The 144,179-nt window shown below is 45.9% G+C and overlaps 1 protein-coding gene across 4 annotated transcripts; it reads left to right on the top strand.

Moving 5' to 3' along the window:
* Positions 1–27,231: 27,231 nt before the first annotated feature.
* PTP4A3 (protein tyrosine phosphatase 4A3) lies at positions 27,232–141,314 on the top strand. Of its 4 annotated transcripts, XM_063131186.1 has the most exons (7): positions 27,232–27,248; positions 56,043–56,165; positions 118,304–119,096; positions 124,695–124,787; positions 135,638–135,768; positions 136,795–136,869; positions 140,860–141,314. In XM_063131186.1, exons 3-7 carry the CDS (start codon positions 118,992–118,994, stop codon positions 140,975–140,977), a joined length of 522 nt encoding a protein of 173 aa, XP_062987256.1. In that variant the 5' UTR covers positions 27,232–27,248; positions 56,043–56,165; positions 118,304–118,991; the 3' UTR covers positions 140,978–141,314. The 4 variants fall into 4 exon arrangements, with proteins under 4 accessions (XP_062987256.1, XP_062987258.1, XP_062987255.1 ...); XM_063131188.1 differs by lacking the exons at positions 27,232–27,248; positions 56,043–56,165 and adding an exon at positions 81,541–81,596; XM_063131185.1 differs by lacking the exons at positions 27,232–27,248; positions 56,043–56,165 and adding an exon at positions 109,720–109,843.
* The last annotated feature ends 2,865 nt before the right edge of the window (positions 141,315–144,179 follow it).

Genomic DNA, 144,179 nt, shown 5'->3' with positions numbered 1-144,179 from the left:
AAAGAGAAAATTCTGAGCTAAAAGAAATGGGTCAAAGAGTTGTATGAGTAATTAACAGGTGTAAGCCAGACTGCTCACTTGAGGGAATGGTATTAAAGGCAAAACTGAAGTATTTTGGCCACATAATGAGAAGACAGGATACCCTGGAGAAGAGGCTGATGCTAGGGAAAGTGGAAGGCAAAAGGAAGAGGGGCCGACCAAGGGCAAGATGGATGGATGATATTCTGGAGGTGACAGACTTGACCTTGGGGGAGCTAGGGGTGGCAACGGCCGACAGAAAGCTCTGGCGTGGGCTGGTCCATGAAGTCACGAAGAGTCAGAAACGACTGAACGAATAAACAATAAAATGACTGTGTTATTCCAGGTCAAAACTCTACCTGGAGTTTTTACTTATCAATTAATGAGCAGAAAATATTGTGTGAGGTATATACATAAAAAAGCTTTGCTATACAGATGTCTGGGGAGGGGGGAACTATAGACTTCATTTTAATTAGCAATTTTTAATTAAGGCGTTATCTTATTAAGGTCATGATGCAAAATTGATCTTATCTAGCCTAAAAGATATAAGTGTGAGCTTGTTTGTATGGTTATTTTGTTTGTTTTGTTTTTAATGTTTAATAACAATGAAATAATAAAGACTCTGAGCCCTAATTTATGGGACAGTAGATAATATTAGCAATGAGGTAATCCCGATAGAAAAAAGATACAAGTGTATGCTGATTTTGGAACAAGAGAATCTCTTATTAGAAGCTCACCTAGGCCTGTATATCTGTCAGCCGAATCACCTGTTTAGAAATGCTACTTAGAATGAGATCAACCTCTTTAAGCTATTAGGAGTAAACAGCTAAAAACAAGAAATATTTTGGGAATATGTTTTTTTTTCCCCCCTGCTAAGCTATTAAGATCTAAGAACTTTAGCAAGATCCTTTTAGCAACAAGAGATGTTTTTTGGTCATTTTATGGAAGTTATGTTTTGAGGTGAAGCTTTGCGTGTGTGACAATGCAGACGGCGGAGTGGGGGGAATCAGATCAGACATGGCTTGGGACGAAATGCCTCGGCTGAGCTTTCCAGCAGGGGTGAAGAACTTCTTTCAGCCTTACGGGCCAAACTCCGTTTCAGAGAAGCTGAAATGACAACCCAGAGTATAGGTTGAATCCTTGGTTGCAGTTGCATGAGAACTCAGAACTATGGGTTAGCTATGGGTTGTTATCTACTAACAACCCAGGAAGAGAACCCGTGAACTCTGGGTTGTTTTAACTATGGGTTGGCTTGAGAACCCAAGACCATGTTTTTTCCGGTCAAGCTGGCTGGAGAATGCTGGGAGTTGTAGGACATTTTTCTGTCTAGACAGGCATAGGATTGCATCTTTAATGCTCCTCATGGGGCCCCTTTGGATTCTGATTGCATCGATACAACAGAGTTGGGTGTAAGCATTATGAGGTCTGCATTAGGCCCCGGGGCAAAGCTCTCTCTCTCTCTCTTTTCCTGCATTGCCCTTGGAAAGGCATCTCAGGCCCACTGAGAGGCGGCTTGTCTATTTCAAGCCTCCACTTTCAAAGGTTTGCCGCATACCGGAGGCAGGACTGCAGTAAATAGATGCTCCCTGGGGAAAGTCGGGCCATCCAAGCTGGTGGCAGTCCGAGTTCACGCACGGGAGTGACGTCAGTCCGGAGTCCCAGAGGCTCAGCGGAGGAAGGCCCAGCTGCTCATTAATCTATCTTCTCATCCGGTGATTTCTTGGGATAACCCATCCTGAGAATTCTGGGCAGGGCTTTAAATAAAAACCCCGGTAACACACACTGTGAGAATTAAACAAAAAAAACCTCAAAAACCTAAAAAAATAAAACCTCCTCTGTGCCAGCATACAGAAACTTAATGCCGTTCAAAGGCTCAAGAGATTCCTCTGAGTCAGAAGTTGATCCGGATTTTAATCCAGCTACTGAATGCACGGCAAGAGCTGCATATCTAAACAGGCAGCAAGGCCTGTTGCACCCAGCAGGTATATATCATAGAATCATAGAATAGCAGAGTTGGAAGGGGCCTACAAGGCCATCGAGTCCAACCCCCTGCTCAATGCAGGAATCCACCCTGGTTGGATTATCCCATTATATGGGATAATCCAACCAGGGTGAACCATTTTGCTAAAGCCCCACCAACTTCATAGAATCATACAGCTGGAAGGGCCCAATGCTTGCTCCATGCAGGCTCTGCAATGCAGGGTGCAGCTACAGCTGTAGCTCAGTGGTAGAGCATCTGTTTTGCATGCAGGAGGTCATTGGTTCAATCCCCGGCGTCTCCAGGTAGACCTGGAAAAACTCATACATGAAACCCTGGAGAGTAGCTGCCAGTCAGTGTCGACAATACTGGGCTAGAGGGACCAAGGGTCTGACTGTAAGGCAGTGTCTGAGTGTAAGGCAGCTGGCTCCTACGTTCCTATGTCAGACAGACATCCAAACCTTGCTTAAATAAGAGAGCCAGTGTGGTGTAGTGGCTAAAGTGTTGGACCTAGAGCCGGGAGATCCGGGTTCTAGTCCCCACTCGGCCATGGAAACCCACTGGGTGACTTTGAGCCAGTCACAGACTCTCAGCCCAAACTACCTCACAGGGTTGTTGTTGTTGTGAGGATAAAATGGGGAGGAGGAAGATTATGTACACCACCTTGGGTTCCTTGGAGGAAAAAATGAGGGATATAAATGTAATAATAATAATAATAATAATCATCATCATCATCATCATCATCATCCAGCGAAGGAGAACCCACCACCTCCCAAGGCCACCTGTCCCACTGGTGAACAGCCCTCACTGTTAGGAAGTTTCCCCTAATGTTTAGCCAAAATCTGCTTCCCTGCAACTTCCAACCATTGGTTCTAGTCCTACCCGCTGGAGCAACGGAGAATCAGTCTGCACCCTCTTCCACCTGGCAGCCTTTCAATATTTGAGGGGCACTATCGTGTTTCCCCTTAACCTTCACTTCGCTGGCCGAAACATATCCAGATCATTGAACCATGCTCCATAGGACTTGGTTTCCAGACCCTTCGCCCATCCTGGTCGCCTTCCTCTGGATGTATTACAGTGTGTCAACATCCTTCTTAAAGTATGGGGCCCAGGACTGTACACAGCACTCCAGATGTGGTCTGACCAGCACAGAAGAGAGTGGAACTATTACCTCTAGCTACCTGGATTCCATGGCATGCACATACCCATCAATCCTGTTGAACCAATAATATTTAAACACGTTTAGCAGGAGCTAGTTCGTAGTTTTCTGGATAGAGCTGGAACCGTATGACTAGGGAGCAAGTGGCATAAACATGCATATGAATCTATTTTATGCAGAGTCAGACCACTGGAGGATCTATCCCAGTGTTTTCTAGAATCATAGAATCATAGAAAAGCAGAGTTGGAAGGGGCCTACAAGGCCATCGAGTCCAACCTCCTGCTCAATGCAGGAATCCACCCTAAAGCATCCCTGACAGGTGGTTGTCCAGCTGCCTCTTGAAGGACTCTAGTGTGGGAGAGCCCACCACCTCCCTAGGTCATTGGTTCCATTCTCATACCGCTCTAACAGTCAGGAAGTTTTTCCTGATGTCCAGCTGGAATCTGGCTTCCTTTAACTTGAGCCCGTTATTCTGTGTCCTGCACTCTGGGAGGATCAAGAAGAGATCCTGGCCCTCCTTGTGGGACAACTTTTTAAGTATTTGAAGAGTGCTCTCATGTCTCACCTCAATCTTCTCTACTCCAGGCTAAACATGCCCAGTTCTTTCAGTCTCTCTTCATAGGGCTTTGTTTCCAGACCCCTGATCATCCTGGTTGCCCTCCTCTGAACAACCCAGAACTGGACGCAATACTCTAGATGAGGCCTAACCAGGGCTGAACAGAGAGGAACCAGTACCTCACGTGATTTGGAAGCTATAGTTCTATTAATGCAGCCCAAAATAGCATTTGCCTTTCTTGCAGCCACATCACACTGTTGGCTCATATTCAGCTTGCGATCTACAACAATTCCAAGATCCTTCTCGTTTGTAGTATTGCTGAGCCAAGTATCTCCCATCTTCTACTCAGACAGGGAGGGGTCATTCAGGGGGTGGGCAGAGGGGGTCCTTCCCAGCCTTGTTACAGAAGGACTTTTTAACAAGAAATGTTACCAATTGAACCTGGGACCATGTGCAGGCAGGCATGTAAGGCAGGTGCTCTGCTCGTTCCAATGTAGGATTGGGTTGCAACAAGTAAATTTTATTATTTATTTATTTTAGTTATTTATTCAAATGGAAGGTGGGAATTGATTGCTCTTGAGAAAGAGGTTCTTAAGCTCTTACTTGGATCAGGAGAAATACATTGAGGCCACGCGTACAAGAATGGCCTATACCTTGCCCCTAAATAGTCATTAAGGCAAATACTCAGAAGCAGGACCAGTAAGGTAAGGTGGCAACCAGGATTACCAAGTCACCAGCAAAAGTGACCCTGGTCTGTTCCTCTGCGTTTAAAAAAAACAAGCCTGAAATGCCAAAAAAAAATCGTCAGGTGAAGCCTTTCGAAAGCATGGCTAATATATGTGCACCAAGCTTTTATTAAAAGCTACAACAACCAATTTAAAGGTTGGCAACTGGGCTAGGCCGAGTCCATGTCTGCTTTCCAGTCTCACCCTGCTGGCCTGAGAGCTCTGAAGGCTTTTGCTTCTCTTTCAAGCCACTTTTTTTTTATTATGCCATAACTTTCTTTTATTATATGCTTTAAGTATCCCCAGAAAATCCAGCACTGATTGTGCTATTTCCTGGGGCCTCATAAAAGCCTCCTCTTTGCCCTCTGACTTTATCGCACACTAAACTGGAAAGCCAAATTGCATTATTCATTAACACAGATACTACTTCAGGGGTCCTTTTGTATATTCATGATACAGAAGCGATTAAATGCATGCATCGCTGCTCTATCATTTATATGTGTGAGCGGAAGCTCTTCCAGCCATGCTAAGGAATGCTTCACCTGCTAAATTCCTGTGTGTCAGGTGCTTAAGAGCACAGATGCAGGTCCTCCAAACTGCTGTCACTCAGCAGGAAAGCAGTTGGCAAGGAGACGTAAGTGTAGGCTCAACTAGGGAGCTGGTGTTCACATCGCCAAAGAAGAGCGCACACATCGAAAAGGACAAAAGAAGACACACATTTGCATAGCTCCCATATGCTTATCTATAATAAAAAAAAGAGTATGTGTCTGTCTGTCCATCAGTGCCATAACACCAAGGCCATTAAATGTAGAGACAGGACACTTGGCATGCATAGTAACAGGACCCTAAGAATACGTACCTTGGAATATGTTGCTTCTAAAACATGGGTGACCATATGACCGGATTTGCCCGGATTTGCACGGGTTTCAATGACAAATCCGGGAGGGGAGGGGAAATCCGGATATATATTTTTCAGAGAGCAGCCCTAATGGGAATTAACAAAAATGCTTATAACTCCATCATTTTTTAAGATAAAGATATGAAACTTGGCACAATGGTAGCTCTTAGGAAGGGCTTTAGTCATACCAAATTTGAAACAGATCCGTTCATCCATTGATTTTTTAGGATTTTTTTAAAAATTGAGGTTTTAAAATTAGTATTTTTAAAATTGTCATTTTTAAAGATAAAGAGATGAAACTTAGCCCCATGATAGGATTTAGGTAGAGCTTTAGCCACACCAAATTTCAAATAGATCTGTTCATCCACTGATTTTTTTTTAGGATTTTTTTAAAAATTGAGGTTTTAAAATTATTATTTTTAGACTGTCATTTTTAAAGATAAAGAGCTGAAAGTTGGCACTATGATAGCTTTTAGTTAGAGCTTTAGCCATACCAAATTTGAAACAGATATGTTTATCCGTTGATTTTTAGGAATTTTTTTAAAATTTGAGGATTTAAATTTTTAAAAATATATATGTTACTTTACTCCAGCAAAGGAGATCGTTACCTTGTCATGGTGCTGGAGCTTGAGCACCTCAAGGATGCCATGAGCTAAACCGTGAAGGGACACCCAAGACGGGAAGGTCATGGTAGAGAGGTCAGACTAAATACGATCCCTGGGGAAGGTAATGGCAACCCACCCCAGTATTCTTGCCGTGAAAACTAAATGGATCAGTACAACCAGAGATATGTTGATATACCATCGGAAAATGGGACCCCCAGGTCGGAAGATGGTCAAAATGCTACTGGGGAGGAACAGAGGATAAGCTCCAGATGTGACGACGCAGATGTCAACTAGCCCCAGATGTGATGACGCAGCTAGCTCAAAGCCGAAAGGACGGCTAGCGGCCGACGGTGCTGGTGGTGAACGACAAATCCGATGTTCTAAAGATCAACACACCATAGGAACCTGGAATGTAAGATCTATGAGCCAGGGCAAATTGGACATGGTTATTGGTGAGATGTCAAGATTAAATATAGATATATTGGGTGTCAGTGAACTGAAATGGACTGGAATGGGCCACTTCACATCAGATCACCACCAGATCTACTACTGTGGACAAGAGGATCACAGAAGAAATGGAGTAGCCTTCATAATTAATAATAAAGTGGCTAAAGCAGGGCTTGGATACAATCCAAAAAATGATAGAATGATCTCATTTCGAATTCAGGATAAGCCATTTAACATCACAGTGATCCAAATATGTGCCCCAACCACAGATGCTGAAGAAGCAGAAGTAGATCAGTTCTATGAGGATCTGCAGCACCTACTGGATAATACACCAAAAAGAGATGTTATTTTCATTACAGGAGACTGGAACGCTAAGGTGGGTAGTCAAATGACATCTGGAATTACAGGTAAGCATGGTCTAGGAGAACAAAATGAAGCGGGTCATAGGCTGATAGAATTTTGCCAGGACAACTCACTGTGCATAACACTCTCTTCCAACAACCTAAAAGACGGCTTTATACATGGACTTCACCAGATGGCCGACACCGAAATCAGATTGACTACATCCTTTGCAGCCAAAGGTGGCAGACATCTATACAGACAGTAAAAACAAGACCGGAGCTGACTGTAGTTCAGATCACAAACTTCTTATTGAACAATTTAGAATCAAACTAAAGAGAATAGGGAAGACCCACAGATCAGTTAGATATGAGCTCACTAATATTCCTAATGAATATGCAGTGGAAGTGAAGAATAGATTTAAGGGACTAGATTTAGTAGATAGGGTCCCGGAAGAACTATGGACAGAAGTTCGCAACATTGTCCAAGAGGTGGCAACAAAAAACGTCCCAAAGAAAAAGAAAACCAAGAAGGCAAGATGGCTGTCTGCTGAGACACTGGAAGTAGCCCAAGAAAGAAGGAAAGCAAAAGGCAACAGTGATAGGGGGAGATATGCCCAATTAAATGCAAAATTCCAGAGGTTAGCCAGAAGAGATAAAGAATTATTTTTAAACAAGCAATGTGCGGAAGTGGAAGAAGACAATAGAATAGGAAGGACAAGAGACCTCTTCCAGAAAATTAGAAACATTGGAGGTAAATTCCAGGCAAAAATGGGTATGATCAAAAACAAAGATGGCAAGGACCTAACAGAAACAGAAGAGATCAAGAAAAGGTGGCAAGAATATACGGAAGATCTGTATAGGAAGGATAATAATATCGGGGATAGCTCAGACGGTGTGGTCAGTGAGTTAGAGCCAGACATCCTGAAGAGTGAGGTTGAATGGCCTTAAGAAGCATTGCTAATAACAAGGCAGCAGGAGACGATGGTATCCCAGCTGAACTGTTTAAAACATTGCAAGATGATGCTGTCAAGGTGATGCATGCCATATGCCAGCAAATTTGGAAAACACAAGAATGGCCATCAGACTGGAAAAAGTCAATTTATATCCCCATACCAAAAAAGGGAAACACTAAAGAATGTTCAAACTATCGGACAGCGGCACTTATTTCACATGCCAGCAAGGTAATGCTCAAGATCCTGCAAGGTAGACTCCAGCAATTCATGGAGCGAGAATTGCCAGATGTACAAGCTGGGTTTAGAAAAGGCAGAGGAACTAGAGACCAAATTGCCAATATCCGCTGGATAATGGAGAAAGCCAGGGAGTTCCAGAAAAACATCTATTTCTGTTTTATTGACTATTCTAAAGCCTTTGACTGTGTGGATCATAACAAACTGTGGCAAGTTCTTGGTGGTATGGGGATACCATGTCATCTTGTCTGCCTCCTGAGGAATCTGTATAATGAACAAGTAGCAACGGTAAGAACAGACCACGGAACAACGGACTGGTTTAAGATTGGGAAAGGAGTATGGCAGGGTTGTATACTCTCACCTTACCTATTCAACTTGTATGCAGAACACATCATGCGACGTGCTGGGCTTGACGAATCCAAGGCTGGAGTTAAAATCTCAGGAAGAAACATTAACAATCTCAGATATGCAGATGACACCACTTTGATGGCTGAAAGCGAGGAGGAGCTGAGGAGCCTTATGACGAAGGTGAAAGAAGAAAGTGCAAAAGCCGGGTTGCAGTTAAACCTCAAAAAAACCAAGATTATGGCAACCAGCTTGATTGATAACTGGCAAATAGAGGGAGAAAACGTGGAGGCAGTGACAGACTTTGTATTTCTGGGCGCAAAGATTACTGCAGACGCTGACTGCAGCCAGGAAATCAGAAGACGTTTACTTCTTGGGAGGAGAGCAATGACAAATCTTGATAAAATAGTTAAGAGCAGAGACACCACACTGACAACAAAGGTCCGCATAGTTTTTTTTTTTCTTTTTTTTTCTTGTTTTTTTTTTAAATTTTTTATTAAACAACATATAACAACAACAAAAACATCAAATAAAAACACTTGTTACATAAACATAAAATTACCTTAATATCAAATATTCAAATTTTGCCTATTAAACATATTTATACTAAACATAACAGTGCTCCCCCCCCCCCTCGGGATCTCATTCCTGTTTCCAAAAACTCATAGTTTCTTCTGTTGGTGGTTTCCCACTGCCTTTAGAAAATACAAACTCCAGGAACTTTTTTCATATACCCTCAAAATCATTTGTTTTTGCTATACCTTTTTTCATTTTAATATTACATGTCAATTTATCATTTATAGCAATGTCCCACACTTCTTTATACCATTCTTCAATACAATAGTCTCCTTGCATCTTCCAGTTCCTGGCTACAATCAGTCTCACAGCCGTCAACAGATTCGTTATTAGCTCTTTCGTTTCTTTATTACATTTAAGTTCTTCTTGCGGTGAAAGTAGTGCAATCCTTGGTGTGACTTCTACTTTAAATCCCACTATCTGCTCAATCTCATAAAAAACCATCTTCCACAACTTTTGCACATGTTTACAGTCCCACCACATATGTAAATACGTTCCTTTTTCACCACATCCCCTCCAACAATCTGCTGAAAGCTGATTATTAATCTTATTTAATCTGACCGGAGTTAAATACCACCTCCATACCAGTTTGTAGTAATTCTCCTTTATTCTTACTGACATATTTCTCAACACTCTCTGTCTCCATAATCCCTCCCATCTCTGCTGTCCTATCTGTATCTTCAAATCAGTCTCCCAAACCACTTTCCCACTACTATCCCACACTCCTTTCTCAGTTAATATATTATATAGTTGACTCATTAACCCTTTTATCCCTATATTTTGTCCCTTATCAATTCCTTTTTTTTCAATTAATTCCTCAAAGGTCCGCATAGTTAAAGCAGTGGTATTCCCCGTAGTAACCTATGGCTGCGAGAGCTGGACCATAAGGAAAACTGAGCAAAGGAAGATAGATGCTTTTGAACTGTGGTGTTGGAGGAAAATTCTGAGAGTGCCTTGGACTGCAAGAAGATCCAACCAGTCCATACTCCAGGAAATAAAGCCAGACTGCTCACTTGAGGGAATGGTATTAAAGGCAAAACTGAAGTACTTTGGCGAGAAGACAGCTGATGCTAGGGAAAGTGGAAGGCAAAAGGAAGAGGGGCCGACCAAGGGCAAGATGGAGGGATGATATTCTGGAGGTGACAGACTTGACCTTGGGGAGCTAGGGGTGGCAACGGCCGACAGAAAGCTCTGGCGTGGGCTGGTCCATGAAGTCACGAAGAGTCGGAAACGACTGAACGAATAAACAACAATGTTATTTTAAAGATAAAGAGATGAAACTTGGCACCATGATTGCTCTTAGCAAGGACTTTAGCTATGCCAAGTTTGAAACAGATCTGTCCATCCATTGAGTTTTAGGATTTTTTAAAAAGTTTGAGGTTTTAAAATTATTTTTTAAAAATGACATTTTTAAAGATAAAGGGCTGAAAGTTGGCACCATGATAGCTCTTAAGGAGAGATTTATCCATGCCAAGTTTGAATCAGATCTGTTCATCCATTTTTAAGGGTTTTTTTAAAAGTTCAAAGTTTTAAAATTATTGTGTTTTAAAACTACTGGAGCCATATCCTTCAAACTCAGGTTGTCAAACCTCTTCTTTTGGTGGAGACAGAGGCAGCTGTCGGTGGAGTTTTTTTAAAAAAAACAAGAGTCACCAGATGCAACCAAGTCATAAGCTGTTGTCCTACCCCCAGCCACAGGGTACAAGTGCACAGCCTGGCTGGACTGTTGAGAGACTTTGGCAGAGAGAGAGAGGGGTGGGTGGGGGATTATTTGAGGCTGGAAATGTTGGCAGGTTGGCATAAGGCAGAGAGGGGCTGAAGGCAACCCAGATGCACCTGTAGCTTGGCCCTGAGGCTGGCTTGCCACACAGATTGTTTTAAGAGTGCATCAAAGTTGGGCAGGAGGAGAGGAGGTGGAGGCGGCTGGTGGCAGAGGTTTTTAAAGTATTGGGCAAAAGGCGGGAAGAGTCACCAGACATGACCAAGCAATAACCTGCAATAAGCAATATCCCAAGCCACAAGTGTGCAGCCCAGCTGGACCATTGGGAGACTTTGGGGGGGTGGGAGGGAGAGAGAGAGAGAGAGATTGTTTGAGGCTGGAGGCTTTGGTTTGTCTGCAATGACTTAGAGTGAGAGACAACAGAGGCTGCACAGACAACCCAAAGACGACATCTATTGTAACTTAACGCCATGGTGCTGGCATGAAACACAGGGCATTAGGAAGAGGGTCTCAGAGTCGCATGTTTGTGCAGCAAGTAGACAGGAGTGCAAAGTCTGGATGTGCCAAGTGGTGCCAACACACAAGCCTTGAGAAGCTAATGTATATAAGTGAGAAGTTTGAATGGGCAAAGTAGTGTTCACTGCCACAACACCCACCCTAATGAGTGCCCTGCCCTCTTTTAAATCTGGTCACTCTAGCATAGCTCCTGCAGCTTTAACTGCTGTGATGAAGAGGGAATTTCACCAAGTTCTCCAAATATACAAATGATACCTGCTGAAATTCCCTTTTCTATACAACTGTTAAAGATACAGGAGCCCTGTCCTCTTTTTCATATGGTCACCCTAGGATTGTATCAACCCAGAAATTAACAGATATAAGGCAGCATATAGATTTTAAAATAAATAAGTGAATTCGAGGTAGAACAAGGAGGCAGGTATGGGCAGGAGCGAAAGACCAAACCAAAGCATCAAAACCAGTGCTGGAGTCAGGGCCAGCGCTACCATAGAGGCCACTCAGGCGGCCCCCTAGAGCGCCAAGGTAAGGGGGGTGCCGAACGCCCACCCGGAAGTTGCTCTCCCACAGCGGCTCTGAGAGGGCAGCTTCCGGGCATGCCATTCTGAAGCCGCCCGCCCACCCCAGCGTCCTGGCTTTGCTTTGGCTGGGCGCCCACCCAGCCAAAGCAAAGCCATGCCCACCCACCCCTCCAGCATCCTCGCTTCACTTCAGTTGGGTGGGCACCCAGCCGCAGCAAAGCCAGGACGTTAGGGTGGGCAGGCAGCTTTGGAACGGCACACCCGGAAGTCGCTCTCCCAGAGCAGGGCTAGAGCTGTCTACTGTCTTGATAGCAACCTGTATTTGCAGCCCCTGCACTGAGCAGTGTTGGGGTGGGTGGGGTCTAAATGAGCACCAGGTCACCTTCCAACTTCTGAAGCCGCCTGCCAGCCAGCCCAGCCCACCCCACCCCACCCCACCCCACCCCAGCACCCTGGCTTCGCTTCAGCTGGGTGCCCACCCAGCCGAAGTGAAGCTACACCTGCCCCACCCCCACCCCAGAGTCCTGGCTTAGTTTCAGCTGGGTGGGCGCCCAGCCGAAGTGAAGCCAGAACGCTGGGGTGGGGTGGAGGGGCGGGAGGCTTTGGAACGGTGCACCTGGAAGTCGCTCTCCCAGAGTGGCTTCCGGCCAGGTGCGCCATTCCAAAGCCACCCTACCCCACCCCAGCGTCCTGGTTTTGCTTCAGCTGGGCGGGCAAGATGGCGCCCCGTGCCCAGGTACACTGGGGTGGGGGTGGGTGGGTGAAAGCAGCTCACCTGCCTAGGGCGCAAAATAGTCTGGCATGAGCCCTGGCTGGAGTGGGATACAATAACCCACTTCTGCACTATTTCCAAAGGCGTGAGAGGCAAAGGGGACCATTGCACTAATAGTGACGACCATCTCGGATCCATGGCCACGGCTAGGCTCCCTGAACCCTGCTGTGAAGTTGATCCCAGACCATCTCCAGAGGTAAGTCTCCAATTCCCCCCAGCCACCGGAGAAACGACGGAGAAAAATTCACTATCAGAACTCGAAATAAACCATCATAAACAAGGACACGACATCCGACGAGCCAGAGACATTCATCCACCAGAATGGTTCTCTTGGGAGAGATTTAGGAAAAATCCAGTGTGTTTTCTTTGGTATTGGGGGCCATTAATCTCCCAGTGTGGACGAGTCTAATGTTTCTCATTACCTTGTAGGGCGGAGTAATGGAGTCAGCCCCTAGGAGGAAAAGCTGCTAAGGAATCGCACGTTTCACATTCACAGGGAACTGAGAAGATTAGGTTTAATCTCTGAGGCTGTCACAGGTCAAAGCTTAAGATAATTTGATCTCTGTGAGAAGATGTATAGCACACCAGACATTGCTTCCTAGGAGCATTTATGGGGCGTCGCTCTGGCTTCAAGCATGTCTTATTCTTATCTGGGGGGATGACGACGACAGGAATACCCATCACAGAAAGAAACCTCTCCTTCAATCTCGCCATGTATTAGTGAAAAGGGAATGTTACATCTTAAAGATACCAGCTATGAGAATTTACAAGTGGAGAAAGAGAAAAGAGGTTTGTTTCCAAACTAGGAACTGGTATGACACTTCCACCCAAGGTCATATAAAAGCGCTCTCTTCAATTCGCATTTTGTGTGGTTTCTCATGCTCCTACCATAGAATCATAGGGCATGTCTTCACCAGCGCTATATCCTGGGATCGTTCCTGTGCATCTAAATGTCACACAGGGGATCCTGGGAGCAGGCAGAGATTATCCCTCCATTTTCCTGGGATTACCCTTAGGTGTCAAAAGGGCCATAGAGTTGGAAGGTGACCTGGTGGTCATTTAGACCCCACCCACCCCAACACTGCTCAGTGCAGGGGCTGCAAATACAGGTTGCTATCAAGACAGTAGACAGCTCTAGCCCTGCAAGGTAATTCACTGGCAATCCATCATCCACCTCTTGCTCTCTTCCTTCTCTGATATCAACCATGTAGTTATGGATGCCAATTTGGATGGCTTTAAAAGAGAGTTGGATATTTATTTATTTATTTATTTATTTATTTATTTATTTATTTATTTATTTATTTATTTATTACATATCTATACCACCCAATAGCCGGAGCTCTCTGGAGGAGAGATTCCTGGAGGAGAAGGCTATCAATGGCTAATAGCCCTGATGGTTATGTGCTACCTCCAGTATCCAAGGCAGTAAGCCTGTGTGCACCAGTTGCTGGGGAACATGGACTGGAGGGTGCTGTTGCACCATGTCCTGCTTTGTTGGTCCTTGGTCAACAGCTGCTTGGGCACTGTAAATGATGTTGCATCCTTCTGAAGCTCTGCACACAAAGAATCCTGAAAAGAAAATGTTTCTCTAGCATAGGGTTTGGGTTTACCTGCACCCAAAAGCCATGTGCCAGAAAGGGCTGCATTGTTAAACATGCCTGCCATGCAATTGTTACGCTTCCTGTCAGGGAAGAAGGCAGTTCTGTCACACCAGTGCCCTCTTTCCTGGGATTCATCTAGGCTGCGTCAAAAGAGGATAGAGAGGCTAGGTTTATACAACACACTAACCCAACATGGGTTACTGTGATGTCTGAACACAGTGTGTTTTCCTCATGGTGGGTTACTGTGATGTCTGAACGCAGTGCATTTTCACAGGGTGACTTGTTAAGCATGCAGCATGGCTTATTTTCCTTGATCAAACCACCTTGAGAACCCATGGCTTGTTGTTAGGTTGTCCAGGGTGATTAACAAGCCATACTGCATGGTTAACAAGCCACCCTGTGGAAATCGCACTGTGTTCAGACAACATGATAACCCAAAGTTCAACAACAACCCAGACTAGGTGGGTTAGCATATTGTATGAACCCAGACACACACACACAGAGGGAGACTCCCCCCCCCAAATTAGTGAAGCATTACAGTAATATTTGCAGGCCCTTCCCAACTCAAGGGCAGTAACATTGCCTTCCCCCCTCCCTTCCTGCTTATAAAGTCCATCTCAGAAGAGTTTGTTGTTCAACAGCTGCTCACTCTGGTCCTAATGGGAAATGTATAATCTGTTGCTCAGCTCATCTTTATTTCATCAGCCTGACATTTGCTGTGAGTACATTTCCTCCTTTCTTATTTTTCTTTGATCTCATCGCCCCCCAACACCCCTCAACCATACACAACAGGAATGAATATTTAAAAATGACATCTCGGAGATGTGTTTGTAAAAGGTAGAAGAGGACATTAATGTTTTAAAGTCCCTATTTGTACCACATCATCTTTCCTACGTGGAACTTCACTATAGATATACAGGACATCCATTTATTCATGGGATTCTTGAAACGATCTCCAATCCCACCTGGTGTTGCATTTTATTTTTCATGTCTGAATCCTTGTGTTTTTTAAATAAACCATTGGTGGTTGCCAAGGCAACGACCCCCTCTTTCTCTCCTCCCCCTACCTTTTTTTTTTAAAAAAAGAAAGAGGCCATTTTATTTTATAGTCATACACCTTCTCTCCGTGTTTGTCCGGAAGCAAAATAGACCACTGAGAGGTCTAGGAGAACCGCCCAGAGAGCTCCGGCTATTGGGCGGTATAGAAATGTAATAAATAAAATAAATAAATAAATAAATAATAAATATGCACCATCAAGCTTTGGGTCCATAAAATGACAGATTTGCCTGCTCGGTTTAAACTTGCGATGTTTCAGTCCCAAATAAAGCTCAAGCACTCCAGCTAATAGGATGGGTGATGGTCATCTCTGGTCTAAATCCGTTGTTTTCAAACTGTTGTTCCAGGGAACTCTCGGTTTCCCGGGGAAGGTTATCAGTGGTCCTCCACTGAAAAGATCAGTCATGGTGGAAAACCACTTGCCTGCCACTACTGATTTTCCTTGCAAAGTGCAGCTGCATTGCCTGCATGAGAGTATTGGATATGTTCCAGGTCAGTCTTCCCTAAGGTGACCATATTTTGGAAACCAAAGAGGAGGACAACATGGTCGCCCCCAAGGGGGCGTGTCCAGTACCAAGGGGACGTGCCCACCCAAACATAGCCTTGGTCAAATGTCTGATTTTACAGCACCCATTTAAGACAAATCTGTTCTACATAACATCTTAATGTTAAAATCACGGAAATAAAGAACAAGTGAGAGATTCAATGTATCTGAAATTAACTTCACTCACTCCTACTTTTGTAGGTTTTGCTGTACTTTGAAGCTTTTGCTATACTCTGTGTGTTACATTCTCTCCTTCCCTCAAATATCTTTTCTGACTGTATCTTCACTCATTGCAAGCTGCTGTTGTTGTTAACAGGGTTTGCTACTGGCCCCAGATCTGTTTCAAATTTGGCATGGCTAAAGCTCTACCTAAAAGCTATCATGGTGCCAACTTTCAGCTCTTTATCTTTAAAAATGACAGTTTAAAAATAATAATTTTAAAACCTCATTTTTAAAAAAAATCCTAAAAAATTAATCGATTAACGGGTCTATTTCAAATTTGGTGTGGCTAAAGCTCTACCTAAATCCTATCATGGTACAAAGTTTCATCTCTTTAACTTTAAAAATGACGATTTTAAAAATAATAAGTTTAAAACCTCAATTTTTAAAAAAATTCCTAAAATATCAATGGATGAACGGATCTGTTTCAAATTTGGTGTGGCTAAAGCTCTACCTAAATCCTATCATGGGGCGAAGTTTCATCTCTTTATCTTTAAAAATGACAATTTTAAAAATACTAATTTTAAAACCTCAATTTTAAAAAAATCCGGGCAAATCCAGTCATATGGTCACCCTAGCTGGGGTATTGGACTGCAACTTCATTGATTGATTGATTACATTTCTCTACCAGCCAATATCCAAAGCTCTCTAAGTGGTTCAGAACAATTAAAAACTCAAATAACAGCTTGACAAAACATAATTTATGTTTTAAATTATGCGTGTTCAGAGGAGGGCAACCAGGATGATCAGGGGTCTGGAAACAAAGCCCTATGAAGAGAGATTGAAAGAACTGGGCATGTTTAGCCTGGAGAAGAGAAGACTGAGGGGAGACATGAGAGCACTCTTCAAATACTTCAAAGCTTGTCATACAGAGGAGGGCCAGGATCTCTTCTCGATCCTCCCAGAGTACAGGACACGGAACAACGGGTTGAAGTTACAGGAAGCCGGATTCCGGCTGGACATCAGGAAAAACTTTCTGACTGTTAGAGCAGTACGATAATGGAACCAGTTACCTAGGGAGGTTGTGTAGGGTGACCATATGAAAAGGAGGACAGGGCTCCTGTATCTTTAACTGTTGCATAGAAAAGAAAATTTCAGCAGATGTCATTTGTATATATGGAGAACCTTTTGAAATTTTGTGTTCATCATAACAGTTAAAGCTGCAGGAGTCCTGCCCTCTTGACCAGATACAAAAGAGAGGAAGGCACCTGCAGCTTTAACTATTGTGATGAAGAGGGAATGATAATAAAGTAGGGTGACCATACGAAAAGAAGGACAGGGCTCCTGTATCTTTAACAGTTGCATTGAAAAGAACATCTCAGCAGGTGTCATTTGTATATATGGGGAACCTGGTGAAATCCCCTCTTCATCACAACAGTGAAAGCTGCAGGTGCCCTGCCCTCTTTTAAATCTGGTCACTCTAGTATAGCTCCTGCACCTTTAACTGTTGTGATGAAGAGGGGATTTCACCAAGTTCTCCATATATACAAATGACAGCTGCTGAAATTTCCTTGTCTATGCAATTGTTAAAGATACAGGAGTCCTGTCCTCCTTTTCATACGGTCACCCTATGTAGCAGGTGGCCACCTACCTGCTTGGTGTAGATGGCTGGGCTGATGGCGGTGGTGAGCGTGGAGACATTGGATAGGTAAGGGAGAAGGACAATGCCGGGTGTATCAGCTAGTTTCATCATAAAGCTCTTACTGACCCTAACTGAGACTTAGGAGAGACATTTCAACCTTCTAGAACAGGGGAGGAAAAGCTGGACAAAAGCCAGGAAATCACCCAATGATCAGTGGTCAGGGGAAAGTGAGTGGAGCCAGGAGAAAGGGGGGGTTCCATTTGGTGAACCCCCAATTGACTGGATTGGGAGCCCAGGAAAGCCTAAGGTTCCCCACCCTGGTTTACTGAATCATGAATGGACAATGGGGAAGAATCCTTAGCCAGGTTAGCATATGAAAACGTGAAAGTTTTCTGCTCCCTCTCTCCAGGGCTGCAGCACCAATCTCCCTTGAAATTCTGGACCCAATTCAAGGTGCCAGTTTTGTGTTGTTACTTTTAAGTCTGAACCCTATGTACCTCAGAGAATTTATGTCTTAATATGACTACCATCCCCTCCCTGGGAAGGTACTCAGATAAAGCCCTACCCATCATCTCTTTTCCAGGGCGATCAGAGCTGCTGCATGGAGGAGCAGGGCCTTTTTAGCAGTAGCCCAACGCTTCAGAATAAGCTTCCAGCTGAGGAAACACATTGTGTTTCTCTTCTGGTTTTCAGAAAGACTGCAACCAGGTGTTCAGCCTCAGACCCAAGATTTCATTCCCATGTTTGCCAAACTAAGGTGAGGAAAAGGTTTTTTTTTTTCACCCTTGCCACTTTTCCTCTGAGACCCTCATCCCCTCCCTCCGTTCTCTTCCCAGCCTAGTTCCAAGACTGGATTTTCCAGACAAGTAGGGAAAGGAGGCTTGGTGGGAACGGTTGCAGAGCAAAAGCGCTGGGATCGGAAATCCGGGGTTTACTACCAAATGTTCCAGCAGCTGTCTATATTCAAGCAGCAGCACCGTCTAGCTGCCTGCTGTATGCATGGGTGTAAATATGAGTGAACTTCAATGATGCCAGAGGCCGGTCATGCTGAAATTAGATCATCTTATGGCTGTTGGCTGTGTAATTGGGAGCCGATACTCCGTCTCTCTCACTGGCAAGTACAGTGACTGCCCAGCTGGACTACAGTCACTTTCCCACTCTTGGCTGCTCTTAAATTACTGCTGCAGATGCTGCCCCTACACATAAGTCCTACAGAATAATAGCTCTATCACACCAGCGTTATGCTGTGCAATCACTGTGAATTGCGTGCAAAGGACTCCGAAGTTTTCCAGTTTATAACCTGCTTTTATTGTGAAGTACTCCCATGCATCCTGCTTTAATTGCACTTCAAAGGCAAAAGAACCGCCCTTTTTTGGTACTACTTTTGGAGCGAATCATGTGTTGTTCTCCGAGCGGCCACTGGGGGCGCAGGAGCAGGATTTGATAGGTTTAAAGAAAAATTAAACAAATGCTTACATCTGCATAAGTTTTAAAGATAGAGACATAAAAATTGGCACAGTAATAGATATTAAGGAGAGCTTTAAGCATACCAAATTTGAATCGGATTGGTTCATTCGTTGATTTTTTTATTATTTTTTACATTTCCCCCCTTAAACCCAATTGCTGGTATGCAAAGGATCTTAGGAGCGCTGCTGCCCAGGGTGTGATTTAGCTAACAACAACAGCAGCAGCAGCTAAATGCTGTAGGGGATAATTCGAGGGAAACAGGTAGGTGGGATGAAGCTATGAGTCCCACCGAATTCTAAAGGATGTGCTTCCAAGTACACATACATAAGATAGGGCTGCAAGACAACAAGCTTTCACCTATCTACAACCTGAGTCTTTTGTCATTTCCTTGGAAGCATCTACACGGTTAATGGGCCTCCTCCCAAGCAGGCATAGATAGGATTGCAGCCTTAGATAGAAGAAATAGCTAAGAAAACAGGATCCAAGAGAAAACAGGCACTGTCGTTTTAGAGGTTTTCTACACAAGGTATTGTGCACTCGTGATTCCTTACTCATGGTAGTTGATGTGTTCTTTACATCATCATCATCATCATCATCTATTTATTTCTTACCTGCCTCTTCTTTGGATCGAGGCAGGGAACAACATTAGTACAGAATCAATACATCTTAAAAATTCTTGATTTTACGTTGATCTGGGTAGGCCTGCCGGAAAAGGCTAGTCTTCAAAGCTGCCTTAAAGTCACACAGAGTTAATTTTACGAATCTCCTCCAACAGGCCATTCCACAATCTGGGGGCGACAGAAGAAAAGGTCCTCTGAGAAACTGATGTCAGCCTAGTTTTAGCTGACTGAAGTAAGTTCACCCCAGAGGACCAGAGTGTGCTGGGCGGACTGTATGGGAGAAGGCGATCCCGCAGGTAACCTGGACCCAAACCATTTAGGGCTTTAAAGGTAATGACCAACACTTTGTACTTTGCTCAGAAACTAATTGGCAGCCAGTGGAGTGACTTTAATGTTGGGGTAATATGCTCACCCCTAGATGTACCGGTGACCAACCTGGCTGTCATATTTTGAACTAGTTGAAGTTTCCGAACTAGGTACAATGGTAGCCCTATGTAGAGCACCTGGCATATCAGCCAAAGCTGATAATAGGCACTCTTGGCCGTCGCATCTATCTGGGCTGTCATTTGGAGCGATGGATCCAGGAGCACCCCCAAACTGCGAACACAGTCTTTCAGGGGGAGTGTAGCCCCATCCAGAACTGGTTGACACACCTCCAAACCTAGGTCAGAGCCCTTGACAGCAAGCACCTCTGTTTTGTCTGGATTCAGCTTCAGTTTATTTTTCCTCATCCAGCCCATTACTGCCTCCAAGCATTCATTCAGAGGAGACACACTATCATTAGCTGATACTGTTATTGAAGGCATAGAGAAATATATTTAGATGTCATCAGCATACTGATAGCACCCCGCCCCATGCCTCCGGATGATCTCTCCCAGCGGTTTCATGTAGATGTTAAACAGCATTGGGGATAGGATGGCACCTTGTGATAATGTCGTGATTCTCCAATTTCGCTTCTGTTTTTTAAGAGTACTCTCCTGGGGTTTTTTTTAGAGTGGGGAAAATAGGGCATTATTTCTAAAAGTGAAAGAAAATGTATCTTCCTACTTGTGTAATTGCAATACTTTGCTATAGCACAGCACCACCTAGAGGTCACGTAGTGGAAAAAGCAGAAACGGAAAAGCTGTTTGCATAGAGTTCAATTCTGCAACAAAACCGAAAGTAGGTACAGCAATTAACAGCTTTGTGTAGGAAAGGTCTTAAAGAGAGCAGAAAGCCAGAAGGCAGCAGAAGGTGGTAGGGTGGAAGAAGACAAGGACAAGGCAGGGATACAAGGAAGACTATAGGAAGTATAATTATTTGTTTAAAATGCTTAGATCTTGACTCTTCTGTCATTTGAGAGTTAATAATAGGCTAAAACACTGATTTGAAACAAAATGCATTACTATCAAAGTATTAAATTAAAAAGACTAAAGACACAACAGGCTGTACACACAGAAGCAGAGGTACACATGCCATTTGTTGCGTTTCTCAGAAAACTCTTGCTTTCGATGAAAGCCAAATGATGAGGCTTGTTAAGTAATCTACAAAGCTTTTATTAAGCAACAAACGTCTCTTCTACCTGAAGAGAGTCTAATTTCTTGGAAACGTCCCCCTAGGCAAAACTATGCAAACTAAGCAAGACAATTGTCCGCTCAGGAAGAATAGGAAGCCTCTTCCCAAATGGCCATAACTTCAGAGATGGAGGCAGGTTCTGATGCAATCCTAGTCGGACCGACTTTCTCACACCTTCCTTCCACTCCGTGCGTTTTAGCTTCCGGAGGACCCAAGCATCAGCTAGCTTGTCGGGATGCTTTCCTCTGGAAGAAAGCTCACTTCCCACTGGGTGTGTAGGATTTCGCCTTGAGGAGATAAGCTCTGGAGAGGGCTGACTTCCGGCTGGGGAATCGCCCGTGAGAGCTTCCTCCCCCCACTGGTACAGGCTGGCTGGTGTCTGGCGCTGCATCTTCTAGTTCTGAATCTGATTCTGATTGATTACCTGAAACATCTTCTCTCAAAACAGGAGCAGTAGGGTTAGACGTGACACCATTACTCTTTTCATAGTGTTATTTCCTGCTTCTTATTCCACATTATCCAAAATAGTACAACAAATGTCATTGTGTGTCCTACGAGGTATAAATGCGTCAGAGTGATATAGCATTACCGATATAGCATTACCCTGATGGGATCTTAATGACCCAAGGCGTAGATCTGGGCCTACTATTCTACTACAGGGATTCTACTATGGAGAATCCCAAGCATGGGATTCAGACCAAGTAGTGTCTGGTTTGGCGCTTTCTTGCTTAGAAACCTAACAAGAGCTGTTTTGCTTCAGACCAGCGCTCATGTCATCCAGCGTCCTTTCCAAATATCACAGCAACCAGCAGGTCCCAGGTAGATCACCAGGAAACCTGGCAGTGGCTGAGCAGAGATGCCCTTGAACTCTGCAACAGAATCAAAAGACTGAGGCACACGGCCGCGATAGCGAACGGCATCATAGCCGATCTTGTAAATCAAAAATAAATTAAGTGTGGCGGCTTAATGCTGCGAGTGGTGAGGTGGCCCATTCCCATTCCTTAAGACTTTATTATGGCTCTTTGTATCGGGCTGTAGATACAGGGCGTGATTTATAGGCAAGCCAACCAGCTAAGACAAGGCCCCTCTGCCCTGAAGAGACGAGCTCTTGCAGCATATAAATCACTGTCCCTCCAGGGTAGTGACCCCTGCTGCTGCGTCATTACACGTACTGTTACAAATGCATGCTGCAACGTACCAGATTTATTATTGTATAAATCAATTAGGAAATTATCAGGCTTTCTTTTCTTTTTTCTTAAATGGGTGTTATTTCACCTGCCAACGCTTGGTTCTGGTACTGAACAATCAGAAATCTAGAGCCATCAAAAAGCTTCCAAGGGGAGATGGACATGTAATCATTCTGCCTCACCCCATATAACCATGGGACATGAAGGTTTGGGGCAAAAATTAAATGTGCCCTATCCCAATAGCAGGAAAGAGAAGATTTCAGGCTTGCAGGATTTATTTCTTTTATAGCAGGGGTTGCACAACCTGATGCCCTCCAGGTGTTTTGGACTACAACTCCCATAATCCCAGCCATTGGCCATGCTGGCCAATGGAATTGTAATCTAAAACATCTGGGGCAGAATCCAACTGGGCACTTATGCTTCCACCGATTCTCTGGTGCATCACTGCTTGTATTGCACAAGAGGCCCCCACCTCTGGCACAACAGTGATTTGGTGGTTCTGGAGTAACCCGAAGCAAGTGGAACCTTGTTCCATTTTAGCTGTGTGTGCAGGGGGGGGCGGGGGGGAGAAGTATTGAGACTGATTTCTTAATTTCATGGTTTGATCTATATACAAAACTGAATGCAGCAAGAAAGAAAATTGAAAGGTCCATCCACAGCCCCTTTCCTAACAATTTGATTTATTAGCTTCTAACTAGAATGACACATGTGAAATATGAATATAGAATAAAAGTGGCAAACCAAAGATCTGAAAAACTACGTGTTTAGCTACTGAATCCATTTTCTTCAACAGAAAAGAACTCAGCAAAATTAGGCTATACATTGCAACAAATAGCCCACTCCAAAAACTGAACTTTTCTGAGAATATTGTACAATCCTATATCGAGTTTTTACAGTGTGTCTCTCCACCCCACCCCAGATCTAATTCTACAGGCAAAAATAAAGGCATAGTTTCTACGCACATCTTCTTGGAAGTAAATCCTATCGCTCACAGGAACTTCTGAGTATATAATTTACTGCTTTTAAATTATTTATTTATTTATTTATTTATTACATTTTTATACCGCCCAATAGCTGAAGCTCTCTGGGCGGTTCACAAAATTGTTTTATATATATTGTTTTATATTGTTTTAATTTGGTTCATGGTTTAATTTCGTTTTAACTGTGCATATTTTATATATATATATATATATATATATATATATATATATATACACACTGTATGCTTTTATCTGTACGCTGCTCTGAGATCAGTGATGATATAGGGCGGGATATAAATGATTTAAATAAATAAATAATAAATAAGTGCAAACACTCGTTTCTGAAAGGAGGCAGGTCGGCAGAGTTCATGTAAGGGAGCTCAACTGACTTGCCTCCTTCTAGAAATGAGCATTTCCACTTTTTTTTTAGGCTTCTAGGAAGTGCAAAATCTCCTTTGAGTAAGAGGTGGGTCCTGTTGCACAATGCAATTAGCCGGACCCACAGCTTGCAGAAGGGAATAAATGGGGCAGGGAAAAATCAGGGTGGAAATAAGCACCCCGTTGGATTCTGTCCCTGGAGGTCAACAAGAGGCTGTACCCCAGATCTACAGCTTCTCTATCAACACTTCAGCAGATCCTTTTCAAAGCTAATGGGTCTTAATTGTACATATTCCGGAACAAGCCACCACAAAGTTCACAATAATAGATTGTTGCCCACCAACTGGAGCCAGGTGGGGAAAGAGTTGCTCAGGGCAGTAGAAATAAATTTAGAATTAAGGGTAGAGTGACCATATGAAAAGGAGGACAGGGCTCCTGTATCTTTAACAGTTGCATAGAAAAGGGAATTTCAGCAGGTGTCAATTGAAGTTCCCTCTTCATCACAACAGTTAAAGCTGCAGAAGCCCTGCCCTCTTTTGTATCTGGCCACTCTATTATAGCTAGCGTAGCTTTAACTGTTGTGATGAAGAGGGAATTTCACCCACTTCAATTGACACCTGCTGAAATTTCCTTTTCTACATTACTGTTAAAGACATAGGAACCCTGTCCTCCTTTTCATATGGTCACCCTAATTAAGGGGAAAGGTGACTTTAAATGCTTGCTCAACCCATTCAAATCCAGTAACACTCCCAAACTTAAAACGACAACAGCTGACCTGTTGCTGTTGTTTTGCTTATAACAGCAGCCCCACAGACAGAATTTATTTATTTGTTTGTTTGTAATCTGCAGTTTTATCCCACTCTACAGCCCCAAAGGTGCTCAGAGCAGCTTAAAGATCTATAATAAGACAACCCCTGCCCTCTGACTTACAATCTTTAGAGGATACTAAAGGAAAAGCGGTTGGGAGGGAGGAGGAAAAATGCAAACTCAGTTATCTTGGAGTGCTTCTTCAAGCTTCACACATATGGGCTTCACACCTTCAGGAAACTTCTATAGCTCAGGATTATATTATTATTATTATTATTATTATTATTATTATTATTATTAGCCGTATTTCTTCGATTCTAAGACGCACTTTCCCCCCCATATAAACATCTCTAAAAACGGGGTGTGTCTTAGAATCGCAGCTGCGTTTATTATTTCTTAGAATCAAAGCTTTTTTTTTCTGTTGGTGGTACTGAAATGTGCGTCTTACAACTGATGGCGTCTTAGAATCGAAGAAATACGGTATTACATGTTTATACCAGCCAATAGCCGAAGCTCTCTGGGCGGTTCACAAAAATTAAAACCATTAAGAACATAATAAAACATCCGACAATCTAAAAACCCAAATAAAAAATACAATATAAAAAGCACAAGAACCTCCCCTCCCCGTCGCACAGGCCAGTGCACATACTCCATCAGGCTCCCAGCTATTCCTCAAGTCCATCATCAACCACTATTGTGGTAACTTGCACAACTGGACTTCTTGGTCATTTTTTGACTGTGCTGAGGAGAAAGCACTCAAAGCTGCAGGCAACCCTAAGTCTGTCTGGGCTCCAGCTTCATCCAAACTGAAAGGTATGGCTGCACCTGCCACTGACCAATGGCTGTAACCGGATGGCAGTTGAGCAGGTGATGTTTCCCTATCATAGAATAGTGGAGTTGGAAGGGGCCTATAAGGCCATTGAGTCCAACCCCCTGCTCATTGCAGGAATCCACCTTAAAGCATCCCTGAAAGGTGGCTGTCCAGCTGCCTCTTGAATGTCTCTAGTTTGGGAGAACCCACGATCTCCCTAGAAAATCGATTCCATTGTTGTACTGCTCTAACAGTGATGAAGTTTTTCCTGATGTCCAACCAGAATCTGGCTTCCTGTAACTTGAGTCCATTATTCCGTGTCCTGCACTCTGGGAGGATCGAGAAGAGATCCTGGCCCTCCTCTGTGTGACAACCTTTCAAGTGCTCTCATGTCTCCCCTCAATCTTCTCTTCTCCAGGCTAAACGTGCCCAGTTCTTTCAGTCCCTCTTCATAGGGCTTTGTCTCCAGACCCCTTTCTTCCATATTAAGAAAAGACTCACAGTTTTATTTCAGCAAGCTCTTGTTGGTTACCATCCGTAGTTATTTTACACCACAATCTTATAGCCATTTATCTGAACATAACCCACATTGAGATCAATGGGACTTACTTTGAGTTGACATATATAGGATTGCACTGGTATGCTCCTACTGCTTCTTTAGGTTTTAGGTTGCATTGAGTTCCATGGGACTTACTCCTAGATAAGCATGCATAGGATTGCAAGTTCAGGCTGGGAGTAAGCCCAATTGAACTCACTTACTTCTGAGTAGACATGTACAGGTTTGGGCTGAATAAAATTGTTGGGTTTTTTATACCTTTTTTATCATTACTCTTTATTTTTTCTTATAAGCTGCCTTGAATATTTTATAAAAATGTAGAGTATAAACCTAAAAAAAAAAATACTTTTCTGTCAGGCTGCGAACAACAGCACAGAAGCAGAGCTAGCAAAAAAAAGTAATTCCATCTCCACACATCCAAAAAATCTGGCACAAGGTGTGTATGTATATTTATTAGACATTCCCAACTTCCCTCCGGAAACCATTTTCTCTTTCCACTTTATCGAAAGGTTGCTATAGTCTTTCAGTTTCCGTTGTTTTAATTCTGTAAGTGGATTTTAAATCTTTGCATTGGTACAAGATTTTATTTCGGCTCTTATTTTTATTTCTATTTTATAATGTGAAGTTTATATTGTATTTAATCATGTTGGATTTTTTTTGGGGGGGGGTTAAATTCTTGTGAACTGCCCAAAGAGCTTTGGTTATTGGGTGGTATAGAAATATACATATATATATATATATATATATATATAAATTATTCTAAAATGCAGCCTTCCTGTGCCTTTAACAGCAGTTTTATTTATTTATTTATCATATTTATACCCCGCTCCTCAGCCAAAAAAGGCTCCATTTGGGTGGAGGTGAGGGACTGGTGGTACTAAGGTTAAACTTTTGTAAACCGCCCAGAGAGCTTCGGCTGTGGGGTGGTATATAAATGTAATAAATAAATAATAATTAATAATAATAATAAATAATATGATGTTGGTATTTTCTCTCTCTTCCTGGCTGGGCTCCTGTGCCTTTTAACAGCCATGTGACAGGCAGAAGTCCAACAGGTAAAGCTCCCCCCTGAACAACACCTGTTGAACATCTGCCTGAGGGAAAGAGAAAAGAAGCCCTAGTCAAGGCTCCATTCGCCCCACCCTTCCTCAACCTGACTTCTGATTGGCTGCGCCTCCTCACGTGGCCACGGCTCCAACGACCCTCGCCTCCAGCATCTCGCCACAGAAAGGAGTGGGCGGGGCCTGACCCTTCGCGGCCGCGAGAGAAAGGGTTGGGCGCGGCGGCGCGGAGGAGGAGGGACGTGCTCCGATTGGTGGACGTGCTCCCCCTCCCCCTTCCTCTTCCTCTCCCCCTCCGCCCCTCTCCAGTACTCAGCCTCGCGCGCGCTGCCGTAGAACGTTGGGAGGCGCGCACGCGCACTCCGCCTCTCTCGCCCGGTTCGGCACGCGCGAGGCGGCGTTTGCTGCTGCTGCTACTACTGGGGCGGCCGCTCGTCCGGCCGGCTGGCAGCCTGCAAATCAGGTCAGTGAAGACGGGCGTGTGCGTGTGTGTCGCTTCTCTCCTTTCTCTTTTGTTCCTATCTGCTCGGGGCAGGGCGTTTTTGCATGCTTGCATCGCGTGGCATTCTGCACCGCGGACGGATGGGCATTGTCTTGCGCGTGGCGCCGGCATTGTGCTGCTGCAAGGCGTGGTGGGGGTGGGGAGGGGAGAGAGGGAGGGAGGGAGCATGCATGCACGTGCAAGGTCCACCGGCTGCAGTCGCGGGCGGCTCTGCGAATTGGGGAGCCCGAGGGGTGGGGGCGTTACGTGTGTGTGTGTGTGTATAACGGGGAGGGGTCTCAGTGAACTGAGGCGTTGGGGGTGGGGCGGGCTGCCCTGCAGAAAATTGGGGGTGGGGCGGGCTGCCTTGCAGACCCCTCCTCCTTCTCTCCCCACCCCCCACCCCCTTTCCAAAGTCCACGATCTTAGGAGCTGGGGGTCGAGAGAAGGGCATTGGTTCCTTGCAAGGAGCAGTGAGGAGTGGTGGTGGGGTGTCCCATGCACTGGCATGGGATGTGGGACAAAAAAGATGCAGCTTGCATGCTTGATCTTCGTTGTCAGGTGGCTTTCTTTCTTTCTTTCTTTCTTCCCTTCCCTTCCTCCCTCTCAAGCAGCCTCATTTCTAGCGCACCAACTCGGTGTTCGTGCGCCAGAAAAAGGGGCTGCCTGAGAAAGGATGTGCGGTAAATGCAATGTGGTGTGTTCCTTGGTGCGCTGTGGTCTGACCCACAGCGGTGAGCGCCGGCAGGCTGGAGCGCGCTTGGAGAGTAAGCTGAGCGCATCTGGCGCCGTCCAGGGTGAAGCATGGCGTGACCAGGAGGGGCACCTTTTGGGCACACCGCTTCGTGGGTGCCAAAGGAGGGCTGGGGCGGTGGGGCTGTTCCCGCAGGATGCATGTATCGCGGAAGAGTCGCGCGCCCAGTTCGGCACAGGTCATGTGCTGCACGCGTTGGGGCTGCCCGTGTTCTCCATGTGCTGATCTGATTGTGTAGCTTAAGCGTGAGGTTTGGTGCCGGATAACAAAGCTTTTCTCTCATGCGGACAGTCCCATTGACGCCGTTCAGACAACACGCTAAGCCATGATGGTTAAGCGTTTTGAGCTGATATTAGCATGTCGTGTGAACCATGACTTAGCATATCGTGTAAACCATTCCTAGCCACTGTGGCTACATAATCACGGTTTAAGCATGTTCACTGACCTTTTTCTGGTAAAGGGTTAGTGGCCTAACCGTGGTTTAGCGTGTCGTCTGAACAGGCCCACTGAGTATTTACCAGGAGTAAATTCTGTGCGGAGAGCATGGTTTGGTGTGAATGGTATCAAAATCAATGGAAATGGTCCAGGAACGCTGGATGAGATAACTGGATTTATTTGTGAGCTAGTAATTTCTGAGTTGGGACTTGAATCTTTGAAACGGTCATCGTCAACCTGGTTTCTTCTAGATGTTTGGGGCTTCAACTCCCATAAGCCTCAGTAAGCATGGCCAATAGTCTGGAATTCTGGGTAGTAAAGTCCAAAGCATCTAGAGGGCACCAGGTTGGGGAAGACAGCTTTAAACACCCCCTTTATCACTGTTAGTGAGGTACACTTTGTGTTTTGGAACCAAGGAACTGCTTGGCATTTTTTTGTTCTTGAATTAAGTTAGCATGTAGGTAGAGAGATGTTCAGGGCAGAAGTGTCTGTCTCGTGCTTGTCACAACTTACCTGTTGTAGAGAACTACGAACCGTGCTGCGGGTTTATTTGATGACAGTAATCGGAGGGGATTCACACAATGTAAAGATGCCCCTGTGGGGCAGAGTGAGTTGACTTGAACTCATCGATTGAAATCAAGTTTCCAGCTTCCTAATTTTTGTATTTCCTGGAGGCGTGTGCATATTATAAACCTGCCCAGACACACCTGGGCTACGCTGATGGAGTTGGGTACCAATGTGGCATTGCATGCTGCAGATCAATCCACAAAAGTCTTTCTTAACTGACCTACATTTGGCACACAGAGAACATGGGTGGCATCCATCAGTGCAGCGTTCGAAATGTATTGAATTGGATGTCTGGCTGTTCACACAACGTTTTTTAGAGGCGCCACTACAAATGTGAAGTTCAATACCCACAAGCATATCTTTGCAAACATGCATGCGATACAGATAAACTCATTGGAGGGCTCAGAAGTGTCTGTGGCCTTCTATTGCGTACGCTTGGCTTTACTCTGTTTTTTTTTTGTGATCCATCTTTAGGACGTAATAAAATGCTGAATCTTTTGTCGACTTCGCTTGAGCACCTGTGAGTTGGGAATCTAATAATAAAGTTGGCACAGGATTATGGTGCAACACACAGTTTTTGCAGAGTTTATTTATTTATTGCATTTATATACCGCCCCCATAGCCAAAACTCTCTGGGCGGTTTACAAAAGTTTGGAATAATAGTAGCCCTCCACAGGCGTTTAAAATTCTAATCATGGCAGGGAGATGGCGTTGAGCATTCTGGGACTGCTTTTTCTACTCCATATCTCCCAGTTCCACGCAGTGCTGTAACTGTGCAGTCGAACTCACTGATCGCTGTTCGGACGTTCCAATTCAACATGGCAAGGGTGTGTGTGTGTGTGTGTGTGTGTGTATGTGTATGTATTGGGCTGGCCCTATCATTAGGCAGAGTGAGGTGGTTGCCTCAGATGGCAGAGGCTGGAAGGTGGCAGCAAGATGTTGATGGAGAGAGCTGAATGCACCCTGTGCCCCCTAAGCTAACCTGCTGCATTCAGGTGCAACGGAGGATGCTCTTCCATTGTCAGTGTTGAATAAACCATGCAGTTGGCTTCTGGAGAGGGCGCCATGTTGTTCTTTGCCTCAGGTAGCAAAATATCTTGGGCCAGCCTCTGTGTGTGTGTGTGTTTCTGTGCAGGCAGCTGGGGCAGTGTGTATCCTTGTCTCACTCCAAGATTCAAATTTTGAGCCTCCTAAAGAAGCCGATTGATTGATTTCATTTGTACCCTGCCTTCCTCCCAATTAAACCAATTAAATAGATTAAAACAATATGTTGAAAGGCAACAAAAGCATAAATAATTACAGAAGAAAATGTTATTAAAAGCAGCAGCCAACCCACCAGACTCACTTATGCACGAAAAACCTTCTTAAATAAAGCAGTCTTTATTTATTTATTGCATGTTTATACCGCCCAATAGCCAAAGCTCTCTAAGAGGTTTGCAAAAATTAAAACCATAAAAACCATTCAAAATATAAAGCATAATATAAAATACAATATAAAAACTTAAGTCGGGATAAAATCAAGCAGCAATGCAGAAATTAATACAGATTTAAAATACACGTTTAAAACAGCAAAGTTAAAATTAAGTTGCTAGACTGTTGAATTGTTGAGAAAATAAAAAGGTCTTCACCTGGCATCTAAAAGAGTATAGTGTAGGTGCCAGGTGAACCCCTTTAGGGAGCTCATTCCACCATCGGGGTGCCACAGCAGAGAAGGCCCTGCTCCTGGTAGCCACCTGCCTCACTTCCTTTGGCAGGGGCTCACGGAGAAGGACCCCTGAGGATGACCTTAGGGTCCGGGCAGGTACATATGAGAGGAGGCGTTCCTTCAGATAACCTGGCCCCAAGCCGTTTAGAGCTTTGAATGTTAATACCAGCACTTTGAATCGGGCCCAGAACTGGACTGGCAGCCAACGAAGCTGGAAAAGGACTGGCGTGATGTGATCTTGCCGGCCAGTCCCTGCTAGTAAACGGGCTGCCCTGTTTTGTACCAGCTGAAGTTTCTGGACCGTTTTCAAAGGCAGCCCCACGTATAACTCATTGCAGTAATCCAGACACAAGGTTATCAGAGCATGTATAACTATAGCCAGGCTATCTCTATCCAGATAAAGGCGCAGTTGGTATATCAGCCTATGCTTTATCTTTGCCTGCGAGCAGAAGGGCAGCAGAGAGGGAGAAAGGCTAGCCTACATTGGGAGGGAGTTCCATAGTCTGGGAGCAGCCACCAAAAAGACCTTCTCGGGGGGCCACCCAATAGGCAGCGGTCTAGGGATTTCTGATTGCTTACATGGAAGTAGTACAAGGGACTCCTGTATAAATAATTCTCTTGTAATGAAGAATTAATCTAGGAATCATGCTTATAGAAAGAAGTGTGAGAAGGAACTAAGGATGGAGCTTACAGTAGAAGAATATAATTGAGTATCAAACTGGTTCAGCGTTGTGGACAGGTTGAGCACAAGCAAACTTGGCACCAAGCACATTTGGGAACCTTCTCTGTGGCCAGTAAATGAGCTGATGTTGAAAACCAGTATGGTTAATGGTGAGAGTGTTGGGATTGGACTGGGTGACCTGAGTTCAAATTTCTACTCAACCATGATGCTTACTGGTTGACCTTGGAAGATTTATATTCTTTCAACGTAACCCGCACTAGAGGCATTCAAGAGGCAGCTGGACAACCCATCTGTCAGGGATGCTTTAGGATGGATTCCTGCACTGAGTGGGGGTCTGGACTCGATGGCCTTATAGGACCCTTACAGCTCTACTATTCTATGATTCTACTTCACAGGGTTGTGAAAATAAAGTGGGAAAGACGCACAGAAACTCCCTTGAGCTTCTTGGAGAAAGGTCAGGATGGATTATTATCTGTGAGTGTGGCCGTTTCAAAGTTCTGCTTATAAGGCGTGGGTTGAATAGTGTTCTGCTCCAGCCGGAATAAAGTGATACGTACAGCACAGCATTTGGGATACGTAATTAACAAGGCGCTGGATTTACGAACATTGGTGGAGGTGTAAAATAATACATTCTGAATAAAGGTTATATGGCTAATTAGTAATATAACTAGCAACTTACACTGCAAACAGAAAACTATTGTCTGGTTAGTGATTTGATTGTTGACGCTAAAGTCACGTTAGTGAGGGATCCTTTGAAGAATTGTACAGGAAATTGGTGGGGTGGTTATCCTGTGTGAATGAATTGCAGCAATCAAGGTACAATCTTGAAAGTCCCATGCTGTGATGGAGGACTGGGGAAAGTTTCTCGTCTTCTGGAACAGAATAGGCATAGGAACATAAGTGCCCTGCTGGATCAGACTGAGGGTCAATGTAGTCCAGCACTCTGTTCACACAGTGGCTAACCAGCCATTGGCCAGGGACCAACAAAGGAGGACATGGTGCAACAGCACCCTCCCACCCATGTACCCCAGCGACTAGTGCACACAGGCTTACTGCCTCGGATACTGGAGGTAGCACATAGTTATCAGGACTTACAGCCAATTCACAAGTTTTAAGAACATAAGAAGTGCCATGCTGGATCAGACCAAGGATCCATCTAGTCCAGCACTCTGTTCATACAGTGGCCAACCAGCCGTCGGCCAGGGACCAACGAGGCAGGACATGGTGCAACAGCACCCTTCCACCTATGTTCCCCAGCAACTGGTGCACACAGGCTTACTGCCTTGAATACTGGAGATAGCACACAACCATCAGGGCTAGTAGCCATTGACAGCCTTCGCCTCCAGGAATTTATCCAACCCCCTTTTAAAGCCATCCAGATTGGTGGCCATCACCACATCCTCTGGTAGTGAGTCCCATAACTTAACTATGTGCTGTGTGAAGAAGTCCTTCCTTTTATTTGTCATAGATCTCCCAACAATCAGTTTCATGGGATGCCCCCGGGTTCTAGTATTATGAGAGTGGGAGAAAAAAATGTCTCCCTCTCCACATTCTCCACACCCTGCATAATTTTGTACACCTCTATCATGTCTCTCCTTAGCCTCCTTTTTTCCAAGCTAAACAATCCCAGCTGTTGTAACCTTCCCTCGTAGTCACCAAGAAACACTGGGGTTTGTCAGTGTGAAGAGGTCTTGTTTTATATTTATTTATTTATTTATTTATTTATTAAATAAATTAATAAGTTTTATGTTTACTTTATATTCCACAGAATTCATCTTGTTTCTTTAGCATTTATTACAATTGATATATATGCTTGTAACGGAGGATGAACACTTTACGCATCTGAAGTGGACCGTGATCTATAGAAGCTTGTGTCATAATAAATGTGTTAGCCACAACATTCTTGGCTGTTTCGGATGTTTTTGTGGGGGTGGTAACTGCTCACAGGGTGGGAAAACTAGGGTTTGGTGCTGTATAATGTAAAAGGTTAACAGTGCATAGTTAAACTATGGAATTTAACTACCACAAGATGTAGTGTTGGCTCTTATACAAATCTATTCTGCGAGTATGCTTAGAATAATATGTACATTTCTGGTCACTGCTCCTAAGAAAGAATATTGTGGAGTTGGAAAAAGTGCAGAAAAGGGCAACTCAAATAATCAAGGGGATGGAGCATCTCCCCTATGAGGGAAGGTTACGTCAACTGGGATTGTTTAGCTTGGAAGAAAGGAGGCTAAGGGGAGACATGATAGAGGTGTACAAAATGATGCAGGGTGTGGAGAAAGTGGATAGGGAGACATTTTTCTCCCTCTCCCGTAATACTAGAACCCAAAGGGGTCATCCCATGAAACCCATTGCAGTTAAACTATGATATTTACTACTACAAGACTTAGTGATGGCCACCAATTTGGATGGCTGTAAAAGGAGGTTGGATAAATTCCTGAAGGAGAAGGCTACCAATGGCTACTAGTTCTGACAGCTATGTGCTTCCTCCAGTATCAGAGGCAGTGTGCCTACGTACACCAGTTGCTGAGGGACATGGGTGGGAGGGTACTGTTGCACTGATGTCCTGTACTAGGTTTCCCATGGCCCCTGGTCAGCCACTATGTCAACAGAATGCTGGATTAGGTGGACCTTGGTCTGGTCCAGTCTAGTCCAGCTCTTATTTTCTTATGGGAAGGGCAAGGAGAATCATAGAATGGTAGAGTTGGAAGCGGCCTACAAGGCCATCGAGTTCAACCCCCTGCTCATTGCAGGAATCTACGTTAAAGGGTTTGCTTAACACAGTGGTTAGGAGGAAGAGTGTTGGAAGGAAAGAGGTGTGTGCAAATCTTTCCTTTTGCTCTAGACACAGTCATTTCTTAACCATGGTTCCAGCAGCCAGGTGGCTAGCATATAGGTAGTGTATGTAGCTTTAAACCAGCAATATTACAAATGAGAAGGATCTTGGAATTGTTGTAGATCGCAAGCTGAATAGGAGCCAACAGTGCGATATGGCTGCAAGAAAGGCAAATGCTATTTTGGGCTGCATTAATAGAAGTACAGCTTCCAAATCGCGTGAGGTACTGGTTTCTCTCTATTCGGCCCTGGTTAGGCCTCTTCTAGAGTATTGCGTCCAGTTCTGGGCTCCACAATTCAAGAAGGATGTAGATAAGCTGGAGTGTGTTCAGAGGAGGGCAACCAGGATGATCAGGGGTCTGGAAACAAAGCCCTATGAAGAGAGACTGAAAGAACTGGGCATGTTTAGCCTGGAGAAGAGAAGATGGAGGGGAGACATGAGAGCACTCTTCAAATACTTGAAAGGTTGTCACACAGAGGAGGGCCAGGATCTCTTCTCGATCCTCCCAGAGTGCAGAACACGGAATAACGGGCTCAAGTTAAAGTAAGCCAGATTCCAGCTGGACATCAGGAAAAACTTCCTGACCGTTAGAGCAATACGACAATGGAGCCAATTACCTAGGGAGGTTGTGGGCTCTCCCACACTAGAGGCCTTCAAGAGGCAGCTGGACCACCATCTGTCAGGGATGCTTTAGGGTGGATTCCTGCATTGAGCAGGGGGTTGGACTCGATGGCCTTGTAGGCCCCTTCCAAGTCTGCTATTCTATGATTCTAGGGTGGATAAAAATCAATGATTTTAAAAAATAAAAATGAAAAAATGGATTTTTTTATTTAAATCGGATTTTTTTTAATAAAATGCTTTTTGAGGAAAAATATATCTAAAGATAGTTTTGTATTTAAGATACATTATAGTCCAAAGGTTATTCATCATGAAATAAGGATTAGTTTTTAATTATGTAGCATGAGGCTGTTTAAACGTTTTGGTAAATGAATTCCATTAATCCATTCACAATGTTATGCTCTTCCAGAGGTTTCTGTAAGATTATTTTTCTCCTTCCAATAAAGTACAGCAGAAAAGTTGTCCAAATATGAATGATTAACCTATTAAACTGGAGATAGTTCACCTCGCAATGATTTCATAATTATCTATATGATGTGTTTCTAATAGTATAATCAAATCTGAAAAGTTGCTATTCTAAAAATGAAGCCTTCATCTGCTTGTAAATATTAAGATTATACCAGCAAGAATGAGTCTTTGGTAACTCTGAGTTGTGTAAAATATAGCAAGGAAGAGTGCACTTTTGGGGTGGGGTGAAGTCTAGAGATGTAAACTTTCCAGAAATTTTGAAGCCATGGGAAAAAAAACACTTTTCCCCGTTTTTTCGGGAAAAAACGGAAAATTTTGGAAAATTAAAATAATGCAATATTAGCACTTTTTACAGATTGAAAGTCACTTTGTTACTTGAGGAACATAAAATGTAATTATGTCCAAGTTGGTTTGGCATAAAATTATTACATTTGGTATATTAAAAGTAGTGTATTCAAACAATTATTACTAATTTAATTTACTTTTCTTTTCTTTTTTTCTTTTTTTTGGTAACAAATGGAGCTACAAGCTCCTGAACTGTTAGGAACACCTGAACTGTAAGGAACCTCTTTGGTTCTGCCAGTTTATGAGGAGCAGGCAAAAAACAATTTAAAAAAACAACAACTGAAGAAACCATCAACATTAGTAACAAAGAAAATTATTTATGTCTTCGCTAGTCCTCCAGCGTCAAGACATAAAGCCTCCATTCCCATAAAAAGAACTGAGAAGAATTGGGGGCGGGGGACGACCCAAGATTCAATGAATATGCATGAAATTTAATCAGACTCATTTTCTGACCTATGGCTGTCAGTATTAGTTTCAGTCTCTGCTTCAATGCAGTGCTGCTCCCTAGAGGCAGAAATGCATCTTCCTTTTGCATTTGAGAGTTGTAGTCTCAGTTTGCAACCTAGGACTTGCTTGTCCTTGGTGCACAGACATTGTAATAATCTGATACTGTACAGTTTTTAGAAATCATTTGGAGAAGTAAATATCTGAACACCTTGTCTTAAACATTTTATTCATCATGCTAAAATAAAACATCCCGTAATCCGTTTTTTCTTTCTTTTTTTCCCAATTTTTCCAATTTTTTTGGGAAAAAAACCAAAAAAGGCTTCAGGGAAAAACAGAAAAAAAAATGTGTGGTTTTTTCAGGGTTTTTCCGGGCCTTCACATCTCTAGTTTAGCCACATGATTAAATCAAGTCTTTCTGAGTAGTGATTTAAATTGTGATTTAAATCATGATTTAAATCAAATCCACCCTTCCTGAAGGCCTGAGGCTAGCTTAGGGGATGCAACTGTGCAGCACCATGTACACTGATGGCGCTATATAAATAAATAATTAATAATAATAATAATAATAATAATAACTACACTTCCTAATAGTAGGGCTGGCCCCTGCCTACATGTTACGAAGGATTTACTGTATGATATGATGTTGTGTTATCACTTAATCTATCACTACCTCCAGTAGCCAATACTGTTACAAGAGAACAGACAAGCATAAGATGTGACATCAGATTACGCTACACGTGGCAGGTAATAGGTAGGAATGTGGCACTGATACCCGCAGTGTCTCAGGTAAATGTGTAGCTCCAGGTTTAGGAGATGGCAGGCTCAAATCCTCGCTCAGCTATTGACAAATGTCACTCAATCTAACCTACCCCATACAGTGGTTGTGAGAATCAATAAAAATGGCAAAACCCTTTATCTGCAAAGAGGTGTACAAATAACACGAACAATTAGTAGTGTTTGGGAGAGTTGGTTGCTTCCAGTTCTAAAATTTCAAGTTTCTTGTACAACAGACCTGTTGAAATCTTTGTGACAGGTCTTTTAATGCAGGCATGGGGAGCCTCTGGCCTACAGATTCTTCCTCTGGCCTACAGATTCTCTGGCCCTGCTACATCTTCCTGGTAGGAACAAGCTTTGATCTCTGATCAGCAGCCGATCGGAGAAACCTTTTCCCTGCTGAACACTGAAAAATGCTCCCTATCTCAGCACTCGAGGCCAAACGAAACTTTCTGCTAATCACGCATAGTCGTAACTAGCTTAGTTGAATGTACGCATACACAGTCCTGGTTTGGATGGGGATTGTGGTGATTCCGGAGGGGAAATCTAAGCTTCCCTGGCTCTCATTTTTGTCCCCAAATTCCACTGTCAATAGGGACATCTTTTCTTTCTCCTTTAAACCCCACCTCCTCTGTGTGTGTGTTGGGGGGGGGGGATTTCTGAATGAAAACTTAAGGAGGGGAGCTTAAACCTCCTCTTGGGAATTGCTGTGGTCCTGATCGGGGTCACATGTGCTTATATTCAAGTAACTAAGCCAATCATGCATAGCTCTGCTATGCATGATTACAGAATATTTAGTATGGCCCTTAGCAAAGGAAAAAAAGCTCTTATCTCTGGTCAGAGATAAGAGCTTGTAGCTTCTGGGGTGAGGGGGCTAGGGAAGAAAGCTGCTGTGTGATTTAGCTCAGTTTAGTCCTAACGCTTACCCTGCTTACTTCTGAGTAAACATGCAGAATCTTCGTATGAGATGTTATTTGGAAGTGCTGCAGAATTATACATGCTGGCTTATTTAAAGGCTGGGCCCTCTTCTAGTAGGGTTAAAGTCAGTAAGAATCACAGTTTTGCCCTACCTGCCCTGACTTTGCCGTTGGCTATGCCCATAGATGGACTGTGGCTGCCAAGATAGGAATTCAGTCCATGGACTGAGAAAGGTTCATTGCAAGCTATCTAGGACTCAAAAGCCCTTCCTTGGCAATGAGCAAATCTTAGCTCATCATTGGCTCCTCTGCCTTCTGAAATTTTCCCACAATGCAGCCCACATCCTTGCAAGTTCTTCGCAGACATGCAGCCTACACCCTTGCAAACTCTGCAAACATAAGTTCTAGAAGGGCTGACTTTAAAAAAGAAAAGTTAAAGGTGAGAATCCTGGAGGCTTTGAGATGCCATATTCTGTTTTTTCTGGGTCTCTTTCTACACATGGGAGGAATCATGGGACCCTGCAGAGAGAATAGTCTCCTCCAACCTGGCGCCCTCCAGATGTCTTCGGCTCCCAGCATCTCTAGCATCTATGACCTGGCCTGAAAACCTTCCAAGGCCTCTATAAGCCCTTTTGCAGGGTGAGCTTCATTTACTGAGTATACGTAATGTTGACGTTGATGCTCTTCATATGGCATTCATTTCTGCACCATCTGCAGATAGCGTAAGTGCTGGATCTGCCCTGCGGGAGACCCACAGCCAAATGTTGTCACATGACTGTCTGAATGTCAGAAGAAATTGCTGTGGATTGGGAGTGGGGGTCACTTTGAACTACTAGAGCCACTTTACAGCTGTAGTTTCTGTATGCACAAAACAGCTTCCTCTGAATTCCAGGGCTAAGTGTATAGAAATGGCATTCCTTACAGTCAGCTCTGCAGCTGTGGGTGTCTGTATTGCAAATGTTTTCCAGGAAAGTGGGGGCTAGGGGTATCTCTGCAATTGATCTGCCCCATGACTACAACGTTGGGCTAGTTGGCTGTCTCAGGTAGCTTCTCAGAGCCTGTTGGCAAACTTTGGTCCATCTTCGGATGGCGTCCTGAACATCGTGAGTCCTATGTTCCCACCCAGCTTTGCAGTGGAAGGAGAGCATGATCTTCTTCCTAGTCCTAAAGTTTTTTTGGACTGGAAATATAGGATTTGCTTTTGCTGTGTGCTTGCTGGATGCATAGAACAACTGGTAAACGCTCAGCAAAACCAAGCTCAGCTTCTCCCCTCCAGCACCAAGCTGAAAGGAGGGAGGGAGAGAAGGGGGGGTGGGATTGTCTTTTCCCATTACGTGGGTTCACCCACCCCACCACCAGTCTTTGCAGCTGGTGTGGGGATTGCCACGACCCAGTGTGCAGGCTGCTGGTAGGCTACAGAATCATAGAATTGTGGAGTTGGAAGAGACCACAAGGACCATAGAATCATAGAATAGCAGAGTTGGAAGGGGCCTACAAGGCCATCGAGTCCAACCCTCTGCAGTGTGCAGGTAAACCAGTTAAACCCTCCACGAGAGGTGACTCTCCATCCAGCCTCTTCTTAAAAACCTCCAGCGATGGAGAACCCACAACCTCCGTAGGTGGACTGTGTCACTATTGTACAGATCTTACTGTCAGGAAGTTTTTTCCTTATATTTTACCAAAATCTAGGTAGCTGTATGATTGGTAAAACGTTGTAACAATTGAGTTGAAAAAATGTGGGTGCTTCTTACCCCTTTAACTCAGGACTTGTTGAGTCCCTGAAAGATTTAGACAACAACAAAACCCTCCAAAAAGCCAGGAATACACAGGTATAAGATAGGGAATATCTGAGATGGCAACAGTGCAGGTGAAAGGGATCTAGGCATTGTGGTTAGTTACAAGGTAAACATGAGTCAGCGTGATGCCAGTGCAAAAAAGGCTAATGTGATTTTAGACTACATTAATGGAACTATAGTTTCCAAAATTGACTACAGCAGGAATGGGTTGATTTCCAGATTTTTGAGGACTTCAACTCCCAGAAAGCCCTGCCAGTATAGCTAGTCATCAGGAATGCTGGGAATTGAAGTCCAAACCACTTGGCGATCTACTTTCTGCCCACCCTTGTCCTACAAGACACCTTCAACCCAATTCTATCAAACACTGGGATTGCAAACTTGTTTGGTACCCATATCTGCAGCTGTAATTACCTTTCTGTGAGACCGGCTCTCGATTAGGATCTTGGTTCCCATGCAAAGAGTGCTGAGTGCTAAGTTGGGGTGAGGGGGGAGAGAGATTTGATCTCCAAAGTGTGATTTACCCACATGTTTTGCTGGCAATCATCTTGCAGCCAGATTTCAAGAGTTGCAGTTACAGCAAATAAATCAGCTGGATGATGTGCACCATTTAGTGAGCCGTTGAAGCATTAAACAATGATGTTATGCCCTCATGGTTGCTATGTGAACTCCAGGGCTGAAGACGGGTATGCTGGCTCAGATCTCTGACATTTCAGACTGTTCCTATTATTTCAGCAGATATTTGTCTTGCTAGGAAGTGCTATTTGAACATGAGAACATAAGAAGAGCCCTGCTGGATCAGACCAAGGGTCCATCAAGTCCAGCACTCTGTTCACACAGTGACCAACCAGCCATCGGCCAGGGATGAACAAGCAGGACATGGTGCAACAACACCCTCCCACCCATGTTCCCCAGCAGCTGGTGCACACAGGCTTACAGCCCCGAATACTGGAGATAGCACACAACCATCAGGGCTAGTAGCCATTGATAGCCTTCGCCTATTTGGCACTTGTACTCTAAGCATATATACAGTTCTCATGGGGAAAGGATTTCTAATTTGTTCTGCATGTTAGTTTGGATCCTGGCACCATTGTGCATTGTTTCTTACTTCTATCATGCATCAGATTTTCTGCTAACTGAGTTCTCATTGTTCATCCTTCTCCATTCTCTGAAATTGGCTTAATTCCACGTCTTTCACACCAGTTTCTGCTTCATTTTCTCTCTCTGTCTGGATCTGACAACTGCTTCAAAACCTGTTGCATTATCTAGGAGGCTGGTCTGTAGCAATGACAGTTTTTGTTCCTAGACACAAAAAGAATGGCTACCCTATGCGTGATAATAATAATAATAACTGTTCATAAAATGAAATGTTCCTCTCCAGGAATTACAGAATTAAAATCCAGTCCCGTTTATAAGTGTATTTTAGAGCTTGCTTTGTGTGAGTTATCCTGGGGTAATGACCCCCTTGACTCCTCAATCTCAGAGGGTTTTTTTATGAGGAGATAAAGCAGAGCCTACTAATGAGTCGAAACAAACTTGGTTTTTTTTTAATCTTGCATATAGAGTTGCATCTTCACTATATCCTACTTGCTCAGGAGTTACCTGCATAGGGTTGATTTATGTAAGTGAACTTGTAAATTAAAAAAAGTAGATTTGTCATCTCTGCTGTACAGAAGCATTTTATTCCTTACAAATAATATGTGGCGGTTTTATATGACAGATTTAGTGTTTAACACGCTTCCCCTTCGTGATCTGGTTGTTTATTCATTTGCGGTGGGCTGTTTTATTGAAGCCAACTTTTGTTGCATGTGGCCTGGTTCACATATTATGATAAACCAGTGTTGCAGGGGAACCCTGACTCACTGTTTAGAAGAAGCATGCTTCTAAATGCTGCCCAGTTGCTCGCATTGCAAGCAGGAGCAGCTAAACAGACCACAGTCCGTGTTTCTTTTCGCTGCTATCCTTTAGCGTTGTATGTGAACCTGTTATTCTGACTTGTCCCTCCCCTGACAAACTGGAGTCATAACCCATGTTTTGTTGTTTGCTTATGACTCTGGCTTGCTGAGGGGAGAGACTAACCAGACTTCCTTGTTCTAACAAGGTCCACAGAGTGGCTTGTTAACATGCGGTATGGCTTGTGAATCACCCTTAACAACTCAACAACAAACCCTGGGTTCTCATGGTGGCTTGTTTTGAGAAAAGTAAGCCATACTGCATGGTTAAAAGCCTCCCTACAGAAAATGTCCTGGGTTCAGACATGCTGGCCTACGGTTCAACAAACAACTCACGGTTCAGCCGCCACCACTGAATGTAGGTTACCATGTTGTGTGAACCCAGTCACTCTGTGTGTTGTGTTGTGTTGTATTGTGTTGTATGTATGGGGCCTGTCTGATAAGAAGTAACATGTCGACTGACTTTTAACTTCAGGATGTACATAGATGGATGTCTGCTGTTTGTTAACTTCTCTGCAGAATCGGGAGATAGGTGTGCTGTCTGTGTATTCTCAGAATAGTTTTATTTATTTATTGCATTTCTATGCCACCCAATAGCCGAAGCTCTACAAGACTCTTAATTGCCAATTTTAGCAATTAGCACTTACATTGCATTTGAGTGTTCAGGGTAGCCTTAGCTTCTCGTAGTCGTCCTGATTCTCCGGTGCATAACTTTGCCGTTTGGTTATGCTTCTAGCTCTGTTAGACTTGGAGCGTCACCTGCAACTTTAATTTCATTCCTGCCTCTAGAAACTCATTTTTGAACCCGGCAGGGTTCTCTGAGCACTTTGTTCTGCCCATTTATGATGCTCCTGGAGGACTTTTTCTTGTTCTCCCATGGTGCAGGGAGAATAGATGCCCTGTTCTCTTCAGAATTGATGTCATCATTGGAAGTAATCAGACAGATCATTTGAAACCATTTCCCTGTACTCATTTCATCCTGTTCTGCCTTCAAGCTCTCCCTTGGAACACCTGAAGCTATTTTTCTTGCTCTTCTTGCAGAGCTGGGATTGCGGGAGAGGAATGCATTATTCTCAGAGGTGATTGTACAAAGCTGCGCATATTTTGTGTTCGGACTGTTTCCTTAAGACCTCTCCCTATAGTCCTACTTTTTGGTAGGGTTCAGACAACACAATAACCAATGGTGGTTTAAATAGTCGACGGTTGGTTAATTAACCCACCATGGATTATTTTGTTGTATGAAGGGAGTTTTTTTAACCAGTGGTTGGTTATTTGGCCGAAATAACGCCATGCAGGGTTATTTGAATCACCATTGGTTTTCATGTTGTGTGGAGGTCATCATTGGTTATTTCATCAGCCACAGTGTTGCAAGGCAAGAGCGGTCAAAGCGGTGGCTGCCACTCTAGTCCAGCCAGCAGGATAGAGTTTCGGCAGCAATGGCTGATGGGCTACTAGCAGGAGGACTGAGGGGGAAGAGAGGGCGGGGGATGAGTGAGTCAACTCAGCGTAGACTAATAGGCAACTCAGTGCTGATCCTAATGCACATCACAGTTATTATCATGTTGCATAGGAAGTATCCCCTAGATAAACAACTGTTGGCTATCATGTTGTTGGAACGCAGCCTTTATGTGTGCTGTATGTTATAGTTTTTCAAATTTGTTTAGATTTGCTGATATTAAAATCAAGGTCAGTCTTGAAGGTGGAGGAGGTGCTTAAGGTTATGTGAACTAACGTATTCTCCCTTATGAGCCTGCCCATTCTTTGAGATCTTCTGGAGAAGCCCTTCTTTCAGTCCCGCCATCTTCACAGGCATGCTTGGTGGGAACATGGGAGAGGGCCTTCTCTGTGGCTGCTCCGGTGCTTTGGAACTCTCTTCCCCGGGGAAGCTAGACTGGCTCCCTCCTTGATGGGCTTTCAGAAGCAGGCTAAAACTTGTTTGTTCCAGCAGGCCTTTGGAGAATAATTTGGCCCTCCATCTATGCTAATGTCTTATAATTTTGTTGTGTGTTTTAAACATTTATGGTTTTGTCCCCCCCCCCCCGTCCCCCACAATGTATATTTTAGACTTTGTAAGGCCGCCTTGAGGCCCAGCATTGGGCAAAAGGTGGGATACAAATAATAATAATAATAATAATGATGTCATACAGAGAAACGAACTTTTTGTGTATTTGTTCTCGAATGTTGGAGCCCTCTGTGTTTTATGCAGTACGATTCACTCCCATCCTGCTTTGCAATCTCGCAGTTTCTGTTGCAGTTACCTATGTCTGCACACTTTTCTGTCTCCTCCATTCCTCCCGCCTCTTTCAATACGATTTTGAAATTGCATGCATTTTGGTATTGGGTTCCATTTCATCTTCTGTTCATTTTTCACCCTGTTCTTTAAATTTACTGCCTCGCTGCCTGAATTTGCATTGGTTTCGTTTTCAGGTTTCTTTGGAATCAGAGATAAGGGAGAGTTTGTTCACTGAGCCTGGGAAAAAAAAACCATACACCCAACGATTGCATCATAATAGTGTTCTGTCTAATTTTCCGCCTTGCATTCTGTGCTCTGTTTTGGGGCAAAGATCCCTCCAGAAATACCCATTAGTAACTTGAATAAGATTGGGCAGGGGGCGGGGAGTGGATTCCTAGGAGACGCTTGGTATATTCTAGGATGATAGTGCTTTTTTGCATTGTTTGCATAGTTGCTTTGGTAGATAAGTGATAACAGCCTCTCTCCTCCAGCCTCTTTTGCCTCAGTGGTCTCCTGCTTATTTATTATTACTATTTATTTATTTAATACATTTTTATATCGCCCAATAGCCGAAGCTCTCTGGGCGGTTCACAAAAATTAAAACCATCATAAAACAACCAACAGGTTAAAAACACAAATACAAAATACAGTATAAAAAGCACAACCAGGATAAAACCACGCAGCAAAATTGATATAAGGTTAAAATACAGAGTTAAAACAGTATAATTTAAATTTAAGTTAAAATTAAGTGTTAAAATACTGAGAGAATAAAAAGGTCTTCAGCTGGCGATGAAAGGGGTACAGTGTAGGCGCCAGGCGGACCTCTCCGGGGAGCTCATTCCACAACCGGGGTGCCACAGCGGAGAAAGTGTAGAAACACCTTCTCCTACAGTCATACTACATTAAATTGGAACACAATGGCCCAGTTCAGAAGACAACTTAAAACATGGCTTTAACCATGGTGGTTAAGCCAGAAAGCTGGGCTGTGTTCAGAAGACACCTTAAACTACGGCTTTAACTATGGTGAATAAAGCAAAAAGCCTTATTCACACAGCCTGGCTTTCTGGCTTAACCACCGTGGTTAAAGCCATGGTTTAAGGTGTCTTCTAAACGGGCCAACTGAGTTCTTTGGAGCACCTTCTATTATTATTATTATTATTATTATTATTATTATTATTATTATTATTTCTTACCCACCTCTCCATTTCGATCAAGGCGGGGATCAACAATAAGTATAAAATATGACAAAATTGTGTGTGTGCCCTGTGCTTCCAGTGTATGGACGTCTTCATTACACTGGGGGCTTTAAAAAATATTCCAAACATCTTTCTTTTGAAATATGCACATAGTTCTATTTTTTTAAAAAACCTAAACTTGCTAATTCTGAGCTTGACAACACAGAAGTTTTTGTTTCTGTTTTTCAAGTGTGGGGACATTTTCCTCTGCAAGCATGTTTCTCTGCAGCCTGTTAAATAACGTTGCCTGAATCTCTTGAGCTTCTTTCGCTTTACCTGCTTCGCCGCGGTGGAAAGAAATTGTGAATGAATCTCAGAAGCCGTCTTGTGGATCGGGTTGTGTTGATAACTGGAGCAGTAGTAAAAAGAGAGAGAGAGAGAGAGAGAGAGAGAGAGAAGATCCTGGCAGATAATAAGGAAAAGCAGGGCGCGTGATAAGGCCAGTGGCTTCTATCTTCAAACATTCTCTGCACTCTTGTTGTGCCTAGCAGGTTCATTTATAAGGGGATGGAGGCTTTATTGGGAGAGAAAGGTACAAAGAATTACTTGCAGAGTGCAGACTGGAGCTGCTGGTGCAAAGGTCCCTGAGAAAGGAGCATGAATAAAACCTCTTTTGTGATGTCTGGAGGCTCGTCTCCGCCGGTGCCCTGCCCTGCCCCTTAACCCCCGGGCTGTGGAGTGAGCAGTGTTTCCTGGGATGTGACGTGTGAGACGTTGGCCCATCCTCTCTCCCTGCCTTGCTCTCTGGCACTCTGCCGGCATTCCTGCATCCTCTTTATTCCCCCAATTTCAGGGTTCACTTGGTCATGAAGGGCCCTCTCCGGCGATGTTTTTGTGCCGCCCCGCTGTGGGGGAAGCTTCCAGAATGAGTGCTTGGGAAGGCATGGACTGTGTCCCTTGGTGGGGGTTCTTCTCTGCAGTGTCGGGGTGTGTGCGTGTGTCTCTGTAGGCTGGCCTTCCGCATCTGAGCACCCTTGAGATGTTTCGGAGCTCAACTCAAAACATCCTCCACCAGCATTTGCATTGATTGCACCAGTGGAGGCTGGTGGCACCCATGTCCGTGTGGCAGTGAATCTGCTCCGAGTTTCAGTCAGAACTCTAAAGGAGTTATCCAAGATGCGGAGCTCCTTTAGACTTCCTCCTCTAGCTCCTTGAGAGTTCTGATGTTTCTAAAGCAGTTATCCAAGGTGTGGAGCTCCTTTAGAGTTCCTCCTCTAGCTCCTTGAGAGTCCTGATATTTCTAAAGGAGTTATTCAAGGTGCGGCGCTCCTTTAGAGTTCCTCCTCTAGCTCCTTGAGAGTTCTGATGTTTCTAAAGGAGTTATCCAAGGTGCGGCGCTCCTTTAGAGTTCCTCCTCTAGCTCCTTGAGAGTTCTGATGTTTCTAAAGGAGTTATCCAAGGTGTGGAGCTCCTTTAGAGTTCCTCCTCTAGCTCCTTGAGAGTTCTGATGTTTCTAAAGCAGTTATCCAAGGTGTGGAGCTCCTTTAGAGTTCCTCCTCTAGCTCCTTGAGAGTTCTGATGTTTCTAAAGGAGTTATCCAAGGTGCGGCGCTCCTTTAGAGTTCCTCCTCTAGCTCCTTGAGAGTTCTGATGTTTCTAAAGGAGTTATCCAAGGTGTGGAGCTCCTTGAGAGTTCTGATGTTTCTAAAGCAGTTATCCAAGGTGTGGAGCTCCTTTAGAGTTCCTCCTCTAGCTCCTTGAGAGTCCTGATGTTTCTAAAGGAGTTATTCAAGGTGCGGCGCTCCTTTAGAGTTCCTCCTCTAGCTCCTTGAGAGTTCTGATGTTTCTAACAGATTCGCCGCCCCACTGACATCAGAGCCACTAGCCTCCACTGGGTTGCACTTACTGGGGTTGGTGGGAGTTGTTGTCAAGCACAGCTGGCTGTCAAAAGTACCATCAGCCCAGCTGGCTTCATCTTTCGAATCGATGCAGTGGTCCCATGACAAGGAAGGAAAGGATTTATGGAGACCCTGGGTAGGCAAAAGGACCAAGAAAGAAATTAACGTAATAATGACAGAACAGTGGGGAATCTGGAAATGATAATGTAATAGTCTAAGCAGTAATAGGGAAGTCCGGTCAAGCAAGGAAATGATAGGGTAGAAGTATAATATGGCCCACTTGCTGATCTGTCTTGAGAGCAGTAGCGGTGTCCAGCCTGAGCGTAAAGGAAGAGCTAATGAAACGCAGCATGATAGCCAAGGGTTGGAGTCCTAAGTGTGACGTACTGGCCTTAATTATATCATAAAAAGCTAGAGATATCTCCTTATTTTGTAGATTGGTAATTCATTTTTTCTGAAAGTACCCTTTGATCCACCTCCTGTTCTCCGGACGATTCGTATGCAACAGGATCTGCCTGGCTCAACTTGCCCAACCAATTTGACCCCTTCTAGTGGGAGTGTTCTGAGTTGCATGGACAGCCACCATGGGTATAGAAGGCTCTGTCTTCAGAAAGTCACCCTCCATGTGTAGACTACGACGAAAGTGACTGCAAAGGAGGTGGGGTAACTGTGCTCCCTGTCTTAGTGTGTTTATGCTCCCCAGATGTAGAACGCCCGAGTAAGGCTTTAAGTATATCAAAGAAGATGTGTGTGTAACATGTGTTGCTTCTTGGTGTTGGTGCAGGATGCTGCCTTATATTGAATCATAGAATAGTAAAGTTGGAAGGAGCCTATGTAACTTGAGCCCATTATCCCATGTCCTGCACTCAGAGATGATCGAGAAGAGATCCTGGCCCTCCTCGGTGTGACAACCTTTCAAGTATTTGAAGAGTGCTATCCTGTCTCCCTTCAGACTTCTCTACTTGAGGATAAACATGCCCAGCTCTTTCAGTCTCTCCTCATAGGGCTTTGTTTCCAGACCCCTGATCATCCTTGTTGACCTCCTCCGAACTCCCTCCAGCTTGTCTGTGACCTTCTTGAAGTGTGGTGCCCAGAACTGGACGCAATACTCTAGATGAGGCCTAACCAGTGCTGAATAGAGTCAGACTCTTGGTCCATCTAGGCCAGTATTGTCTGCACTGACTAGCAGCAGCAGTTTTCCAGGGTTTCAGGCAGGAGCCTTTTCCAGTTTCACCTGGAGATACCAGGGATCTTCTGCATGCAAAGTAGGTACTTTACGACTGAGCTATGGCTTCTTCCCAGTTTGTCCACATTGGGCATCTGTGATGAAAGCATGGGAGGCACTGGCATCTGTAAATGAGCCAATCAGATGAGTTGGACATAGGTGAGGAGAGCCTGGTGGGAAAAGCAGTGGAGACTGGTGGTTCAGATTTTGGTGGGATGGTAAATCTGCTCCGGGATTTAATCAAAAATAGTCAGAACTCTAAAGAAGCTATCGAAGAGAAGGGGAAGATCAGGGTCCATTGCAGGTGGCTTCTGTGCCTTTCACCATCAGATATGAAGAATGCTTTGATATCCCTTCTCTCCCCCCCTCCCCACCCATTGGCCTCTTCTAACAACATGACTGTGCACTAGGCCATATGTCTTTGCTTGAAGTGTGCCCTTTGGCTTCTGAATATGATCTCTGGAGAACAGAAGTAAGGCTGCAACCCAGTACGCAAGGTTCCCCCAACCTAGTGCCCTCCAGAGTAGGGTCATGGCCTGTTGGTAGAGCCCCTGCTTTGCATGTCATAGAATCATAGAATAGTAGAGTTGGAAGGGGCCCTACAAGGCCATCGAGTCCAACCCCCTGCTCAATGCAGGAATCCACCCTAAAGCATCCCTAACAGATGGTTGTCCAGCTGCCTCTTGAATGCCTCTAGCGTGGGAGAGCCCACAACCTCCCTAGGTAACTGGTTCCATTGTCGTACTGCTCTAACAGTCAGGAAGTTTTTCCTGATGTGTCCAGCCAGAATCTGACTAGAAGGTCCCTGTTCAATCCCCAGCATCTCCAGGGAAGGAAAATCTCCTGCTTGAAACCCTGGACAGCCACTGCTAGACAGTATCGACAATTCTGGGCTAGTTGGACCAATCCTTTGACTTGGTATAAAGCAGCTTCCTGTGTTTCTAGATGTTTTGGATGACATCTAGGAATTTACGTATGCAGTTCTCCGGCTAAATAACATAGGAAGCTTGCTTATACCAAGTCAGACCCTTGGTCCATCAAGCTCAGTATTGTCAACACTGACTGGCAACAGTCTGACTGGCTGCTCTTCTGGGTTTCAGGTGGGATTCTTTTCCTCGCCCTACCTGGACAAGCCTGGGATCAAACGTGGGGCGTTCCGCATACACAGCAAGCAATCCGTCAGGGAGGCTACAGTGGAATCTTCCTATCCGGCAGAATTCCACCCAAGCAAATGTCATAAGATTCCGATTTCTGTGTGTGACGTGCAAAGAGGAAAATGAAAAATACATCACTCCAAGAGAGAAATGTAAAAAAAGAAACTAGAACATGCATATAAGAGTAAATTACTCATGAATAGTGCACCTCTGTGAACTCAATTGCAAGGTGTGCTATTCAGGGCTAATTTAAGCAGATGTTTTACTTCCTTTTTAAAAAAATTCTCTCTTGTAGAGTTGTATTTTTTGTTTCTCAAAGTAAACATCTCCCCCCCTTCCTCCCCCGCCCACCCCCAAAATTGGCTCTCCTTAAGTCTCTACAAACCAAAGGTTCAGGAGAGGTCAAGATTGTTGAATATGCTGGTCTGTTCGTCAGACGCGTCCCCTCTTCCAAACCTCTTTGAGAGAGTGACCTCTTGGATTAAAAGGGGGGGGGGAGCATTGCAACAGACAGCAATATTTTTTGGGTTCTTGTGTGAAAGTTCCTGTAAGTCTGAGCTGCCAAGTTCCCATGAAGTTAGCTTGCCATAAATTCTTCTTTCGCTCTCATGAAAACATATTTAAAAAAGGTATTTGCCACCCTCTTGCAGCCTTGATTGATTTAAATCACTCCCAGCCCTGAAACTGGAGAATTAATATCATATATTGCATAGCATATATTTCCTGGATAAGCATGTATAGTCATGTGTATGACAACAGCAGTTAAAACATTGGGCTTGTAACTAAATAGAGCTTATATAAAAGCTAAGAGCATAATAATAATGTTTGGTCATGCATTATCAGCTTAGAGGTGAGGTGCAATTATGAAATTAATGGATTTCTATTTTTGTGTGCCTCTGTACACATTCAAGGATATTAAGAAAGATCATCCTCCAAAATGCCCACTACATTCTGGACACAGGTAATTACTGAGCAAGACAGTGACTCCAGTCCAACATCGTGATTACGTCCCTATGACACTGTTGGTACAATTTACTTGTAAGTAACTTAAGCCCCCATTGCTTTCAGTGGGACTTAGTCATGACAAGTTGGTTTGGGAGGCAGTGGTTTTTCTCACCGTGAACTGGAAAGTGAGGGCAAAATCTAACCAAAGTTTTAAGGGTGTTTAATTCCTATTGATATCTATGAGAGAATAAAGCTGAGGTCTAATTCCATCCCTCTGGAGTTAATGAAATTTAAATTTGCTTTCAATTTATGTGTCCTGAACATCCATGATGTTTGGTAGACATTCATATATATTTATAACTTGTCACAATAGAACAGGAAGTACTTCGTTTCATTTCATTTCTATACCGCCCTATAGCTGAAGCTCTCTGGGCGGTTCACAAAAATTAAAAATCCTTAAAATATATTACATAAAGTGCAAAAAACATTTGTGTAAGCACATAAAACAGGTAGCACACACAACATCATGTATCTAAAACATTTAAAACAATCAGCCAGAGACAGCCCAGGACCTGATGAAAATGATTCATTATGTACTGCCAAATGCCTCAGAGAAGAGGGGAGTTTTAATCTGGTGCCAAAAAGATGTCAATGTTGGTGCCAGGCGGGCCTCATCGGGGAGACCATGCCATTAATCGGGGGCCACCACTGAGAATGCCCATAAAATCGTAGAAAAGTAGAGTTGGAAGGGGCCCATAAGGCCATCGAGTTCAACCCCCTGCTCAATGCAGGAGTCCACCCTAGAATCATAGAATAGCAGAGTTGGAAGGGGCCTACAAGGCCATCGAGTCCAACCCCCTGCTCAAGGCAGGAATCCACTCTAAAGCATCCCTGTCCAGCTGCCTCTTGAAGGCCTCTAGTGAGGGAGAGGCCACAACCTCACCAGGCAACTGATTCCATTGTCGTACTGCTCTAACAGTCAGGAAGTTTTTCCTGGTGTCCAGCTGGAATAAGGCTTCCTTTAACTTGAGCCCGTTATTCCGTGTCCTGCACTCTGGGAGGATCAAGAAGAGATCCTGGCCCTCCTCTGTGTGACAACCTTTGAAGTATTTGAAGAGTGCTATCATATCTCTCCTCAATCTTCTCTTCTCCAGGCTAAACATGCCCAGTTCTTTCAGTCTCTCTTCATAGGGCTTTGTTTCCCTAAAGCATCTCTCTTGTGGATGTCAGATCCAGATTTAGTTACATCTAAAGGCGATCCACTGAATTCAATGGGACATAATTTAGTCATGAATAACCCAAGTCCCATTGATTTCAGTGGGTCTACTATATGTGTTGTAGTTATAATGCTTGATCTGAAAAGTGAGGTACTTTATCCCGTAAGAAGCAGATGTATGGTGCAATCCTATGCAAGTTTAGACAGCATTCCTCAGGAATTCTGGGAGTTGTTAGACTTTTTTTTTGTTTAAACATGCATAGGTTGCACCCTCAATTCAATAAATCAGCCCTAGCTAAAGTACATGTTGTGTTAAATATATGGCATGTAGCTACTGTTCAAGTGACCAATAAGTGAGTGGGCCCCTGATCTAGACTGGGACCGCCATGCATCACGAGGTGAGGTTTAAACATTTCGCCATCTGATTCCCACCCCACAAACACTTAGCCATGGGTGTAGAAAGAAAAAAAAAGTTACATTGGCACCAGTGGAAACTTCCCTTCCCTAGTGGTCCCAATCTGGGTCAGAGCCCTGCATGCTTACTTGTGAGTAATTAACAGGCAGAGGAGCAGCTGCACACTATATCTTGGATGTAACATTTTGGTTTGGCCCAGAGTGTGATGTCTGAATTAATAAACAAATGTCTGAATTGGCCCAGAGTGAGATGTACTGAATTTTAATTGACGCTGTTCATCAGCGTGCTAACCCACACTCAGTCGTTGAATGTGGGTTGTTTTGAATTGTGGGTTATCGTATTGTCTGAATGCAGCCAGGGTTGCATTTTAACCATGCAGTGTGGCTTCTTAATCACCCTGAACAACCCAACAACAAAACATGGCTTCTCACAGTGGCTTGTTCAAGAATGAATGAAATCTTTATTGCTAAAAGCGATAAGCCATCACAGTTAGACATAATAAAAACAAGTAAAAAGATAAGCTAAAATAAATAAGTTAAAAATGGATAATTTAAAGTAAAATAAAAATAATGAACACAAATGGAATATAAATATAAAAATCACATTGACATAGAACTCGCGAGTGGGGAACTAGGTCAGTACATACGCAGGAACGAAATCTCCATCTCTCCATTATGAAACTTGTTTGGGGTCTTGGTGCCTAGCTCTCAACTTACTTGCGGCTAAGGCAAATTTTGCAACCAGGTCAGTAATAAATACATTATTGCCAGCCAGCAGTGTACAGATTTGCTCAAGGGAAGACCGGTCAGAAAGGTAACGAAAAATGTAATTGAGAAATCTTTGTCTAGTGGTTCCCAAAGTGGGCATTAAGAGGCAGTGGAGGGGGGGGCTAAGAGGCAAAGGGGCAGCAGGGGGGCGTTTGAGGTGGTCTTTTCTGAGAAGCGCCTCTCCAGAAAGTCTTAAAACCCAGGGACATTTTTATGGGAGAAGGTAGTTTAGTCCCAAGCCATATAGGGGAAGAATCCACACATGTATTAATAAAGTTTAAGAAGAGTCCTTTTAATGGTGAATTGTAATGTTTCAAAAGCACCAAAACGCTAATGAAGAGACATACCCTGCTTGGTGTGCCCCGCCACGCCGGCTGCAAAACAGAGGCATTCGCTCTCTTTTCCCTCCCTCCCTAGGCAAGCCTGCGGCGGGTGCTTTGGATTTTGAATAAATATTCAATTAATTGTTACTGTTTTTAATTTTATTGTTATTATCTTCCTTAGTGGGTCAATGAAAACCGCTATTCTGAATAATGATTTTTATAGTGTAGGGTAGGGGGGCGCTGGGCATGAGTTTGTGGAACCAAGGGGGCGGTGACCTGAAAAAGTTTGGGAACCACTGCTCTAGGGGATGTATATATAGGGCATTGTAACAGATATTGTTGAAGAAAATAAGCCACCCTAGCTGCATTCAGACAACACACTTCAACAAACAGCCCACAGTTCAAAACAACCTACACTCAACCACTGAGTGTGGGTTAGCATGTTGTGTGAACAGCCCCACTGTCTCCTAATATCAGCCTAGCAAGTTCTGGACTTTCGTTTCACCTCCTTCCATCCCCATAGCATGAATGCAAGGGTTTAAAGAAATGCTGAATTTGTTACCAAATCATGGGAACAGTTGCTCCTGATGGTTTGAAAAGGACAGACCATGAGTGGGTGGGTGACTATTGTTACATGATGTGCTCTTATTAGACCCGTGTACAAACTTGCACACATTCTAATGAGACTTACACCCGCTTATAAGGAATCTTTTGACATTGGAAATAAAGCGTCTGTGGTTAAGTAAGGCGATTCTTACTCAAGAAACTTACAGCACTGAAGTGGATAATGCCACAATGGCACATTTGTTGAGGTTGAAACAAATACAAAGGCACAAGCTAGTTTTGGGGAAATTAGCTGAGCAAGTAGAGACTTAGAAGCAGTTTCAAGACTGAAAAATAGACTTTTTGAGACTTAAGAGCATATACATAGAGACAGCAGGGGAAAGAGGAGAGGGAATCTTTAAAGGCAATATACCTTTCCTTGGGCTGCAGCCCTTTCCTGTAGAGCAGAACTGGGGAGCATTGCAACTCTTGGTCTTAGGTGAAGAGGAAAAGAATACAGCTAGGCAAAGCACTCACTCATGGCAGCTTGCTCTCACAGGCTGGAATGTGTAGTATGCTCTGTGTTTCTGGTTCAAAAGGGGGAGAGAGAGCTAGCCTGCTTCTTCCCTCAAATTTGAGGGGTTTTGTATGATCTTATTTAAAGATCTACTTGCTATGGGAACAAAAGAGGGTGATTTGGAATGATGGCTGTACTTAATGCAGCCTGGAGTTCAGCAACAGGGCTACATTAGCATGTGTATGACCAGGTAAGACTCTTGCCATCCAGCATTCATATTCTGCTTAGTTTTACCCCTACTTTTGACTCTGGGGAATGCATTTGAAGAAGTCTATCAGGAAATGGTTACTTGACCCAGGCCTTGTGTGAATGCTCTCAGTCTGTAGGTGGGGTTTTGGGTTGTTTCAAAATGGAGTCAGTACTGCTCACAGAAGCTACCTTGTAACACTATGATTTTGGGGAAAGAGAGAGTCGTGGAAACAACTACATTTCTGGGGAGGTGGGCGTTGTGTTCTCTGCTTCTTGCTTCTATTAATCCAGCATCTTCCTGTCTGGGTGTATCGCCAGAGGGTATTTTGCAACCATTGTCTCATCTGACATCTTGGCTTTCACCATAGGGGTATGTAAACTGAGATTATGGGATCCCACGGAATGGCAGCTTGTTGAGAGCAGACTTGTGCTTGACTTATTAAACCCAGGTACAAAAGAATACCTGAATTTAAATACCAAAACATCGCATGCAAAGCTTTGTCAACTCCGAATGGTGCACCTGTGTTTGGAATCTCCTTGCACTTAAAGGGGGGGGTATTTTTTCCCCCTAGTCAGCTGCATTTACATGTATGTGTGCCATTTACAGTTGTCGGCATAGCGTGTGTGAAGGTGTGCTTACTTCCGTCATCGAATCTCTGCTACCTTTTGTGCTGAAGTTTTAAAATGGTGTGGTTTTTTGTTTTGTTTTGTGCGAGAGGCTTCTTGCTTACATTTTGTTTTCCCTGCAAATCAGTAATTTAATTTGGGATTAAATTGTTGTTTTGAACGCATTGCCTTGCTAATTATTTAAAAAATGTCTGTAGGCTAATTTTGTTTTTAATAGAAGAGCATTTAAATATATATATGTGTGTATATATATATATATATATATATATATATATATATATTTGGGGTACCAAAATTCCTGTTCCAGACTGTTCTTACTTTTATTTATTTATTTATTTATTTATTATATTTCTATACTGCCCAATAGCCGGAGCTCTCTGAGCGGTTCACAAAAATTAAAAACATTCAAATTATAAAACAATAGTATAAAACCATAATATAAAATACAATAATAAAAGCTCAACCAGATAAAAACAGCAGTAATGCAAAATTACAAATTTAAAACACCAAGTTAAAATTTATTTATAGACTGTGAAAATGCTGGGAGAATAAAAAGGTCTTCACCTGGCGTCTAAAAGCATATAATAGGTGCCAAGCGAACCTCCTTAGGGAGCTCATTCCACAGCTGGGGTGCCACAGCAGAGAAGGCCCTCCTCCTAGTAGCCACCTGCCTCACTTCCTTTGGCAGGGGCTCACCAAAGGAATCTTGAAATGATCTTGAAATGATTTTGCTGAATCGATCAATCAGCGATTCAGTGGAATTATTTAAGTACAGCCTTGTATTTAAACACTCGCATAGAAGCCAGGTGGGCTGCTAGAAGACGGAAGCCCCCTCCTCTGTACCCAGCGTAGAAATGCAGTGGGCTGATTTATTTATTTATTTATTTATTTTATTACATTTTTATACCGCCCAATAGCCGAAGCACTCTGGGCGGTTCACAGAAATGCAGAAGGAACGACCCTTTGCAACCTCACAGCAGACTAGTAAGAAATTGTGCAGGCTAGTGGTTTTTATGGACTTATTTACAAGGCTGGAGCACAGATGGCTGTTTTAAAGATGTTTGCTAGGTTTGTCAACAGCAAGGTCAACGAAGTAGGTGAAGCCTGATACAAGGTTTTTTGAAACGCTTCATCGCAAAGGCCCGGTCGAACGGGTATAGAATGCCAGAGTTTCTGATGTCCTTCTCTTTACAGGTGTGGACTATGGATAGTGACTTTGGAAAGTGCTGAGGATGGAAATCATTGAATGAAGATGAAATTACTAGGCCCAGCATTTGAATATATTGGGGGCTTTCTTGGAGGTGTGTGCTAATTTAGGTAAGTAATTGCCTTGTGTCTGCTGTTCTCTCATTTGAGGGTGAGGGCGGGGGTGTTCCCAAAGCATGTGATGAGCATCAAGGCATGGTTTCAGTTGCCTTTAGGGTACCATTTGACACTTTCCATGTGCACGTTTCGCAGAGGCTTTTCATGCTAAGGAGTTAGGGCTTGTTTTCCATAGCGTATGGTTTTACGGCTTTGGGTTCATTGTGTGTTATGAATCTGGTGAACAGCTTGTGTGTGTTTCCTGTTTGAGACTCTGCAATGTCATGTGGGGAGGAGAAGGAGGAAGAGGAGGGCTGTATGGAGTTGTGAAATGTTGGGCCTTTCCCCCCGTGGGAAAATATAATGGGGTAGAGGGGGTTGGTCTTCTTTGAGTAGAGGGCAGGGGAAGTGACTTGTTAAATGCTGCCAGTGTACCCTTGGGCATTCACCTCATACGTGCTTGGGACTTTACTATCCTGAAAATGGGGGGAATAATAATAGAAACCCACAGCTGATTAAACACAAGCAGGTGGACGGGTCTTATTTATTTATTACATTTTTATACCACCCAATAGCTGAAGCTCTCTGGGCGGTTCACAAAAATTAAAACCACGAGGAACATCATAATAAAACAACCAACAATCTAAAAACCCAAATACAAAATACAATATAAAAAGCACAACCAGGATAAAACCACACAGCAGAACTTGATATAGGATTAAAATACAGAATTAAAACAGCAAAGTTTAAATTTAAGTTAAATTAGGTGTTAAAAATACTGAGAAAATAAGGTCGTCAGCTGGTGATGAAAAGAGTACAGTGTAGGCGCCAGGCGGACCTCTCTGGGGAGCTCGTTCCACAACCGGGGTGCCACAACAGAGAAAGGCCTCCTCCTAGTAGTCTTCTCTATGTAGAGCAGGGGTGAGTAACGTGGGAGGTCCAGAAGTCCCTGCAGGCCACACACCATTTTAAAAAATGCACCTGGAGCAGCTACAGAGCACCAAAAGGTTCGAAATTAGCTTGTTTCTTTTCATGTTCTGTAGTAGCTACAGAGCACGAACAAAGATCAAAAAGACTCAAAATGGCTGCTCCAGGTGCCATTTTGTTTTGTGTTCTTTTTAAAAAATTCCTTACAATTGAGGGGGGCGTACTTTGCCCACCTCTTATGTAGAGGAATGAAGAGAGGTACATGTAGGACCACAGATAAAACATGTGGAGTGGACTTTGAAAAGTTGAGCGTGCTTATATAGGGCAAAAGTAAATCCCTTGTATATCCTGACACGGCTGGCACACCTGGGAGCCATCATCATGGCACAGTGGAACTTGCAATCTCCCCGATCTGGTGGCCTTCGAAGTGAGGAGTGATTGCTTGTTGTATGCACCTACTTGTAGTCGTGGCTGATGACTCCTCTGTACTGGCCACCAAATCTCCTCATGATGATGCGCATGAAGATGTGCGCGCATTCATGCCATTGTAATGAACCTTGGTTGCCGGAGCTGGACAGCAGCATAGAATGATGCAGAGGAAAGGAAAAGAATTCACCTTAAAGCATCCCTGACAGATGGTTGTCCAGCTGCCTCTTGAAGGCCTCTAGTGTGGGAAAGCCCACCACCTCCCTAGGTCATTGGTTCCATTGTTGTACTGCTCTAACAGTCAGGACGTTTTTCCTGATGGCCATCCGGAATCAAGCTACAGTAAGATCCGCTCATAGTTTTTGCCTAAGACCTTCGGCCTGATCACAGTGTGTCAAATAGTTTGTCATTTTGTGTTTTTCTTTCAAAAGAACAGACTCACAATTAGCACAATACAGGACAGTGTTCATCTTCCTTAAATGTTGTGCATTCCTTCAATGTAGAACAAGTTCTTGTCTTCTGAGTTTCTAATAGCAAACGTGTAACTAGCTACTCACCTGTGGCTAGTTGAATCTACTTTAGATTATTGTGCGTGGCTAACATTTGGTACATGGGTTGAGTAGGTTCCAGCTAGTAATTATGTTTAGGGACTAGTAGCTCTTGTGCAGTTACTGCTGGGGTGTTCTAAACTGGAGATACCAACGTTGGGCTAATAACGGTGCAAGAAAGATGGCATTGGTAGGCATTGGTGATGACACCTTGGGTAGGAGTTGGATTCACCAAGGTTGGGTATTTATTGAAAAATATTTGGTCAGGTATTGTAAAGCAGCAGGCTCGATGCCTAAACTAAGTAGGTTTTTGTAAATATAATTGTTTTGAAACAATGAAATTAACTTCTTGAATAATGGATTATAACTAAATGGGAAATATCCGTTTGGGGCCTTCCATATCACACCTCTATTGCTGGATCTACACTACTGCTTTATAGCAGTATTGAAGTGAGTTGATAACTATTGGGGAACATTTCACATTCCATACAGTGCTTTTATAGTGTTATTTCCTCTTTTTGTTCCACATTATCCTAAATACCACAACAGATGTCATTATGTGTGCAATGAGGTATAACTGCACAAGCGCGATACAGCGTTACCATGATGGGGTTGTACTGATTTGACACAAGATCTACCCCAAGCAGGATATAAATAACACTTTTGAAAACTGTTTGAAAACTGCCTATGGAGTGTCTCCTTGTCAATACCGTAATAAACCATTTTAAAGCAGTAGTGTCAATCCTGCCTATGTGTAGATCTGGCCTCAGACAACATCCCCAATACTAGAAACAGACACATAGCTAAAAAATTGATAAATAGGAATGATTTGCAGGGCTCCCTTTGGGTTTTATTCTGGAACTCCGGGATCTGCCTACATTTTAAAAAAAAATTAATATAAGGCAGAACTAAAGCGAAGCAATAGCATCTATTGAAGAACAAAAACTGGTGTATTGTGTGCAAAAGAAGTTGTGTAAAGTAGACAGGAGGACAATTTTTCAAGTCTGTTGGCATCATAGCATCATGGAATAATATGCAGTCAATTATCTTGTTGGAATATAGTACAGGATAAAAAGCAAAAGGGTGTGTGTGTGTGTGTGTATGCGGAGCATTTACGAAGTTTGGAGGAAATGCAGCAGATCTGTTCCTCGGTATCCTATTATGCATCCAGCAATGAATGAGTACATGAAAAACTTGAAAGCAGGTTCATTGGGGGTAGCGTCAATCACATGCGTCGGGGAAGCCGGAATGCCGTGTGCCGTTTTCGGATCTGGGTAAATAGAATAAGAATGGGGGAAGGATCAGGCTCAGAAAGGACCACCCTGGACTTGGCTGGTGCTTTGAATTTCAAAGCAAGCTATTAAACCACATCAGAAATGCAGTTCCAGTGGCAAAGGAGCCGGGGGTGGGGGGCAGAGACTCCTGGGGGGTAGAGAAAGGCGGAGATGCTCAGCGTTAAATTGGAACAGTGTCGACGAATGGTAGGGTTGGCGAAATCAGTCCCTTATGAGAGCTCAAATCTTAAATACTTCCACATGACCTCTGTTGCTGGCAGATTAAGGAAGTTCTTTTCCGCTGGGTGATTTTAAGAGGCTGCTGGATTGTATGTTTATGATGGGGGGGGGGGTATCTGTGCTCATTCCTCCCCACTCCCCAAAAGCATCTACTTTTATGAACTGTCTTGAGTTTTACGAACTCTACCTGGTGTTTTTCAAAGGTGGACACTATCAATCTGTGTCACTGGCCTGGATATAACTGTGTTATGTTTCAGTAAGTCATTGTTCTTCTCTCAAAGAAGAAATAGAGGCAGTGTTGACTCTCTCGAAATGAATGACAGCTGTATGAACACATGAACCACTTTTTCTGGTAGACGTTATCCCTCTTGAGTATATCTAAGGTGGTGTGTGCCCTGCGTTTTTAAGTTAAAAACAAAAAAATGCATCAAGTAAATTCTGCACCAATAAAAGCTACATTCTGCATGCAGATTCTGCGTTCAGTTTTGCATAATGCTGCAGATACCACACACAGACTGTGTGTGTTCTGCTGTTCCTCCCACCCACCCCCCGGACTGGAAGTTTTATCGAGTCCTCTGATGAGACTCCACTTGCACATTTCCAAGCGTATCTTCCAACAGCCATGAGGATTGGAAAATTGTGTGTGTTCTTGAAGAAAAAGAAAGAAAGCTGAGATTCTCAGGAAGTGAATGTGACATTCCCAGTAAGAGCCGCTTGGCAGTAGAATGGATTTCCTTGGGGTGTGGTAGGCTCTTCTTCACTGGAAGTGTTTAACAGAAGCTGGTCGGCCATCCTTCAGGAATGCAGCTGCATCCTGCATTACAGATCCTTCGTTGAGCAGGGATTGGGACTAGATGACCTCCAGGGACCCTTCCAGCTCTATGATCCAGGAACCTTCAGGCCTCAACTTATGTTCTTAGCAGAACATAAGGAGCACGTTGGACAGCTCCTTTAGAGTTCGGACTGGTTTGGACTGAACCCTGGAGTGGATTCACCACCCTTCTGACATTGTAGCCACCAGCCTCCACTGGTTCTCATCCTGAAGGACAGAACTACACAGAAGTGCAGCGATTCCTGTGATCTTGGCAGCTCTAAGGAACATCACCAAAAAAAAGGGGATCGCTGTAATATGTGTGTATCCATAGGTTTGGGTTCATATGGGACTGCCTCCATGTAGGACAGAAATAGCATTTCCTTATTTTGCTGTAGTCCTTAAAATAATAATAATAATAATAATAATAATGAGGAGGAGGAGGAGGAGGAGGAGGAGATGATATACACCATTGGCCATGGAAGTCAAAGAACTATGGCAACAAGAAAAGGTCACAATTATTCCATTAGTGGCATCACATCAAAAGAATTATACAGAAAACCTTCAGAAACTAGGCCTACCAAAATACATCCACACCAACATCCAGAAAGCAGCTATACTTAAAATTACAATTATCAGGAAATTCCTGAATCTGTAAAAGACGACCTGGCAAAGCCTGTCATGTCCATCTAGAAAAATCGCCATGAGCGAGAAAGAGATGATAATGATGATGATGATGATGATAATAATAATAATAATAATTAAAGGGATCTTATGCCATTTGCAATATAGTCTGCAATATATGTCTTGCTATCTTTAGAATGCAGCATTAGCATGGGAATGAGCTTGGCTGAATGGCATCTCTCCGGATCAGCCGTCTTTTAGATTCCTGTGGTGAATGCCTGCTTGCTTGATGGACAAGGAGGCTCAGGATCTCCTGTGATTTCCCAAACATGCCAACACAAATTGAACAGGTTCCCACTCCGCCTGGAAGCTGCCTGAGTGGATCCATGCACCTGGTGCTTTCCGGAGAAGCAGGGTTGTGGCGACGGAGCTGGCCCGTTGCCTTTGCTGAGTGTGCAAGAGGCACGCTTTTTTTCCCCACCACACTCCCTTTTGCGAGAGGCAAACAAATGACCCCCTGATAAGGATCGCACTAGGCTGGTTGCTTTCGCACGCCAGCCTCTGCCGCAGCAACTGGGAAAGCAGAACTTTCCGGCATGGCAGTCCCGATTTGCTGCTAGGGGTGCACGAAAACACACTTTAGCTCCCGCCAGGGAATCTTCTTTCCTTCTGGGCTGCTGCAAATCTGCAGGTAAGTTGTAAGGCGGGTGGGCAGCTTGAACGGTGAGATTCTTAGGAGCAATCTTTGTGACGTTGGTTTTGTTGGCTCCAGATTTGCAAAGTGGAGTGCGGCTTCCGTGTTTGTCCTTCGAATTAACCGTCGGCTAGGTGATCATGAAACAGGAAGATGGCTGTTTTTGGAGTTGTGGATCGTGGTCCCAGCCGTGGAGAGGGCGGCATCCTTGTGGGCGTAGTTGCTCAGTTCCACTGGCTGGTTGGGATGTAAAATGTTAACAATATATAATACCCCCCCACCCACCCAACACGATAACTCATAGATTAAAAAGTGCAATAAAAATAGGCATTGTGTGGGATGCTTGTATCTGTCTCCTGTAGTCATGACATCCCAAAGCACAAATATCGCCTTTGTGAGGATTTTGCAGCATGATCGGGCAGAGACCCATGTGGGTTACAGTAACTGCAAAAAAAAGAAGAAAATCATAATGAAAGTGAGCGATCTCTTGCCCTTTTTGGTACTTCTAGCAAGCTCAACGTTTCCTTTCCTGTAAAACATTTGCGTTTCTCCAAGGATGCAGCTTTTCATGCAAATAACATTGAAAATGCAAGCAGCTGTGTGCTAGCCGGCAAACGCTTCAAGAATTCCATGGGGGCGCTTTGCAGCTACACACACACACACTGCAAAGAGTTTTGCATTTCAGAATCGGTTGCTACGAAAGGGGAAATATTGGGTTAGGGCTCTGTGTAGCAGCTACCCGGATGAAGTTACTAATAGCTAGATGTGTGTTTCTTTAAAAACAAGACCAACATAGAGACAGTGCTTTAAGCTCTACGTTTCTTGTCTCGTTTTTAATCGACAATTATCAAGGGCTTATAGCCAGAGGGCTTTGACATCTGTGCAAAATCTGTTGCTTGTTCAGATTCCTGTGAACTGTTCTCCCACCCACCCACCCAAAGTAAGATCTGTTAGCACTTAGGACGGTAATCAAAAGCTAGTGAACATGTTGGCAGTGTCTGCTGTCAAGTTACAGGAAACCATTTGGGAGCTCCGCGCACATCCAGAGGTCATCCGGTGGGGGCACGTCCATCTCTCTGCGTACATACAAAGGTTGCATGTACGTATCATCAGATACGTACATGCAACTTTTTCTCCTGGCCCCATTTATTTTATTTATTACATTTTTATACGGCCCAATAGCCGAGGCTACCGTAACATACAACAAGTCAAAATTAAAAGCTTTTAAAAAATTAAAAAATGCCATATGAAACCGAAATAAGTTCTAGTACAGGGAAAGCGTGTCTCAAAAGATACGTTTGTCCGGAATTGACTTTAGCAGCTTCAGCGATTGATTCCTCTGTATGGATATTGAGCTATTGTCCCTCAGAGAAGAAATAATACTCACGACACGTATAACTTTTTGTCAGTAGAGTTTTACTGAGGTATAACGTCTTCTGCACATAATCCCCCAGCATACAAAACATCACCATCCAGCATCCACGCACACCACCATTATATCTGTACAACTTTATATACATTTTCATACAAGGTATTGCACTCAGTTACATCCGTCAATTATTCAATTAACAGTTGAGTCATGAGGCCTTGACATTTTACAGTCCAGTAATAATGTCTAACACCTGTTGAGAATCGAGGATCCAGAGATTGTGCAAAGGTCCATTTCTTCTTCTTCTTCTTCTTCTTCTTCCAGGGCTTAACCCTCTGTAGGTAAATTTTCCAGCCCTGACAACATTTTCAGGAGGCGTTTAAAGGGTGTGACATTTTCCGCCTCCCGAACAGCACGAGGGAGGGTTTTGCAGAGGGTGGGTGCCGCTTCGGTGAAGGCCCGCCACCAAGGTTCTTCATGGCAGTGGTGTGTTCATCTCTGAATGACCAGTAAAACCTCCTCTGAAGATCGTAAATGTCATGTGGGTGTATATAAGAGAAGTTGGTCTGCTAGGTACCCTGGTCCCAAGTGGTTTAGGATAATAACATAACCTTCTACATGGCTCGGTAAGTAACAGCAGCCAGTGCAGTTCTCTTAACACAGGTTTTATGTGGGCAGAGCTACGTGTCCCTGGGAGCACCCTAGCTGCTATGTTCTACACAAGCTGCAGCTTCCAAACCACACATATGGGTGGTACACACATAGAACGTGCTACAGTAGTCTAATCAAGAGGTTACCAGTGCATGGATCACCATGGCTAGGCTATCCCTATCCAGAAATGGGTGTTGTTGGTGTACCACGTTGATAATGGGTGCTCCAGGCCACCTGGACCTCCAGTGACAAAGATGGATCCAGGAGCACCCCCAAACTATAGACTTGCTTCTTCAGAGGGAGTGCAACCGCACCCAGAACCATCAAACACCCCAATTCCGGGACCGGGGAGCCACCAACCCAGAGGGTCTCTGTCTTATTGGGATTCAAAAAATCATAGAATAGCAGAGTTGGAAGGGGCCTACAAGGCCATCGAGTCCAACCCCCTGCTCAATGCAGGAATCCACCCTAAAGCATCCCTGACAGATGGTGGTCCAGCTGCCTCTTGAAGGCCTCTAGTGTGGGAGAGCCCACCACCTCCCTGGGTAACTGATTCCATTGTCGTACTGCTCTAACAGTCAGGAAGATTTTTCCTGATGTCCAGCTGGAATCTGGCTTCCTTTAACTTGAGCCCGTTATTCCGTGTCCTGCACTCTGGGAGGATCGAGAAGCGATCCTCCCAGAGTTCGCAGTACCCATTGTTTGTTCCAGACTCGGGTGGTTTATTTATTTCTTTATTTGCAATTTTATATACCGCTCCCCATTCAAGAATTTCAGAGCGGTGAACGAATACAATAGAAGAATAAAAACACATTTTTAAAAGAAGCAAAGTGCAAATAAAACCGGAAGGATTCCTGGAACAACAATGTTTTCAGGAGGCGCTGGAAGGAATACAAAGTTGGCGCTTTCTTGACCTCCAGAGGCAGGGAATTCCATAGGAGGGGGGTCACCACACTGAAGGCTCTTCCCCTGGTGGACTCTAAACCTAACCACAGAAAGGAGTAGAATCACTTGTTTCCATATTAGGACAGGTGAGCAGAGCTCTCTTCTGTGAGTCCCGCTCACCTGCCCCATTCCAGTAAGGAGTGTTTCTGCTTGTTTTGAGTTATTTTTTGAAGCCATAAACCCCGTTGCCTGACCAAGTGGGGCTTGTGTGCACGCTGTGATACTGCCTGCTGAGCTTGTGCCAATCCGGCACCCTCCAGATGTGTTAGACTGCATCTCCCATCATCCCCCAGCCGGCATAGAGAAGGCTGCCTTAAGGCATCCCAAGGTTGTAGAGGACTTCCTGAGGTGTCTGTATGCCTTTGCTGCACTTTGGATGATGGAAATGCCCTCATAGCCTACAAGGCCACTGAGTCCAACCCCCTGCTCAATGCAGGAATCCACCCTAAAGCATCCCTGACAGATGGTTGTCCAGCTGTCTGTGAAAGAAGGCAGCTGATACAGCCACCCCTCTTGGAAGTGGTTTCTGTTGGGTGGAGGCTAGAAGAAACCAAGGTTAAAGCTAGCCCTTGGTTCACTGAGGTTGTGGGCATTCATTTTCTCCATCGAAAGTACCTTTCACTTTGTTTAGCTATCAGTACTTTGGAACAGTAGCATGGGTTGGTTCTCAAATGAGAACATAAGAAGAGCCCTGCTGGATCAGACCAAGGGTCCATCTAGTCCAGCACTCTGTCCACACAGTGGCCAACCAGCTGTCGACCAGGGACCCACAAGCAGGACACGGGTGCAATAGCACCACCCATGTTCCCCAGCAACTGGTGTATTCAGGCTTACTGCCTCTGATACTAGAGGTTGCATTTAGCCATCAGGATAGCCATTGAATGTCTTCTCCCTCACAAAACCCTATGAATTGCGTAGGAATCTGGAAGCATGTTTTAGGGTCACATGCGCAATTCATGGGGCGGGCGGGCTGCTCCTGTTGGGCCCCATCATAACCCTGCATGAACTGAGAATGTGCCCTAAAGGAACTTTCTCATTGGTTTCCTGCACCTGCCCATTACAGGGGCAGATCCATTGGTGGGCAAACGTATCTCTCAAGAAAGCTTGTCTGCCTATTTATTTATTTATTTAGAATATTTATATACTGCTCCCCATTGAAAAATTTGGGTGCGGTGTACAAGATAAAATGAAAATAAAAGCCAGAATAGAACGCTTAAATTTTTTTTAAAAGAAGCAAATACAGAGACTCGAGGCTGCATATTAAGGAAAGGCTTCCTGGAATAAAGATGTTTTCAGGAGGCGCCGAAAGGAGTACAAGGTTGGAGCCTGCCTGACCTCCAGAGGCAGGGAATTTTATAGGAGGGGGGCCGCCATGCAGAAGGTGCTTCCACTGGTGGACTCCAATCAGAGGATGGATCTAGGTGGAACCACCAGGAGCAGACCCTCAGATGCCCTCAGTGACCAGGCAGGTTGGTAGGGGAGAAGGCGCTCTCTCAGGTATCCTGGTCCCAAGTTGTTTAGGGCTTTGTACACAAGTAACAGAACCTTAAACCTGGCCCGGTAGCAAATAGGAAGCCAGTGCAGTTCCCTCAGCAGAGGAGTTCCATGCTGGAAAGAGGCAGCTCCAGACAACAGCCGAGCTGCAGCATTCCGCACTAGCTCCAGCTGCCGGAGCAGCTTCAAGGGCAGCCCCACATAGAGCGCGTTGCAGTAATCCAATCTTGAGGTTACCAATGCCTGTACCACCGTGGCCAAGCTATCCCTGTCCAGGAGAGGCCGTAGTTGGCGAACCAACCGAAGCTGGTAAAAGGCACTCTGAGCCGCCGTGGCTACTTGAGCCTCCAGCGACAGATATGGGTCTAAGAGTACCCCCAAACTACGAACCAGATCTTTCAGAGGCAGTGCAACCCCATCCAGAACAGGCAATGAGCCTGTCTCCCAGACTCAGGAACCACTCACCCACAGGGCTTCCGTCTTGCCAGGATTCAGTCTCATGAAGGAGAACTTTCTAAGTAGTTTGAGTAACACAGGGCTAGGGGCAAACTCACCCCAAGACCCGGATCCAAAGTAAGAGAGGCGAGAACCTAGTGAGCACATCAGCACATAAGTACTGAAGTGTATGCTAAGATAGCTCAGGCTCTAACTTTGAGCATGACTGGTGGCCACGTTCCAAAAGGGCTTCCACTACTTGAAGCAGTGATGGAAATTATTCTCCTCGATTGAGCTCTCCGCTCCTGGTGAGGAGAGAGGTTCCCACCTACCCCATGTTAATTTTTAAATCCTTTTATTTGTTTTTACTTGCTCTACAGGAAACCCTTAAGATATTCCATCAGGAGCATGGATGGCAACGAAAGCAAAATCCACCCCCACCCCCAAAAAAAGCTGGTGTGCGCACACATCTTTTGTAGCCTCGTATTTTCCCAGTCGTCGTTAGTGCCGCTCCAGCTGCGTTGCAAAAGGCACGGGCGGGGCAGGGGGGCTTGAGCTGCTGAGACAGTAACCTACTTTCTGTTTCTGGTTGACAGCCCAGATGGGGACCAGCAAACCTACAAACGGCCAGCAGTGTGCGAGAAGCGGCCAATGGCCGTTCACGCTCTCTTCATTGCCAATGGCAGTGAACTCTCGGCTGGGTTGTCTGCCCATCAGGGAGGCCGGCCGGCCGTAGAAAGCATCCCTTGTGTGTGTAGGAATGCGCTGGGCTCGACAGTAAATGTCATTAGAGAGCACTTCTGATTCGTTTCAAGTCACAGATCGCGCTCTGTATGAGCAGAGGACTTGGGATTCGATCAGTGCTGTATTTTGTGGCCGGCTCTCTACGTAGTGTCAACATGTGGGGCTGTGAAAGTCTCGGGCTTCATAAAATGGCCTTGCAATGGCCAAAGGTGATGTCTTCATTGGGAAGGTAACGCACGTGTTTGGTTTTAGAGCTTGTGCATAACCATCCCCGCAATTCATTTATTTATTAAAATGTTTGTATCCTGCCCTATATCTCTGGGATCTCAGTGCGGCGTGCAGATAAAATCAGAACAATGCAAAACAAATAATATACACAGCTAAAAATGTATGACATCATTAACAAATTGAAATCAGTAGAATTTTTTTTAAAAAAAGCAATAGGAACAATTAAAACTATGTGCAACTATGGAGGATTTAACCTTCAAAAGTCTTGGTAAAAAGCTGTGTTTTAACTTGACGCTGAAATGAAGCCGGCGTCAGCACCAGTCAGGCCTCCAGGGGGAGGGTATTCCACAAGCGGGGTGCCACAACAGAGAAGGACCTCTCCCATGTCCCACCATAATGTATGTCTCCCGTAGGTGGGACGCAGAGGAGAGCTCTTCCAACAGATCATTAGAGCAGAAGAGAAAGTCACTTGAGTGTGTGCTTGCTTGTGCTTCAAATTGCCAAGTTGTAGCAATCCTGACTAGGGCTGTGCACGGACCCCCCAAACCGCTTCGTGGCCTGATCCAGAACTTCCAGATCGGGCCCGAACCGCTTTGGGTCGATGCGCCCGTCGTCGTCCCCCCCGCTCCACGGAGCGAGATCCGGAGGGGCGGATCGAGATTTTGCCCCCCCCTTCCGTACTTACTTGCCTCCGTGACGGACAGCAGAGACAGGTAAGTGGGGAAGGAGGGACAAAATGGGGGCAGATAAGCCAAACTCCCCCCGCCCCCTTACCTGTGTCCATTGCGGGCTTCAATTGAGGCCTCAGCTTGAAGCCGGAAGAGGAGGCCGCAGCCTCTTCCAGCTTGAAGCCGGGGCCTCATTTGAAGCCCACAACAGACACAGGTAAGCCCCCCTGCCCCCTTACCTGGCTCCATCGTCGTCGCCGCACAGACTGCAGCGGCAGCACCGTCGCCTGGTGAGTGCCCCTCCCCCACATACTTAACTGCATCTGGAGCTCCGGATCGAGGCAAACCGCTTAGCCTCGATCGCAGCCCCCCCCATCCGTCTCCGCCTTTGTCAGAGGCGAATCAGGCTGCTCTACTATCACTTCTATGAACAGAAGCCCTACTCCTGACATGCTGGTGGTGTCTGCTTGCATGGCTGTTATCACGATGTGGGGTGGGACGGGGAAAGAGAGAGAGAGAGAGAGAGCCTGTCCCACATCTGTCTCTGCTTCCCTTCCTGGCTCTCCACTCTCCATTCTAGTTTCCACTCTTTTGGGGGCATTTTCACACATCACTCAGTGACAAACTCTGATTTCCCACTGCAAGGAAACTTGGCAGAAAGCCACAGCCGAACCTGGCTTCTAGATTGAGTGTGTGTCCGTGTTTGCAAACACTTGTTGCTTACACTCTGATGTTAAGCAAGCAGGGACAGTGGCCCGGTGAGTAACTGTCTATGGTGTAGTGGCTGAGGTGTCAGACTGGGAGTCGGGAGATCCGGGTTCTAGTCCCTACTCGGCCATGGAGGCTCACTGGTTGACTTTGGGCCAGTCACAGACTCTCAGCCCAACCCACCTCACAGGGTTGTTGTTGTGAGGATAAAATGGAGAGGAGGAGGAGGATTATATACGCTGCCTTGGGTTCCTTGGAGGAAAAATGGTGGGATATAAATGGAATAATAAATAAATTATGGAGCTGAAGATTCTGCGTTTTGATTCCTCGCTGGCCAGGTTGCATTTTGGAGCTGTCTCGGCATGGCGCGTGGTTTGCATTCAAAAGGCCCTCAGGTTCAGTCTTCAGCATCTCTTGTTGCAAGGGTGTTGCCTGAGCAGTGCTGTAAAAGTCCCCGAGACTTTGGGGGAACAGCTGCCAGTCCAAATGCATCATCTTGCACTAGAAGGGACTAATGATCTGTCCCGGTGCAAAGTAGCTTCATATGCTCATTTAGGTTAGGGGTATGCTCCGCTCCGTTACGGATCCCCGGATCCGAAGCGGTTCGGGGGCCCTGTGCACAGCCCTAATTTAGGTATTGCATGTTTAAAAAACAAACCAATCGCAACCGATGATGTAGGAATTGACCCTTAAGCTTCTCTTAGGTTACAGCAATCAAGTCGTTACTTTGATTGCTGTAAATAGCCTGCTACAGATGCTTACTTTAAATAGCCTTCCCCAGCCTGGCACCCTCTGGCTGTGTTGGACTGCAACTCCCATCATCCCAAGCCAACTGGCTTGGGATGATGGGAGTTGTAGTCCAACACAGCCAGAGGGTGCCAGGCTGGGGAAAGCTGCTCTTAGCTATGCTGTCTCATTATTATTATTATTATTATTATTATTATTATTATTATGCCCTTGCCTCAAATGGGGAGTACAGCATGAAGATGGCCCCATCCATTTGGCCTCGCCCTCCAGTTAGCAAGGAGCAAACAAAGATCACGGCCCTGCTTAGAGCAGGCACTCTCCCAACAGCCCTGCATGGTGCAAACGAAGAACGAATTAATAAGAAACGGCCGTGTGCATCAATTACTGGAAGGTTGTCGGTCACACATTTTCTGCAAGCAGGGCGTTTTCCCCCTCTTTCAAGCGTGCGTATTAAATTTGTGCCGTTAACGGCTTAAAGCAGCCTTCCACAACTTGGGCCTAATCTACGCCTAGCAAGTTATAGCGGTATGAAAGTGGTATATAAAAGGAAGGAGCCACACCAATAGCGGTATGAAAGTGGTATATGGGTGTGTCAGTGGACCCCAACAGTTGTCAGTGCACTTCAAAACAGCTATAAAGCAGTGGCGTGGCTTCTGCCTCATATATACCACTTTCGTAGTGCAATATCCTGCTTGGTGTAGAGTAGGCCTTGGTGCCCTCCAGTTGTTTTGGACTTCAACACCCATGAGCCCCAGCGAGCATGGGCAATAGTGAGGGAGGATGGCATTGTAGTCCAAAACATCTGTAGAGCGCCAGGAATGGTGAAGGAAACCAATCCTGTTGCAACCTCTTATAGCAGCAGCAAGGGTCATTCAAACGATACAGCTTCTTTGCACCCAGAGGGTCTTTTCTTCTGTGGCACCCCGGCTGTGGAATGAGCTCCCCAGAGAGGTTGGCTGGCACCTACATTATGCTCCTTCTGACGACAGGTTATTTTCCCAGCATTTTAACATTTTACAATCCTAGTCTTTTAACTTGCCGTTTTAAATCTACTTTAAATCTCTGCATCGCTGCTCGGTTTTGCCGTGGTTGTACTTTTATACTGTGGTTTTATATTGCAGTTTAAATTTTATACTTAGGTTGTACTTTATGGTTTTAATTTTTGTGAACTGCCCAGAAAGCTTCAGCTGTTGGGCTCTGTGGAAATGCAGTAAATAAAATAAATAAAAATAAATAACTCAAACAACCCCGCAAATCTTACACAGTTGTGGGATATTGGCATGGGGTCTTGTAGTGCAGAATTCTAGCCACCGTTGACCTCCCAACGGCCTGACCATATCTGTATTGGTCATATTGTGTGCTATGCGAGCGAACTTCAAAGGTGTGTATGTTCCCCGTGTTTTATTTAATAGTTTGAGTCAGGTGCTTCTCTTTCCACGGCAGAGTGAAATGCCAGCATTCTTCACCTCGGGTGACCCACGGTTTTTTCCTTTTGAGCGTTGCCAGTTTTAATCCAAAGCTTCTGCATCAAAGGCCGTGTTTCGTCTCTCGCCCCACCTCTCCTTTAAAAGCGCTGGGAACCTGAGCTGTATTGAGTTGGGCAGACCTTCTTCCTTAGTATGAGCCTTTAGGGTCCATTACCAAAGGAAATGCCAAAGCCTTCCTCCCCGGTCTCCTTACCAACATAGATAGTGAAGCTTCCAACCACAGATGTAATATTAGTACAGCCTGGTACGGATGTGTTTTTAAGAATCTCTTAACTTCGATTAAGAGATTAGAAGCAGAACCCCTTGGCCTTCAAAGCAAATTTCCTCCCTCCTTCCAGTACAGTGGTTAAGGCAGACAGCTTCAGGTGGTAGGTAGGGTAGTAGGTAAGTTTTAAGGAGACGCCTGAACATTAGAACTGTTGGGAAAGGGTTCCAGAGAGTGGGTTCTCCAGCACTTTAATGTTCACTGGAGGTGAACCTCAGGAGCAAATGGCATCCTCAGAAGTGCTCCCTCTGATGATGGTAGAGATCAGACAGGGGCATAAAGGTTGAGGTGGTCCCAACATCCGTTACCTACTTTCCCATGGCTCACAATTTATGACGATAACTGCACCTTCTTCATACCAGAGAGACAATGTGGTGTATTGGTTAGAGTGTTGGACTGGGAGTCGGGAGATCTGGGTTCTAGTCCCCATTTGGCCATAGAAGCTCACTGGCTGATTTTAGACCAGTCACAAACTCTCAGTCCAACTACCTCGCTGGGTTGTTGTTGTGAGGATAAAATGGAGAGGAGGAGGATTATGTACACCGCCTTGAGTTCCTTGGAGGAAAAAAGGTGGAATATAAATGAATAATAATAATAATACCACCAGCAAAACCATTCAGAAATAAGAGGCAGATCGGCAGGCATGCAGATCCAGAGATATATGGGGTGCTATTATATGATGTATTTGTAGAACCATAACATTTGGTGGCTGGTCCAATTTTATTCTGTGATCTTGCAAAACATGAAATAACAGGAATGTAAGATTAATTGCAAAACCCATTACAAAGGCGTTTCCCAGAGAGAAATCCACAAGATTATAAATCTCTTGCTAATACTATAATGAACACTAATAGGTGTCCTATTGACATGAGTATCTTGAAAAATATTGGGTTTGACCACTGAGTTCAACCATAAATGTCAGTAAAACTGCCAGGGGAAATGTATTGCTAGGTTTTGTTTGTTCCCCCTTTCTGCTCCACAATAGCACATTGTGCATTTAATGAGAATCGTTGTTTCTGATTTCTTGACGTCTTGGAATATATGCGAATAATAGGCACTACCGGTTCTTCTTCCCAGAATGTATAACCAAGTCAAGGACATTGGGTGTCTGTATAGAATTTCTCCATAGTATTAGGGAGAAGGTGGTTATTATTATTATTCCTTTTTGGTTGCTAAAGCCACTGAATTGACAATTTGAAAGGGGGAATGTGATGTTCTGATTCCTTCTGTCTCTACAATTCTGCAAATAATACATGTTGGAAAATTCCCAGGCGCCTGGCTGCTTCGGCACCTGAAAATTGTAGCACACTCAATGACTGTTGGCTAAGTATTGTTGATCTGTGTCAGTTCAGCAAGGGAAGTAAAATAATTCTTTAACTTCCAGTTGGATCCAATCAAGATTGAATGGATCCCTTATTTCTAAAAGGGAGGGTTTCAAAGCCCTGCCAGTGGTGTACATTTTTGTTGGAAGTTGCCTTCATACTGTCACATGATACAACAGCTTCACACACACACAGAGCACTGTTTTCTTGTGTTCCGTGTGGCGGTGTAACATTTATTCTGGCGTGAGCTGTAGCGGGCATTGTCCACTTCATCAAATGTATCTGATGGCAGTGCCTACAAAAGCTTATGAAACCCAAAAGCTAAAGGAGGAAAGCATTCAGGTCAGGTGAAAAGAAGGGAGAAACAGGTTCTCAGGATACAAAGGATTTATTGATACAAAGCCCAACACATTTCAGCCTGTGTCTTTTCAAGAGGCCTTCTTCGGAGGGTTGTAAGACGAAATCTGCAGATTTTCCTCAAACACTGGGCTGCGTTGCCAACAAGTATCAGATGATGCAGCCCAGTGTTAGAAGAAAATCTACAGACTACTTCTTACAAACCCCTGAAGAAGGCCTTTTGAAAAGACACAGTTGGAAACGCATTGGGCTTTGAATCAATAAATCCTTTGCATCCTGAGAACCTGTTTCTCCCTTCTTTTCACGTTACAAAAGCTTATGCCACAACAAATTTACTACTTTTTAAGGTGTGCCACAAGGCTCATGGTTGTTTTTGCTGCAAGAGACTTAACATGGCTACCCCTCTGGAAATTGATGCAATCCGTCTAGGCCAGTATTGTCAACACTGACTGGCAGCAATATCTCTCCAGCGTTTCAGGCAGGAGTCTTTTCCAGCTCTACCTGGAGATGCCAAGGATTGAACCTGCCACCTTATGCTTGCAAGGAAGGGGGGCTCTACCTGTGGACACATCCATAGACAGAATGTCTTTCCAGTTTTCTGTGTGACTGATTCTCCCCATATAAGTGGCTGCTTACAGACCTGTTTGCTGGTGTGTTTAGTTTCAAGTAGAAAGGTTTACTGGAAACAAGCTGATTCTTGTATGTCTGGGGTTTGGGGAAGTATGGCAAATTCTCCCCCATCTGCTGTTTTGATCTGCCACGGAAGCCCTTCTTGGAAGGATCCAACTTCCTGACTGTTAGAGCATTACGGCAGTGGAACCAATGAGCTAGGGAGGTTGTGGACTCTCCCACACTAGAGGCCTTCAAGATGCAGCTGGACAAGCATGTGTCAGGGATGCTTTAGGGTGGATTCCTGCATTGAGCAGCTGGCAGGATTCGATGGCCTTATAGGCCCCTTCCAACTCTACTATTCTATGGCCTTAGCTAGACCTAAGGATTATCCCAGGCAAATGGAGGGGTTGCCCCTGCCTGCTCCCAGGATCCCTGTGTGTCATTTGGAGGTACAGGATGATCCTGGGACAACAAAGGTCCACATAGTTAAAGCAATGGTATTCCCCGTAGTAACCTATGGCTGCGAGAGCTGGACCATAAGGAAGGCTGAGCGAAGGAAGATAGATGCTTTTGAACTGTGGTGTTGGAGGAAAATTCTGAGAGTGCCTTGGACTGCAAGAAGATCAAACCAGTCCATACTCCAGGAAGTAAAGCCAGACTGTTCACTTGAGGGAATGGTATTAAAGGCAAAACTGAAGTACATAATGAGAAGACAGGATGCCCTGGAGAAGATGCTGATGCTAGGGAAAGTGGAAGGCAAAAGGAAGAGGGGCCGACCAAGGGCAAGATGGATGGATGATATTCTGGAGGTGACGGACTGGACCTTGGGGGAGCTAGGGGTGGCGACGGCTGACAGAAAGCTCTGGCGTGGGCTGGTCCATGAAGTCACGAAGAGCTGGAAGCGACTGAACGAATAAACACACAGCCATGGCCTATGATTCTATCCATGGGTTGGGTCCTTTGCAGCAGTTCCTCTGTTCTGTGCACACTGGTTTGGAAGCCCATTCCACATTGGTGCTGACCCTGCAAGCATTCAGGAAGGCCTGTAATAAGGGCCTTCCTGTTTCGTCAAGCTTTCATAACAGCGCCCTAATTATTCGCTCCTTCTGCTGTCTTGGCTCTGTTTTAATGATGTGGTCTGTAATTTAGTTAGATATTATTGCACAATGAATTATATAATATGCATGTTGCGCACACACGTACACGTAAAATGTCCGCCGTCATGATATGGGGAAAGGGGCAAAGACAAGGCTTATGTAGTGCATGGATCCCGAGAGGGATGCAATAAATCTGCGTGCTTCACATAAGCATCCTTTAACCCTCCTTCCCCCCTTTCAATGGAGAGTTAGCATTGAAGTAGGTTTTGCACCACATTGCTGCAGGGTCCCCAGTTTGAGCACTTTATTTTCTCCCATGTAATGGGGGAGGGAGCATAACTCAGTAATAGAGGCCCTGCTTTGCATGTAGAAGGTCGCAGGTTCAATTCCCAGCATCTCCAGGTCATGCTAGGGAAAGCCACTACCTGATAACCTAGAAAGCGGCTCCCGGTCAATGTAGACAATTGTGGATCAGCGCAGTATTCCTCTGTGCGCCAGTTGCTGGGGAACATGGGTGGGAGGGTGCTGTTGCACCAGGTCCTGCCTTGTTGGTCCCTGGCAGATGGCTGGTTGGCCCCTGTGTGAACAGAATGCTGAACTAGATGGACCCTTGGTCTGATCCAGCAGAGCTCTTCTTATGTTCTTTTGGATAGATGAGTAAAAAATAGCCAAAGGCAAGGGTGGAACCAAGTAATCTTCAACAATAATATTAGTAAAAGTTTTATTAAACTGCCAGGTGCCTACACGTTTCGAACCCGGTTGCGTTCTTCCTCAGGGCTTTATCTAAAAAACAAAGAAGTCCTTTGCATCATAATATTTGCAATTAGAGGCATTTTACAAGTAACTGTACCTTATCTAGTTAGAAAAACTTTAAAACAATATGTATAACAAGACATACAAATTGCAATCAAAAAAGGTGTAATACATCATCATTCAGCTAATTGGAGTATCTATGCAAAATATAACAACCAGGAACAAATCATCTATGTTACTTTCTACTGTTAGTTTTACCCTACCCTGTGCCTGCTTACCCTACCCTGTACCTGTTTGCATTCTCTTCCCCTCCTTATTGTTTTACTATGATTTTATTAGATTGTAAGCCTATGCGGCAGGGTCTTGCTATTTACTGTTTTACTCTGTACAGCACCATGTACACTGATGGTGCTATATAAATAAATAATAATAATAATAACAAACAACAGTATTTACTTGCAACGTTTGTGCAGTTGTCTGCAGAAGCTGCTAGGCTAGCACGATACAGGAAGAAGTGAGATATATAGGGAAAAGAGACCTTGACAACTAGTTGGAAACAGCTGTTTCTTATAACAATGCATTTGAAACGCGTAGGCACCTGGCACTTTAATAAAACTTTTACTAATATTATTGTTGAAGATTACTTGGTTCCACCCTTGCCTTTGGCTATTTTTTACTCCCCTACAGGGTTTTCCTTGCTTTCACAACTTTTGGATAGATGGACAAATAGTCTGACTTAGTATAAGGCAGCTTCCTAGGTTTCTTGCTATTCTGCCCCTGACTCGAAGTCAGGCACTCTGCAAGAAAGTCATGTTGTTATTATTTTTATTATTATTATCAATATTTATTTATATAGCACCATCAATGTTCATGGTGCTGAACAGAATAAAACAAAACAAGACAACCTACCATATGGCTTACATTCTAAAAACACAGTAACAAACAGGACAGGGAGGGGGAAAGCCAGCCGGGGTGAGGGACCTTAAAATTAAAATATAGACTGGTATCATCACTCTACGGTTGATAAGCTTTTGAGAAAAGAAACGTTTCCAAGTGAGATTTAAAAACTGAAATCGACATCGCGATTTCTCCATGCACTGGAGAAATTCCAGGCATAGAACGGGCGAAGACGAGTGAGAGAGGTGGAAACTCATGGGCAGGTAAGAGACATAGTGTTATGGGAGCAAAGGGCAGTATAGTGGAATTAGGGATGAGAGGTAGGAAGGAAAATTTAAATGCTTAGGGCCTTTTCTCTCTAGACTACAGGGTGGGCAGACTTCAAGTTGGGGCACCTATTATTATTATTATCATCATCATCATCATCATCATCATCTCTTTCTCGCACATGCCGGTTTTTCTAGACGGTCGTGATGGGCTTTGCCAAGTCATGCTGGCTTTGACGGATTCAGGAATTTCCTGACAACTGAGCATGTTTTAAGTATGACTGCTTTCTGGCTGTTGGTGTAGATATATTTTGGTAGGCCCAGTTTCTGAAGGTTTTCTGTATAGTTTTTTGATGTGATACCAGTGACTGATGTGACTAACGGAATAATTGTGATCTTTTCCTGTTGCCATAGTTCTTTGACTTCTATGGCCAGTGGTGTATATTTTTTCTCTTTTCTTCTTATTATTATTCCAAAGACCAGCAACTGAAGTTCGTTTAAAACAGTGGCTGTGGGAGTAGGAGCGGAAAATAACTCTTGGAATTAGGAACATAGGTGTCTCTGAATACATGCTCAGGCCAAGAGTTTTATTTGCAGTCTCAGAAGTGAGCTCAGTCCTTGTTACTCAAAAGAATCAACTCTTGAGTCTTCACCCTAAGCTTTCTTTTACTTTCTAAATGTGATGGGGGCGGGGGCGTCTTCTGTTCATATTGTTAAACAATTGGAAATCACAAACTATTGCTGATCTGCTGCAAATTACCCAGAGATCTAGTAGCAAATTTCTACCTAACCTGCTCTAGACATAAGGGCCGAAGTCTATGGCATAGTATGGAAAAAGCTGCTATAGATCTGCCCTTAACTCAGAATTTCTCCAAGTAAGTTCAGATCCTTTCGCCACTTCTGCTTGATTTAGTTGTTGTGGCTTCTCTTAACTAATGTTGGAATTTTTCTGAAACCTGGCCTGGAATGGTAGAGAACAAGGAAGGACCAGCGTAGACTGTGACTGATGTGGGTCAAGATTACATAGTTCTAGGTAGGGGACCAGATAAGTGGAGGTAAGGTCTTGAACTGTGGGACAGCTTGCTAGAAGTGCTGCAAGGTCACCACTGTGGAGTGGCCGGAGAGTGTTGGTGCATCTACTAACACAGCAGGGACTAAGTGAACCAACCACCCAGAAAGCTTTCGCTATTGGTCAGTTTAAAACATGTAAGAAATTAGTGGTGCAAAGAGCGAGTAAATTTTCTCTTGGTTTTTATGAAGCTTTTGATGTTGGCCTGTCTCCTCAGTCCATTGAGGCACAGATTGAAGGATGAGTTGCATCCCCACTTGCAAGTTTGGCTACCTGCTTTCTCCAGTCAACCAAACGCACCACTCAATGTTGCCAAAACTGTGGATTGGAGCATTTGAGTTGGGTCACGTTGTACTCCTTAGAAATTGTGAAGGGCTAAGGGGGCAGCTAAAGAAAGTAGCTAGCCAATATAGCTTGGCAGATGTGGAACTTGGCAACCAAAGTACATGGAGGAAATGGGCCCGGAACGTTTTCGGTTTGTTTGCGTTGGCGCAAGCAAGCTTGTCGGAAGAACGGAGGATTTGGGATTGGAAAAGTTCAATTCATTGCCTGGCATATTGGAATGCCACTACTAATGCAAAAAGTTAGGGCTACATGAGTAAGCAGAGGATAAGGGATCTGGAAGCTTAACTTCAGATATTGGAAAAAAAATTGGGACTTGTGTTGGACGTTAAGTTCCACCTTGGCCTTCGATTTTAAGCTCGCTGTCCGCTTCCTCATAATGACTTTCCACCTCACCGAATTTATGAGTCATTGTAGTTGTAGGATTTTTCTCTGTCTAAACATACATAGGATTGTGCCCTGAAATGCCTTAAAACAATAAACATAATTATGTAATGAAGTCTTCAGTCGTAGTTCATTAAACCAACAGCTTAAATCTCAGCGGCCTGGCAAACTGGAAAGGAAGCACCCTTCTGAAAGGGGCAATGTCATGAACGTGGTCAGTTTCCTTGGGGAGGGAATTCCACAAACTGGAGGGGCCCCACTGAACTGGGGTATGAAATGACAGCTGCATGAAGTGACATTTTTCTACCTCTCTCAAAATACTAGAACCCAATGGGGTCATCCCATGAAGCTGATTGGTGGGAGATCCAGGACGAATAAAAGGAAGTACTTCTTCACACAGAGCATAGTTAAATTATGGAACTCCCTACCACAAGATGTAGTGATGGACACTCATTTGGATGGCTTTAAAAGGCGGTTGGATAAATTCCTAGAGGGCTATCAATGTCTACTAGCCCTGATGGTTTTGTGCTATCTCCAGTATTCGAGGCAGTAAGCCTGTCTGCACCAGTTGCTGGGGAACATGGGTGGGAGGGTGCTGTTGCACCATGTCCTACTTGTTCATCCCTGGCCGATGGCTGGATGGCCACTGTGTGAACAGAGTGCTGGACTAGATGGACCCTTGGTCTGATCCAGTATGGGACTTCTTATGTTCTTATGCTGTTTGTGTCAATCAGGGAGAATCTCTGAGCCTTTCTCAAGTCCAAATGGGTTGGACTGCAACCCCCATCATTCCAAACCAATGGCCGTGCTAACTGAAAATCATAGCAGTTGCCGTCCAACACATCTAGAGGGCATCAGGCTGGGAGAGTTTGGATTAAGTGGATCCCCCCCCCCCAAGGGTGTGTGTCTTTTTTATCCATGGCCTAATCACAGTTAAGACATTACTGAGCAAAAAGAAAACTTCAATAACCCTAAAGGGACTTTTATGGTTGTTAAGGCTCCAGAGATGTCAAATGAGAAGGACCTCTGGTGCCTTGGATGAGACCTTGAAGAACTGTTACCCGTCAGAGGAGGAAGTAGTGAGCTCAGTGGACCAACGGCATGGCCCTGTATAAAACAGATTCCTGTGTTCATGTGGCCTGTTCATGGCAGGGCACGGGTGGGGGAAGACCGCCATGTGCTATTACGGCGTTTGTGGGCAGGGGGAAGAAAGCCACTATTGATTTGTTTTTGTTAAATTTGTATCCCACATTTCCACAAAGCAGCGTTCCAGGCGGCTACCGGCAGTAAAAAAGCAAAGAGGGGAATACTGTGCAGAAGTGGCCGGCGTGTGGGAAACGCAATTTGTACGCCTACGTTTGTGTGAGTCTCTGTGCCTCGGCTCTCAACAGAAATAAGAGCGTGATCTGTTTTATGCAGCAGTTGTGGAGATGAAGGACTTGAAAGAACCCAAAGAAAAGCAACAGCGGTGATTCGGAATCGGGGTTATGTGACGTAGGAGGAAAGGCTTGAAAGAACTGGGTGTCTCAAGTGTGAAGAAAATGCATTGAGGGTTCTTGAGGGTAAAAACCTTCAAATACACCAAGAGTTGCCTGAAGGAAGGTGCACCAGAGTTGTTCTTTTGTCTCGTGTGAGCTTAGAAAAGGCTATGGTAAAGATGTAATGTGGCCATAGAATTATGCAATAGTAGAATTGGAAGGGGCCTATAAGGCCATCAAGTCCAACTCCCTGCTCAATGCAGGAATCCACCTTAAAGCATCCCTGACAGATGGCTGTCCAGCTGCCTCTTGAAGGCCTCCAGTGTGGAAGAGCCCATGACCTCCCTAGGGAATTGGTTCCATTGTCGTACTGCTCTAACAGTCAGGAAGTTTTTTCCTGATGTCCAGCCGGAATCTGGCTTCCTGGAGAAGAGAAGGCTGAGAGGAGACATGTTATCACTCTTCAAATACTTGAAAGGTTGTCACATAGAGGAGGCCCAGGATCTCTTCTCGATCATCCCAGAGTGCAGGACACGGAAGAATGGGCTCAAGTTACAGGAAGCCAGATTCCGGCTGGACATCAGGAAAAACTTCCTGACTGTTAGAGCAGTACGACAATGGAACCAGTTACCTAGGGAGGTTGTGGGCTCTCCCACAATAGAGGCCTTCAAGAGGCAGATGGACAACCACCTGTCAGGGATGCTGTAGGGTGGATTCCTGCATTGAGCAGGGGGTTGGACTCGATGGCCTTGTAGGCCCCTTCCAGCTCTGCTATTCTATGATTCTATGGAAGCCCGGCGTGGAGTATCTTGAGAGATGGGCTCATGGAGACTAATCCCTGGCTCATGCCTGTTTCTGTTTTCCACCCGGGGCTCCAGGCACGCACTCAATCTGTTTTCATTTGTTATGATCTGGATCAGGCTTCCTGCATTTGGCTGCCTCTGTTTAGAGCAAAATAAGTTCGCCAGTTGCCCTCTTTCTCAGCCAGGCCCCTCTCGGTGTCTCTCTTTTCCTCTTGCTGCTGCTTCAGGCCTTGGCCCTGTGCCATCGCGCTGGAGTATTCTTCCTTGCAAAGCTGCCAGTTTAAATGATTACATTACGATTCCCCGTAGAGTCTGCCTCCCCATTCTCTCTTCCACCCCCCTCCCACCCCCCTCCGCCTTTCCTTCTCTAAACTGGCACTTCAGATTGCTAATTGAAGGCAGACATCGCCGTTCGGAACAGGACGGGGGCGCCTCGCTTCGCCGTCTTCCCCCATGCTAGATCGTGTTCCTTTCTCTCCCCCCACCAATCCACCCCCAAATAAAAACGCTCACCATTTCGCTTTGGAAAAGGTGGCGGCCGCAGCAACCGTCCAGAGGCACCACTTAAGGTCAGTGACGGGAGCCTGTTTCAGCCGTGTCGAAAGAAGCGGGCAGAAACCCTCTGCCAGCCCAGATCGCGTTTCTCTGAAGGTGCACGAGCGTTCTCGTCGCCTTTGCCTTTTCTTTCTCTGTCTTCCCCCCTTCTTTTGCTCTCGGAACTTCCAGGAGATTTACTTGGCCGAGCCGAAAAGTTTTCAGGTTGGGAAAGTCTCTCTTTGAGGTTGGTGAAAAGTTGCAGCTGTTGGCTTAGGGCGGAGGGGGCGTCGAAGGGGATGTCCCAGCAAATAACATTGGTGTGGGGGGGGTCTCCCCTTTTTTTCCAGCTGGTGTGTGCTGGGGATAGCACAAGGAAGGAGGTGGCGCTCTGGCGGTTGAAGCCAAACTGCCTGGAAGTTGAGGAAAGGGAAGGACCGTGCATTCTCTCCTTCCTGAGCGAAACTTGTTAAAATGGCAAGGTCCCGCCAGGATTGGTCTTAATTCTTGCAACCTGGAGTTGTTGACGGGCCTGCAGGAAACAAATGTGTGGTCTGGGCTGTAGGAAGTCCCATTCAGAATCAGAGTTGCGTGGACATTTGTGTGTTTGTAGGGGGCGGACGTAGCTCAGTGGTAGAGCACCTGCTATGGATGCAGTAGGTCCCCGGTTCAATCCCCGGTGACTGCAGGTAAGGGCAAGAAAAATGCCCACCTGAAAGTCTAGGGAGTCATTTATTTACTTATTTGTTGTGTGTTTACATCGTCCTCAGCCAAAAAAGGCTCCCGGACAGGCATATAGTCAATCAGCAAAGAAGACAGTCCCTGCCCTCTGGCTTACAATCTAAAGAGCCAGTGTGGTGTAGTGGCTAAGGTGTTGGACTGGGAAATGGGAGGTCTGGGTTCTAGTCCCCGCTCAGCCATGGAAACCCACTGGGTGACTTTGGGCCAGTCACAGACTCTCAGCCCATCCTACCTCACAGGGTTGTTGTTGTGAGGATAGCATGGAGAGGAGGAGGATTATGTACGCCACCTTGGGTTCCTTGGAGGGAAACAGGTGGGATATAAATGTAATAAATAAATAAATAAATAAATAATATAGTCATTGTCAGTGTTCAGAGCTTTGCATATATGATCGTAGTAATCCTCACAGCTGCCTTGTAAAGTGGGCCACTGTTCCAGCCATATTGCAGATAGGAGACTGAGGCGGGGACATGCTTTAAGGCCACCTAAAGAGCTCTTGTCAAAGGAGCGGTTGTAACCAGCAGCTACCTGGATCACAGCGCAGTCTGTGCGAACTGTGCACCACCAATGCTCATTTGCGGATGGTAGTACGAACTGATGACACCCGTCTGCAAATAAACCATAGTATATAGACTGCAGTCACACACTACCGTAAAACCACAGTGGCTGGCTTCACACAACGCACTAACCCCACCCAGTGTGGGTTGTTATTGAACTGCGTGGGTTATTGTGTTGTCTGAACACAGCTCAGGGTTGCTCGTTAACCATGCTGTGTGGCTTAGTGACCACTCTGAACAACCCAACAACAAGCTACGGGTTCTCAAGGTGGCGTGTTCGAGAAAAATAAACCACACTGAATGGTTAACAAGCCACCCTGCAGAAAATGTCCTGCGTTCAGACAATACGATAACCCATGGTGGATTATCATGTTGTGTGAACCCAGTCGCTGTCTTGTCCAGAGGGTCTGTTCACACATTCCGTAAGTTCAAGTACAAGAAGGCAAAGGATTATTCTCAGCTGCTCCGGAGAACAGGACTAAACCAGATGGGCTTAACTTACAAGAGGGTCGATCACAGTTGTGCAGTAGGAGGAACACCTCTGACAGTAAGAATAGTTTGACAACGGAACTGGTTTCCTGGAAGGGTAGCCTTCCTTTTCTGAGGTCCTCAAGTAGAGGCTGGCCAGCCATCTGTTGGAGATTTCCTAGCTCTGGTTTTCCTGCATTGAGCCGAAGGAGAGATGGCCAACAAGCCCCCCTCCGACTCTGATGATCAAGCGTTGGGTTATCCAAGTGAGTGTGGGTGATCCGGCCAGTGATGAATGCAAACGGCCTTTGGAAAGGAGCATCTAACCACCACCACCCACCCCCGAACTGTTAGGAGACGTGATTGGTTCAGCCTTGTAAATAAGCCCCCAAAGTCTAGCCCGCAAGACGTTTGCTTAGCTTGGTGACAGAAGAGGCACAGAGGGCTGCATTCTGTCCTTCCTTCCTCTAGCAGCCCACTGGTTTCTGACTCCGGTGTGAGGACGAGCCGGAAGCCAGGCTGCTTCTCTCATGAGGTCTGGAGCTTCCTACGTTATCCTGCTCCCGCAGGAAGGAGCCGTGCTGCCAAAATAACCTAAGAACTTTGCCAGAAATGTGTGGAGAGCTTCCGGGGAGTGTATGTGTGTGAGAGAGAGAGTGGGGGGATCTCTTGCTTGGCTTCTGAAGGAGGTCTTGGCACTCCCTCACTTCACAGGAAGCAGTCGCTGGAATTAAATTTACAGTTGCCCTTAGCAACCATGTTCGCAGACCCCTGAAGACGACGCGCACGCTTCGATGTGCACCTCTTCCCATGTCGCTCCTCTGCATGCATCTTCCTGCATTTATTCATCCGCTACCGGTAGACGTCAACGTCCACTCCTATAAGGAGATTTATTCCAGGAATGGCATTTACTATTAAAAGGGGGGGGCTGCATTTGGGGAGGGTCCGGGTTCATGAGTAATCAAAGGTTTCCCTCCCCCCTTATTTTTCCCTCCTCTTCCTCCTCACTGTGAGAATTTCAGCCAGGTTACTATAAACATGTACTGAGTGCCAAACCCTTTAAAAAGAAAAAAGAAAAAGAAAGGAAAGGGGTGAGGGAAACAGAGGCAGTAAGAGGAGGAGAGAGAAAAAGGGAAGATTAATTCCGGAACGTGCATTTTGAATGACACGTCCGTCCTTTTTATAGCCAGGACCATTTCCTTTTGCTTCCAAATGTAGAAGCCCTTGACAGCGTCTCTCTCTCTCTCTCTCTCTCTGTCTCTCTCTGTCTCTCTCTGTCTGTCTTGCCCCTTCTGCCTCTGCATATTTCCTGCCTGGAGAGGCAGATGGCTGCAGCTCTTGGTGGCTTTTGTTCATTGAGGGAAAATGTCTGTGCGGATGACACCACTTTGCTTCCTCCCTCCTTGGGTCTCCTCCCCGCCAGCCCCCACCTCTGCCCAGCCGGGCTGGCTGGCGCAGTTTCCACTTAGAGCACATTTATGCAGATATTGGGTGGTTGGGTCCCTCCCTTTCATCTTTACATCCTGCTTCTTTCCACACCCTTCCACCCATTGGGAATTGGGCAAACTTCGCTTTCCTGTTGCTCTTCTTATCTTGCGGCACGCCAGCTGCTTTCTCTCCCCTCCCCACTCCATAAAAACAAGCTTTGAATTTGCAAGTGGAGAGGAAAGCGGAGGAAATTCTGAAGCTGAGCACGGAAGGTCAGATGCCACGGCCAGGGCTGTGAGGTCTTTGCAGCCTCGTGGTATAGGGCAAGCTGGGAGCAAGTCCTTTGCTACTTGGTGGCATTAATAGAAGTAGAACTTCCAAATCGCGTGAGGGACTGGTTCCTCTCTATTCAGCCCTGGTTAGGCCTCATCTAGAGTATTGCGTCCAGTTCTGGGCTCCACAATTCAAGAAGGACACAGACAAGCTGGAGCGTGTTCAGAGGAGGGCAACCAGGAGGATCAGGGGTCTGGAAACAAAGCCCTATGAGGAGAGACTTAAAGGACTGGGCATGTTTAGCTTCAAGAAGAGAAGGCTGAGGGGAGACATGAGAGCACTCTTCAAATACTTAAAAGGTTGTCACACAGAGGAGGGCCAGGATCTCTTCTCGATCCTCCCAGAGTGCAGGACACGGAATAACAGGCTGAAGTTAAAGGAAGCCAGATTCCGGCTGGACATCAGGAAAAACTTCCTGACTGTTAGAACAGTGCAACAATGGAATCAGTTACCTAGGGAAGTTCTGGGCTCTCCCACTCTAGAGGCCTTCAAGAGGCAGCTGGACCACCATCTGTCAGGGGTATTTTAGGGTGGATTCCTGCATTGAGCAGGGGGTTGGACTCGATGGCCTTGTAAGCCCCTTCCAACTCTATTTCTATGATTCTATGGTGGGTTTTGAGCCTTGGAGAACCCTTTGCATGTCGATTTCCCTGTGGTAGAACATTAGCCAGTGTCTGGGTCATATTCTGAGATGCACAGAACTAGCCAGGCCTACTGGGCCCCATTATTGTCCTGTGTAAACAGGGTGACACCTGGTAGATACCAATTACTTCCAAGCAACTGTGCATCGGTTGGGGTGGGGTGGGAGAATTGGTCACAGCAGGTAAGCTGTCTTTCAGGGAAGCTAGTCCACTGTGCTTGAATTTGTGTTGCCAAATTCCAGCTAAGATTCCAAGGAATTCCCAGACGTTCTCCAGTGCGTGGTTTGAAACCCACTGATCAATGTGGTACTCAAGTAGATGTTCTTGATGCTTGCTGTTTCGCATTTAGCTTACCTGGCCTTCACCAGCATTGAAAAGCAGCCCTGTTCCTCCCCAAAACAGATCCATCCAATTTTTGGCATCCTAAAATGGAGGCTGTAGTCTTACCACTCTGATGTTCTTAACATGATATGCATCTTTGCCTTTGGCCCTGTTGGGAAGACACCTTAAACCACAGCTTTATCCATGGTGAATAATGCTTTTTGGACCTTGCCGTTCAATATTTGAGGTTCTGATTGCTCAGACTAGTGGTTTATAGCTGGCTAGGGTAATGCTCAGATCTGGAGGGCACCAGGTTGGGGAAGGATGTTTCCAGAGTGGATTAAAAACCTGATTTTTTAAAAAAAAATACAGATTTTTTTAAATTTAAATTGGATTTTTTTATTTAAATCGGATTTTTTTAATAAAATGCTTTTTGTGGAAAAATCTATCTAAAGATAGTTTTCTATTTGAGATACATTATAGTCCAAAACTTATTTATCATGAAATAAGGATTAGTTTTTAATTATGTAGCATCAGGCTGTATATTCATGCAATGTTTAAATTTTTTTGGTAAATGAATTCCTTTAATCCATTCACAATGCCAAGCTCTTCCGGAGGTTTCTGTAAGATTATTGGGCAATTTTTCTGTCTAGAAGATATTATCACAGCTGTTTGGTTTTACAGTTCTCAAAACTGTGAATTTGTGTCTGCAGAGATCACAATCCCCTTGTGCCTTTGCAAATCTATGTACACAGAATCAACCCCTTACCTCTGAAGTGCTAAGTTTTTTAAAAAAATCAATTAATAGAGTGCACTTTGGGTGGGGGAAGTCACATGATTAAATCGTGTCTTTCTGAGTAGTGATTTAAATCAAATCCGCCCTGTTAAACACAGCCATGTATGTTAGAATATAGCTCTCCTATGGCAAACTTCCAATCAGAAAAGCACAGGTGGACTTCAAGCGGAGAGAGAGTGATTGCTTCTGTGCCTTATTTAAAGAGCTTTGAACACAATTCCAGGTCCTAGAAAAGCTGTATTCTGCAAGCTGTACATACCATAAAAAATAAGTATTCCAAAGGAGCAGAGTATTATTTTTTTGAAGTCCTGCCTATGACCACAGATCTGATGCTCCTTCAGATGCCCTCTTGACTCCTGTGGTGAACCACATGTTGCCCACACCCTCACCATATCATCGTGATCAAGACAACCCCGGAGCTGGTTCTTATTTTAGAGGGATGGTGCTTTCCGCACCGGTGACTCCCACGTCACTCTGGTCACATAGGAAGGCAGAAAATTTGTGGGGGAAACCACAACTGCCGCTTCCCCCCTGGTGTTTTTACCCATTGTCTGTTTTTAGATTGTAAGAGAATTCAAGAACGGTGCAGAGACCTTTTTTATATAGATAGATCGACAACCATCTGTCAGGGATGCTTTAGGGTGGATTCCTGCATTGAGCAGGGGGTTGGACTCGATGGCCTTGTAGGCCCCTTCCTACTCTGCTATTCTATGATTCTATGATTCTATGAAGCCGAGCAGGAACATCAGCTATCTCATACCGAGGCAGGCAATGTGTCCAACTCACCTTGGGTTGTCTATTCTAGGGATGTTGTACCTCTTTCAGCCTGCGGACCGAATTCCATTTTGGAGAAACTTTCAGTGGCTGCATCCCAGAGGTGGACACCTTTGTGCCTAGTCCGGAAACTTCAATTTGTTCAAAATATGGCAGCCAGGTTTGTCACCGATACACCTAGGGGGGACCACATTACACCAGTTTTAAAATCCCTTCACTGGCTGCCAATTAGTTTCCGGGCAAAGTATAAAGTGTTGGTTATCACCTTTAAAGATCTACATGGTTTGGGTCCAGGCTACCTGCAGGATCGCCTTCTCCTATACAATCCACCCCACACACTCAGGTCCTCTGGGAAGAATCTACTTCTGTCTACCAAAATTAGGCTGACAAGTATTACCAGAGGTCCTTCTCTTCTGCTGCTCCCAGGCTGTGGAATGGCCTGCCGGAGGAGAATCGCCAACTTAACAGTCAGCATTTAAGAAAGCTGTAAAGACTGATCTATTCCGGCAGGCCTATCCAGTGGAATTTTAGGATGGTTTTTTATATATATTTTAGGATGATTTAATAATGTATACTATGTTTTTAATTCAGTTTTATGTATTTTATACTTATTGTTGTTCCCTGCCTCGATCCAAAGGGAGAGGTGGGTAAGAAATATATTATTATTATTATCATTATCATCATCATTATTATTATTATCACCATCATCATCAAATGAGCTGGGCCCAAAGACAAAAAGGGCAGGCCCCAAAAATGCCAGCATATTGTCGCTTACAACTCTTAACGTCAGTAGCTGAGCCTTAGGACGATTGGGAAGGGCGTGGAGCAAGGTGAAGGAGACGTGGTTATCTGGAGAACCCCAGAGGGCTGGATTTGCACACCACCACCACAAACCCCAGCCTGAGATTCTGTGCCTCTGGTCTACTGGTGTATCTTGGACATCACCTACTGTGTGAGATCCTTTTTACTGGAGGTGGCGCGGATTAAACTTGGGACCTTTCTCATGCCAAGTGTGTGCTCTACCATGGAGCTATGGTTGCTCCCAAAAGTTCTGGGTCTGCTCAGTGCCTGGATGGGCAGCCACACGGCAATGCGCTCATTGTATTAGCAACCAGCCATCATACACAGTTCCAGAAAGATACAGCAGTTGATCTGGTGACCACCTGGGAACTCCTATCTGTGTCGCTTTGAGTTTCATGATAGAAGAAAGAAAGGTTATCCGTTTAATAAATACTTTTCTGAGTTTTTTACATTGGCATGGGATAGAGGCACAGGGAAAAGCCACTGTGCCACTCATATTAGGGTGGAAAGTTTCCAAGCTGTGGCAAAAGGATTGAAGTGAAGTTTGATGGGCCGTTGCAGTTTTCATGTACCTGGACAAAAAAAGGGTGCAAGGAATAGAATAGTGGTGGCAATCGATGGAGGTGATAGCATAGGAGTGGGAAGATAAATTCTCTTAACACCTGAGGAGAGGTAGCTTCTATCTTTAAACCACCTGATACTGCCGTAGGAAGGGGGGGGCAGAGGCAAGGAGGAATGAGCAAAATGTAACTGTGAATCATGGTGTAATCTTTAGTAAGTGATGTGTAATCCTCGGAGTTTTGCAAAACACAGCCTATACCTGGGTGAGGCTAGCAAAGGGCTGATGAGGCTGGATTCTCCCCTTTCCACACCTGTGTTTGGTTTCAGATGCTGTTTTGCTCTTTGGGTCATGTACAGGCTGGTTTAATTTGCAGGTTATGTTCTAGCAAAACACACGTCTTTGCATTCTGTGCCGTTTGCGTCCCCCGTCCCCCCTGTCATTCTTGGGCTGTGTGTACGAGACTCTCCTTCTGTAGACTGCTACTGTACAACCACCAAATGTTAAAACTACCTTTCTGGATCCAACCAAACATCTGGCCCCAGCATATACTGTCTGCTTACAAAACTGCTGAGTACAAAAGAGAGGGCCTTTTCAGTGATGGCCCCTCACCACTGGAATTAGCTTCAATCAGGGGCTTATCAGGGCCCTGCTTTGCAGTTCTTAAGGAAGGCTCTTAGGATCCATATGTTTTCACTGGCCTTTTCAGCAGCTGTTATGGGTATTACCTGTTTTTAGAGTATTTATTAAATATTTTGTGCTTTTCTATTTGCTTTGCATAGTTTAAAAAATTGGGGTTTTTTATCTTGTATGCCGCCTTGAGAGAGTTCTACCCTTAAAGGCTGCCTAAAAAGCATTTTAACTAAATAGTTTTGTTTCAGTTGCTAATCAGAGTATGGGAAAAGCGGGCGATTTTGGAAGCAACATTTGTGTAAAGGATCAGACTGTCTTCTTTTGAATCTAGCCTAACACAAGCCTCTGGTTCACTTAGTTTGCAAACTGTGTAATAAAAATTGGTGGGATCCCAGACACCCTGTTTCCTAGAAGTTGGAAGATGGGATCCAGGCATACTGTCCAGCCTCACTGATTGTTAAAATTCCTGATTGGTCCAAAATTCCAAATATAGCTTTCCTATCCACAATAGTAGTAGTACATATTTATACAATATTTCAGTCTTCGTGTGGCGCAGAGCGGTAAGCAGCAGTTACTGCAGCCGAAACTCTCCCCCACGGCCTGAGTTCAATCCCAGCAGAAGCTGGTTCTCAGGCAGCCGGCTCAGGTTGACTCAGCCTTCCATCCTTCCGAGGTCGGTAAAATGAGTACCCAGCTAGCTGGGGGAAAGGGAACTGCGACTGGGGAAGGCAATGGCAAACCACCCCGCTACAAGGTCTGCCAAGAAAACGTCAGCGAAAGCAGGCGTCCCTCTAGGAGTCAGCAATGACTCAGTGCTTGCACGAGAGGTTCCTTTCCTTTTCCTTTCAGTCTTCAAAGCATTTCACATACATTATCTCGGTAATCTCAGTGTGAGGCTTTCCTGCTGGGATAGAAATGATATTCAAACCCGAGCATCCAGTCTTCTAGCTACCATATGACAATAGCCCTTCAATCCCAATTAAGAGTGTGTCTTTACCTGGATTTGAAAATGAATCATCTATACCTTTGACCCAACTCCCCTTTTTGCCAGCACTGATGCCCAGAGAAATCTGCTCTGCGTATTTGCCAGTGCATCGTGTGTGGTCTTTCGGCTCCCTCCTGAAACCTTTGGAGCTTTAACTAAACCAGCTTAAGGCTTAGGGATGTTGCAGCACTGTGTTCAGCCTTCCATGCAGATCCATGTGAGCTCATTCTTGATCTTCTTACGAGTCTCTCGCTTTTCCTTGAATAGTTTGTAAGTCCTTTGGAGCACGGGCTGGCTGACTTTCACGAGCGCAGTCTCTTTAACACACCCATCCCCTGAACTGTTAACCAGGAACACCAGCTCTGACTCACCCTAAACCTAGACATATTTCAGCCTGAGTTCTGGGCTATTTATTTACTTATTTATTTATTTACAATATTTATATACCACTCCCCATTCAAAATTTTGGAGTGGTGTGCAAGATAAAATTCAATCAAAACAGAATAAAACACCTTAAAATATATTTTTAAAAGCAAAATGAAAGGTGAACTGTGAAAGGCTTCCTGGAACAATGACGTTTTCAGGAGGCGCCGAAAGGAATACAAAGTTGGCGCCTGCCTGATCTCCAGAGGCAGGGAATTTCATAGGAGGGGGGGCCACCACACTGAAGGCTCTTCCCCTGGTGGACTCCAATCGGAGGATGGGTCTATGTGGAACCACCAGGAGCATGCCTTCGGATGACCTGAGTGACCGGGCAGGTTGGTAGGGGAGAAGGCGCTCTCTCAGGTATGGGGCCGAATTGGCCCTGGTCGGCCAGAGGGGTGACATTTCATCGTCTTTTGATACCATCGACCATGGTATCCCCCTGGATTGGATCTATGGGCTGGGCATTGGAGGCACTGCTTTACAGAGCTTCTGGTCCTACCTGCGCGGTCAATTTCAGAGAGTGACTATTTGTCAGCTCTTTGGTACCATCATCTTCCCAATACTGTTTAACCTCTATGTCAGTGGTTCCCAAAGTGGGCGGTACTGCCCCCTTGGGGGCGGTGGGATTGCGTAGGGGGGTGCTAAGAGGCAAAGGGGCGGCGGGGGGGCGCGCTCGAGGTGGTCTTTTCCAAGAAGCGCCTCTCCAGAAGGTCTTAAAACCCAGGGACATTTTTATGGGAGAAGGTAGTTTGGTCCCAAGCCATATAGGGGAAGAATCCATACATGTATTAATACCATTTAAGAAGAGTCCTTTTAACGGTGAATTGAAATGTTTCAAAAGCACCAAAACACGCTATCCTGCACTATGGAGAGTGGTTCAGAAGCTCCTGGTTGCATTTCCAACATCATATTTGGTGGAACGTGGTTTTAGTGTGGTCTGCCTACTTCTCTCCAAGCAAAGAAATCGACTCCAGATTACTAAACACGGTGATTTAAGACTCATGTTAAGTGACTTTAAACCAGAAACTGGTATCACTTCATAAAGCCCAGCCGTCACATTAAGAATTTACAGAATAGTGAGGTACTCTACCCTAGTTACTAAATGTGATACCTAATATTCTTGCTAAATGACTATCAGACTTTGAAAAGATGATATCACTGGATCAAGTTTAATTGAATAAACTAAAAAAATGTAATTAGATTTTGAATAAATATTCAATTAATTGTTACTGTTTTGAATTTTATTGTTATTATCTTCCTTAGTGGGTCATTGAAAACCGCTGTTCTGAATAATGATTTCTACAGTGTAGGGTAGGGAGCACTGGGCATGAGATTGTGGAACCAAGGAGGCGGTGACCTGAAAAGGTTTGGGAACCACTGCTCTATGCGAATCCGCTGGGAGCGGTCATTAGGGGATTTCAAACGAAGTGCCATCAATGTGCTGATGACACAGAGCTCTTATGTCCCTACAACATCTGAAGCAGGTGAGGCCGCGCAATTCCTGGATCAGTGCCTGGATTCAGGAACGGGCTGGATGAGAGTCAATAAACTGAAACGGAATCCTGGCAAGGCAGAGGCCCTGTGGGTGAGTGGTTCCCGAGTCTGGGAGACAGGCTCATTGCCTGTTCTGGATGGGGTTGCTTTCCCAATGAAAGATCAGATTTGGGGCTCATCTACACCAAGCAGGATATTCCACTATGAAAGCAGTATATAAAAGGCAGGAGCCACACCAAGCAGGATATAGCTGTATGAAAGCGGTATATGGTATGTGTCAAAGGGCTCCAATAGTGGTCAGAGCACTTCAGTACCGCTTATAAAGCAGTAGTGTGGCTCCTGCCTTTTATATTCTGCTTTCACAGAGGAATATCCTGCGTGGTGTAGATGAGCCCTTGTTGTTGGGGGTATTGCTAAATCCATCTCTTGTCGCTTCAAGACCCAACTTGGCCATGCTTGGAGTGCCTTTTACCAGCTTCTACCTCTTCTGGACAGGGATCGCTTGGCCACACTGGTACGACAGCTAGTAACCTCAAGACTAGATTACTGCAACATGATCTATGCGTGGCTGCCCTTAAAGTTGATCCGGAACCTTCCACGAGTGCAGAAGCTTGACTGTTGTCAAGAGCTACCCCTTTTCAATGGGCAACTCCTTTGCTGAAGAAACTGCACTGGCTGCCTATTCACTAGTGGGCCAGGTTTAACGTTTCGTCATCGGTGTACAAAGGCCCTAAACAACCTGGGACCAGGTTATTTGAGAGACAGCCTTCTCCCTTACCAGCCTGCCCGATCCCTGAGGTCACCAGAGGAATTGCTCCTAGTATTTCTGCGGTCTGTTTGGAGTCCACTCAGAATAGAGCTTTGGTGTACTGGCTCCCTCTCTGTGGAACTCCCTGCCTGTTGATGTCAGGCAGGCACCCACACTATTTTGCTTTTGGCACCCGCTGAAGACATCTTTATTTAAACAAGCTTTCCCCAGGTGATCAACCCCAATTTTTGTTGGCATAATTTGATTTTAATTATTTTAATTCTGCATTTTGATTTCTGCTTGACAGTCTTGTTAGGCACAGAGCAATATATCAATATGTCAATATATCCTCCTAAACCTTCTCATCTCTCATTCTCTCTTACTGTCAATGATGTTACACTTACTCCAGTCAAGGAAGCTCGTAGTCTTGGCTTTATATTTGATTCCTCGCTCTCCTTTATTCCTCATATTGAGGCAGTAGCTAAATCCTGTCGTTTTTTCCTGTATAATATTGCCAGGATTCACTCCTCTGATGCCATGTTTCTCGCCTGCCCAAGGGTTTCTACTTCCCTTGCTCGGCTTCGTCCATTTTCTTCTGCTGACCCTTATGCCTGGAACGCTCTTCCAGAACATTTGAGAACTACAAGTTCAACCGCAGCTTTTAAAGCTCAGCTAAAAACTTTTCTTTTTCCTAAAGCTTTTAAAACTTGGTTTTGTTCTGACTTTATACTGTTAGTTTTACCCTACCCAGTGCCTGTTTACCCTACCCTGTGCCCGTTTGCTTTCTCTTCCCCTCCTTATTGTTTTATCATGGTTTTATTAGAATGTAAGCCTATGCGGCAGGGTCTCGCTATTTACTGTTTTACTCTGTACAGCACCATGTACATTGATGGTGCTATATATATAAATAATAATAATAATAATAATAATAATAATAATAATAATAATAAATATGTAAGTCCCAGTATGTCTCCTATGCCCCAATATGTTCAGTGAGGCTTGTTCCCAGGAAAGTACACTTAAGATTGCAGCCTAACTACTTGAACGCCTGATAAGATAATTTAGTTGTGGTTTTTAAAGGGAGACATTCCACTAAAATCTCCTGCCTATCTTTAAATGCACCATGCTTTTGGGGCCAGGTTATTTGAAGGAACGCCTCCTCCCATATGTACCTGCCCGGACCTTAACATTATCTACAGGGGCCCTTCTCCATGAGCCCCTGCCAAAGGAAGTGAGGCAGGTGGCTACTAGGAGCAGGGCTTTCTCCGCTGTGGCACCCCAGTTGTGGAATGAGCTCCCCACAGAGGTCCGCCTGGCGCCTACACTGTACTGCTTTCGTCGCCAGCTGAAGACCTTTTATTCTCTCAATATTTTAACACTTAATTTTAACTTAAATCTAAATTTTACTATTCTAACTCTGTATTTTAATCTTATATCAATTTTGCTGCGTGGTTTTATCCTGGTTGTGCTTTTTATACTGTATTTTGTAATTGTGCTTTTAACATGTTGGTTGTTTTATGATGGTTTTAATTTTTGTGAACCGCCCAGAGAGCTTCGGCTATTGGGCGGTATAAAAATGTAATAAATAAATAAATAAATAATAAATAACTACTTGAACGCCCTGATAAGGTAATTTATTTGTGGTGTTTAAAGGGAGACATTCCACTAAAATCTCCTGCCTATCTTTAAATGCACCATTGCTTTGTTGAAATAATCCACCTCTCCAAAAAGGGAAGTTTCAAACCAGAGGGCCAGCCATTAACTGCACCTCTTTATGTGCCTTCACCGTGTGAGTTTGCCGTACAAAGGACTCCGTCGAGACTTCAGTATTAGCTAACGACAGAGACTCTTAACAGGAATAGCAATGGTGGCCTTGTTACACTTGAAATTGCATGATCTCTTTCCCCTGCCTCCCAACAGTGTCTCTAATGCTGGCAGCATGTGACATGAATGTTAATTCCAAAACTGTTTAAATGAAACTGACTTATCCTGAGTCTGTCAGGCCCAGGACCGGTTTCTCGGAAGGGCAGCAGCTGGGCAAAGTCTCCAGCTTAGATGTCTATCTTTCTAATGCAAGGGAGAGTCCTTTTTAATTGGAGATGCCAGGGATTGAACCGAGGAACTTCTGCATGCAAATCATGTGCTCTTCCTTTGAGCTGTGGCTCCTTCATAGCTATGGCTATGAGCGAGCACGGCAGCAATTACTAACAGGGCAGTGATCTTGGCCTGCAGACATATTTCCGCAATCAAAAGCCCAGCTGCAGTAAAGGAATAATTTTAAGTTGCGATATTATTTTGCAACCAGCAGGTTTTCCTTACCTGCCAACCGGTTGGCTCATGAACCTTTGTTGCTTGTATATGGAAGTGGAAAATCACTGCACCAGAGAAGAAATGTAAGACGAGCAAGGGGACAAAGATATTGCTGATGCCACTATAATTAGTCCTGTGTAGCAATAGTTAACCTACTTTGCATTTATATTGTACTTTAGCTTATCCAAGGCGCTTTCCCATACATGATCGTGCACTACTTACGCAAAGTTACGAGGTAGGTCAGTTTTATTATCTCAGGAAGGCATTCAGGAGTGGCTCCGAATGTGAGAGAAGCTTCCATACTTCGGCCTAGTAAGACAGAGGTAGGCATCCTACATTTTGGACACCTTTCCCTACTGCTCCCATTGACAGATTTTCTTACCGGTAGCTGGGATCATTTCAAAGCAAAGTGAGGGCCTCCTACCATCTTTATTATTGCATTTATATCCTGCCTTTTTTCCTCCAAGGAACTCAGAATCCTCCTCTTCTCCATTTTATCCTCACAACAACAACCCTGTGAGGTAGGTTGGGCTGAGAATCTGTGACTGCCCCAAGTCACCCAGTGCGTTTCCATGGCCGAGTGGGGGACTAGAACCCAGATCTCCCGACTCCCAGTCCGACACTTTAGCCCCCACACCACACTGGCTTCATTTCCCATGAATGCTGCTAGGCCACAAGTGAGACCCAGAGATATTTGATGTGCAATTGCAGAGTGATGATTTCCCCTGCAGCATGTCCACCCCACCCCACCCAAAAAAAAAGAAGGAAAAGAAAAAGGGAACTCCTGTCTCTTCCTTCTAGTAAGCTAGGCCTCGCATGGCAGCCATTTTGTGGTGGTGCCCAGGATATTTTCTCAACCGGCCAAACGCTCCCACGGGACCCCGAAAGGTCACCTACTCGTCTTGTAAGTTTGCAGCAGAGGTGGATATTGGGCCAAGGAGGTTTCTACTCTGTAGACAAGGCTCCACTTTTATGCCACCCTCACAGGTGTGTCCGTACGTAGAACAGTTCACCTTGGGATGATGACCTGGCAGGTAGCAACGCCAGATAGGTCTTTCTCTCTGCTAAATGCACACCTTATTTGAAAAAGAGCCGTTCCAAGAAGCGGTGATTATAAGGTTAAGGGAGGTTTCCTCACGAGCCCCCCATTTTAAATAATACCCGCTTTCTCCCTCCCCGCCCTGCGTCTGACTCTCAACTTCTGCAATTACCACCAATTTGAAGGTTCTGCTAAAGATGCTGGCGGCAAAACATAATAGCACCGTGCCTGTTCCGTGTCTTGTTGGGGCCTTTCAGAAAGGAGAAAACAAAAACGCTCTGCGTTTCCTGGAGCTTCACAGGGTGCAGACCTGAAAATTACTGCCTCTGCCTATATAAATTAGAAGGCACAAAATTCTCATGCGTAGGCCAGAATTTCACGGGCTTCCTTCTTTTAGCGTCCAGCTAGGAGGTGGAGGGGTGTTTAAATGTTGTGTGTCCTGAGAGCCAAAAGTCAAAGACATCATTTGAGGAGCTGTGTGTTGGGTTTTTTGCTCATGGCTGCATCCCAGAAGGGATTCTTGCCATCTTTGTCTTGGTGCTGTTTTTGGTGATTTTCTCTTTGCACTGTGTGCCTGTTCCTTGTCTGCTGTATCCGCACATGTGTGCCAAACAGGTTTGGTCACATTTGGCTGGTCAAGCATCGTCGTAGATTTTATTTTACTTTATTTAAAATATTTCTGTGCCTTTCAGCAAAGGAGCCTGAGTAGTTGGCTTTATTTATTTATTTGTAACGTTTACATACCGCTGAATATGACAGAATCTCTCAGTAGTTAACATTAAAATGCAATATTAAAACATAGTATTAAAACACAGCATGAAAACACATCCAAATATAATAAAGGAGCAGTAAAATGGAGTGGCCTAATTAATTAACTTACATCCCGGGGAAAAGTTGGGTGAATCAGTGAGTCTTCAGGAGGGGTTTAAAAGATGCCACATTTTTTGCCTCCCGAACTACAAAAGGGAGGTTTTTCCAAATGGTGGGTGCCACCACAGAGAAGGCCGTGCCACCTGCGTACTTCATGGCGGTATTGTCATTAGTCTGAGGGTCGAACTACACATGATGGCAGGTAGCAAATCTTTGTCCTTAAATGCAGCCACTTTGCCCCAGTCATGTGTAAAGAGGAAGAGAATGTGTCTTAAAGTAGGACTGTGCTTTGCCTTGGTCCCAAATCCAGGTTGATACAGGCTGATTTGCCTGTCTCAACCTGAATCCAGTTCGGGACCAGATTGGGCCACCGAAGCACTTCGGGCTGATGGCCAGCCGCTGCCCCCTGCCCACCCATTTGTGGGATTTACCTGACACCTCTGTGCATGCTGGCGATCCACACAACCTCCCAGGAAAGCTGCTCTGGCCTGCTGTAGATCTATTGTTGTAAATGGCACTGGCTGGAAAAGGCCATTTCAGGCCACCATAGTTTACAACAGCAGATCTACAGCAGGTCAGAGCGGCTCTCCTGGAGGATAGGTGGCTCGTCGTTGCACACTGGAGCTTCAGGTAAGTCCCACGAGCAGAGAGCAGCAACTCAGGGGGCGCTCTCTGTCCCACTCAACCAGGGGGTGAGCGGGACGGGGAGCCGTATGGACTCCCAGTCGTCCTCGCTCCTGGGAAAGCTCAACAGCATCCGAAGTGGGCCAGGGCAGTACCAAGGCGCCTCAAATTGAATCGGGGCTGATTTGGAAGCTCTGAATCATCCTCCGAAGCGAATCGGGCAGGGGGCTGTGCAGAGCCCCAACTTAAAGCCATAAGACAGTCCTACAGGTGGGGTGGTCCGAAACCCTCCTGAGCCACGTTTCGGCCCACGTCGCTTTTCTCCAAGAAGTAATGGCGTGCAGCATGATCTGCAGCCCACCCGCCCCCTGCGTTGTACACCATTTGGCCCCAGACAAGTGCTGCCGTTGCATCTAGTTCTGCTCTGGAATTCTGTTGTACGCTAACATTGGACTGAAACTAGTTCGTATTCATTTTATTTACAGTGAGAACTTCCAAAGAATTCTGAGGGTGGTTGTTGGGTGTGTGTTTTTAAGCCTGATATAATTGCAAACTTCCTTTCTTGTCCATGGGCTGGATTTACCAGAGTAACCAGCTCTTGTGAGAGGGAATGTGATCACCTTGCATGTAAAGTAGTAAATGCAGTCTCTGTGTTTGCCTGCTCTTGGAAAGAGAACTCTGGGACTTAGGCAGCTTGAAGACATAGGATGTATTTTTTAAAAAAATAAATCCGCAAACCAGCATCTTCCTGGTAATGGAAAACTGCCTTTTACTCAACTCCACGGTAGCCCACAGTCACACAATGGTGGAGTTAAGATATGCTGTGTGGTGAATACCTCCTACAAACTCAGCCGTTGTGTGGAGTTTTCCCACTGCGTAGAGAAACATGTTGTCTGAACTGAGCCTGTGTGTATGGCGGCCCCACAAACATTAGCTTTAACCCTGCCCACTTTTGCAGGGGGGGTTGCCCACCTCCGGCACGCAGTCCCCAGAAGGTATCTCACAAAGGGAGCACAGACCTTGGGGAGAAAAAGGTTCCCCACCTCAGTAGTACATTCTACCCCTTCAACCGACCCATACACTATGTTCAGCATCTAAGGCCCTCCAGGTGCCTACTCCAAGGGAGGCTCGGTGGAAGGGCCTTCTCGTTGGTGGCCTCTAAACTATGGAACGATCTCTTCAATGAGACCCACCTGACATCAACAGCGTTACTTTTTTAGCACCAGGCGAAGACCTTTCTCTTTAGTTAAGTATTCCGCAGCATACGATGAGTTTTTAATCAGGTTCTGATGGTTGATGGTTTAATTTTTATTTTTTATTTTTTAGATATATGTTGCCTCTGTGTGTGCTGTAGGAGTCTAGGTTTTATGGAAATGCTTTTAGACTTAGCATAATGTATTTTTAATGTTTTTTAATCACTGTAAACGGCCCAGAGAGCTTTGGCTATGAGGCAGTATAAAAATGTAATAAATAAATAAATCCTACTGCCTCTTAGAACACTGTTGTTATTATGTCAAGAGACAGCAGTTCTTCAGCTCCGGCTGTAAATCCTGCTCTTTAACATCAGAGATATCCACCATCTCGCAGGTGTACATCCTCACCTTGTCATTATCCCAGTGATGCTGTTTACATTGATGGGGCTTTGTGGGCATCTGCAGCAGCTGAGGATTATCTTCCAGGGTGGAAGTCTTCTGCCCCAGAAGTGGCTTCATGTACTTGGGTGACCATTTCCCACACCTGAGTTGTGAAGTCGAGCTGGGTGTGACATAGGCCCAACGTGTTCCTTCGCTCCCCCAGTGTCGGTTGCTGCCGGAGCTTGAACTGGGAGCCTTCAGGTGTGTTTTTCTCTGCCCCACATGATGAACCGTATCAGTGCTGCCCGTGACATGAAGCACAGCTGGGAAACACGCTATTGGATGTCGCCAAAGAGTGTACTAAGCTAGCCTTGCAAATCCCACCCCCCCCCACCCCCAATTACTAGCCTTCTGGGAGCAGGCAGAGAAGGGAGAGCTGCATTTTTATGTTAGGCACAGAAGACGGAGTGCTCCAACACTCCATCTCTCGTCCTCCTGTGCTCTCGCTCGCCTGCATGGGATCCCTGGTCGCCTATGGCAACCAGGCTAGTGATGATTTTATTTATTTATTTATTTCATTTCATTTCTATACTGCCCAATAGTCGAAGCTCTCTGGGCGGTTCACAAAAATTAAAACCATGAAGAGCATAATAAAACCAACCAACAAATTTAAAAACACAAATACAAAATACGTTATAAAAAGCACGACCAGGATAAAACCACACAGCCAAAATTGATATAGGTTGAAATATGAAATTAAAACAGCAGAGTTTAAATTTAAGTTAAATTAGGTGTTAAAATACTGAGAAAATAAAAAGGTCTTCAGCTGGCGACGAAAGGAAAACAATGTAGGCGCCAAGCGATTAAATGTAATGGTGCACTGTGAGGTTGGAGGTTGCTACTGGAATCAGTTACCTAGGGAGGTTGTGGGCTCTCCCACACTAGAGGCCTTCAAGAGACAACTGGACAACCATCTGTCAGGGATGCTTTGGGGTGGATTCCTGCATTGAGCAGGGGGTTGGACTCGATGGCCTTATAGGCCCCTTCCAACTCTACTATTCTATGATTCTCCGGGAGCCTTTTTTGGCCCCGAAGCGGGAGAAAAATACTTTTTAAAACTTCAGAATTGTCCTCCTAAATCACAGCAGCAATCTGGCCCCAGCAATGGCCAGTCAGTCAGCAGATGTGTCTGGAAGTTTGCACTCAGGGCATGAAAGCAGCCCTTGGTTTGTCCTCCGATTCTGGGGATGAGCAGTGGAGTCAACATGGAGGCAATTTTCATAAAGCACAGCATTAAAAAAGTAAATATGCAAAATTTAAAACAAATTTAGACAGCTCTAACCAGTTTCAATAAAACACCAGACCTGTTTAGACGACTGGCATATGCTATTAAATGCCTGGGAGTAGAGAACAGCCTTAACCTGGCGCTGAAAGGATGACTGTGTTGGACCAGGCAGGCCTCTGTGGGGAGTTCATTCCACAGTTGGGGCCACCATAAAGAAGGCCCTCTTCCTTGTTGCCACCTTCCAAGCCGCTCTTGGAGATTGCACTCGGAGGAGTGGGGGGTGGGGGGAAGACGTTGATTGTAGTGTCCGGGTATATTCAGGCCCGGAGAGGCGTTCCATCAGGTATTGCAGCCCCAAGCTGTGTAAGCATAATCAGCTTCTGGAATTTACTGCCCCAAGGTGTGGTGATAGACACTAGATTGCGTGGCTTTGGAAAGGATTAGATCAGCCTTCCACAGGCAGGCTGGGGGATTATGGGAGTTGCAGTCCAAAACATGTGGAGGGCACCAGATTGGTAAAAGACGGGTTAGACACATTAATGGCTGGAGCTTGCCCATCTAATCCAGTGTTGACTACTCATGACTACCACATTGCCTAAAGTATGTGCTCTACCACTAAGCAATGGCTCCCAATGAGAGCTAAATGGAACTGCTCTGTTGACAGGCAGTGTACCTCGAAAAGGACAGATGGTGGGGGTGAGGGGGACACACTAGGGACTCGTGCCCTGATTGTGGGCTTCCCAGAAGTATCTGATCGGTTGTCTTTGGAAACAAGATGCAGGTGGAGATGTAGCCTTGGCCAGGTCCTGCGGGCTTGCTGCTCTTCTGTTCTTAATTAAGCCTTGTGTGATGTAGCACACACAGGTCTTTGTGTTTTGCTCCCTGCACCTCTGCCATGAAGCACGGAATTGTGCTCCTGCGTTCTCCTCTCAGATCTTACAGGAACGTGTTTCTGGCTGCTGTTCATCTGGGGGCAAAACAGGGGCAATCCCTACCTGTCTCCAGGGCAATGGATCTTCCCGTTCTAGCCCTTTCATCCAAGGAGTTTTCATGCACACAACCATGTTCAAACTAGCCCAGGCCCCCAAGGCCAAGATATTTCAGAACAGGACTGCTCTTAGTTTTCTTCTCATTTTTGTCTTAAATTTTTAAAGAGCTGGGGAGGGTCTCAGTGGGCAACGAGGGTCAGAAATGAACATCAGTTCGGGGGGGGGGGAGAAAAGAATTAAGTGTGTTCATGCTCCCTTCTAGATGACCAGTCGGAAACTGAAATTGGTCTGCTACCAGCCTAGTCAACCAGGTTGTCCATGCCAAACGCTGGGGAACTATTTCAAAATTTCTAGATGGCATCTCCAGACATTGAGACCTTCAGTCTTGAGCAATGTTGAGAAAGCATTTCAGACTCTTGTGCCAGCTTTTAATGTTCCAGGACCTGGGATTCTGGCAGTATGTCCATGATTCAGCTTTGTTTGTGTGGTTAGGAGAATTAAATGCTGGATGACGCACCGGCGTGGGGGTGAGGGGGTTGACTTTCATGTCCTGTTTGTGGACCTCCTGGTGGCATCTAACCGGCCACCATCAGGAGCAGAATGCTTTTCTAGGTGGATGTTCATAGAAATCATAGAATAGTAGAGTTGGAAGGGGCCTATAAGGCCATTGAGTCCAACCCCCTGCTCAATGCAGGAATCCACCCTAAAGCATAGCTAACAGATGGTTGTCCAGCTGCCTCTTGAATGCCTCTAGTGACATGTTCTCTCATGCTATCCTTCTCAGAACCAGGAATTGTCTCATATGAGTTCACACTAATCAAGAAACTTGTTTATGCTAGAATATGAGTTTGGGCTGTTTATCATTCTCCTGAAGTTACTTGGTTCCGTGACAGAGTCTGTATTTTATGACATACTGGGCACCTTCATTCTTACAATCCCTCCTGCCTAAGAATGCCATGGGGGTGGGGGAATTTACCATGGCTTAGTGGGTGCAGCAGCGTTGCTCCCTCCCACCTTCCATATTTTTGCGGCTTCGCAATCTTGATTTTTTTTATCCCCATCCCTTTTCCCTTAACGGGAAAGCTCTCCTACAGCTCTGTGTCGCTTCTCTGAGTGGGATGGAGGAGGGTTGCTCCTTGGGCTGAAAGGCGCGTGAAGAGTTCCAGGACCAGCACTTCAATTAATTAAAAGTGGCATTTCTCAGGCCTCCTGCTGGCAGCAGCTGTTTTGGCTGTGATACTGTTTAGGATCAATCTCAGGAACCTGCATCTGGTGATACTTGGTGCTTAGCCAGGAATCTCAAATGGGAAGGCAACACGTTGCCGAAATTCCTAATAACGCTGTTCCTCTGGACCACCCCCTTGTTCAACCCTTCTCGTCTCTGCCCCTCTTCAGGCCCTGGTCACCCTTGTTTCTAGCCACCACCACCTTCCTTATACCTGTCTTTTCAAGGCCATGTTCTCCCTGATCTGCCCCTCTGAGCACCCAAGTGGCACAGCCAGTGGCAGCCAAGATCAGACTCCCCTTATACAAGTCTGTTGTGCGAATACAGTGAGAATACTGTGTACTGTGTCACTGCACCTAAAAAAGGATATTGTAGAGCTGGGGGAAAGGCAACTAAAACAATCAAGGGGCTGGAGCATCTCTCCTATGAGGGAAGGTTACAACTGCTGGGATTGTTTAGCTTGGAAAAAAGGAGGCTAAGGGGAGATATGATAGAAGTGTAGAAAATTATGCATAGTGTGAAGAATGTGGATAGGGAGACATTTTTATCCTTCTCTCATAATACTTGAACCCAACGGGGCCATCCCATGAAGCTGATGGGGATGGATAAATTCCTGGAGGAGAAGGCTATTTATGTCTAGTAGTCCTGATAGCTGTGTGCTACCTTCAGTAGCAGAGGCAGCATCCCTATGGGTACGAGTTGCTGGGGAACATGGTGGGAGAGTGCTGTTGCACCTATGCCCTGCTGGTGGATTCCTAGTGAACAACTAGTTGGTCACTGTGTGAACTGAACGCTGGACTAGAGGGACCCTTGGGCTGATCCATCATGGCTCTTCTTCTTAGGTTCTTAAGCCAGTCTGACATCCTCTATGACTTCATGGTAGATCAACTAAGTTGTTGTTGCCGGGGGTTTTGTCATCAGCTTGTCTAGAACAGGGATGGCGAATGTTCCAGAAGTTGTCGGACTACAATTCTATCAGCCATAGCCAGTGGTGAAGGATAATGGGAGCTGCAGTCCAGCAACATCTGGAGAGTCACACATTCCTCATTACTGGTGTAGGGCAATGGATTTCAAATGATGGATCACTGTTGAATGGATCACTATTTTGCAGTAGAACTTGCAGGTGCAGGGTACCCGATGCAGATTACGCCCATAGCAAAGGAGAGGGTTAAAGACCTCCTTATCCCCATGCTAAGTTCTCAATCCAGATCAAGGGCTTTGCACCTACTCAAGACTAAAATGTGGAGGAAAGATGTGGCTTCCAGCTAGGTCTTTAAAGTAATGTCTGTTCTGGCCTTTAGAAAAATGTTAAGAAAGGTCAGCTTGCCCAGAATGCTGCAGCCGGACTGTTTCCTTCTTTATTTGTGACATTTATATACCAATGAATATAATAAAAGTTCTTCTCATAGCTCGAAACCTCCAGCATAAAAAGTTCTTCTCATAGCTCGGAAACTCCAGCATGTCATAGCTCAGAACATTTGTGCCATGCATTGCCACGCATCGCCTTAGCATATTTCATTGTTCGCCACCTTAAGCCCTATTTTTAGTGTTAAGACAGGATATAAATGTAATAAATACCAAAATAATTGGCTAGTCTAATGAAATTGGCTGGATTGTCTGTTTCGTTGGATTTACTGTTTCTTCCATAATTCTTCCATACATGGGTGGCTTTGGGGATGCTGGGAATTGTAGTTTAGCACATCTAGAATGTGCCAGGTAGGGAAAGGCTTCATGGGGCAGTCTATTCCCCACCCCACCCCACTATCCCCCTCCATTTGACTGCTGCAGAAGTTGTACTGTGCACAGTTTGAAAACGTGTGTTCATTGCCCAGCCTGCCCTGCCAATGTTTAGAATGAGGTGTTCCTCAGAGAACTAGGGGATCATGGGAGAGGTGCTTCCGCAGCCTTTTTCATTTCAGTAGCTTTCAACGTGTTTGAAATCTGGATCAAGTTGGTTTAGAGTCTGATCTCCTTGTGATCTTTAGTTAAATCCTCCTTAACATTCACTTCTTCTGTGATGGGTGAAGAAAGCTGCCAGAGGAATAATAGCTTGGCAGGTGGTGAGCTGGCGTCACTGTCGGCACGTGTGCTCGCATGCGCAATCGAATGTTGCGTACATGCCCTGCTTCTGTCAGTGAAGCCTCCTGACGGCAATTGGTTGAGCTGCTATGATGTCGGAAGCCTTGTCTGTGTTCTGGAACTGCTCAAACCCTCCACACAATGTTCACAAGCTAACTTCCGTGGGAAAGGGGTCCTTGTTGGTTTGGCTGGTATTACTGCCTCACACGGAGCTTCTGTGAAGAGGAGCTGTGTGGTGCGAGCTAAGGACTGGAGGGCTGACAGAAATGAGATCTCTTCATTGGGAACTAGGGCCGGCTCCGTCAGGTGAAGAGGTGAACAACCCAGCAAGCCCTCCCCTCATCAATGGAGGAGAGTCTGAGCTATCCAGTGCTCTGCTATGTGGAGGAGTGGATGTTTTGGCTCAGTTCAGACAACACGTTCGTCAACGCAGTGTGAAAACTCCACTCAACGTTTGAGTTTTTAGGGGGTACTCCCCACACAACATGTTCTAACTCCACCATTGTGAGACTGTGGGCTACCATGGAGTTGAGTAAAATCTATTGCGACGTTTGATTGACAGTTCCTCCGCCCTCTCTCCTCCCCCAGTCCTCCCAATGGTATCCCATCAGCCATTGCTGTGAAAAAAACTATCCCGCCAGCTCTCCTAGAGCAGCACTCCCTCCTTTTACCGCACTTGCCAGCGAACTCTAGCAAGTGGGAAAAGTCAACGCAACGGAAAACTCCACAGAGCCCTCCACACGACATGCAACACAACGTTTGCGCAGGAATTGTCCTCTGCACAACGGCGATATTCTGTGTGGAGTGTTTCCCCCCCCCCAAAAAAAACTCCACTGTGGAGTGGAGTTTCCCTGCCAGACAACACATTTCTCAATGGTGGTGTAAAAACTCAGCTGTGGAGTTCTGAAACCACTGTTGAGAAACGTGTTGTCTCAACTGAGCCTTTCTGTCTTTTGGGAAACTATCATTATCCCCCAAAATCTTTTCCCAGGCTCCTCTACCTAGTGATTTGTGAAACACCTTTACAGCTTGAGAATTCAATCCAGGTATAGGTGGGCTGCAGATTATTGATAATTCTCCACCCCACCGACACCCGCCGATGGAATGGCAAATACTCAGGGGCCAGAAGGACACCCATGTGCAGGACTGTTTATGGCAATCCAATAAAGAGATCTCAAGAGTTGTGGCAGATCTCCAGGAAAACAGCTGATCATTGCGCATTAGCAGCTAAAAAGGCCAATTCTACGGGAAGGTGGGCAACTAGAGTGGCCAATATCCCAGAAGCTCCCGGTCCAAGTCTATGGTGCAACTGCCAGTTTTGGTGACACCATCTCAAAATACTCTATTGTGAAACTGAAAAAGAGTCAGAAAAGGACAACCGAAATAACCAGATGGTTGAGGCATCTTTTCTAAAAAGGAAAGAGGAAAATGTTTGCTTTTGGGTTTTGTTTTTAAGTTTAGGGAGGGAAAGACTAAGGTAGGAAGAACACAGTAGAGGTTGATATGATTATGCATGTGGATAGTGCATTTCTCTCATGCATATTTCTCTGCCACTCCTCATCATATCAAAATAGGACTAGTTTTTAGGACTACAATTCTCCGTATTCCTGACAATTGGCCATGCTGTCTGGGGCTGATGGAAGTTTAAGTCTAACACACCCGGAATGCAGGTCTAATCCCACAGGACTGCTCTTCGCTTCCTAATGTTTAGCGTGAGTGTTTTGTAAAAAAATTAATCGACCCTCGCTGTTGTTTGCCGCTGGTGTCCTCTTGAAAACAAAACCCAGGTGCAGCACAGGTGTCTGTTGTGAGAAAGGAGCCCTCTGATGTTTATCTAACAGTCTGAGAAGTTTGCACAGGATATGTCTTTCAAAGCAACCGGCTGCATCCTGGCCTTTGCAGTCCTGTGTAATGAGATTTGGGGCTATAAATAGGCCTCAAACGAACAGCTCCCCTCTGGTCCTCTCCATCCCAAGAGAATACCAGAACTTGCTTCTCATCAGACTTGCTCCCCTCCCCCACCTCACCCCCCCCACCCCCCCAGGGAGGGACAGTTTATCGCATCGTGGGATAAAAGGATGGACGAATAGCTGTGGTTTTATCATTTCCCAAAGCCAAAAGCTGCATAACGTTGCACCATGAAACCGGCTGCGCTGAACAGAAAATGAGGTGAAATAGTCCGAACTTTTGAGCCACACTTTGGAATCAAGGGCAGTAGGCAAAACATGTTCAATACTTGAGGAGCGGAAAGCGTGTTCTTACCAGGATGCAAAGTAGCCACAAGGAAACCCCTTCCCCTGTGGACATGGTGCATCTGTTATTGGCAAGACAGAAATAGTCAGGGCTGACGGCGTTCTCCTTGTTTTGTGTTGGTTTGTGACACACACACACACTTCTAACGACCCAAGACATGAGAATCAGAAGCATTGTTATTCCACCTTACATATAGTAATATGGCTCTGAGTATTGTAGCAGCTTTCCCTCTAAAATCCCAGAGATGGAGGGGTGACACTACTACTGGTAATTGTTTGGGTCTTTTTATACTGCTGTTCCTTTACTGCTGCTGCTGTAAATCTTTCCCAAGGTCCCATGGCACTTATAACTACTGCTAATAATTACTGTAAAGATGGGCTATGTCTCAAGACAGCTGGTGGAACCTGCGTCCAGGTTCCTTCTCTATCACATTAGATGCACACACTTTGTGAACCATTCTTTTGCTCCTGGAAATGCAGAATTGTGTGCACCCTGCATACGTTACTGAGATTGAGCACATCTGGGTCAATCGGCTTTAAGGTGCGAGATTCTGTTTCTCTTTAATTGTAGGGAGGTTCAATAGCTCTGTGTAATACTGAAGCCTCTTCCTAATATACAACGCCTCTGTGCAATACTGAAGCCTCTTCCTAATATACCTCCCACCGCTACCCTCACTGGAAATTCTCCCTCACCTGATTTTGAGATTCTACCAGGCATGGTCTGTAGATATTTGGGGGGAAGAAGGCAATAATGCTAAGGTCTAGAAACTTGGCTATTTAAAAAAAGGAGGGAGGGAGTGTGAACTGAGACTCCTGCAATTCTTAATTGTTTGCCCTAATTCCCGCTTCTAACCTGGCATAGCAGCATCATGTAATTCACCTGTCCTGGTTGGAATAATGTGCAAAATGTGGTCTTTGTATATTAGACTTGAAAACCTAGGTTGTGTTATACGATTTGCGGTTTTGGTGCTTTAAAAAAAATGTGCGTACATGAAATTGTATAGATCCATAGCGATGAATATATGAAATGCATTCATATGAAAATATAACTTTTTAGCTTCCACAAAAGCGGAGCAGATATCCAAATAAGTATCCGTTTGTAGATGGCGTCTATATGCCACCTGTTCAAATGTTGAAAGTGTTATAAAGTCCTAAATCCGTTGCCAGTGTAGAAGGTGAGCATTTATCCTTGCAATGTTGTAATATCAGTCTTTAAGCTGTCAGGCGGGCGCAGGGAACCCATTTACATTGACAGTTTGTTAATTTCCGTGAAGCAGGTAAAGAATTTAAAAGAGGATGGGCTGCATTATATGCAACACGCCTGTAATTATTCAACATGGCCCTGTGGGCTACACTGGGCCATGCTACTGCAGGTTGATCAGATGAAAGAAGTTTGCGTTTAGAACAGCTGATAGAAAAACACAACAAGGAAGTTTCACAAGGTTATGAATTGCAAAAGGGAGTCATAGAATCATAGAATAGTAGAGTTGGAAGGGGCCTATAAAGCCATCGAGTCCAACCCCCTGATCAATGCAGGAATCCACCTTAAAGCATCCCTGACAGATGGTTGTCCAGCTGCCTCTTGAAGACCTCTAGGGTGGGAGAGCCCACTACCTCCCTAGGGAATTGGTTCCATTGTCATACTGCTCTAACAGTCAGGATGTTTTTCCTGATGTCCAGCTGGAATCTGACTTCCTGTAACTTGAGCCCATTCTTCCATGTCCTGCACTCTGGGATGATTGAGAAGAGATCCAGGCCCTCCTCTGTGTGACAACCTTTCAAGTATTTGAAGAGTGCTATCTCCCCTCAGCCTTCTCTTCACCAGACTAAACATGCCCAGTTCTTTCAGTCTCTCCTCATAGGGCTTTGTTTCCAGACCCCTGTTCATCCTGGTTGCCCTCCTCTGAACCCCCTCCAGCTTATCTGCATCCTCCGTGGTGCCCAGAACTGGACGCAATACTCAAGAGGAGGCCTGACCAGGACCGAATAGAGGGGAACCAGTACCTTGCACAATTTGGAAGCTATACTTCTATTAATGCAGCCCAAAATAGCATTTGCTTTTTTTTTGCAGTCACATCACATTGTGCTTTGTGCTTCCTCTCTCCAGTTCCTCTGAATGTCTGTCTGCATCTTATAGACATCCGCCAAAATGCCCTGGGCAGAAAGCCTGTAGCAGCTCCTTTTGTGTAGAAGTTTTTTTCATTATCTCCTCTCTCGGTGCTGTTTCTTGTAACCAAAATTGGGGCAGTGTGTTTGACACTGGACAGCAGATATTCTTTCCCCACTCCCTGCTTCCTTCAGCCTTCCCTATTTCAGTTTACTTATGTGCTTATGTTCTATTTTGAGTCTCTGGCCACGCAGTGCTAAGCAGCCTATGACCCTGCCTGTAGGTAAGCATTGCAAAACAAGAGCTGTCAGGCAGATCACACCAGTAGCTTAGCTGACAGCCTCTTTGAGGGGAACTAAAGGCAGGAGCCTTTACCAGAAAGCTGGCTGTGAGAGGTATTTTGCCAAGCTGGGGGTCCCATTCTTCTAGCAGAAGGTAAGGCTGTGGTCAGGGAACGGCCCTGTGGGCTGAGTATGTGCCTCTTTCCTTGATGTTGCAGGGTCTTTAGTCCATTCCTGGAATTAATGCATGGCACATTTTTACCAGGAAGGTAGATGGCTTTCTGAAGCTACTTTCAAAATCGTTATGCTTTTCTTCCCATAACCGCCCCATCCCACCTCTTTGTTGAGCCAAATCAGATATGGTATGGTACATCTCTTCTGGAATTACAGGGCTGCAGATTTTTCATTCACTCCTTTAAGAACAGCAGCTTCCAATTTCAGAAGAGCGGCTCGTTCCTGCGTACTAGCTGTAAAAGAAAAGGCAATAAAAACACAAGAATCTCTTGGTCTTGTGGGCACCTTGTTTCAGAGCAAGAGGGCAGCGTTAGTGATCCTTTGGCCCCATCTGAGATCTTCAGCTGGGGAGGTACTGTAGTTCCAGAGGTAGAGCCCCTGGTCTGCAAGCTGAAGATGCAAGATCCAAACCCGAACATCTCCAGCTCTGGAGATCCATGGCCAGTCCGTGAGAACAGTACAGGCTTAGATGGACCAATGGTCTGGTTCATAACGGCCTTTGAAGATTTGGCTTGAATTAAAACATTATCTGCAACATCTCGTGAGCCGTCTTTTTTCACAACCCCCCAAGTTTTACTTCTTGAAAGACTTCGAGATCTGCATTTCTCCCGAGCTGCTGCTCTATGTGCCATGACGTTGCCTGGGGATGCTTGGAGCATGACTTGCCCACCTTTCAGCGCACTTTCCCCGATTGCCTGGTCTTGGCAACCCAAGCTGAGCGCACAGCCCTGGCAGGGACCCGACTCCATTTCCGATTCAGCGGATTTCTGGTCAAGCGGATGTCTCTCTCAGCACAGCAGTTTCTGGGTTGAAAATAAGAGGAAATATTTAGTGGTGACGACCGCCTGGCACACCCAGCCCTTCTGTGGGAGGGACGTACAAAGCTAATGTTTGCCTCTAGCTTATTCTTAGTGCACTGCGAGCTTCAGTGCTCCGCGTTTACTGCTCGGGCAGGAGTGCGCGCGGTCACACGGGTGTGTGCTTGCTGGTTCTTCCCTTCTGCACGAACAGGCTTTCGGCGGTCCGCAGGAGTCCCTCTCCTGTTCACGAAGGGGAGGCAGGAAACGGGAGGGAAAATGCCTCTGAGAAAGTGGGAGAAACACCTTCGCATGAAGCGGAGGTGACATCGGAAGGTTTGGAGTGGCCTCCTGCGAGACTGAACTGCTTGGTGTCCATGTCTTGAGGCAGTGGGTGGGGGGAAGCCCGTCCAAGCCGTATCTTGAGACGTCCGACTTATTCGGAAACTGAGCGTGCCTTTGCTTGTCGCCGTGGCGTGTTAACGTACCTTGCGTTGGGGAAATTCTGAACGGAAGAAGGTAAGGTGTGAATTGTCTGGGGGATTTTTCCACTCATATTCGGAGTCCTTGTCTCGCGCGGCATGAAATATGGGGCTGTCCATCCAGGAAGTCCCTAGTCTCGTACGTGCTTTGCAAAGGGAGCACGTTGTACCCAGAATAGCCCGACCTTTTTCGGGGGCATTTATCTCCGCTCTTTCTCCCTCACTCCTTTCTCTCTCACTCCTTTCTCTCTTGTTTTATGAATCTGTTTACTTACTGCTTATTGCTTTTCTGCTTACTTCTGAAATTGCCTGGGCTGCCTTACCAGTATTGCAGCAGGCGTGTGTTCGGTGCCAAATCCTATACCAAACCTAAAGTGAGACAAAATCCGAGAGACACTAATAATAATAATAATAATAATAATAATAATAATAATAATAATAATAATAATAATAATAATAATATAGCATTTATATCCTGCCTTTTTTTCCTCCAAGAAACCCATAATCATCATCCTCCACTCCATGTTATCCTCACAACAACAACCCTGTGAGGTAGGTTGGACTGAGAGCCAGTGACTGGCCCAAAGTTACCCAGTGAGCTTCCATGGCCAAGTGGGGACTAGAACCCAGGTCTCCCAACTCCCAGTCCGACACTTTAGCCACTACACCACACTGGCTTATAGTATATTTTGATTGCGCTATTCCAGTACAATACGCAACTTGGCATCTGTCAGCAAGGACTTGGCTGGAGATAATAGATGGCAGGAAAGCCTGGCTCAGGGTCGATTTCGGAAGTAGTGGGGTAGGGACAGGAAATTCTATAGTGCGCACCCTTCCCCAACAGCTGGGAGACTCCGATATAGGACACGTCTTTTGGTGTTGTTTTCTGAACTTCCTACGGATCTCGTTGGTTCACTTTTTCAGACTTTCCTTTACAAATCTAACTAAAAGTCACTTTCTAGACCAGCCAGTGATGGAGCAAATCTTTTCGCTTCTGCTGAATTACTTTCTCTATGCTTGTCTCCTTCCCCCACCCCACAAATTGTCGTTTCAAGGAAAACGGTAAGGGTGTGCTCCGCTCTGTTATGGATCCCCAGATCCGAAGCGGATCAGGGGAGGTCCGGATCGGCCCGAAGCGGTTTGGAACAGTCCGAAGCAATTCAGAACAGTCCAAAGTTTCGGAGCCAGTTAAGTGGGGAGGGGAGCTTACCTGGCTCCCCTTCCGCCGCCGCCGCAGTCCGTGCAGTGACGGCAGCAGAGCCAGGTAAGGTGGAGGGGGGCTTACCTGGCTCCGCCACTGCTACAGTCTGTGCGGTGATGGCGGTGGAGCCAGGGGAGGGGGCTTACCTGGCTCCCCTGTCCACCGCTGTAGTGGTCCATGCGGCGACGGCGGCAGAGCCAGGTAAGGGCGGAGGGGGGCTTATTCGGTCCCCATTTCCCCCCCCCCCACTTAACTGCATCCACCATCTGCCGCTGAGGCAAGTAAGTGGGGAAGGGGTGGCAAAATGGGGGCTGAATATCGATCCGGACCTCCGGATCTCGATCCGGTTCTGGAGCAGATTGAGGGAGGTCCGGATTGACCCGAACTGGTTCAGGCCCGATCCGGAAGGTCCGGATCAGGATCCGAACCAGTTCGGGGGCCCTGTGCACAGCCCTAGAAAACAGAAAGCCTTTTCCCACGAGGTGTTAACTTCAGAGAGGTTAGTTCTGAGGTGGCTTCAGACGCGAAGCGAGCCGGGCCGACTTCCTCACGCCCTCCTTCTGCTCTGTGCGTTTTCGCCTGAGCCGCACCCTAGGATCATTTAGCCTGCCGGTGGCCTCTCCTTCAGAAGAATGTTGGCTTCCCATTGCCACTGTGTGATTTGCCCTTGGTGAGATAAGCTCTGGAGAGAGATCAGGACCAGCTGGAGGAGAAAACATGAGAGCTCTGTCCCCCACTGGTACAGGCTGGCTTGCGTCTGGGGCCGACTCCTCTGCTTCAGAGTCTGATTCTGATTGATTACCTGAAACACCTTCTTCCAAAACGGGGAGCAGGGCTAGACATGACACCGGTATTTCTCTGGCAGCCACTCACCAGAAACTCAGACTAGGTCTTTCCCATCACAGGCCAGCCAGTCCTTTTCAACTGGCAACGTTAGGGATTGAATCAAGGAGCTGCAGCCCTTCCCTACAGGCTCCGCACAGTAAGTTAACCAGTTGCCGTTTGGCGATCTTCTATAAGGTATTAAATAGGGAAGCAATAGGGGGCATGGGGCTTTCTATTGGCTGCCTCCAGTGGAGACGGGCTGCACAGTTGTGGCTTCTCAGGACACCATTGTCCTTCGCTTAAAGGGTGACCAACTATGGCAGGTCTTGGGGCTCCTAGGGACAGACTTTGGAGAGAGAATCCATGACCTGGTTCGCACATAATGACAACCCATGGTTTAAACAACCCATGGATTGTTGTGCACGAGCAGGAAAGAGCGGGCACACTGCCCCCTGTGCACACACCACTTCCGCTATTATTCAACAACGCACGATCGGCGCATTCAGAAGTTATTGGCATGATGTCCAATAACTTGGGGTTGTTCATGGGTTAAACAACCCAAAGTTAACCCCTGGTTTGTTCTTAGGATAATTTTGGGGTGTAAAAGCCCACAAATAACCCAAAGTGTCTTGATCATGCTAACAGCCTCCAAAAGGGGTTCCGGATTGTAGAAACTGGAAGCGTTTCCAGCACATTGCATGGCCATGCAATCATGGGTTAAGTAACCCATAATTTGCCCCCATTACATGCAAACAGTTCCTATCAGTCCTCTAATCTTTATTAGTAACAGGGGAAGGGAAGCTCCTTGGTATATGCCATGCTTCAAGCCGAGCCTGACTAGTTTGTGAGGTCATCCAGCATGTTCAGCGTAGCTCTCAGACTTACCCAACCTGGTGGGCTGCAGTTCCCATAATCCCCAGGTGATGTGATTCCTAGCCCTCCCAGCTCAATGTGAGACAATAAAGAGGTCTGCTGTGCAATGCACAAAGCTTTATTCAGTAAATAGACATCTCTTCTCACCTGAAGGAAGTATGAATTCTAGGAGCTATCCCTCTAAGCTTAATTAGACTAATAAAGCAAGGCAGTTGCCTGTCAACTAAATGGGGGATTCATCCCCCAAGATGGGGGATACTTGGCTCAGCAATACTACAAACGAGAAGGATCTTGGAATTGTTGTAGATCACAAGCTGAATAGGAGCCAACAGTGTGATATGGCTGCAAGAAAGGCCAATGCTATTTTGGGCTGCATTAATAGCAGTATAGCTTCCAAATCACGTGAGGTACTGGTTCCTCTCTATTCAGCCCTGGTTAAGCCTCATCTAGAGTATTGCGTCCAGTTCTGGGCTCCACAATTCAAGAAGGACGCATACAAGCTGGAGCGTGTTCAGAAGAGGGCAACCAGGATGATCAGGGGTCTGGAAACAAAGCCCTATGAAGAGAGAGTGAAAGAACTGGGCATGTTTAGCCTGGAGAAGACAAGATTGAGGGGAGAAATGATAGCACTCTTCAAATACTTAAAAGGTTGTCACACAGAGGAGGGCCAAGGTTCTCTTCTCGATCCTCCCAGAGTGCAGGACACGGAATAACGGGCTCAAGTTAAAGGAAGCCAGATTCCAGCTGAACATCAGGAAAAACTTCCTGACTGTTAGAGCAGTACAACAATGGAATCAGTTACCTAGGGAGGTTGTGGGCTCTCCCACACTGGAGGCATCCAAGAGGCAGCTGGACAACCATCTGTCAGGGATGCTTTAGGGTGAATTCCTGCATTGAGCAGGGGGTTGGACTCGATGGCCTTGTAGGCCCCTTCCAACTCTACTATTCTATGATTCTATGTTAAATAGACAGTTTCCCACAGTGCCCAACAGGCTTAACTGAACCCGTATCTCAGGGTGGGTCTTCATGTTGTAATCTGCGCCTCCCACCTTCTCTCAGCTCTGCCCACTTGACCCTGTGGCGGTCTCTGGGATCGGTCAATTCCAGTGTTCCCTCACTCTCCGACAAAGTCTTGAGTTCCCACAGGCGTGGAGGATGATCTTTGAGCCCAGGCCTCCTGTCTGATAAGCTCCTGGGAAGATTCCTCCTGGCGTCTTGGAGAATTTCCTCACCTGCTTCTTGTCCTGTCTGCTCTTCTTCAGCCCCCCGAATCCAGTTCTGGACATGCACTAGGGAGCCCCGGCCTGATCCTGGCATCAGTTGGAGGTGGAGTGTTTATGCAGAAGAGACAGGGAGGCCAGCATAGGCGATAAAGGTTCTGGAATTATGGGAGTTGAAGTCCGGTTCCTTCTGTCCACTAGCCTCATGACGAGACCCAGAGAAACCTCAGACCTACTGTCTGTCTGTTGCAGAGGTGTAACATATGCCACTGCCACCACTGGGGATTTCCAGGTGGCCCAACTTATTGCAGTGGAGCTTTGACCCCAGGTGTGACAGGTGACCATGGGATATCCAAGCCAGTCACCTTGGAACTTTATCACCTATGCTGGCCTCTCCACCCCTGTGTCTTCTACAAAACCTCTCAGCTGCTCCTCCATCATTCACCGGAGAGAAACAAGATGGCCGTTCAGCAGACTTGGTCTTGGTGTGCACTGTGCCAGGGTTTTCCTTACCTTTGAATCTGTATCAAGGGCAAGTCCATACATGCATGTTCGTGCACCAGAGGCAAAGCTCTCAGATCATCCAAGGTCACCAAACCATACTGCTCTTCCATATCAGCAGCAGATGTGTCGGCCAGTAGCTGAATTTTGAGGGATGTATAGATCGGTGTGAATCATCCCTAAGATGGAAGAGTTTCATGCCAGTTTGAGTTCAAGTAGTAATTAGGGAGCTCAGCTCCGTGCCAAAAAGGGGGAAGAGCAAGAAGGGGCAAATCCAGCTATTGGGAGATGCTTTCTCCAGCTATTGATCTGGGAGAGCACACGCACCCTTTCCCAAGTTTTGTGAAGCCCAAAAAAGCAACAGGGTAATCTTGCATCTGTAGAAGCAAGAAAGGCACTGTAAAGTGTGGCTAACAAAAATGTAATACATGCCAGTGTGGCAGGTCCCAGAGAGAGATTTCCACCTGGGCCTGTTTTCTCAGAAGTAATTCCAGTTGAGTTCAGTGGGGCTTGTTTCCAAGGAAGTGTGTCACAAGTTATAGTTTGTGCCTTGCTCCCGATTTATAACTGCTCTTGTATGAGTGGTGCCTTTGGCACAAATTAGAATTGGATTTCCTGAACTAGAAATCTGGAGACGATAACAGTAGGGTAATTCTGTGGAAGAGAAGTGTGAATGTTTCGCCATTGGGGGCTTTTGAATCTGTGGCCTGACCTTGTTTCTTGGCTGAGACGTCTCTATCCCTGGCTCCTCCGGTTTAAAAAGGATGGGGGAAACTCTTCTGTACCTGATACCCTGGAGAACTGCTGCATGTCACAGTGATAATACTGGGCCAGATGGACAAATGAATCTGAGCAGTGGAGGCTGGTGGCTCTGATGTCAGTGGGGTGGTGAATCTGCTCCAGGATTCAGTCAAAACTCTTAACGGAGCTATCTCCCCTCAGCCTTCTCTTCACCAGACTAAACATGCCCAGTTCTTTCAGTCTCTCCTCATAGGGCTTTGTTTCCAGACCCCTGTTCATCCTGGTTGCCCTTCTCTGAACCCCCTCCAGCTTATCTGCATCCTTCGTGGAGCTCTGCACAGTGCTTCTGACTGGAATCTGGAACGGATTCACCACCCCACTGACTTCGGAGCCACCAGCTTCCATTGAGTCTGACCTGGTGTAAGGCAGTTCCCGATACTCCTGCAAAGCCTGGAATACTCCTGGTTACATTCTCGCTATCAAACAATAGGGCCAGGGAAAGTTCTCTTGCTGGGGCACGTAGGCTAATGAAAACGTGATGCTCCACTCCTTTCTCCTTTCTACTTTCCCTGAGCTTCTTACGTTCTTGGATCATTCGCTCGTCCATTCATTGTGGTTTTTGGTGGTGCATAGAATCATAGAAAAGCAGAGTTGGAAGGGTCCTACAAGGCCATCGAGTCCAACCCCCTGCTCAATGCAGGAATCCACCCTAAAGCATCCCTGACAGATGGTTGTCCAGCTGCCTCTTGAAGGCCTCTAGTGTGGGAGAGCCCATAACCTCCCTAGGTAACTGGTTCCATTGTAGTACTGCTCTAAGAGTCAGGAAGTTTTTCCTGATTTCCAGCTGGAATCTGGCTTCCTGTAACCTGAGCCCATTATTCCGTGTCCTGCACTCTGGGAGGATCGAGAAGAGATCCTGGCCCTCCTCTGTGTGGCAACCTTTCAAGTCCTTGAAGAGTGCTCTCATGTCTCCCCTCCATCTTCTCTTCTCCAGGCTAAACAGGCCCAGTTCTTTTAGTCTCTCTTCATAGGGCTTTGTTTCCAGACCCCTGATCATCCTGGTTGCCCTCCTCTGAACATGCTCCAGCTTGTCTGCATCCTTCTTGAATTGTGGAGCCCAGAACTGGACGCAATACTCTAGATGAGGCCTAACCAGGGCCGAATAGAGAGGAACCAGTACCTCACGTGATTTGGACCCTATACTTCTATTAATGCAGCCCAAAATAGCATTTGCCTTCCTTGCAGCCATATCGTACTGTTGGCTCATATTGCGATATAGCTGCAAGAAAGGCAAATGCATCTCTCTTGAGAACCAGGCTCAGCCTGGACTTGGAAGGTTTCTTTTCCCTCCCTGGCCCTATTATGACCTCATGTGTCCCCTACTGTGACAGTAGCATAGTCTGGTGGGTCAGTTCAAGCTAGTGATGTCAACTCCTTGGGTCCTACTTCCTGGCAAAGAGAGCGAAGGACAGGTGGCCCATTGTTCCATGTTCCATGCTGGGTATCAAGGTGGCTGAAGTGTTCGTGCAGTTCTTGTATTGAGTGCATTTTATGCTGGAAGTCAGTTCTGTAGCCGACAGAACCGCCAAAGCAAACCAGGGTCCATAGATGCATGGAACTGCTTAACGGTGACTTTCTGCTGACGTTTCTCGACATAAATATGGCACTCCTGATCCATGTTCTTCAACTGACCAAAGGTTCTCTCTCTTCTACTCCCCCACCCCCATTTTGCTTTTGCAGATTGTCTCGTATGCTGATCTGTGGATTTATGGAGGGGCCCAGGCGCACCTTTGAGCACTGCCACGCACAACATCCTGCCCGTTGAAGGAAGGACGCCGTTGCCCCGCCCAAACTTGGCGCTGAGCTCTTGGGCTTAACCATTCAGAGCTCCCGTGCATGGCTCTTGCAGCCAGAGGAGGACTTTTGCTGGCTGCTGTCCCAGCCTGAGTTGTACCGGGCTGCCATCACTGCCCCGAAATATTTTACATATCCAGATGGGGTAACGTGACGGCGTAGCAGGAACGCCGGCGGGTTAACTGAATGCAGAGGCCTTTCTAAAGAGGGGAGAGCTAAGAAGGGAAGCCAGACAGCACTGAAGGAAGACTACTCCAAATTGCACACACAGAGGAAATTGACACTACAGAGGAATTTTTTCTTTTTTTAAAAAAAAAAAAGTATTACTCCGCAATCAAGCACAGGGTTCCTTTTTCTAATTGGATGATTTAGAGGATCCAACATACACTCTCCCAAAAGCTGGGAATATTTGCACAACATTTGTGTTGGTTGGAGGAAAAAAAGATAGTATTTTGCCAAACTCTAGGGTCACTTTGTTTTCCTTTTGCCCCGCAATTCTTTTTTCTTGTGGGGTTTTTTCCCCCCACCCCACCCCTCTGGCCCTCCAAGCAATCTTATTTTTTCCCCCCTCACCATGGCTCGTATGAACAGGCCCGCTCCTGTGGAGGTCTGCTACAAGAACATGAGATTCCTGATAACCCATAATCCTACCAACGCCACACTGAACACCTTCATTGAGGTAAGTCGGTCGGGCAGCTTTAAAATATCGGACGTGAGTAATGCAAAGTTTATTGAGGTGGAATTGAATGAACACATCCTGACTTCCCCAGCCTGGGTGCAAAGCACCAGCTCCGCCTCTGTGCTGTGGAACTGCCGTGTGCAAACACACTATGCCTCTGTGGATTAGCTGATTGAGGGCAACCACTCAAGAGGGTTGTGTTGGTGCAGTGGGGAGAGTGTTGGGTTACGACTTGGGAAGACCTGGGTTCAAATTCCCCCTTGGCCATCAAACTCACTGGGTGACTTTGGGCCAATCCTTCTTCCTCTCAGCTTAACCTACCTCGCAGAGGGGTAAAATGGAGAAAGAGTATCACTTACCTAGGGCTGTGCACCACCTCAGATCCAAACCCCGAATCTGAAGCGGATCGGGGTGATTCGGACCCTTCCGAACCGGATCCGAGGTGGTTCGGGCAAAGGCCGAGGCGGGCTCCGAAGCTTTGGGCTGCCTCAGTGCTTCAGAGCCGCCGCCCCACCACCACCAGTCTCCTTACCTGCTGCCTCCATCGCCATCCTGGTTCTGGCGGCTTCCACAGCCAATGCATAAGATGGGAAGTAGGCCGGTCTTATGCATCGGCAGCAGTGGAAGCCGCCGGACGTAAGGGCAGCGGTGGCAGACAGTGGAGGCAGCAGGAAAGGGGGGGAGGGGGGCTTACCTGGTGCTTCTGCTGTCTGCCACCGCTGCCCTTGCGTCCGGCGGCTTCCACAGCTGCCGATGCATAAGACCAGCCTACTTCCCATCTTGGCGGTGGCGGACAGCGGAGGCCCCAGGTAAGTGGGGAAGGGGAGAATTTTCTGGGTTCTGGCTGTGCAGCTGGCACCCAGAAAAGTCTAAGTTGCCTCGGAGGGCCCAAATTTCACCTCCGCTTCGGTGCCGAGGTGGGTCGGGCAGCCCCGAGGCAGATCAGGGCTGCTTCGGAGCCTCTGGATCGGCCTCCTGGGTGGCTGCACAGCCCTATCACTTACTCTACCTTGTATTCCTTGGAAGAAAAGGTGAGATACAAACGTAACAAGTAAAATATACAAAATTTGCCCTACTTTTCACTTCTGGTTGGCTGAGGGGAAAGAGCGTCAGGAGCAGAGTTCGGATCCAGCAGAGCTGTTCTTATGTTCTCTTTCCCATTGCCTCCTACAATTCCCCATGAATCAGAAGGCTGGATCTAGGGCTAGAGCTGATTCATACATAAGAGCACTGCTGGATCAGACCAAGGGTCCATCTAGTCCAGCACTCTGTTCACACCATGGCCAACCAACCATCGGCCAAGGGCCAACGAAGCAGGATGTGGAGCAACAGCACCCTCACACCCATGTTCCCCAGTAACTGGTGCACAAAGGCTTACTGCCTTGGATACTGGAGGTAGAACATAACCATCAGGGCTAGTAGCCATTGATAGCTTTCTCCTCCAGGAATTTATCCAACCCTCTTTTAAAGCCATCCAACTTGGTGGCCAACACTACATCCTGATGGACGTCTCCCCGGAACTTGACCGCCTTCAGCTAAAAAATTCTAGCTGATGAAACGTTCCCGCACTGCCCAACCTGCTGACTGGAGATGGTGGAAGGTGTTCAACACATCAGGAAGGCACAAGGTTGGGAGAGGTTGTTCCATCGCCCCCATCCTCTGACCATGGTTGTGCCTGGTTTCTGCATGTTCTCAGACACATTTTTCGAGATGTAGTGTGCACAGCAAGCAAAACGTGGAAGGGCCATTCATGCCCTCCCTCCTTCCAAATGCTACAGCTGGGAGAAGGCTGTGATGTTTTTGATGGTGGAGTGAGCGTGCTCAAACAGGTCTGGGTGACGCAGGATTAGATCGCCTAAAGATCAGACCAGGTGGCTGGTTTGTTCTTCCTCCAAGTGTCATCTCTTTTATAAGGGAATTAAACAGAGCTATTTTTCTTAATGTGCATTGACTTCCTGTTGTTGCTGCTCCCCTTCTGTTCCCCTCCGCCTTTTTAGCCCATCTAGAGCTTCTAATCATTTGCTTGACAATTTCTGTCCTCTTTAATACCTGGGCTCGTGGCCAGCGTGCTGTTTTTAGCCCTACATTCCCTCTCTCCACCCCCCCACCCCCCCAAACTGGCTCTGTTGACCACAGATGTTGTTCTGGTTACGTGGGCAACTAGATGAACTGTTGCATACCTACATGGATTAAAAATAAATGCCCTTGTTTACTCTTTGGACAAGCAGCGAAAGACACTCAGCCTTCCCTGGCTGGAGTAAATTTTCTTTAAAGTAGCAATGGGGCAGTGGGAGAGGAGGAGAAACCATATATCATGCCATCCTCTAGGTTTTCTCCCCGAGTTTTCCGTGCTCACGCTCCTTTTAGTTCACCTGTGGAATCCCCTGTCGGCCCCCAATCTCTGCCAGAGAATCGGAATGGCATCTCGGGTCTTCTCTAGTTTAATGCACCCTCGTTTCCAGTTCGCAAGAATTGTAATCCTGCAGCCTTCAAACCTGTCTGAGCAGAGCGTGTCAGTTTCAATGATCCTAAAGCTGCCCTGTCCTGACCGTCTCTTCATGAACGCCCTTGCCTAAATGTCCACAGCCAGGAGTTTGAACGGATGAAGTCTGAAATCCAGATTGAAGGGGACAGGAGAGGAACAGGGCCGAAACCTTGCAAGTTTTGACTTTGGTGGAAGTTATGGAGGATAAATACCGATGTATACACAGCCTCTAGAACAGGGATGGGGAACCTCAGACCCAGGGACCAGATCCAGCCCTGCAGGGTTTACCAGATGCCCCCTCCCCAATTCCCCCACCAATTACAGGGTGATTTCCTGGTTTTGTGAAGTTTTTCCCCAGTCTAAAAGTTCCAAATGCCTCTCCTAGTAAGATAGATAGATAGATATCGGCCCCTACACCCTGTTGACTTTGACCCTGCCTACCACTGGAATCCTGCCCCCCAAAAAGAGCCCCAAAATCACATTTGGCCCTTGGGCTGAAGAGGTTCCCCACCACTGATCCAGCAAAAGGCATCCCATTGCCAGAGTAAGTGCAGAAAAGAGGCATTTATTGATTGATTGATTGATTAAATTTATATACCGCCCCATAGCCGAAGCTCTCTGGGCGGTTTACAAAAGTTAAAAACAGTGAACATTTTTTTAAAAAAAGTATACAAAATTTAAAACCAATAGCATCGTTAGGGGTGGGACAAGAGAGATTGCAACCTGGGCTTCAGTAGCAATCGTGTTCAGGTTTTGTTTTGTTTTGTTTCCGGTTTCCATTTTGAATAATTAGATCTGAAGCTGTTGTGGTTAAGAGATTGTGCTGCAAGTTGGGAAGTCCCTGTTCAAGCCCTGCTTCTGCTATTTTATTTTATTTGGTTCATTTCATTCCATTTCGTTTATATCCCTCCTTAACTCCATGGAACTCGAGTCCAGAGTAGATGCAATGCTCCGTCAGTCTGGCCATCCAGGCAGTCACCACATCCAGATCTGCTTAGCTTCTGCCCAGTCACTGCATTACGTCCAACATGCCTCTGAGTACCCGTTTTAGGGGCCCCAAGCAGGAGAATGCCGTCGTGCTCTTGTCCTGCTTGTGGGCTTTCTGTGGGCATCAGATTGGCCACTGTGGGAACAGAACATGAGACTAATAACCCAGCATTCCCCAACCTCTGGTTGTAAGAACATCAGAAGAGCCCTGCTGGATCAGACCAAGGGTCCATCTAGTTCAGCACCCTATCACACAGTGGCCAACCCACTTTCGACCAGGGACCCACAAGCAGGACATGAGTGCAACAGCACCCTCCTGCCCATCCTCCCCAGCAACGGGTGTATACAAGCTTACTGCCTCTGATCCTGGAGCTAGCCCATAGCCATCAGGACTAGTAGCCATTGATAGCCTTTGCCTGCAGGAACTTACCCACCACCACCCCTTTTAAAGCCATCCAAATTGGTGACTGTTGCTACATCTTGTGGTAGTGTAGTTTAGGCTTCAGTAGACATGGAATGTGTTTAATAGCACATAGTTTCCTAGCAGCTGGTGCATATAGGCTTACTGCCTCGGATACTGGAGCTAGCACATAGCCATCAGGGCTAGTGGCCATTGATAGCCTTCTCCTCCAGGAATTTATCCAACCCCCTTTAAAGTCATCCAAACGGGTGACCATCGGTAATTCTTGTGCTGGACTGCAAACTCCTACTGTTCCCATCCAGCCTGGCTATTGGCCATGTTGGCTGGGAATGATGGGAGTTGTAGTCCAACATATCCAGAGGGCACCAGGTTGAGGCAGTCCTTTGACCTGGTCCAGCATGGTGGCTTTTATGTTCTTACGCATCGTAGCTACTCAGGCCATAGTTCAGGCCAGGGGTATTGAACCTGAGCCTCCCATGCCAACACTGGCTCGCCTGGGGTCCCAATCCATCCCACTGGCGTTCCCCAGAGGCCACTTACCTTCACCCCAACTGCCAATGTTTTGGGTTTTTTTTAGATTTCCAGCTTTTACCCTGTTCTGCAAGGCTGGAATGCCTGTCCTCCTTAAAGCTACTAAGAGCTTTAAGCTAAAAAGCTCTGCCGTTGGGGGTATTTTGCCCTGCGCCCTTGGCCTTCATATCCCCCCCCCCTCCCGTGGAGAGCTTCTCCCAAACGGAATTCGGCCCATGGGGCTAAAAGAAGTTCACCATTCTCTGACGCAGCTTCTCCCCTAATCTAAAATAATGAAGTAACAATATTGATTTATAATACAGGTTCCAATGGTTTCCTCACTGATTTTGTTTGTTTGTTTGCATTATTAAGGAATAATGCAAACTCTTCTTTTGCATTTGTGCATGTTTAGACAGAAAAAAAGCCCTACAGATCCCAGCATTAATGCTGGGAGCTGTAGGACTTTTTCTGTCTAAACATGCATACAATTGTGCCTTACAGCGTTCTGCATGCCCACGTATTATTAAAAAAAAAAAATTCAAGTCAGTGAAAACCGAGGCATTGGCCTGTCCGTGACTCTCCAGAAAAGGTATTTATCTCATGCTGCCTGATCCTTTTTAACTGGGGATAGCAGGAACTGAACCCAGGGTCATCTGCCCGCAAAAGAGGTGCTCTTTGAAGTGAGTTCCTTTCCTGAGCGTCTCTTCCCAGGGAAGCTAGACTGGCTTCCTCCTTGAGGTGCTTTTGGGGGCAGGCAAAAACATCTTTCTTCCGGCTGGCCTTTGGCGAATAATCTGGGCCTCCGTCTGTGCCAAGGACTTTTAAAGTTGTTTTAATATTGGAACATATTTAATATATTTGTAACTTTTGTATAATTCTCTTTATAGGTTATAAATGTATATGTTTTAAATTTTGTAATGCCGCCTCGAGGCCCAGCATTGGGCAAAAGGCAGGTTATAAATTATTATTATTATTCCTCTGGTTTAATTTAGACCTTAGCCAGACCTAAGGTTTATCCCGGGATCATCCCTGCCTGCTCCCGGGATATCCTGTGTGTCATTTACATGAACAGGGATGACCCCGGGATAAACCTTAGGTCTAGCTAAGGCCCCAGTCTGGTTTAAATAGCTGCTGCTATTACATCTGGGCAGAGGACAGGTAGGCTAAACCCCTTTTCTGTCTTCCTCCGGTACAGGATCTGAAGAAATACGGTGCAACGACAGTGGTGAGAGTGTGCGAAGTCACCTATGACAAGACTCCACTGGAAAAGGATGGCATTACTGTGATGGTAAGTTCTTTAGTCCCCAGACAGCCTGGCACTGCAACCGACAAAAGTAGCTGGGCCTTAGCAAGTTGTGCTGTCTGCCATGGGCCTGGGGGTTGTTTGCACGAGCTCTGTGATGCTCTGTACTCTACTTGGCCCTGTCCGCTTCCTCTCCTTGAGGGGTCTTGTTTTCCACTTAGAGAATCATAGAATCATAGAATAGCATAGTTGGAAGGGTCCTACAAGGCCATCGAGTCCAACCCCCTGCTCAATACAGGAATCTACCCTAAAGCATCCCTGACAGATGGTTGTCCAGCTGCCTCTTGAAGGCCTCTAGTGTGAGAGAGCCCACAAACTCCCTAGGTAACTGGTTCCATTGTCATACTGCTCTAACGGTCAGGAAGTTTTTCCTGATGTCCAGCCGGAATCTGGCTTCCTTTAACTTGAGCCCGTTATTCTGTGTCCTGCACTCTGGGAGGATCGAGAAGAGATCCTGGCCCTCCTCTGTGTGACAACCTTTTAAGTATTTGAAGAGTGCTATCATGTCTCCCCTCAATCTTCTCTTCTCCAGGCTAAACATGCCATGTTCTTTCAGTCTCTCTTCATAGGGCTTTGTTTACAGACCCCTGATCATCCTGGTGGCCCTCCTCTGAACACGCTCCAGCTTGTCTGCGTCCTTGAATTGTGGAGCCCAGAACTGGACGCAATACTCTAGATGAGGCCTAACCAGAGCCGAATGGAGAGGAACCAGTACCTCCCCTGATTTGGAAGCTATACTTCTATTAATGCAGCCCAAAATAGCATTTGCCTTTCTTGCAGCCATATCGCACTATTGGCTCATATTCAGCTTGCGATCTACAACAATTCCAAGATCCTTCTCGTCTGTAGTATTGCTGAGCCAAGTATCCCCCATCTTGTAACTGTGCATTACAACTTGGCGTGGGCTGATACCCTTGAAGGTTGATGCCAGGTAGGAGAAGGCTGGTCCCTTCCCATCCCAGCAAGATTCTGTACTGTCGGACTTGAAAAGCGTGTCGGAGGACATAAACAGGTTATGGAAGGGAGTTTTCAAAGTTCCCTGTGCTTTGGAGGTGGCTGGAAGCTTCCTACCACCATATAGTCAAGGCAAGAAATGGGACACTTGATACAGTTTGTCATGTCAAATGCAGGATGTGTCTATTTCAAGAAGAGCTGCAATGTTGGATTAGGACAATCTGACATGATGTGAAAATTTTAAAAAATACAAATTACTGCGCTGGACTAGCAAAGGTGTTTTCTTTGGGTGTGGGGCGGGGAACATCTGACAAATCTATTTGCAAAATTTACTAAATTGGCTGAGCACATGTACCTGTGTAAGTGATACATGGCACTAAGTTTAAAATGGTAGGGGAAATTATTATTATTAATCTCTTTATCGCTCATGGCGGTTTTTCTAGACAGACATAACGGGTATTGCCGAGTCATGCTGTCTTTTACAGATTCAGGGATTTCCTGACAATTGAGCACGTTTTAATTATGAGTGCGTTCTGAATGTTGGTGCGGATGTATTTTGGTAGACCCAGTTTCTGAAGGTTGTCTGTATAGTTTTTTGTCTACGACTTGGTTCAGATCCAGGTGGTGGTCAATTAATTCCAAGGACACCTTCTCATAGTACAGCTTGCACCCAGGAGCAGATTACCAACGTACAAACTACTCTCACGTAGCACGTCTGTACTGGCGCGTAAGAATTTCCTTTTGAAATGGACAAAGTGGCTACCGTGAAGGGAACCGGAGCTGACTTCTGTGCATTTATATGAAAATGCAGCTGATTTAAGATAAACGTTCCAAAATGTATCATGACACTGGCTTCTGGGCAGTGTGTGTGTGTGTATGTGTGTGTGTGTGTGTGTGTGTGTGTGAACTTGTATTAAAACGTGATGTGGGGAGTGGCCAGCCAATGAGTCAGTGCACCAGAGTGCAGCATTGAGCCAGGATTACAACGGAAGCCACGCGCCAGTTCTCTGAGCCAGGCGTAATGCGATTTACTATCAGGGAGCAAAGACAGAGCAAGGATTTGGGTAAAAATAGAAGGCACAGAGAGAGAGACAGTGGTCGTAATGCTTCACGTGGCATTTTTCAAGACCTATTTATCTGACTTCCATCAGGATATGCTCCTTTTCTGAATAATAAATAAACGTAGTGCATAGCCTATCTGGTTCCATTTTTATCTTGTAAATTTAGATAAACATGGAAAAATTGGGGGATTTGTTGTATCCCTAAGTTACTGTCTATTTAAAATTCTGAAAACTGCTCTTCAGATTGAGCGGTTCTCAGATCCTCCTACAAGGAGCCGTTCAAATTGCCCTGGAGAATGGAGCACTGCAAGGAAATTGATGCAGCCGCTGCTGTCATTCGCCCATCAAAGGCTCAGAAATGGGAGGCAGAGATCTTCTTTTTAAATTGTCTTTGGGTGGGGAGGGGTCAGGGGGCTTTCATTTCAGGACCAATTTGCTCATTTTCATAGGAAACTTTGTGAATGCTGGCTTTGTAATCCTTCTCACCTAGAAGTTCAGTATTGTAGCACCCTGAGATCCACTTGTGAGCATCATGGGACATCTGTTGTGCATGGGGGGAATTCTCCTGCATTTCTGGGGCTGTGTGGACCCCACATACACTAACTCCGTGGGCACTGAGAACAGTAGTGGGACCTAGGCTCAGTTGCTCACACAGATGCCTTCCCGCTATGTACAAATGAATTGGCTAATTTGAACCTCCGATATTTGAAATCATATCCAGGGTTAGAGAGGATTTGCCTTGCATATGAACGCTGGGGTCCCAAGTTGAGGTCTCCACCCTGGCATTCTGTGAGCAGAACAGGGGACTGTGTGAGTCTGGAATCTCCAAACAGTGAACAGGAGCAAGTAATGAGCGAATCAGGCACTATTCTCTGAGCTGTCCATGATGTGTTGCAAAGAGAAATCATCGTAGATACTGTTCAACAGGCTTCTCCAACACTCTCCAGGTGATTTAGGCTTCAACGTCCATCAGCCCTATCCAATGTGGCCAGTCCCAGATTGGGCAAGGGTGACCGAGTCGATACACCGTGAGTTACCACTTTCCAAATCTGAGCTTGAGTTGGAGGTGTGAGATTCAGTGGTCTAGTTCTTTTTGGCCTGGTTCAGACAACACGCTAAACCAGTAGTTCATAAAGTGGGCGGTACTGCCCCCTTGGGGGCGGTGGGATTGCATAGGGGAGCATTAAGAGGCAAGGGGGCAGCAGGGGGGCGTTAAGAGGCAAAGGAGCAGCATGGGGGCGTTCAAGGTGGTCTTTTCCAAGAAGCGCCTCTCCAGAAGGTCTTAACACCCAGGGACATTTTTATGGGAGAAGGTAGTTTGGTCCCAAGCTATATAGGGGAGGAATCCACACATGTATTAATACCTTTTAAGAAGAGTCCTTTTAACGGTGAATTGAAATGTTTCAAAAGCATCAAAACACTAATGAAGAGACATACCCTGCTTGGGGTGTCCCGTCACGCTGGCTGCAAAACAGAGGCGTCCGCTCCCTTTTCCCTCCCTCCCTCGGCAAGCCTGAGGATTTTGAATAAATATTCAATTAATTGTTACTGTTATCTTCCTTAGTGGGTTGTTGAAAACCGCTATTCTGAATAATGATTTTTATTGTGTTGGGTAGGGGACACTGGGCATGAGTTTGTGGAACCAAGGGGGCGGTGACCTGAAAAAGTTTGGGAAGCACTGCGCTAAACCATGCTGCTTAACCACAAAATGGTTAATGGAACGCATGCATTCCCTTAACCATTTTGTGGTTAAGCAGCATGGTTTAGTGTGTTGTCTGAACCAGGCCAATATCTCTTTCTCAAGCTCTTGAGGGTGATGAGAGGCTGCTGTATAGGAACATGAGCACTGCTAGAATTGTAGCAACAGAAACAAGCAACACATTTCTTGCCTTGCTTAAATAGTGGTAGAAAACCGGCAACCATTGCCAAAGCCCTGGCAGGGTGAATTTTGCAAACTCTTCTCTATTTTATTTATTTATTTATTTATTTATTTATTTATTTATTTATTTATTTATTTATTTATTTATTTATTTATTTATTGCATTTATATCCTGCCTTTTTCCTCCAAGGAACCCAAGGTGGCATACAGAACCCTCCTCTCCATTTTATCCTCACAACAACAACCCTGTGAAGTGGGTTGGGCTAAGAGTCTGTGACTGGCCCAAAGTCACCCCCGTGGGTTTCCATGGCTGTGCGGGGACTAGAACCCGGATCTCCCGACTCCCAGCCCGACATTTTATCCACTACACCACACTCTATAGCCTGGTTATGCAGGGGAGGCTGGTGGGTGTGATGTCAGTGTGGGGTGTTTCAAACAGAACTCTAAAGGATCCACTCCAGGTTTCAGTCTGAACTCTTAAGGAGCTATCTTAAGGTGTGAAAGCACCTTGCATAGCTCCTTAGAGTTCCAATCGGAAGCTGGAGTGGATTCACCGCCTCACTGACATCAGCGCCACCAGCCTACCACTGTGTTATGCACCGTAACATGTTTTCAAGCCTGACAGTACTTAATCTTACTGGAGTGGGAAGAGAACAGAGCACCTTCTACTCAAACTCTTTGAGGGCTTTGCAGTTCTTTTCTTGTTCTCTCCCAAAGCGTTCGCAACTTAAAATTAGGCTTAACTCTAGAGTTCCGAAGGGAACCCAGGGGCAGGGGGTTCAGATTTGATGATAAGTCACTTGAGATGTCTTTGAGAAAGAAGCACGATTGGTGGTGTATCAGCCGCCCACATAACTCTCATCTGATATTTCACTTTGACTCAGAATGCGTTCACCCAGATCCGATCTCGCTAGTTTAGCGTGAGGCTGTTTGAGACACGCAGGGGTTCCATCTGATCTGGTGGATTTATTTATTTATTTCTGGTAGAGGGCAAACTAAAGGCTGGGATTGGTGGGAAATCACTGTGAGGTATCTGGTGATAAAGCAAGCAAAGAGTGTTTTTTCCCCTGTCTGCCCTGAGTTCCTTGCAACTGAGATTCAGCGCCATTAGAGTTAATCTGTTGCTTTTTGTACGAGTGGGTTCTTAGCCTGGCTCGCGAGTTATTTTAATTTAAAATGAATAGGGCTGCACCGTCCATCCAATTAATTGGTTGAATTAACCAATTAAAAATATTGTGATTGACTCCAAAATAGGCACCCCTGGTTAAGCAAGCAGCAAAGTGCGCTATGTCGTTAACAGGCCTAATCTGCCCTGGCTCTCTTAAAATCAGTGGGAATTGTGCAACGTAGCTGTAAAAGCTTCCTGCTCTCTTTCTCTCCTTCCCTGACTCACCCCCCCCCCCCAGCTGCTACACACACACACACACGCACACACACACGTACGTATATCCGTGGTCTTCAACTGGTGGGTCGTGACCCAAAAGCAGCTTGCGGAATCAGTCCAGATGGGTCACAGCAAAGCTGTTGCCGCCATGTTGGATAATTGTGACGGTGGGTTCCATGTTGCAGGTTGGGTGTCCAAAATGGGTCTCAGGTCTGGACCAGTTGAAGACCACTGCTTTAAATAATGCAATTTTCCAGCATCTGACCTGCTGGAATCTGGATTGTCATTTTTTGCAGGGTTGTTTGGGGGGAACTCCCTGTTGGAAGGCGATATGGAAATACTGTAGTAAAATGCCTTTGGGACTAGGGAACAATGTTGATGGACTGCAACTCCCATCATCCCGCACCATTATCTATGACAGAAGTGGTAGAGGTGCACTGTGTTAGTCCGGGATTCTTCAGCGAGGGCGGGTAAGAGGTAGAGGACACCACCAGGGAAAGAGGAGTGGGGCAAACAAACTTTATAGAGGCCAGCCCTCCTCAACCTGATGCCCTCCAGATGTGTGGGATTACAACTTCCATGTTCCCCATGGCCATACTGGCTGAGAATGATGGGAGTTGTAGTCCAAGCCCTCTGAAGGGCGCACCATGTTGGGGGAAGGCTGACCTAAAGGCTGGCCAGGGTTCACAGGTGGTGTCTGTGTGGATGGAGGCATCTCCATCCTCATCTACGGCTGGATCTCTGCCGTTTTTTCTCCCGTTCCTGGCCTGCCTTGTGCATGCCACTTAAAGAGGTGCGAGCTTTCCCAGGTTTCCTGCTTCGTTGCTCTTCCTGGCTATGCCCCGGCCTCTCCCTTTTCACACACCTGAACCTTTTTCCCTCCCATGTGTTCGCATTATTCCACCTGCTTGCATAAACGCTGTGCTCATTTTGCCTGCTTGCGGTAGATGAGCTGTTAAACGTTTGCTGGTCCTATCAACGGCTGCTAGTCCCAAAGGCTATACGCTACTTCCAGTATCGGCGGCAGTATGCATTGTACACCAGCTGCTGGGGAACATGGGCAGGAGAGTGCTGTTGCACTCCTGTCCTGCTGGTGGGTTTCCTATTGCGTCCAGTTCTGGGCTCCACAATTCAAGAAGGACGCAGACAAGCTGGAGCGTGTTCAGAGGAGGGCAACGAAGATGATCAGGGGTCTGGAAACAAAGCCCTATGAAGAGAGACTGAAAGAACTGGGCATGCTTAGCCTGGAGAAGAGAAGATGGAGGGGAGACATGAGAGTGCTCTTTAAATACTTCAAAGGTTGTCACACAGAGGAGGGCCAGGATCTCTTTTCGATCCCCCCAGAGTGCAGGACACGGAATAACGGGCTCAAGTTAAAGGAAGCCAGATTCCAGCTGGACATCAGGAAAAACTTCCTGACTGTTAGAGCAGTACAACAACGGAACCAGTTACCTAGGGAGGTTGTGGGCTCTCCCACCCTAGAGGCCTTCAAGAGGCAGCTGGACAACCATCTGTCAGGGATGCTTTAGGGTGGATTCCTGCATTGAGCAGGGGGTTGGACTCGATGGCCTTGTAGGCCCCTTCCAACTCTGCTATTCTATTCTATGATTCTATGATCTGGTTGGCCACTGTGTGAACAGGACGCCGGAGCAGATGGACCCTTGGTCTGATCCAGCAGGGTCTTCTTACATCCACCCCTCTGAAGCCCGGCATGATCACCTCTGCCCTGTATCTGACCTTGGTAGCCAGCCCAAAGGTGTGGTTGCCGGGACCTTGCCTTGTCTCCGACATCTCACTGAGCTTTGGAGGTGCTCCAGAGTCCTCTGACGCTCAGCACAAGGTCAGGGACGGTCACTTCTCTGCTTCCCTTGATCCACGTTCTGGAAGGAGGCCGGTGGGTACCTGTGTTGTCTTGCCCTTGATACTGAGGAGGGGGCTTGTCCCCGCAGCTGCGCTGTGCTTCTGAGACACTCCAAAGCACAGTGCAGCTGCAGGGACGGTCCCATGCCCAGCTCCCGCTTGCTCACCGTGGGAGAAGTGAGATTGCAGACCCATCTGACCTGCCCTCATTTCAGGCCCGTCTGCCTTCCCCCTCCTTGACACACACTGTAACTCTCTCCCCCCCCCCCCCCCACGGCTGTTCTCCTCTTCCCAAGACAAAACAAAAGCGTAACTTTAATGCCGTCGGGATTTTTGTGTGTGCGGGTGCCGGTGGGGATTGCGTCCCACATGGTTCTTGTTTCAAGGCAAACAAGACAACATTGTGGTTTCCCCTTATCTGCCTTCCATCGCATTTTGTGGTTAGAAGCCTGAAACTGACTGTCCTATTTACCTTGGATGGCCTCTCCTTGGGAAGGAAAGACGAGGAGGAGGGTTGGTTAAGGCCCATCTCTCTCTCTCCCCCCCTAACCCATTCTAAGTGGATGGCTTGTTAAGGGTTGCCTCTCTGGATGGCGGCCAGCTGAGCAACATTCGCTCACTGGTCAGAAAACTGGAGGAGGGGAATGAGAGAGAGAGAGAGAGACTGTTTGCAAGATGCTACTTCTCAGCTCCAAAGAGAAATGTGTGTGTGTGTGTGTGTGTGTGTGTGTGTGTGTGTGTGTGTGTGTCTTTTTTCCTTTCTCGCTTCTCTCTCTCTCTCTCTCTCTCTCTCTCCTTCCTGCGAGTGGCTTCCATTCTTCTTGGGTGTAGCTGGCATGCTAGCAAGCTTTGCTTCTTTCCAAGGCTCTCTTGAAAACCATCCTGAGCTGGGTCGCAGCAGCCAAAGCCCCGCCATGCATTTCAAGTTGACATAACCAGAAGAAGATGGATCGTGTCCTGGAAATGAACTATTTACGAGCTGCATCTGTAACCCTCCTCCTTGGGTCCGTGCCTCACCGATTACGCACGAGCATGGATTTATGGCCAGCCCGGGGGGTGGGGGGCGGGGGCGGAGGAGGAGGAGGCCTCGTGGGCCCCATTGCTAAAACACTACAGCGGTGTTGATTCAAGAATCAATGTCCATTTATGATGCAGAAAGTTTTGAGGGCTCGGACCAAGGGGAAATCCTTTCTCAGCCGTGACGAAACTTGTCTGTAGTCTCAGCACGACAATTGTATGGCAGAAACCAGATCCTAGGCTGGGGTGGGGTGGGGGTAGCTTTTGCTGTAGGGCAGCCTTCCCCCGCCAGGTGCCTTCCAGGTGTGTTGGAGAACAACTCCCATCTTCCCCCAGGGATGATGGGAGCTGTAGTCTAAGCCAGCACAGGTTCTCTGCCTTCTTCCTCACTGTTGTCTCAAGCTTTATTTAGCCTAAAGTGCATCACAGGAGATCTTTCACAGGCCGTGGGATAGATAGAACGCATTGCAGAGGGTTGCAGGTGTGCTTTGCAGCCCTGTATCTGGGTGTGTACGTGAGCAGGGAAGGCAAAAGAAGCACTGATGTGGCATTCTTGTAGCACACTGAACATCCGCTTTCATTTACAAAGATGCTTAAGTATAAAAGTAAAGTAAAAAATAAAAATCAGGTCCCTGTCGCAAAGAAGCTTACAGTCTTGCAAGACCTGGGTGCAGAACTTCATTATTCGTAATATCAGGGGAAATAGAGTGTCGACTTCGCACACACAACTTCAGAAAACGTTTCGGACAAAAATCTCTGCTTCCGCTGGTAAATTTGGGGCGTGGCTGGGAGGGGAAATGTCATAACTTCCAGGTCCCGCTTGTGATATACAGTAAGGTCAGGGTGGCTGTATATAAACTCAGTGGACGGAATACTGTGTGCCGTTGCAGTCACACCCCTCAACTCAAAAAGATGCAGAACTGGGAAAGGTGCAAAAAGAGGCTATTAGAATAATCTGGAGGTAGGATGGTGGTGGGGGGTTTTAGCTTAGGAGAAAGGTAACCCAGGCGAGGCAGGAGTCTTGCATGGTATGGATGAAGTGAATACAGAGAAGTCATAGAGTCATAGAATAGTAGAGTTGGAAGGGGCCTACAAGGCCATCGAGTCCAACCCCCTGCTCAATGCAGGAATCCACTTTAAAGCATCCCTGACAGATGGTTGTCCAGCTGCCTCTTGAAGGCCTCTAGTGTGGGAGACCCCATAACCTCCCTAGGAAACTGATTCCATTGTCATACTGCTCTAACTGTCAGGAAGTTTTTCCTGATGTCCAGCTGGAATCTGGCTTCCCTTAACTTGAGCCCCTTATTCCGTGTCCTGCACTCTGGGAGGATCGAGAAGAGATCCTGGCCCTCCTCTGTGTGACAACCTTTAAAGTATTTGAAGAGTGCTATCACGTCTCCCCTCAATCTTCTCTTCTCTAGGCTAAACATGCCCAGTTCTTTCAGTCTCTCTTCATAGGGCTTTGTTTCCAGACCCGTGATCATCCTGGTTGCCCTCTTCTGAACACGCTCCAGCTTGTCTGCATCCTTCTTGAATTGTGGAGCCCAGAACTGGACACAATACTCTAGATGAGGCCTAACCAGGGCCGAATAGAGAGGAACCAGTACCTCACGTGATTTGGAAGCTATACTTCTATTAATGCAGCCCAAAATAGCATTGGACTTTCTTGCAGCCATATCGCACTGTTGGCTCATATTCAGCTTGCGATCTACAAGAATTCCAAGATCCTTCTCGTTCGTAGTATTGCTGAGCCAAGTATCCCCCATCTTGTAACTGTGCAAGTGTTTTCTTCCACTTAGATAGTGCTGGAATTTTGGACCACCTGATTAAATGGGTGAGCGGTAGGTTCAAGACAAGCAATTCTTCTCACGCAGGCGTGATTTAAATTGCAGACCTCACTGCCGCAATGTAAGGATGGCCTCTGGTCGAGTTGGTTTTTAAAGCGGATTGGGCAAATTCACAGAGGATTGCTGTGTCGGTCATTGTTTGCCTCACTAGCTAAACAGAACTTGGGTATTTGGCAACAGGAGGTGCCTTTGAATTCCAGGTGTCTGGGGGCCAGCGCTGCCTTCATGCAAAGCTTGCAAACCTCCCAGAATCATCTCACTGTCCACTGTTGGAAGCTGGGTGCTGGTTAGATTTGCTCTTAGCCTGATCTAGCAAAGTGTTGCGTCATCGTTCTTGGTCTGAGCCAAACAGAAAGGGAGTCCCAGATCCCCTGCCTCAACCAAACTAGGTTCCATCCTGTACATTATGCACAGACGTGATGACATTAAAAATGAGGCATGCTTATTTCGACAACAGCATTGAGGTAGGCTTATTCACAAGGCTGGTCGGTTGAAGTAAGCGACGTTTATTTCAACCGACCAGCCTTGTAAATAGGCCTACAAAAGTTACTAGCCTGTAAAACCTCTTATTAGTTTGCTGGAGGCTGGCAGAGAAGGGACAGAGAGCTCGCGTTCTATGCCAAGTGTGGAAGAGGAGGCATCGCTCCTCCAATAACCTGGAGATTTCTATGCTGGGTGGTGCTGCCCATCTCTCCTACACCGCTTACTCGCCTGCATGCGATTCCTGATCGGCTATGGCGACCAAGCTAATGCTTAAATACAAGGCAGTATTTAACCCATACGTCTTCAGGTGTACATCAATCTCTCTCTCTGTCTCATTCCCCTTCCACTAGGACTGGCCATTTGACGACGGAGCTCCACCTCCTACCAAGATTGTGGATGACTGGCTCAATCTTCTCAAAACCAAGTTCTGCGAAGACCCCGGCTGCTGCGTGGCTGTCCACTGCGTGGCTGGCCTGGGACGGTAAGCAGGAGCTGCCCCATTCTCAACAGAGCGCAGGAACATAATGAAACCGCCGGGTCCAAAGAGTCAGGCCGTCGGTCCGTCTAGCCCAGGACTGTCTCCTCCAGCCTTCGCAGCCTGGCACCAGGCAGGTATGTTGGACTACAACTCCCATCATCCCCAGCCAGTGGCCATTTGCTGTGGGGTGATTGGCATTGTATTCCCAACACATCTGACGGGTGCCAAGGTGTAATTGTTCTCCCTTTTGGGGAGGAGTTATAATAAGGATAAACTTTGTACTGGAACAATCTTTAATATGGAACGATGTGCATGTCCTGCTAAACTATCTACTGGCTTCTAGGAAGCTAACACATGGTCAGCCCCAATTTTCAGAGCCCTCATGGCAGCTAAAATATTTATACTATCATGTTGGAAGAATAAATGCTCACCTCCCGTAATGCAATGAAGTGAGGACTTCACAACATTATCAGCGTTTGAATGGATGTGGATAAGTACATGGCTATATGGTCTGCTTTTCTTGAAACCTATGCATAAATCTCTCCCTGGTTTTTTTTTGGCCAGCCTTTTTTTGGGGGTATATCTGATGGGGGAAAATGATGTAATGTTTCTTTTTGTTTCTTTTTCACAATTTATTTTTGTTCTTTTTTTAAAAAAACATTCAATAAAAAGGGGGGGGGAGAGATGTGATTGTTCAAGAAAAGGGTTATTTATATTTGTAGCAGGTAGGGAGAAAGTCTTGTGTCTTCTTTCCCTCCTTCCCCCGACAACTGTTTCTTTCTAGTTGGGCAGGAAAAAGAGTACGGTATTTCTTCGATTGTAAGACGCCATCGATTGTAAGACGCACACTAATTTCAGTACCACCAACAGAAAAAAAAACCCTCTAAGACACACCCGCGATTCTAAGACGCACCCCATTTTAAGAGATGTTTATATGGGGGGAAAAGTGCGTCTTAGAATCGAAGAAATAGGGTATCTGATTGCTGGCTTTGTCTTCTCACACTCCTCTTTCTCTTCGTCTTCTTCTAGGGCTCCTGTTCTTGTCGCACTGGCCCTGATTGAGAGCGGGATGAAATACGAAGACGCTATCCAGTTCATTAGACAGTAAGTGCCCCGTAGTAAACCCCTGAGATGTAAATTAACAGCCTGGTATTTTTAATCGAGCAGAGTCTGGAGAAATACGCGGTTGCTACAGAAGAAGCAACGGTTCATGAACCCTGCAGCCCAATGCAAACCTTCCACGAAAAGGTAGAGCGCCGCTCACTCGCTTGTGCGTGCACAGAAATGCTTGGACTGTCCCGCTTTGGGCAAGGGATTGCATGTTTGAATTCTCACCCGTTTTAAAATAAAACAAACCAAAAAATCCCACACATAGAAAACTAGCACATTACCCGAGAATTCTGACTCTGGTTGTCTTAGGTGCAAAGAGCAGTTCTTCGAGCCGAAGTTCACGTTAATGCTAAAGGCATAGTGTATCGTTGAGGCTATGTTTTGTTTTACTCTCGTGTCAGTGTGTGTGTGTATGTGGCCCCGATTCGAAACAGGACCACCGTAATCGGGAGGGAGAGGAATTAAAACTTCTCTCACCCCACCGTGTGCTTCCTAGAACTCCCCACCCCACCACGGAGGTGGGGGGTTAACAAAAGAAATAAAGCTTTCATTGAACCTCTTAGACATGGCGGTGAGGAATGTTTAGTCATGTACTCTTCCCCCTATAACCCAAAGTAGTTTTACCGGAAAATGAGCTGTCAGCTGTAGATCATGCAAGAGGCACCTTTGCAAGGTAGAGTCCTTTTTCAGCACATGGCCTAAAACTACACCGACAGCTATAGCAACTTAGCCCTTATCTGGACAGAGATAGCCTAGCTACAGTTATCCATGCTCTGATAACCTCTCGTTTGGATTACTGCAATGCGTTATACGTGGGGCTGCCTTTGAAAACGGTCCGGAAACTTCAGCTGGTACAAAACAGGGCAGCACGGTTACTAACAGGGACTGGCTGGCGAGACCACATCATGCCAGTCCTTTTCCAGCTTCATTGGCTGCCAGTCCGATTCAAAGTGCTGGTATTAACATTTAAAGCCCTAAACGGCTTGGGGCCAGGCTATCTGAAGGAACGCCTCCTCCCATATGTACCTGCCCTGACCCTAAGGTCATCCTCAGGGGTCCTTCTCCGCAAGCCCCTGCCAAAGGAAGTGAGGCAGGTGGCTACCAGGAGGAGCAGGGCCTTCTCTGCTGTGGCACCCTGGCTGTGGAATGAGCTCCCTAAGGAGGTTCGCTTGGCACCTGCATTATATGCTTTTAGACGCCAGGTGAAGACCTTTTTATTCTCCCAGCATTTTAACAGTCTATAAATAAATTTTAACTTGGTGTTTTAAATTCGTAATTTTGTATTGCTGCTGTTTTTACCTGGTTGAGCTTTTATATTGTAGTTTATATTATGGATTTATACTGTTGTTTTATACTTTGAATGTTTTTAATTTTTGTGAACCGCCCAGAGAGCTCCGGCTATTGGGCGGTATAGAAATGTAATAATAAATAAATAAATAAATAAATAAATAAATAAATAAGCTGTTTGCTCCACGTTATAGTTGGGGCTCACACAACTAGCCCTGGGTCCCAGGGAGATTTTGAGCCGTTCACACCCTCTGCTTCTTCTGCAACTGTAGGGACTTTGAAAAGCACTTGATAATACTAGTTGCTGTTCAAAATTAGAACTTGATTTTAAAAAATCGACTTGGGCTTGCATGAGTCTTGTGGTGCACCTCACCCAGCTCTTTGGATCCCCAGCCTCAGTCTTCCACAGCCAACATCAAGGAAATAGGTGGATAGTGCCTGTACGTCTTTGGACTAACTAGATTTTGACTTTGGAAGGCAGGCTTCCATTATTTGCAATCCGCCCGGCTTTATCTCCGTGTCCTCGACAACCTCCTCTCAACAACTCTCCAGATGATATCTCTTGATCATCTCATAGTCCGTACAAATGACGGAGGAGGTGGTAGACCTGAAACTGGGCTGAACTACTTGATAGTGTAGCTTGGGCTTCACGTCATGTAAATTTGCTCTTCCATAAAGACAATAACATACCCGTGACAAAGAAAACTAGCATAGAAGGGAGAAGGGTCTAGCTAGCCTTTTTGCTGATGAGCTAGTTTTCTATGCATCGGGATTTGTGTGTGTTTAACACGGCGGAGAACTCAATCAGGTAAGCTTGCTTCTGCAAGCTGATGGGATACAGCTCAGGCACCATAATCTGTTGCCTGTGAAAACTAGGCCATAAGCCAATACTAGGCCACCATTGGGATCTCAATGGCATCGACGTTCCGCTGACGGGGAGGCAACATGATTTGGGGGTTCTTTGATGGGAACTGGCCATTGTCGCCCTGCCAGCAAGCCGTCTAGGGTTAGGGATGGACTAAAATGAACCCTGGGATCCAGTGAAAACTGGCCAGGCAGATCGGCCGAGGATTACGTTCCATCTGGCTGCAGGGTTCGGCTTTTGCTGTAATAGCCGGGAGTGCCCTTCTTTGGAGCCGGCTCTCGTTGCCAGCTGCAGGCCTTGCAGGTTGCTCTCAATCCCTGATCTATAATCTCCTTAGCACGTTCTACTCAGACCAGGAAAATGGAGATGTCTTGGTCCCTTCTGTGCTCTTGGAAGAGGCCGAGGTGTTGGAAGAGCCCTGGGGGGAATTGGTCAGGAGCAGCCCGGGCTGTCCCTTCTCAGCCCCCCACCTCCCTGCAGCTGGGCTTCTCTGATGCCCTCAGTAGCTTCCCCAAAAAGAACCAGAGCGGATGTAGTCAGGATGCAAATATGATAGGAACAGATTGTGGGGTTTAAGAACATAAGAGCCCTGCTAGATCAGACCATGGGTCCATCTAGTCCAGCACTCTGTTCACACGGTGGCCGACCAGTGACCCATCAAGCAGGACATGGTGCAACAGCACTCTCCCACCCATGTTCTCCAGTATCTAGTGCCTCAGATACTGGAGGTAGCACATAGCCATCAGAACTAGTTGCCATTGATAGCCTTCTCCTCCAGGAATTTATCCAACCCCATTTTGAAGCCATCCAAATTGGTGGCCAACATCCGATCTTGCGGTAGTGAATTCCATAATTTAACTCTGCGCTGTGTTAAAAGAAGCCTTTCCTTTTATTTGTCCTGAATCTCCCGCCCATCAGCTTCATGGGTTGACCCCATTGGGTTCCAGTATTATGGGAGAGGGAGAAAAATGTCTCCCTGTCCACATTCTGCACACCAGGCCCACACTCTCCACATCCAGGAGGATCCACCTAGTCAGGGCCGTGGAGAGTTTCTAGTGCTGTTTTGGCAAACCCTTGGGGTCCATCAAAACCTGTTGGTAATGGTGGACAGGCTTCCCTGAAAGGAGGTTTCCCTTCCGCTGCTGCTCTTCCCCATACCATGTGCAGCCAGAAGAAAATGTTGGGTGTCTTTTATTACACAGGTTCTGAACTATTATTATTATTATTATTATTATTATTTATTTATATAGCACCATCAATGTACATGGTGCTGTACAGATAACACAGTAAATAGCAAGACCCTGCCACATAGGCTTACAATCTGGTGGGACACAGAAGTAGTCTAGGTGGAAAATAGGTTTTTTTTAAAGAACAATTACTAAGAGTTTGCTTAGTAATACTACTACTGCAGTTTGAAACATTCTTATTTTTGTGTTTTACCGTAGCAGTAAAATTGATACTCAACAATGTTGTTCCAACTTTCAACTATTAACAGAATTACTATTTTTGTTTATTTGTGTTTTAAAGCCATAGCAATCAAATTGACTCCCAACGATACATCCTCAGAACTTACTATAAACTTACTTCTTTGTGGGGGAGGCGTCGGAGGAGCCCCCACTGTGCTCCCATTCCAGATGGATATAATCACACAATGCCTGTAAACATAAAAATGTCCTTCTTGGAAAAAGTGGGTTTGCCCCTGAATCCCTCTAGGAGTTCCTTGACAGACAAAGCGTTTCCTCGAGGTTTAAGGGCCTTTCCAAACCGCTCTGTGTTTCCCCCCTCGAGGCTGAACTACCCACTCACCCACCCTCTCCGTTGTCTCTTGCCAGGAAACGCCGGGGAGCCATCAACAGCAAGCAGCTCACGTATCTGGAGAAGTACAGACCAAAGCAGCGCCTACGGTTCAAGGATCCTCAGAACCACAAGAACAAATGCTGCATCATGTAACCTCAGTAATAGCCTCTTGCCAAAACACACCCAAGGGGAAAACACACACACACACACACACGCACACACACACAACCTTGAAATCACCGGGTGGGGGGGTGTCTTTGGTACCACAACCTATCCTCTTGGTCAGGTTTCTCCTTATGTTTTGCCGAAATCTGGGAAGAAAGGCAGCTGAGTGCCGGCCCCTTTGATTTCAAACCAAGTCTTGTTCCTCTTCTCCCTCCCTGAACCGGGAAAGAGCTCTTTGCAATGACATCAAAAAAACACCCAGTACAATCACTCCTCCGTTTCCTGTTATTCTGCAGGGCTCAGTAAGGCCAAATGCGGCTAGCAGGCCAGCTTCTTTCTGGGTAGAAGCCACATGGGCCTCCTTCGGCTGCCTCAGGTCCTTTTCTGTCCCAGGCGCGGCCCACAGGCCTCACCCTGCCTAGCCTCGCGTTGCTTTAAACCTAGGCGACTGAAGACCCGCCAAGCCAAAAACAGCTCCTCCGTTGTGCCCGCGCACCGCTCCACCCGGGCCTTGCGGTCACCACCCCCGCCTTGAGCTGCCCTTCGCAGCTGCTAGCTGGTCTTTGGCTCGGTGGGTCGCAAGTTGCGGAGACCTGCTGTAAGTGTGGGGGGGGAGGGCGGTCGAGGGCTGGCGAGGGGGAGCGTTGGTTTTGCTCAGGGTGGGGAGGATGTCCGCTGTCCCCTATCCTGTGGGTTTCCACCCTCCAAAGTGCAGCTGTGGCCTTCCTTCCTCTGGCGTCTCCTGTGATCTTTGGGCAAGCGGAGGGTACACCTCCCGCTCCATTTGAGGACTTGGGATAAAGTTGTTTTGATGTACCTCAGGAAAGAGTGAGGGGGGGGTGACGATTCTGTAGAAGCTGCAGTGGTTCCACTTGGTGAGGATTCCCAGGTTCTGTGTATTGGCGTTCAGCTCCTGCCGTTGGTTCCTTTGCATGTAAAGTCAGAGCTTTTTCCAACCCCACACCTGGCGTGAAGATAGGCTCAGATTCCTTTTTTCCAAGGATACGGCCTGCGTGTATGTGCAAGAGAGAGTGGAGCGGAGGGGGCGGACTGAGCTAGTAAAACAGTCTTTGAACGGAGAACAGAAGGATTTGGAAACGTGGGGCGTTCAGGCGTGGAGTCTGGAAACGGGCGGGGGCAGCGTGTCGCAGCCTTCCCCAATGTGGCCAGGGGCGGAGCAGCGTGGCCGTGCAGCCCCTGGGAACTGAGCATGGGCCAAAGTGCCACGTGCAGGCTCCGACTGATGGGATTTGTTGTCCAATACGGCTGCAGGGTGCCTGGTTGGCGACGTCTGTTAAATAGAGTGGGTCTCGATTTGGAAATCGGGGGGCGGGGGGGGGCTACGTAACCCTTGCTGCTGCTTCCTATCGCGGGCACCTGGCACACTTTGACCCAGGCTGGGTCCTCAGAGGCGGCAGGGCTTGGCAGTTCCTAGGACTGGCTTCCTGCACGTTCGGTGCGGTTGCCCCGCGTAGGAACAGAACCGACCTGCCAAGCCTGGGAAAGCTGTTGCCCGAATGGCTTGAAGGGCGTAGCTGGCTTGTGGACGTGTGTTTGCTTGAGGACGGTGTCTCCTCCACCCACCCACCCACCCACGCTTTTTAAATCCGATGCTTTTACACAGGCGAGCTTCACACCCCAGGGCACTTCGTGGAATTAGGGCGAGCGACTTGCCTCTGGCTCGTTTAGCCTCGAATGCTGCAGCCTTGGCGGCCGATGAAAGGCCGTGTTGTTGGATTGCAAAATCTTACTTTTCCAGTTTGTCTCGTGGAATGCAAGCTGCTCACTTTGTCCTGCGTTTGCTTTGCGGGCCCGGTTCGTGTGGCATCAAAAACCGAGTTCTGCGTCCTTCCTTAGCCTCTTCTTGCTTTGCATTTGTCCTCTTAAACCAGTGTTTCTGATGCCCCCTTTTCCAGGCCGTCCTGCTGCCGCGCGGAATAGCCGCTGCTGCCGCCTCCTTCCTGGCTTACCATTTTTCATCAGAACTCCGTGGGTTCTTCTGCACCTGTACGGTGCCATAAGAAAGTCGTGCCTGCTAGGCCTGAGAAATAAACAGCCATCACAATTAGCAAATGCCTAGTTCTCCACCAAGGGGCTTTGGCCTGGGTCTGGACTGTACATCCCTGGCAACGCGATTGATTATTATTTTATTTTTTAAAAAAAGACCAGTTCTTCTATTTATACGTTAGGTATTTTTTATTGCTTACTCATTTATGATTATCGTTCGCCACCTTGAGTGCCGCGGCTAGAAAGGTGTGATGGAAATGCTAAATAAATAAGGAATGCTCTTCCGTAAAATAAATCCATCCACATCGAAAAGGTGATGTCCGTGGGCAGGGTCGTTACCTTCCCTTCTCTCTGTCATCTAGTTTTCTGTGTGCAAGTATGGAAGAGCATCTGGTCATATGAGCCCCCCTCCTGCAATCTCAGGTGGTACAGTCCAGGCTCAGGTTTACTGTCTCGGTGTGAGGTAGGACAGAGAGAGAGAGAGAGAGAGAGAGAGAGAGACCTGCCAGTCAAGGACCCCGGGAGTTTTAAGTGATCTCTAGGAACAGCCGCTTCTGCTATCCAGGAGTTTAATAAGACTGTACTGAAGAAGAGGCATCTGCGATTAGGCTATGGCTTTTGGCCACTCCTGAAGTCGGGAAAGCCTGTGGGCAGATTTTAGCTCTTCGGTCAGAGAACAAATGAATAAGAGATAGAATTTTGGCACCCAGGTTTTTAGTGGAATGGGAGCTTGGCCCAGGAGAAAGCAGGCTAATACTCTTTTCTGCCTCTTCATAGGTTGTGAGGAAGGACAGGAGGCTCCAAAAACCTTGGTTGCGTGACACGTTCCTTTCCCCCAAAACACCGAAGTTTGCACCGTACGTTTTGCTGCTTCATTTTTCTATTAAACCTACAAGACGTTCTTTGGTGGGCTCTTTTTGGACTTTACAAGCTGGATCCCGCGATTGCTCTCCGGAATATAAAAAACTGGGTGCGGGAAGGTTTGCAGCTCTGCTACTGGCCCTGTGGGCTAGGTATTGGGTGCGTCCCCTATCGGCGGTCCCCTCTTTGCTCCGGCTGACCCCACTCTTCCGTAGCGTGCTGCAATCCCAAGCTGTCCGAACGACGGGAGCACCTTGGAAGGAGCTTTCCCAGGTGCTAACAAGCAGCGAGGATCCTTGCCGGACTCCCTTTGGGACAGGCT

Source organism: Elgaria multicarinata, chromosome 7, assembly GCF_023053635.1.
Source record: "Elgaria multicarinata webbii isolate HBS135686 ecotype San Diego chromosome 7, rElgMul1.1.pri, whole genome shotgun sequence".
Taxonomy (NCBI): domain Eukaryota; kingdom Metazoa; phylum Chordata; class Lepidosauria; order Squamata; family Anguidae; genus Elgaria; species Elgaria multicarinata.
Note: the sequence above shows the minus strand (reverse complement) of the source record. Positions and strands in the feature narration are given on the sequence as shown.

Coding starts and splice junctions, on each gene's coding strand:
- PTP4A3 (XM_063131186.1), top strand. CDS start 118,992: ATGGCTCGTATGAACAGGCCCGCTCCTGTGGAGGTCTGCTACAAGAAC. Junction 135,769..136,794: donor TGCGTGGCTGGCCTGGGACG/GTAAGCAGGAGC, acceptor GTCTTCTTCTAG/GGCTCCTGTTCTTGTCGCAC. Junction 136,870..140,859: donor GCTATCCAGTTCATTAGACA/GTAAGTGCCCCG, acceptor GTCTCTTGCCAG/GAAACGCCGGGGAGCCATCA.